Source organism: Anser cygnoides, chromosome 1, assembly GCF_040182565.1.
Source record: "Anser cygnoides isolate HZ-2024a breed goose chromosome 1, Taihu_goose_T2T_genome, whole genome shotgun sequence".
NCBI classification, from domain to species: domain Eukaryota; kingdom Metazoa; phylum Chordata; class Aves; order Anseriformes; family Anatidae; genus Anser; species Anser cygnoides.
Window position 1 is genome coordinate 106,211,045 of NC_089873.1, and position 144,179 is coordinate 106,355,223.

The window sequence follows — 144,179 nt, forward strand, 5'->3', positions numbered from 1 at the left end:
CTGGAGAGCTGTTTTAAATTACAAGTTAATCTATCCTGGTGCAATGAATTGTTTAATGTTGGGAGTGGACCTCTTGTTTTTTCCCTAGCAGCATTATTCTTGATATTCTGTGTTGAAACAATCAAGTGGAATTGTAGGAAAAGTTCCTGACTGTGTGAACACAATGTGGCAACATGACAGCAGTTCTGCTGCGGCTTTTCTCATGGCAAGGTACGAAATCTGAATTTAGAGACTCTGATGTTACCTAAGCTGGTTTATAGCTCAGGTTTGTTAATCTCTCACTTTAAACTTGGAACCAAGCAGTAAGCTTTCTACCAACAACAGTGCTGGTATTTGTGGTTCTCACCCAGTTTACCCCATTTCTTCCTTTCCTGGTGAGCAGAACTGGTCTTGTGGCACGGGGCAACAGCTCCTCGCTGCAGACAGAGGGAGCAGGGCTGCTCCAGCCACAGCAGCAAGTATCTGCTGTCTGCTCGCGTGCCACGATGCGTGTCTTCATGCAGGCTTCCTGGGGAGCTGAAGTTACAGCACTGTGGTTGAGAATGCAACTGCCTTTTAGAAGGGGAGGAGGACACAACTCTGCAGGTTGCAAACTCAAAGCTCCCTTACCTCGTTGGTGCAGTGAGCCCGCTTTTAATGGCCTGCATTTTGAAATGCCGTCAGAGAGGTGTCTGATGTGATGAGGCTGCTGCAGTAATGGCTGTGTCAGAACCAGAAGGTGTTGCAACTTCCTAAGAAGTAATAATAGATGAGCTGATATAATCTACTTCCTTAGTTTGTCTTTTCCTGCTTTGTCATAAGGATGTCTGTCTGGCAGGGCTAGCAAAGGGAAGACACATTTTGAAAGATCTGCAGCTGTAAGCAGCTGGGAAGGAAATGAATGAGTGAGCTCTTGTCAGAGACAGCGGTGCAGCAATGCAGCAGGCTCAGTGACGAGCTGTGGGGCCAGGCTCCATGAGAGAGGAGAGAGAGTAGTGAGTCTGACAGGTAGGATTCTCAGTTGGCCCTTGGTAATTTTCCTGGTCACCTCTGAAAATCTCAGGGATGTGCCTGTCAATGGAGCCGTATCATTCATGAGTCTAGGTTTAGGCCACTTCAAAATGTAGAGGAGGCTTTAAGAAGGAAATCTGAATGGATCAAATAAAGCAACATTGATTCTGAGGAAATGGATGCCTTCAGCTGAGACGTTTCTTTCGCCTGTTACACCAATTCATGTGTCTTTTCTGTGCAGAACAGAGTACTCTAGAATAGAAAACGGTTTGAATTCCTTTTTACCATGCATCTGAAATAAAAGCAAGCGAAAAAACAACAACAGCAAACCACCACCACACCATGTAAGGTTTGTTTGCCTGAACTTTTCACCTTATTGCAGAAGTAGATTAGGAGGGATGGGGAATTTTGTGTCCCGCCCTGTTTGTCTCGCTCCGTCATCACGTGCATGGAGCTCACACTTCCAGTAGAGCACACCACGAAGCATTGCTCTGGAAAGGCTCGTGGAGCAGGGGAGGAGCTGTGATGCTGCCTGCTCTTGGGCTGCATGACCAAGGGCACGAAGCCTGGCACACCCACAGTGCCCATTGCCATCCTCCTGCAGCTCCTCCTTGCTGCTGTGTGTGTCCTGCTGCAGTTAGCGCTCCTTGTACCCTTCAGCCGCGCCATCTCCCAGCCTGGGCTAATTAAAACAGGGAGCCATCAGAACGGATAGCTCTGAGCCTGTTTTCTAGTTGAACCACTCAATGTATGAAACTTCTCTGACCGGTAATGCTGATCTGCTACACTTTGAAAAGCTTCTCATTTGTCTCTGTCTTCATGTTTAGGTGATTTATCCTCACCTGCTTCATGTGACTATTTTATTGTCATCATTTTGTCCATTTTTACAATAGACACTTCCCTTTGGTTTTTGTCTTTGGAGTTTTTCTTGCCTCATCAATTATCTGGAATATAATATTGAGCTTGTTTTAAATCACAGAGTACATGCAAGTACAGCATGCCTCGGTGCAAAGTACAGGGACTGCTGTCAGACCGGTTCTCACTGTCAGTGGGTACCTGGTGTTTCTGAGGAGACAAAGACAGATGAGACCACTGTGTCCCCTGAGGGCATTGCTTGATGTTGCCGCCTCAGTCCTGTTTCCAGTTTAAGTCATGGACGCTCCCTTCCCTCCCCAAATTAGCATCGCTTGAGTGGTGCAGCAGTGTCCTAGGGGCTGCAACACTGCCTCCTGTCTCTACAAATGTTGAGTTTCACACCACCAGGGCTGGCCCCAAGAAGGCTTTCCTTGGTAAGAAGTAACAAGTGTGTAATAGTGTAACAAGTTGAATAAAGTTTTAACAGGTTTCCTGTTAAATATTCTTCCAAGCACAGCACAAAGGATCCTCAATTAAAGCCTCCACTGAGAAGCAAGTGCCATGGGAGATCATGTGTCACGCAGCATGACTAACACAATTTATGACCCCATCTCATCTCATCAGGCTCCAGTTTATCTAATGTGTCACCCTTTCAGTCTTATATTTCACCCCAGCTGTTCATGTTTTAACATTTAAAGGCTTTGGGTCTGCTCCTGATGCTGCAGTGCTGAAGGTCACTAAGCTGAGTGTGCTGTTAGGTGGCTTTCACTGCTGCTTACCAAACGTGATGAGGAAGAGTCACAGTCAACTCCGTTGACAAGATCAGCTTTAAATGTTCCACATATTAAATGGCTTTGCTTTCACTTGGTCTGTCCAGCACAAGTAGGGCTGGAAATCTCATTAGAATACATAAAGTGACAGATTTCGTGGTGCCAGCTGCAGTCCTGGGGTCCAACATCGCCCTTCACACGAGCTCACAGGGAACACCACTGCAGGTCTGTTTAGAGGCTGCTGTACAGCTGTGGCCGGAGCGACCGCTGGCAGCAACCTCAGCAGTGCTGTGAGCGGATCGATGGCAGTAAGGAGGCTTTTAAAGGGCCATTTTACATTGATTAAAAACTTTCTTCTTCTTTCCTTCTGGTAGGTAACCTTCCCAACACAAATTATTAAAATGGTAACTTTTTAATTGGCCGAATGAACACTGTGTCCCAGATAAAACATGTCAAATGTGGCAGAAATGTGAAAATGATCTGTAACTGTCAGTGTTGTTCTGTACAGTTTAAGTGGACCAGGCTTGTTGGTTACAACCATGACAAGACACAAAAACAAGTAGTTTTTTTTTTTTATTTTCTCGGATGCCCTCTGACTTACAAAGCTGCTATTGTGGCAGTCAGTAAACGTGGTCAGGCACCATCGGTCACTGAAATAGCATGAAGAATATGTTATTTCCTACAAAAAAAAATTTAAAAAAATTCTACATACGGGTAAAAAATATGAAACAGGAGCCAATCACACATATTTCAATAGTGTTTCACATTTACTTGTATTTTTAAACAGTATCTTACAGTCAGCAATAAGTTACAAACCAAACTGACACTTACTCAAGAAAATGAAGGACGTGGATAAATGGATATAAGAGAGAGAAAACTTCTCAGGTGATATAAAATAAGCAAGTTTGCAGTTGAATTTGAAAAAAAATAAAAATAAAAAATGACTGCACCTAGTCTGGATAGTGAGTAGTTTTGTGTGATACAGACTGAGAAGTACAAATTAAAAAAAAAAAACAAACAAACCACCACCACAACAACAACAAAAAAAACCCACAAAAAAACAGCAACAAGAACAATAAAACTCTGAGCTGAGGATATAAAAACTTTATGTTACAAAAATCATATAACACCCTAAAATATTATAAATCCTAAAAGCCTATTTTGTCCTTTTTTTTTTTTTTTGGAAAAAAAATCTATAATCATGTCTTGCAATGGAGGCTATGGTCATTTGTGAAGGCTGTCCAGATTGTTGTGGATGTTCCTAAGGGTTGAACAAAATGAACCTTTTGCTAATCCCACCATGTTCTATAAAAAGCTCTCTGTCTACAGTTGGATTGACTGAAAGTATAGATCTAAAAGCAAAAGAAAAAAAAATTCAAATGTCCCACCTAACTTTTAATCGGTAATGCCTCCTAAGTGCCAGGAAGCTCTGTTTCCGTGATGTGCGTCCATCCTGCCCAGGCTGAGTGCTTGGCAGCTTTCCCAAATGGGAAGAGGTGTTCCCTGGTTCGTCTTTCCTGCGACCACTTGTAGGTATGCTTGGAGCACGCTGGCAGGAATGAATCTACATGACACACAGCAGCCTTGGTGCTTACATGAAAAATACAGCCCGTGAAAGGAGGTGGCAATGATGTTTGTTCTTTATTTAATCTGTTAGTGTTTAGAGTCCTTTCCCAGGAGATGGAAGATGTGGGTGCTCTGCCCTCCTACACCAGCAAGGGTTTGGAGTTGGCATTTCCTCGCTGCAGAAGAGCGGCCGGATACGGAGGCTGTAGACTGTGCTGCGATGGGAAGTGGCATGGTGGGACGCGAGGATGAATCAATAAGCGTGAGCTGTGAAACATGAATCCTGATCTAGGGCAGCTTCCTTCCCACCTGCCCACAGGTGGCTTCCCAGTCCATGGCAGCGGAAGGATTTTAGGCATGGGCCTCTTTCAGCAATCTAGCAAGTCAGAGTTTGCTGGGTGATGTAGATCCTGTCTAAATCCCTTCCATATCTAGGGCAGGGAGATTACGTGACTACCTGAAGATTTTTGATGTTACCCTAAGAACTGAATACCTAGAGCCTAGGAGAAATAGTGCACATCAGTGGTGTGGATCCTTTCATCTCTCTACCCCTGAGCAGTAGTTTATGGGTAATAAGACAAAGAGGCAACAAAAAGTGACAGAAGCAAAAATGGCCCCTCGCTACAAGAAGGACATGGAGGTGCTTGAGAGAGTCCAGAGAAGGGCAACAAAGCTGGTGAGGGGTCAGGAGAACAAGTCTTACGAGGAGCGACTGAGGGAGCTGGGATTGTTCAGTCTGGAGAAGAGGAGGCTCAGGAGTGACCTTACCGCACTTTACAGTTACCTTAAAGGAGGCTGTAGCGAGGTTGGTCTATTCTCCCACGTGCCTGGTGACAGGACGAGGGGGAATGGGCTAAAATTGCACCATGGGAGGTTTAGGTTGGATATTAGGAAGAACTTCTTTACTGAAAGGGTTGTTAGGCATTGGAATGGGCTGCCCAGGGAAGTGGTTGGGTCACCATCCCTGGGGGTCTTTAAAAGACGTTTAGATGTAGAGCTTAGTGATATGGTTTAGTGGAGGACTTGTTAGTGTTAGGACAGAGGTTGGACTGGGTGATCTTGGAGGTCTCTTCCAACCTAGATGATTCTGTGATTCTGTGATTCTGTACTAGTCCCATCAGCCTTGCCTTCTACTTTTAGCTGCGGATTACAAGATGGAGAGCAGCCTTGCTTATCCATATAGGCCATCAAATGTAAGGTCATTGGCTAATGAAACAATTGTCTTTCATTATTTAATTAAGGAAGAGTACATGTATGTAAATGACTGCATGCATGGGAAACTTGTCCAGGAGGTACGAAAGGCTATCATTATGTTCAGTAAGCATTTGCTTGAACAGAAAGAAAAAAAAACTGAGAGGATGAACGGATGGTAAGAATGTGACTTTATTATCTGGCAGGAAGTTCTGCCATTTGAAAAAATATATTCAAAGTAAAAATGGAAAAAAAAAAGTCTGCATAACTAGCTTAGTTATTTTAAAAAATCCAAAATAATTTGCTTAGACCTTGAATATGAGTGTTACATATTCACAATGCTAAAAATTGTAGATGTTTGAGCTGATAAGCTTTCATACTAAACATTGGAAAGAATCATTAGATGAAGTTTAAGACAGTTTTTTTTATTATTATTATTATTTTACATTTAGGTTATTATTATTTTAGTAGTATTTATATTATTCATATATTATTTATTGTTATTGTATTTCTAATTCGGTGGAGACAGTAACTTGTGAAATGTTTTCCTTTAAATGAGTTACCTTTTCAATGACAGAAAGAAGCATTTTAGGGAAAAGTTGTGAAACTTTCTACTGCTTGATAAATGATGGGTAATGCCTAGTGGAAGGACTAGTATTCATTGCTGAGCTCTAAATTACCCTTAGCCACATAGGAAAAAAATTATTGCCTCTCAGGAAAGCTGTGTGAAATATATGATCAATGCACAACTGTGGTCAAGAAAGTAAATAAAATGGGAAGATGGCTAAGGTTAAATGTGAGGCACTTGATCCAGGTTCTTAGGTTCTCTGAGAATCTACAATTTCAGTGGAATTCAGCTGCAGTTACATGTACTCAGTACTTTAAACCTCTTTTTTTGTTTTGTTTTGTTTTGTTTTGCTTGTTTGTTTTGAATGTAGCATTTGACTTTTAGGAGGTACATGAATAGGCAGATGCTGTCTAGAAGCAAACAGAACGTAAGCAACCTTTAAATTTAAAATACATAAACAATGGAATATGGAACATTAACAAAACCTACATTCATATAATTTTATCTTGGCTTTTAGGTTTTCAAAGGGCTTTCAGATTTTTGAAGGGCCTCAGTTAATGATTGCCCTTTGACCTAAGTTACAGTGTTGGTTAGCTTTCGCTTTGGTTCCCCCAGAGCGTAACCAACGTAAGATTTTGCAAGCACAGAAGCAATGTTTGAACAGTCACCAGTGACACAGAGAGTAATTGTTAAATTATGGTTTAAAAGGTGTCATGCTTAAAAAGCTTCTTGAGTTTTTGTTTCAGGTGGCTGAACTATTTACTGCAAAGAAAAAAGGCGTAAGTAAAAGTGTTTCAGAATAGGTTTTATACGTGCAGACCTAGAGAATCTCTTCTCTAGGGTTAAGTACAGAAGCTGCATGTTTACAGCATTTACTGTTTTATAGCAGTGCCTTCTCATGGCTGATATAACAGGTTACAGATCTGGGAGAATAAAACCAAGAAGTCCTGACTTGCACTTCCCCAACTGTAACCGATGTAGCCACAACATAATTAAAGTCCTAAATAAATGATGCACTTAATTAAAGACAAAAACAAGCCTATTGAAAACCAGGGGAAATAATGAGCTGGTTCTTGTTGTACATGATCTTTGTATACAATAAAATGTGCTAAAGTGTTTTGTGGTTGGCTGGGGTTTTCTTCTCTATTCATAAAAATGGGAAGACCATGAGAATTGTGAGCAGGAACACAGTTTGCGTCCAGCAGGCGGTCTGCAGAAAGGCACGGTCACTTGCTGGTTTCAGAAACAGGTGAAGCAAAGCTTAACGTGTGCTACCGCTGAGCCTGTGTCCCCCTCTCTTTTGGGCTGGTACAGCAGTTTGCACAGCCAGCCGGTCAACCATTTTGGTGAAACCATCTAGCAGAAAAACAACTGGTTCGGGGTGGTGGAGCTGCAGCTGTCTTTCAGGTGGATTGCTCTCCACGGGGGCTGCTGGAGAGGGTGTGTAAATGGGGGCAGCCTTGCGGAGGGGAGCAGGCAGCTGGAGGTGAGGACTACACCGAGAGACTGTGCAACGTGTTTGCCAAACGTTTAACCACCGTACCCTGTAAAAGACGAGGAGAAACTAGGTGGAGATGTGATGAACTTCCAGGATAGCAATATCCTGGAAGTAAAAGCCATATATAGCTATGGCTTATACTATTTAAGATATTAAAGGTGCATTAAGGTACACTGCCCTGCTTGTAACCAGCAGTATAAGGAACAGGAAGGGATAAAAAAAGAACAAATACATTTAATCTCTTGAGATTCATAAGCAAATGTGATCATGCAGCCTTCATTTTTCTGTGAAGCAAAAACTTTCCTTTACGATCACTTCTCTTTCTGTGTGCTAGCGTCATCAATAAGAGTAGCAAGAAAATGCTTGCAGCTCTGGAAGTGTGACAGCTAAATGATCACTGCAGACTAGCAATAGGAGCTCAGAATTTTAAGACTGTGGGCTCCTTGTTAAGGTGGCACACCTCAGAAACAAAATGTTATGGGTACCGTGCTGTCAGAGATTAGATGAAATTATATAATTAAAAAAAAAAAAAAAGAACAAGCCTCCTGCATGGTTCTTACTGTGCAGCAACAGTGCAGGTCTGACAGCCTGAGGACCTCAAGTTGTCACGCTGAACTCTGCTGCACACACCAAAAGAATCTGGGTTCCAGTCAATGGGATCTGAAGGCAGAAAAGGAATTAAGGACTGGATCCCTAGAAACCAAGAAACCTTGTTTAATTTCTACTGAAAAAATAGCTCCTTGCTATATTATAGATACTAAGGAGTACTAATATCATCAAGTCAAGAGCTCTTTCTAAACTGTGGCCCTGACGAAATTGTTACTGTTTTCTGACAAAGTATAAAAGGCAATTTTGTGCTGAATGTACTTGTGATATAGAACTTGTGCTGCAGAGCATGAATCTCAATTCCACCTTCTTTTCAGCGACACTGTATATACTACAGAACCATACCTTGCATGGCTATGGCTCAGATTGTGTCAGCATTTCAAATCCCTGTCTCAGAAGTTTATTGCTCAGCTGTTTTTTTTTTTTTTCTTCTTCTTCTTCTTCTTCTTCTTAAAGGAAGTAGAGCAGGAAGGAGCCCTTAAAAGTGTTAGCTTTGTTGTTGTTTTGTTTGTTTTGTCTATTTTTTAACTCAGGGTGTGTGTAGAGGAAAGGGAAGGCATTTAATGGAAATTCATACTTTGTTATCCTATCCTGATTTGAGGTAAATTGGACAAAAAGTAAAATTTCTTCTCAACACTTTCTTTTTGGACCCATTTTATCTGTTGGGGAAGCTTTTTCCATTCAGTTAAATAAAACTCGGAAAGAGATTTGAATTATTTCAATACAAATTTTATTTTTAATGCTACACTGGAGCAAATATTTTCAAAGAATATAAGCAATAAATACCTTTGATGAAAATTATCTGAACATAAGTAGTATAGCATACACCAAAACCAAGCAGTGTAGTAGAAGCTGTAAAAGAGCATGAGAAAAGGCATGACTATTTTGGAAGAGGACAGAGAAATTGGTCTAGCACTCTGGTACAGCAGTGCAACAGAAAACTTTTTTTAAAAAAAGAACATGCGATAAACTCCTGCTGTTAGCAATCTCACATGTAGCTATCAGTCTAAGGAGAGATAATTTCTGGCTATTTCCAGAAAAGTAATTTGTAACCCATTCCTGATCTCATTATATTATCTTCATAGTTTCTTGCCTTTTGCACAATAAACTATTTGGAAACGTCAATTTTAAAAGTTACCTTGTACATTGCAGCATAAAAGGCAAAACCATTAAAACCGATACAATCTATGAGCACCAAACCTTAAAGAGCAAATATTGATCAAATTGCAACATTTCCTGCTCTGAAGCTACAGTGAATTAAGGCAGTGTTTGCAGGTCGTCCTGAGTTGTGCAAAAACTGGTGTTTTTCTTAAAGACCAAGACCTTGCAGTGAAGTTATTACCTGGTAATCTCACTTTACTTGGGGGGTGGAATTGAATTACTGAGTCATAAAAGGCTCTGTGTGTTGAATTGTGAGCAGACACAATTCATTTCATTGCATCAGGCTCACAGGTCTAGAGTTTGAGATATGTAGTGTTTAGCAGAAGCGTGCTGCTGCTCCCCGGAGCTGTTCCTACGGAACAGGCTTCCCTGCTTTGGAAAACCTACCAGGCATGCAGCTACCACATAAACTAGAGATGATCCAGCACATGGGGTGGGTCCTTCCGTTACCCTGGTTCAATTCAAGTGCATTTTAGCCACACAGCAACCAAAAAACCAGCTGCTGCACAAATTTGTGAGACCTTTTTTTTGTGAGGGGCGGGGAGCAAGCTGATTTTGCAGTTATTCCACAGCCCTCCCGGTGGCTGTGGAGCAGGCCTGAGGGCCCGTCCCTGCCGCGGCAGCAGGGCCTGGCAGGCGGGGAAGCGGCAGGGGCAGCGCCAGCCCCATCTGGGTCCCATCCCACGGCGTGAGGAGGGCAGCGGGCCCGGGTGACCCCCAGCTCTCCGAGACCGGCTCTCCCTGGCTGCGACGACGCCCCCAAACTCTCTTCTTGCTCCTTTCTCGACTGCAGAGGCTGGGGGGAGAACAGAAAAACACGGATCAAGCCTTTTTGAACGCCGTTCCAAAACGCCCGGTTCCGAGCCCTTCCCCACGTTGTTAGCGGCGGAGCGGTTAATTACACCCCCACACCGGGCGCAGCAGCGCCGACCTCCCGCCCTACGCGGCGGCCTGCCGGGGAAGCGCCGGCACCGGGGCCGCCCCGGGGCCCTGCGGCCCACCGAGAGCCCCCGGGCAGCCGCCTCCCCCGGCCCCGGGGACCCCGGCTGCCCCCCCGTTCCCCGGGGGTTGGGCGCCGCCGCCTCCAAGATGGAGGCGGGCGGTGCGGGCAGCGCCGCCGCCCCTGCCCGCTAGGCACCGGCCGGGGAGGAGGGCGGCGGCAGCGGGCGAGGGGTGCCCGGCCGCCGGGGCAGGTGCTCGGGGCGGCGCCGTGCCGAGGGCGGAGCCGGCGGCGCTCCCGGCAACGCTGGGCTGCGGCGGCGGCGGGGGCGCGGGGAGTGACAGCGGGGCCTGAGCGGATCGGCGCTGCCCCATGGCGGCCGCCCGGCTCGGCGGCCCGCCCGCCTGGCGGTGACTCGGGCTCCCCCTCCCGCCCCTCCTCCCGCTCCGCCGCCTCCTCCAGCGCCGCTCGCCCAGCCCGGGCCCGGCCCAGCCGCCTCCCGCCGAGCCCGGTGCGCAGCCGGGAACCGCGCGGGGGCCATGACGGTGGAGCAGAACGTGCTGCAGCCCGGCGGCGCCGCCAAGGTGAGAGCGCGGCCCGGCACAGCACGGCCCGGCCCGGCTCGGCTCGGCTCGGAGCCCGCCGCCCTGCCCTGCCCTCCCCGCCCGGGCCTGCGCCGGGCTCGGGGAACTTCTCCCCCCCCTCCTCGGCTGGGGCCGGGGCCAAGGGCGAAGGGAGGAAAGGGCGTGAGGCCCGTGCCGCGGGGAGCGAGGGGGATGCCGAGGGGGGAGCGGGCATTCGGGGCCCGGCCGGCCCAGCAGGGCCCCTGCCGGGGTTCGTCTGGGGGTCGTGCCCCTGCGCGCCGGGGAGCGGGGCCAAGGGGGGGCTGCGCTCCTCCGGCTGCTAACGCGGGCCGGGAGCTGCTGAGAAATCAATCCCTCCTCAAAAATGGACACCTTCAGCAGCTCGCCCCTGCCCGGGGGGGACTGGCAAGGGAAGGAGAAACGAGGAATTTGACCACGCTGCCTCTGTTTATTTCCCCAAAGGTATCTGTTGCTGCCTAACGTAACTGTCCTGGCAGCAGCATAGTTGTGCCCCCTCTTCCCTATATTTATTTATTTTTAGTGGCACGTGATGTTTTTATGCGATCATGGAGGTGTATTTGCATTGGCATAGTCGGTGAGGAAGTTTAATAGCACTGGTCCTGAGAGCGGTCGGTCAGTGGAGAAGCGGCGATGAAGGTGTGACTGGGTAGGGTGGCACAACGTGCGCTCGGGAAGCCCTCTTGGAGGGAGAGGCGTGCGTGCTGTCACCGTGGGAAGCGCTGATTTTGGCAGCTTCAGTAGGACAGCAAGGGCTGAAGGACCGATTTTTGTCTCCTCACTCCTTAGTCAATCCTGATTTCGACTGATGTGCACTGACAGACGCGTGTGGCAGGCTTTTGCTGCAAGGGCCCATGCCATATCTTCTGTGTTTAAGCGCTTCGTTTGTTGCTGCTGTGTGTCCAGCGACTCTCCTGAGTAACCTGATCTTCTTTTTTCGAAGTGTTGTTGATAGTTTACTTAAATATCCCTTAATTATTGTATCAGATATTCTGTTGCATAATACTTGTTGGGCGCTTGTCAAGGCTTGGATGGTCTGTCAGGAATACCAAAGAAGAAATGCTACAGTTTTCAGTTAAACCATTGCTTGTAGGTCAGTAGTTCAGGATTACTTTAGTTTCAAGAATGAGCTTACAGAGTGGTTGGGGACTGAATCTTATAGGTCACCTGGTAATCCATACTGGAGCAAAGAACTTAAGTCAGTTTAAGACTTCTAACGTTGAAATTTCTCCATGCATGATGATTACTTCTCTAAGTATCCCCAGAAATTGTATAGAATTACAAACTTCGTTCATGCTAGGGATTTGTTTCTGTTGAATCATCTGATTGTTTTATTATCTGAAACTTCTTATTACCTACTTTATCCTTAATTGCATGCTGGAGGAGGGGGAAACAATCTCGAGAACATTTTACAAAAAATGCTATTTGACTCCAAAGTAAGCCTCACATTGCTTAGTGAGGCTAACAAATAGCTAACTGGCTGACAAACTTCAACGTTGTTCAGCTTATTTTCATTAAAAAAAAAATAATCTTGAAAGCACGGTGGACTGATGCATGGTTGGAGAGATTGCCATGCCACTAGCTCATCTTCTTCCCTCAAAAGAAGAAAATCCCGTGCTCTACAAATAAAGAGAGTTTGTTCTGCAGACCTCAAAGTTTGTCATGATTGTTTTCTGTTAGCGTGAAGAAACCACACGCAAACAGAAATATATTGGATTTCCAAGAGATGTCTGAGTCACCAGCATACCTTATTCAGAGCTGTGGTTCCCAACATTGTTCATCAGATGTTGTCTTTCTGTCATACAGGAAGTATGTGTCAAGCTTCAACAGCACTGGGCGAAGCAGATTTTTATTAATAAATGCTCGAACTACAAACAGCCCCCTTCCCGCTGAAGCTATCTTTAGTTTGTAGTTAAGGAATCCGGACCAGTTCAAAAGACATTCTTTCTTTTATGTTTAGTGGTCATCTTGACTCCTCGTTAAAGCTAGCCATTTATCTCCTGAAGCATATTAGTCACGTTACTCTCGTCGCTCTCGACTCTTGTGCGGTTCTGTAGTGTTGTAGGGGGCTTGTAGGCTATCAGTAACGTTCCTACGAAGCCAGAGTGCTTGAATGCAGTTACAGGCTGACGCCCTTGCTGTGCCCCTTCTCCAGGTCCGTGCCCTTTAGACAGAGGGCGGGGGGGGGAAGGTGACTTTCTAGTAACTGGAAAAAAACAGCGTGGAGAGGTCATACGTGTTTCAGCCCTACCTCGTAATTATTGTGACAGCCAGCTCGTAACAATAGACTGCAGAAACTGGGTTTTAGGGGGGTGAATCTTAGCAGGCCCCTGAGCACTGTGTGTTATCGAATGCCAGTGCCTTAGGAGGAAGACGGAGTGCTGGTTGGTGCGTGGATTCCAGGCCTGTTCTCTCTGTCCTTTCGTTTCCCACACCCACTGTTATTTCAGACCTGTGATTCAGCACTATATTGGCAGTCTAATCACAGGAGTAGTGGAATAAAGTTAGGTGTATCAGCTCCGCTCAGCTCCTTTTTTTTTTTTTTTTTTAAAGAAGCACAAGCCTTTGGGGATATTTACCACTAGGAATAATGCATGGCATTAAGCAAAGTCTAACACTATTCACTGTCTCTCCTTTTTGCTCTTTTTTGGGGGTATTACAGAGAAAACTCTGTCAGCTGATGTGTGCCTTTCTGCTTTGCTTGACCTGTAAATTTGACATGCTTATTGAAGGACTGTTAGTAATATGGCAATGGCAGCTTTTCTTTCCTGAAAGCGTAGTCACTGGCTTCTTAATGCCGCGGTAGCTGTTCGTGCAGAGGGTGATACAGCCGCAGTTGAGGCGGCGATGGCTCTGCAGTTCTCAGTGGCAGGAGGCGATCTCACAGCATGCCCCCCAGCATTTGGTGCTCGTGGGAAGCATTTGGCAGCTGTGCTGCTTTCTCACCTTGGTAGGTGGTAACCTTCCTGGGAGAGGTACAACCTTACAACCTTGGTGTTTTCATCAGCTGAGTTCAGGGTTGCTGACGGGCCCATGGGGCTGCAGGCTCCTGCTCTCGTCATGTGGCCAGAGCCCGTCTCGCTTGGGGCCGAGACACGGGCGTCCTCCTGCGTCTGAGAAGGGCGCCCTGGGCCGCGTAACGGGGCCGGATTACGTGTCTCCCCCTGGGCAGGCTGCCCGTGTTCGGGCTGTTTGTGTGGCAGGCAAGCTAGCCGTGAGGGGCTGGAATATGGGAGCTACACCTGCTTTGGCTAGCACTGAAAGTTTTAATGCCTCCTTCAGATGGAGAGTGGGGAGTAACCAGATTAGTTTACTGATCGTGTTTGCACCAACAGCTATGTACTTCGCCATAATTATATGGAGTGCCATCGAGTCACAGTTTCAGATATAATTGTATTGTTACATAATTAAAAAAGAAGTTCATAAAACCCGTCATATATCCGTAGTTACACCTTCCATATAGACTCCTGTGCAAAGACCAGTGACACAATTTTGCAAGCTCTCCTCAGAAAGGTACGTTGAATACCTTCCAATTTTAGGAATGCTCTGGTGGGTTTTGGTGGGAGTGTGTGGGCAGTTTTAATTATTATTACTTTGGTAGCTATGCAGTTTTTTGAATCTTGGACATTTTCATGTTACATTAGTATAATGTGCTATGGATCTGCACCTTTCTGAAACCTTTAGTAGTAGCTTAAAACGTGCTGCCTTCCAGAAAACCTTTCACAAATGTTCACTAATTTGATAGTGGTAGCAGGAGTTTACAGCTATACTATTATCATTATCGTGTGTTTGAAATAACATCTTTAAATATCTTTTGGTCCACACTTTGAAAGGAAAATACTACTTGAGAATATTTAAGGCTTATACATTTTTCTGTTAACCTTCTGTAATAGTTTAAAATATCTTCACTACTTCCTAAAGGGTCTTTAGGATAGCCCTAAGATAGTATTTACAGCTACTCTGAGCAGCAATTACAAAAGATGGCACAACCCAGCAGCTTCTATGAAAAGGTCAAAAATCAAATTACCCGAATTTCAAATTAGCAAAATATTTCACATTTTTTAAGAGTGCTTTGTAAAGATAAGTGGGAGGATAACAGAGCAATTGCTTTTCTTGCACTCTTATGGCTGGAAAGATATGTTAAGGGAGGAAGTAACATCCCTTCAATCCTGTGAGATTTGTTAGTGTTCATGGGCTTTTCTAACTGAAGATATAATGAAATCAGCAGGTTTGTCATGGTTGTGTTCTGATAATGAGCAAGGAAGAGAAGATTATTATAATGTTTATTTTCCATTCTGTTTTTGACTAAATCTTTTATTCCTGGCTGAAGAACATACCAAAGCTTCACCAGTTAGTTTATTCAATTAATTCGTGCAAATCTCAGCCCGTAACTTCAGTTATTTGAAGAGCTGGGCTGGGGGACAGAGTTCAGCCTCACGATCCTGGGCCTTGATAACCTGACCCAAACCAAGGCTGCCTTCTTGGGCCAGAGCTGACAGCGAGGTGTCCGAGCCGAGTGGTGCTCGCGGTGCTCCAGAAGTCACCCCAGCAGTGTCAGAGACAGGCAGCTACCCAGCACCCGGTGGGTGATTTTGGGGTTCCTCTGTGTTTTCCTGCTTTCTGTAGTGAAGAACTGATTTGCAGTGCCCAGCCCATCGTCTGTCTGGCAAAAGCTAGGAGCCGCGCGTGACATTCCTGATATTCCTCTGCAGAAAAAGTAAACAGAAAGCTTAACAGCAATGTCTTCTCTTGCATGTTTTCGTGTAGGAATACATTCCTTTAAAAGCCCGACTTCTTTGCTTTTGTTGTGACTTCTTGTACTTCACTTACGGTGGAGCAGGGCTATCAAAACTCTGAGTGATGGGGGAGTGTGTGTGAGGCTGTCTGTCTTGCCAGGACCTGGGCTGAGACAGGAAAGTCTTTCCTGCTTTCACTGAGTTGGAAAGATGTGCGAGAGCAGCTTTGCTGTTCTGGGAAACGAAAGTGTCCCGAGTGCTTTCACTTTCTCGTTCTCCTGCCCCAGCGAGCGTGGTTATGCAGGGTGGCGAAGATTGCATCGACTTAGAACAAAGTCTGTTTTTTTCATTCCTTTCCTTTTTTTTTTTTTTTTTTTTTTCCTTTAATGGCCGTGTTTAAACTTCCCTGCCAGAAACCCATGCCCGAGTTGGCAATGTGATGTTCTTCCGTCAGCAGTCAGGCACCTGTAACTCGAGGGGCTGAGCTTCTCACCAGGGGGCTGTTTTCTCCTCCCTGGGCTTGGCTGAGCAGCAATCCTGGGCAAGCAACACGCCAGGGCATTCGGACAGCAGCCTGGGAGAGGGTGTGGTGGCAACACAGCTTATGATTTGATGAATTCCGGCTAAACTTCCTTCATCTTCCTGTTAGGAAATAAAGGCTGGTTCTGTTAGGTGAGGTTTGCACCTCATCAGTTGGGGTGCTCTTGAAGAAGTCTCTATCTGCCAAGAGTGGAAAATATTTGACTGGAGCGAACAGTAGTTTAACCAAGTTCAGAGAAATTAATGCAACTTGCACGTGACTTCTGCCAGAGGTGGTAGGGAGTCCGTTCATAGGGTACATGCAAAGTTCTGGTTAATGAGCGGTCAAGAGGAACTGCCAGTAAGTACCCTGAATCACAGTATTTAGTTGTGTAGAAACTAAGGGTAAAGTTAAAGCTTTTCTTATATACTTTTTTTTTTTTTTTTAATTATTGGATTATTAAAAAAAATACAAGAACATACAGTGACAAATTAGCTTAAAGCTGAGGCTGAGCTACTGAGATAGTTTATTGCTGAGTGGGATAGCGGGGGCATGCCTTGCATAATGGGACAAACTCAGGCTTTATGCAAAGCAAAGGGAAATGTCTCCCCCCCCCCCCCGCTCCGGTTTTCAGCATCAGGTAGGCAAAGAGCATCTCTTAATATTTTTTGTGAACACTTGTAACTCTTAATTTGGCAACAGCGTGTTCCAAATGGTGTATCTCAGATTTTTTAAATATATTTATTACAGCATTAATAAAAGGCAATAAATGTTGTCATAAACTGTGTTGTGCCAACGCATCTTAGCCCAAGTTGTAGGTAAAATAGAGAGCATCCTTCATTTGTGCCATGCTGAGTGCAGCCACTGCCTAAAATGCTGCATTTTTTCAGCATTAAAATTTCTGCATCCTTATTGTATTGCAGGCTTTATATTTCTTTAGGTCATCAAAACTTGCAATAGATTGACTAAGGACTCTGCAAACCATCATCGGAAAATATTCACGCAGCTTTCTGAGTGAGCCTGTCTGTACTGCCTCTTTGCCCGAAGTAACTATCCCAGTTTTTAGAAATGCATACGGGGAATGTAAATCTCACTCTCTGCACTGGGGGTGATTGAGGCACTCATGCTGCCTTCTACTGATAGCTGTGGGGCTGTATCCTCTGATAGAGGGGTGGTTTTAACGTAATAAACTATGTAGTAGTTCTCCTGGTGAATGTGGTGCAGAGTCTGTGGTTTTAGGGTTTAATAGGAATGTGAAGTTAAGCAACAATTTGAGTCAATAGTAACATTCCTGAGAAGTGCTGTGAAGAAACAGTTTGAACCTAAGGTAGTGAAAAGACAGACTGACACACAATTTCACGATTAAGACACTGCAATAACATCAGGTGTCTGCAGCAAGCCTGGTGATTTCTTGTCTATGTAATTGTGGATTTGCTTTCCATATATTTAGTAACATCACTTATTCCAAGCATTGTAAAATTTTAATTTATTTAGACTCTTGCAATTTAAGAAGACTTTTTTCCAGTTAGGTATCATATTTGTTATTGTTTTCAAACTGTCCTTAGCTACATACTTTTGCTTTTCTTTGCTATAAATGGTTGAAATGTATGAGAATGTTGAAAGCCATCAGCAGGAGGGTTTTGCTGAAAGTGAATGTTATCTGTTGATGGGACTGTAACAGAAACAGCACTGTCGTGAGAGATGGCAACACTGAGTTGCCACAGTTTTAAGATAGCTCTCCTAAGTACAGGTGTTAGAGAGATGGAATCCGATGAATGTGCAATGTGAATAAGTTGAAGGCTGGAGTGCAACTAGGTTAGCTCTGGAAACAACACCTGACATCAATTTGGGTATGTAAAACATTTTTTAAAGCAGCAGAAATATCTGTATGCAAATTCTGATGATTTTTTTTCCAGAGGTGTGCTGCTTTGACTTAATGCTTTTGTTTACAGTAGGCGTCTGAATTATTTTGCCGAAAACCTTACATCCTGCATGACATTTGTTTTAACCTGTTTCTTATCCACAAATTGGCAACAGTGAAGTTTATCAAAGTTGTTTTCAAGTAAATGCAGACTATGCTTATAACATCCTTGAGTAACATTTTCTTAGCCATCAGGTGAAAGCACATACATTTATTCATGCTTTTGTTTCTTTTAAGCCTTACAGTAAGCACATGTAGACAAAATAATATATTTAATAGCAGCTTTTCAGAGAGCTAGTAGTGTTTTAAAGGCTTGATCCATAGCTATTTAATTGATCCCTATGTCTTGCCTCAGTCTAGGCAGAATTTTTGGAAATTAACGCATGTTATATAGTGACATTATATGTCTCTGTAGCTTCTTCCTACCAATTAATTTGTCAGAATTTCACCTGTGTTGTACCCCATAATCCATAGGGTTCCCTTTGATTTAAACAGGATGTTGACTTGTAATTAGCGTCTGAGACTTGGAAGTTTTGGATTGTGGACCGTGTAGCTATACTTGAAGCCATTTATTACTTTTGGTGAATAATTAATGATAGGCTTGAATTTGCACATGGTTTCTGTGGTAGCCGTTCTCACAGCTCTGCGAGTTCAAGAAAAGCGAGGTATCTGTCATGAAGACTTCTGTTCTTATACTCAAACCAAAAATGACTTTTCCAAATTTCAATAAAACTGCTTTTATGAGTTCATTTTGAGAAGTTGAATTTTACTGTATTTTTGCTGTGGTAAGCCAGGATAAAAAGTGTTGTTCGGAAGCTGAACGTAGTACTCATGTACATCCAGGTGTATGCTGCTTGAGTGCTTTAAAGTGAACAGCTGGAAGAGGATGGGTATGCACAGGCACCTGGTGTTCCTTGCTGAAGAGGAGGAGATGGTGAGAACAGACTCCTACTCTGCTTTCCTTTTGTGTTCAGTTTCATTTTATTAATGAAAGAGAAATTTCTTATGGGAACAAAATTCTTGGCAGTGAACTTTGTATTAAAAAACAGAACAAAACAAAAAAAGTGAAAAAAACACGACAAAACACTTTCCGAAGTGCATAGGTATAAGTGGCCTTAACTGAATAGCATGTATTTTGTTGTATCCTAGACATCCTGTATTGTGACTGAGAAAGCGTTTCTTTACTTTGCTGACTTCAACTTTTGCTTTTTTTTTTGTTTTGTATAGAATTATGATAAAATACATGAACGAAGCTTTTAAGCTTGTAAATATGATTAAAAAAAAAGTTAGCTTTTGAACTGCTTGTGGAGTTCCATTTTCCCGTCTTGGAATTATCTACTTTCTCATTTGTAAGCTTCTTTTCTTCAAATTTTGTTTTTGTTTCTCATGTAATTCCTCCAATGTCATATGGTCACGCTCTTTTCATTTAGAGACTTTCCCACTAGCGGTTTCTCTTCTTATGTTAGAGCCTTTTCATTATTTGGTGGTAGTCATCTGCAAGCTTGTTTGATTCAGGCACCTATGTTTATTGCTTTTTTTTTTTTTTCTTTTAAACATGATACTGGAATTAAGCCTTCTCTTTACCTCTATGTTCCTTTATTTGTTTGGAAGGCAAAGAAAAAAAAAGTCATCATCTTACTGGGAAGTTTTAAAAGTTCTCTCTATTCTTTCATGTGTTTTATGGGACTCAGCAAAAGGCACAGAACATCTCTTGTGACAACCATGGTTGAACCAAAATCACCTCTCACCTGAGGCTGACGGGGCTGCTGCGTTGGGTACTGGTCTGTTGGCCTACTGGATAACCTCTGGGCTTATTGATGCTGAAGATGGACAGATTTCCCTGCTCGTCACCGGTTCCGGCTCCTGTTACCTTGGCATGTTGCCTTGGAGCTTTCTCTAGGTCTGATTTAAAGACTGGTAACTGTGCCACCTACTTTCTAGTGCTAGTGGGGGTGTGTATGCAATGTACAGACTCTGCTGCGTTACTTGAGACCAGGGAAGGATTTTGCAGTTGCCTTCTGTCCCCAGCAAACAAGCTGAAGACTCTTTTGCTTTGTGACCTTTTGTGGAATAATTGTCAGAGGTGACTTAGAAATTAAACTTATATTCACATTTTAAAGAAAAGATACAGCATTGAAGAAGCTTCCAGGGTAGAGTGTAGATGTATTCCATAGACGTTCCCTAGGCCTCCAACCTTAGATGTTGACCACACCGGGGGAACTTACTCTGCTGACTCTAAAAGGAACTGTATGGAGCGTGGAGTGGAGGCAGCACAGCCAGGCTCTGTGACAGGATGAGAACTTGTAGGTACATCAGAACTGATAAGCTGCATCTTTGCTACCCTGGGACAACAGCCTGTCATGTTTTTGACAAAATGCTGTCCTTTTGGTGAACTTTGCTCATTATAGTATCATTATAGTACCAAAACACACCTCCATCCCAAAAGCTACCCACCTCCAAGGTGTAAACACGTCTCAATGAGTTTACACTTTAATTTTTTCTAGTCTATACCTTTAAAAGCAAAGCGAGAAAATTTCACACCAGTCGTAACAAAGGTATGTATGACTAGAGTCACTCAAGGTCTACCTGAAAGATAGGAAATAATATAAATTAGTTTAAGGGAGAGAGGATGTTAGGCAAGATACTGTCGTGTAAGGGAAGATAAGCTTCTGACTTCTGGGACCAGTTGATTGGCTGAGCCTCTCTTTTCCCCCATCGGGACACCTTTGGGTAAAATCCGAACACTTGGTTATGCTAAGTGCCTCCCCGTGAAACTTAGGAATCTCTATAGAGTCGCTTTATATCTTTTAATGTGTTTGTAACCAGGCAGTGCTACTCATACTCTTGGTATTTGCACGTGCTTTGCAGACAGTGCATCTATCATCGGCATTCCAAAGAACCTGTGTATCTGTTGCTTTAATGAATTGCACTACTCGTTAATCTAGCCATGGCAGTTCTCATTGAATGCGACCAAACTCTTTAAGTGTGGCCGTGGTAGTTCATGGAACGCAATTAGACGGAGGGTGTGTTATGTTATTTGTGTATCCGTAATCGTGATAATTCAGTACCCTGAACGCGACCGGACTTATAATGACGAATTGGGCATCACTCCCAATTAATTTAACCTTTAACAAAACACCCTTGAATGGAAAATCATTGAAAATTTTGCTATTGATATCTCTATTTTTTGATGGGGAATGTGTTGACAATGATCTTGATAAGAAGGCAGTGTACTATTTTAGTTTTCCACGTTTAAAGTTATTTTTCAAAACAGTCAACTCTTTAGAGTAGTCTTTCATACTCCTTTAGCTCAAGTCAGCCTACAAGGTTTGACTGTGTATGTGGTGATGCTGGGTGGCAGAGAGTCACTACTGGTGGTACTGCTATAACACCACTGAGACACAGGACTGGATTGCAACAAATGGCAGGTAGAAACCACAGCCGTCACCAGTTTCATGGGACCATATTCAGCTTTCTCCCTGGGGGCTGAGGCAAATGTGTATTTCAATATGACATAATTCAAAGTTCATTTAAAAAAATAAAAATTTTTATTCTAGATTTTCTGTTTTCTTTCTCCTTGAAATAAACTGGCCCAGAAAATGTCAACTGTCTTCTGGGGAGAACACTGCTAAACTTGCTATTTCTTGGATTGTGAAGTAGTAAAATTATATGCTGATCCACGCTACAAATCTCAACACATCTTTAAATACTATAGTCTCTGTAGTGTTTTAGTGTTGCTTTAGTTCCAGTGTCATCTGCAGCTGTCCAGGTTGCTATTCCCTAACGAAGCTGCTCACTGCATGCCAGGGCATAGTGTCTGCTGGGGCTTCCGGGTACCTGACTTAAGAAAGGCTCTTCTGCAAGAGAAGGAGGGGCTGTTGGCAGGCCACAGCCTTGCAGGACACCTCTCAGGTAGCGCCCCAGGTTTTGGTTGACTTCATGTTATCAGTAGTCTCGTTCTTTTTCCCCCACAAGCTAACAAGGTGCGTCTCTTCAGGACTTCTTATAAAATGATTAGTATGGACAGGATAAGCTATGAAATTGCTCAACTGAATGCTGCAAACTGATGCTGCTGCATCTCTTTTCTGATGGGTTTCCATTTGCTAACGCAACCGCACCGAGACGCTGCGGGGAGGGAGCCGACCAGGCCGCAGCAGGAGCGGCCATGTTGCGGGTGCACCTCACGGTGCCCACAGCCCTGTGGGGAGAGGCGGGGAGCAGCTGCTGTCAGATACCGTGGACTATTTGTAATAAAGACCGGTCTTAAAACAGTGCAGTTTAACTTCTGTTTAGGATTTTCATGCTGTCCTATTCTGAAAGCGGTGAGGTGGACTCTCTGGTGTTTAACAGCTGCAGTCAAAGGGATCTTTCTGGACTGGAGGGCTGAAGCCACGGAGCGGAGGGCAGCACGCAGCTTCAGTATGTGCAGGAGCGGGTCTTGGTGTGTGTGTCTGCCTGCTGTGCAGTTTTGCCCTGTAGAGCTACATCAGGAGTGTTTGATCACTGCAAGTGCTCTGCTGCTGTGCTAATTTTATATCCCCCTTTTGTTCGAGTAAGTTTTCAGCAGCAGTGCTGAAATAGGACAAAGATTACAAGAGGCTTTTTTCCCCCCTCAGCTTCTCTCACTCGATTAAAAATAGGATTAAAACAAAAGCAGAGAAACAATTGAATCTCATAAGGCTGTTGTTCCACAACAGTTTAATCCAGCCTAAATAGGCACAGCCTTGATCTTGTCCTCTCCCTCACGCCAGCTCTGGCTCTCACTAAGTCAGCAGGAAATTAATTAAAAACAAAGAGCAGCTTTCTGCCAGCGTAGCAAGAGCCTGGGCTGTCCTCCTGCCGCAGTTTCAGGCAAGTGTTTCTGGCTGAGAGGGAGGAGAGGATGGCACCTGGCTGCATCCGCGTGGGCTGACACTGCAGGGAACCACAACCTGGGAAGCACAGCTGCCTGTTCAGAAGCAGCTTGTGGTCTGACAGCGCCTTTAGACCTTGCTGTTTGCAGGTAGTGCAGAGCACAGGATCCTGCTGGTTTTAGCGTGCTTGCAGCTTCCAGAGTTTGTTTGTTTATTCCTAGAGTAGCTGTTGTCATTACCAGAATGGCAGAGTGAGAAGAAAAGACTAGCCTGATGGTTTTTGACTGGGAACTCTTCCTTATTGTGCAGAGCAGAGTGTGAAATCATGACAGTTGTCTAGGAAAAAAATAATTAAAAACAAAAACAAAACAAACAAAAAAACAAACCAACAACCATTGGAGTGGGCCAGCAGAACTGCCACGTTGGGTTGAGAGGTAGCTTTTAGCCTTTCAGTGACAATCAGATAATAAATGGGTGATGAGAGGACGGCGAAGTCTCCCAGACGTGAGCCAGAATAGCTTATGTTTGGCATGGGGGCTTGAACCACAGTTGGGATGCAAAGAAAACATCTGAGCAGGAAGCTGAAAGTGTGAATCTCTGCAGCACTGTTTTAAACCTCAGAAAGACAAGGTTTCATGAATTCTTTATGCATTCAAATGGACACTTGTAATAGTTGGTACAGTAAAATATCCTGGGCGATAACTTTTTCTGTGAGGAGAAAGCCTGTATTTTAGTGACATTGTATGGGCAGCCACTGTAAAAGTTCACATTTAGGCATGATGGTAAATGTCTATAAATGGAAGAAAAAAATTAAAAAGAACCTTTTACAACAGAAAGTGACCAGGAGTCATTGTAGTAATAACAATTGCAACTAATATCTATATGAAGAGTTGGCTGTATGTCTGTCATCCTCTCTCTTCCTCCTTCTTTCTGTCTGTATAATGTCGCCTGTCATTGAGCCCATTGGTTTTTATTTGCTGTGGCTTGTATATACTGTTGGAAGCTCTCTTGATGCTGGGGTCTGAACACATTTGATGTGGGGTGGGGACGTGAACTGAGGTTCAGACATGCTGTCAGGAAGTGGCATTGCATTGCCTGTGGCTGGATTCCCAGGGGAATCTTTCTGAATTTTGCACATAGTTTGGAGATAACGTGTGCTTGTACTTTGAAAGACCCACCACTGGTAATTCTTATAACCCACGAGATTTTAATGGGAATAGAGAGATTTTTGCTAATTGTCACAGTTATTGGAGTGAGTAAGAATCAAAAGCAATTTTTGTGAGGAGGCAAGCTTTCACATGGCTATTTGATTGACTGCAAATTGAAATTTAACTTATACCTAGTTAAGTGAGTGTAAAGATTTCATTTGTGTACATTAGTTAATTCTTAGAGTTGATATTACTATGATAACAGCAGAGTGACAAGAAATAAAGCCATAGCTTGACAGTGTTTTGTTGGGAAATTCTTTCTCTTGTGCTGAGCCAGATGTGAAAAATGGTGATGGTGGTTTAAAACACTCAGACCTCAAAACTCTCAATGATTTTATGTTTCTGACACCTTTCATGATTTCAGTGTAATACTAAGACTGCTATCTGTTCTTGATTATAAGCCTGTCACTGAAGCTGGTTTATGAATAGTTATCAGTAAGAATCAGAAATGTGGAACTAAGCAATTCTTTGCGTGCTTCATTCAAGCAACAATGTTATAAACTAGTTCACAGACTACTTTTAAGAAAGAACTTTTGTTACATTTTTTTCTCGTTGTTACTTTCTTTTCATTTGGAGGATTGCTTTTTAAACCCTGGTACTTTGATGGAAATGGAACTGGCTCGAGAGTCATGCACATTTTTGTTGTGGTAGATCACACCATTTATTATCATATTGCTGTAAGCTGGTTTAAATGGCTTTGCTGCCTTTCTAGTCCTTACTCATGCTTTATCTTTTTAATGACTATACCTAATGCCTTCAGACACTGATTTATTTTTCTTATTATTTTACTGGGGAAAAATCCGTTGGTAATGTAAACTTAGTATGTTTAGCTGTAAGCCAGGTAGTAAAACAGTAGGGCAGTTGAGTTGGAATCTAGAACTGAGCTTCAGTACTTCTGTGGCCTAAGAGGAAACAATATAAAATCTACTACACAAGTTTGAGGAAATGTGTTTCTGTTGCTTTCTGAATGCAGGTGATGATTTGACTCGCATTTAAATTTCGTTGTTTTATAAATGTGTGTAAGTATCTGAGCCAGGTTTGCCCTGCACTTAATGTCAGTAAATAGAAACCAAACTCCTCAAGCAGCTCTTCAAAATCTCATTTAAACAGTTTAAATATTATATAGCTTGAACTAAAATAAACGTAAATGTTATATGAAGAAAATAGTAAATGAGATTTTTGTTGGCCAATACGTGAGGCTCAGAACAGCGAATATTCACGTGAATGCATACTCCATGTTGTGTGGAATCCTTAATGTCAAATCCTGAAATTCATTGCAAAGCCACTCATTAAAGTGTGTTCAGTTGAAGTAGTGCAGTTTTGTCACTGTTCATGGAAACCATAGAAATGTGGTAAGTATTCTGAGTGTAGTCTTATGATGAATACAGGCTATGTAACACTATGATTAAAAGGGATCCTGCCTTTAATTTGTCAGGGAGGACTGTATGCGCATAAGTGATGCGCTCAAGCCTTTTCCCCCATTAAACTTTTTGTTTGATCCAGGCTGTGGTTGGTGTGTCCTTCTGCTTCCTTGAAGTAAGTTTGCTCGCAGTCCAGCACCCGGTGGATAACTGCCCACTTCGCACAAGCTGCTGCTGTAATTGGCAGTTTTGGCCGCCTTCGCAGCGCTGTCACAGGCTGAAAATTTGCAGTCTCTCTGCACATCCTTGTCTCTCTGCAGGTGACTTTTTTTCCAAGCCAAAGCTTGGGGTGAAGTTTGCATTTGCATGTGTATAAAAATAAAATTGTATTCATACCTACTTACATAGTAGATACAATGCCATGCGAGAGCTTTCTCTGTTTGTGACTGAACGAAAGGAAGCCCAGTTAGTAGATATCAGGCAAGGGAACCTAATTCCACCGTGTTTTAGCAAGGTGCTATAAGAATCACAATGGTCAGTGCCAGTGCAGTGATTTAACTTGGTCTTCACACTAAAAAAATACTGCATTTTTAAATTTATGTGGATATGTATACAAACTTTCAAATTTATATATTCATGTGTCTGTTTGTTCTGTGTATACACACACACAGAAAAATCCTAAGGACAGTGATGGTAGGAACAGAGACATGCATTGTGGAGTCAACTCTGCGTTACCCAGTGTTGAAACTTTGTCTCTTCATTTCTTCATTGAAGGAGCTAGCTTTTGTTTGCCTGGATGGGACTTCACCAATAGCTTATTTAGATGACGCTTAATGTATCGGTGTTGCTGGAAGTCATAATGCTCAGCAGTGCTTGTGGGCCTTTTAACTGGTCCTGGTTAGTAATTGAGGGCCTTTGGTATGCTCGCACTTTTTCAAGTTTTCTATTTTGTATTGTTTTTGGCAGGAACTTAAAGCCTGTATTTGGAGGATTGCATTCCTCTCATCTCTCAGTATTCTTCTCATTACTGCAAGATCACATGATGAAACTAGCTGCTTAGCTACTTGTCTGCGGTCTGCACCGTTAGCAGGTCCTCTTCAGCTCAGGTCACATCAGAACAGTCTATAATATGAAATAGCTTCTGCAATCTCACTTGGCTTTCCTCCAGCAAATAGCTCTTTCAGATCAGCATTGCTTCGGAAAGTAAAGTAAGCAGGTTTTGTGCGGAGGGAAATGAGTCGAGATGCTGTTCTCGACGTTTGTGTTGGTTGTGTCGTTGTTTTATTTGTCCCTAGTAAAGTATTCATCCCTTGAGAAGGAAAGGGTTCATGTAGTTTGTTTTCGTTATGTATTTTTCTTTAAGTGGCCAATGTTGCGAGGCACTGTTTTCTCCTAGTAATGGTTGGACCATCTCGTTTATTACTAAGCAGATGACTTCTTCTGTGCTTGGAAACTGGTGAGGGTTGTTTTATTTTCTAAGTTTTAAAGTGCTTGTGTTGAAAATACAAATATTTGGATGTTGCCACAATTAAAGCCAAAGCCTACACGTACTTCTTTGGAAGTTAAAGAAATGAGGAAATAAACAGATGAAAATGTGACTTTTTTTTTCAAATTTATCTGCAGTATAATTCAGAATTAGTCAATTTATGAGATTTACATTATCCAAAAACACATTGAAAAGTTATCAGAGTTTACAGTGCTGTTGTGGAACTAATTTGGGCACGGTATCTTCCTAAGCAGATAATAGTGTAGATCCTTTTCTGCTCCACTAGCACTGGCACAGCTACTGAATGTGCTATTGTGTGAGGTTATAAACCAGATAATCTTAATTGGGCATTTCCTGAGAGGAAGGGAGGGATGGCTGAAAAAGGAAAGAATTGGAAATAAGGGCATGCATTCCTAATATATGAATTTGGCATTTCTCCAGGAAAACGGGAGAATTTCCTGTTAGTTAAGACCTTCCAAGAGCTGAAAGCTCCAGGATACATACCACGTACCTCGGAGAGGCAGAGGAAGGGGGAAGGCTGGGAACAGCTCGTGCAAGAAAGCCCTGGGGAACTGGATGCTGCGTTACGTGCTGGGATGGGGTTGTGGGCAGCTGCAGCTAGAGGCAGCTGTAGTAGCATCAGTAGACCTTGGTTGGCCATTGCCCAGCCAAGGACTTGGGTTGCCCTGTGGCACTTGCACCAGCAGAGCCTGGTGGCACAGACCATGTCCTGGAGCCTTCTCAGAGCCCTTGGCCAAAAGCAGTTGAAGCTGCTTGGAGCATGTGTGCGCGTGTCTTGTGTAGGCATGCAGCGGTACTTGTACACAGTGGGTATATGTGGAGTTCTTCCTAACTAAACTGCGGCATCTGTGCTATAGATAAACGATGTCAAAAGATTTACTGTCATGTAAATTTGAAACTCTGGGGGAGAGGACGGCCAACAGCAGTGGGTGTAGGCAAATAAGAGCTGAAAGAATGGAAGTGGGTTCCTTAGCACCAGTAGCTGTGCCTGGCTCTGCTGGAGTAATCGGTTGGATCTGTGTAAGAAGAGAGGGATTGGTTATTAGGTCGAGTTGAAGTGCAGTGAGTTCTGGTCCACAATTTGAGCCTCTACTAATGCAGGGTTGGAGAGAACACAGAACCAGGGAAGAGCTTTGCTGAAAAAAGGAAGCAACTGATTTATGTTAAGGCTGCTAGTTGTATATTGAATCTCCCCTGCTGACCTGATTGCATTAACATATATTAATGTAGATGCTTCAGACACCTGCAAATGCTTGTATGCTGCTGCCTCTCTTATTTTTAAGCTGTAGCATGACCTCTGAGGTTCGGGGTGGTTTTAGTAAGCCTTTCGGTGAATGACAATCATTCATAGTATTCTTGGATATTTTAGGGTTTATATGCTGCAGTCACTTCAACTCAGAGTAGCCCAAAACTCCATGAAGAGTAAAGCTTGTAGTGCAGACACAATCAGAAAGAGCATTAACAGGAGCAAGGAGGGGGGCTGTGTTTTATGTGGAGCTCTGGCCTCAGTATTCTGAGAGGTAACACCTGTGGTACCAGAGGGGCTGAAGCATTTAGCAGTTGCAATAGAAATTGATCTGCAAACTTCAGACATGGGTAGTAGTAAAATATATATATAAATGTTTAAATCATCCTATGTGCCATAATAGTATGTTCTAAAGGAATGTCATTCAGAACAAAAAGCTTCACCCAATTGGGTGTCTTTGGCAGTCTAGTATAGATGCACTAAATTAAAGTGTAATATCAGATCTCTGAATATGGATACAATTGTGTTTCTTAAGCTTCTTATGTGAAAAGAAAAGCAAAAGGAAAATTTAATCTCATCCTCTGATGAATGAGGAAAGGGTCTGATCATTATTCATAGATAGTAATTGTCTGTACTGCCCCGAGTAATGAAAAGGAGCAGAATTACCTGTATTGATATAGTTCCATGGGTGATAACAGATCATCAGTACAACAGTAAATGAGAGTAATGGCGAAGTTAAAGATGCGGTTGCAGGAGAGATCTGTGTGCAGCGAGCACGATGCCGTTATGTCGGGTTTGAGAGGAGAGAATGATGAACGTGTGGCAGGGAAGGCCACCAGCCTGGTGCTGTGTTAAGGAGCATTCAGCTGCCTTACGCAGCTTGAGCTGTTTCCAAAGACCTGTTAGTTTCCATTTCAAGTATCAACGTAAAACACTGATGAGGTGCAAGCAATTTAAATTATACTTTTTAATATTTTTTTTCAGTTTCATTTTTATTTTTTCCTCCTCTTCCAGGAAGTGATATGTACCATTATTCTTCAACCTCTGTGTGATTTGAAACAACTCGATTAGAAATTAACGGCAGCTTGTCCACATTTAACCTGAAAGCCAGAAATATCTAAATCAAGTGTCTGTGGCCCCACAGCAGTTTAGCTCCCTGTAAGGTAATCAGGATAACTATTAATTTTCCTCTCAATATCTGTCATTTGTAACTAGGATGTTTATGGATTCTTCGTGTTGTTTACTCAGTTACCAGTCAGAAATTTGTGAGCTGAGTGCCTAAACTTTTGGCCCTATATATATATTTAAGTATTGAAATAATCTCTTGATGAGGAAGGAGCATCTCTGGGCCTGGTTCTGATCTGTGAATTGCCTGTCCTTGGGAAGGGGGCTTCAAACCACAGCTTTGCACCAAAATATTGAAATCTGGATATCAGCTACAGAAGTCTAGGATTACATGGCACGGCTGTGCTCATAAATTATCAGCCAATATTTTGAACTGCTGTGAGATTGTTTGTTGGTAAACTGTCTCTTCTGCCTTTTCCCAGTCTCTGTGAGCAATGAATATCCTCCAGTCCTTTCACAGCCTTTCCAACTCTTATATATATTGTGGAAGATACAGAAATTTGTTATAACTGAACATTGTAATTTATTTTGCAACTATTTTCCATTTTAGTAGCTGTCATGTTGGTAGCTAATAGAAAAAGAAATCAGTTCTGCTGCCATGCTCTGCCCTTGAATTGCTCCTACCAGTTTTAATGCTGTTGTAATTACTTTTCCCAAATATTCTTTCTTCTTTTTTCTTTGCTTCTTGCCAGACCTGGGGGCAGGAAAGCAACTTTAGAGGGGAGACAAGTCCTGCCTTTGTACAGTGCTGTGAAATGTGTGGCATATACAAACGGGGGGACGGGGTAGAGCAGGATTTTGTTTGCCTGCATCCCTTCACTTTCCTCGTGCCAGTAGCAGGGCTTTTAAAAAGGAAAAGAAGAAAAGCAAATTGGATTGTTAGCAGTGTCCCTTAGGATCATAAATGAAGGGAGGATTGTGTATGTAATTCATAAACATCCTGAACTATACGCCTTCTATTTCAACTTATTAGGGCATGAAGTAGTGCCTGCCAGGTTAATTTCACACTGGGGAATTCAGCATTCATGCAGCTCTTAATTTCCTCCTCTATACAAAGCTGTGATAAGGAGAGAATAAGGCTATTTGGATATTTTGTTCCAAATAACTCAGTTTAAAGAAAAGTATTTTAGAAGTGGTCGCAAGACAATAATTGTATTTTTTTTTTTTAAATGGAATTTGGAGAGCAACATGAGAACATTTATTTGTCACTGATAGGAAACATGCTTTTTGTTGAGCAAACAAAACCCTGTATTTTACAAAATCTTTTCTTTTATAGATGAAATTACTGTTTTGAGTTCAGGATGTGGTAGGCAAACAACAGAAAAAGAAAAACCACTTGCAAATACCACCAAGCTTTTCTCCTTTTCCTGTCTTCCAAAGGAAGAATGGAATTGTTTAGTTTGGAACAATGGACGATCCTCTATGTTTTCATGGTTTTAATTGTTAGGATGCTTTTAATGGTTAAGTGAAGTTCAAGGATTATCCCAGCCTAGTGCCTATTTTTGCTTCCGTGATGTGATATCTGAACATGAGTGGAGGGAGTCAGCTGTTGGCTGTAAACAGGGGTGGGAACAGTTTTGTTTAAAAACAGAGCAAAACAAAAGCTCAAAATTCACATGAAGTGAATGTTGAAGAGATGCTTAACCTCTTGCTCTTTCTGACTACAAGCATTACTTGAAGCTCAGACACGGACACTGACTGATTTTCAGTTTGTGAGAGTTGGTTTCAGCTGGTCTCGGAAGGTGGTTAAGATGGATTCCTAATGTTTTGCTTTAGTCTTTTTCTTAAAAAGCAATACTTTTATAGTATTTCTTTTAAAGCACAGAGATATTCAGTGAAGATGACTTTCTGAGTTTTGAAGTTTGAATGGCTGGGAACTGTGTATGTTAAGGAAATGCTGGGGTTGAGAGTAATTGGGAGTTGAATAAATTGGTTTTGACAGGAGTTCAGTAAATTATTTCCTCTACTGCCACTGAAGACCAAGTTAGAATTTCATTTGTTTAGGAGGGCTAATTGTGGCTTTATGTAGACTCTTTATACCGATGTTGTATAAGCTCACTCATCATTTGTAAAAACAAACAAACTCCATCAAATTTGAGAATTAAAAGTGCTCAAGTTGCAGGAACTAAACCAAATTTGAATAATACAGTCTCTCCCCCCTTGGTGGTACATAAAGCGTATACAGAGATGTTTGTAGAGAAGCAGGCTCGTCAGTAGCAGTGGTTTTGCTGTAATTTGGCTCTTACCTTATTTTTCATCTGTTCCTGTTTTTAGCACCAGCAGACGTTTTTGAATCAGCTGAGGGAGATCACTGGTATCAATGACATCCAGGTACTACAACAGGCACTGAAGGTAAGACGGATGTTGGGAAGCGTCTGTCTTGTAGCTGAATGTGTACCTCTTGTCATTAACTAATTGTGAAAGCCATAGAGCCGCATCCTTTCTTTACTTCTCTCCTTACCTAGCTTGAATTATTTTTAGATGTATTTTAGGGGAAAAAAACTATTAATGATGGCTTGTTCACTTTAGAAGCAAGCCTGATCTGTTTTGATACTGAGATAAAAATTAATCTGGTGATCAAACATGAAAAGACAGGAATGGTATGACTTGCCTGGAAGGTAACCTTTGGCTCAAGTGTTTGATGTACTTTGATGCTAGTACAGCTGGTTGACACCTGATGACTTAAGCTCTTTAATTGTTTTGTTATCAAGGTGTAGCAAAGTTTTCTAGCATGGACAGGTCCTGCTCAGCGTACAGAACAAAGAACATCTGAACTTGTCACTCTTTGCTAATCTGGCATTGTTTCTCTGTTTCTGCAACCATCATAAATTTTCACAGCCCAAGAGAGTTTTGATGCAAGTAAAGACCAGCAGATTTCTCTGTGATCTGTTTCCCTAAACAGATATAAATAAAAATCCACTGTATCCAACAGGCGGACCTCTTTAGCCATTTAAAAATAGAAAATGAGCATTTAGTCAATTTAAACCATGTATATATTTATTGCTTTTGATTGAGCTTAAGTCATGCACACAACTGCCCTTCAAAAAGTCAATATTTCTGGCCTTAAAATTGAAATGGCAGATTTTTGGAGGAATATGATTAACTGTTGTTGAAGTCTGTGAGAGTGTGGTCATTATGGAAGTTAATGGGTTGACCTACGCTACAGTATCTTTATGTTTTTCTGTTATAGGTGGTGTTCTATTGAAGAAAATTTTTATAAGCTATTTTGTTTAGAAATAGTGAAATTTGTAGAACGTACAAGCTTGGAAGTTTTCTTTTCTTACCAGTATTTCACCTGAAAATATGATATGTCATTGATCTAATAAGTTGCTTGAAATGTTGTCCTTTATTGTTGACAAGAAAGGAAAAAAAAAAGGGAGTGAGGGAACTCTCACTTCTTGTGTTTTTGTTTGTTTGGTGGCTAAAGGACAGCAATGGTAATTTGGAGTTGGCTGTGGCTTTCCTCACTGCGAAGAATGCCAAGGTGCCCCAGCAAGAGGAGGCAACTTACTATCAGACAGCACTTCCTGGAAATGACAGATACATCAGTGTGGGCAGCCAGGCAGACACGAGTAGGTATTTTTTCATTTCGTAAGGTCAGTTTAAAGGCAAGGAAACTAAAAACTTGCCTGTAAGATCACTGTTAATCTTGACTGATAATTCTTACTTAACACTTTTTAGAGTATTACTATCTTTCTTTACTTACTTCAACTTTTTTTTCCCCTTTTTTAAAATTTGAGCTATATTTTAAGTATTACCTTTAAATGTACTTATGGTACTGATCAGAGGGTGAGGGTGAATAACTAGGTTTTCAGTCTTTTTTTTTTTTTTCCTTCTCCCTTCCCCTCCCTGTTATAGGATTTATTTGTGGGTTTTGCATTACATAACTAAAGGCAATAGCTGGATAGCCTGACAGTCAAAAAAAATGTTTTTGAGAAGAGTCTATGAACGTGTGTCTTAATATACTTAAGAGTAGCTTCTCCCTAAAAGAGGTGACTTTGCCAGAGGGACAGGTGAGAGGTTAGCATTTTGTAGTGAAAGAGTAGGTGTTCAATATGTGAAATTAATATTAAAGTACTTAATTTAAAACAATTTTACCTAGTTGATATGGGAGGTCCCACAAACCTATATTTGTCTGAGTCTTGCAGGTTGAAATAAATATTGCAGATTGAAATACATACAATAAATAAATAAGGGAAATTAAAAAAATCAAAGGAAGTTTTGCAGATGGATTTTAAAAATTTGAGTTGCTTGATGCTGTATTTCCTTTCCAAGATTCTAAACCTCGTCATACAGTCTTTTTAGTTAAAATATATATTAATCCTTTGGCTATGTGTGGTGTATATGTAGCTTTTATGAAGTTAGCAGAATTACTTAGCTTCAGGCACAGCAGGATTTTTTCTTTTATTTCACTAATATTGGGTTGGCAATGGTGGCAGTATTGTAAAGAAGTTTACATAGAACTCATTGTCAATTATACAGTTATCCTTTTGTCTCTGACACCTCAAAATAAACAGCTTTAATTTTTTGTTTATATTTTTTTAATTGGGGATGAGTTTATACTTAACATCTCAGATCTGAAAACTGTGTTTTAATCATCTGCATTATGAGTATCCTTTATAAAATACATTGTGCACCATTATCGGTATTAGGGTTGTATTAATCCTCCACTTTTAGAAAGAAAACACATAAAAACCCACTACTTAGTTTTGTGACAAGAAATCGGCGTTGAGTAAGTGGAGACTACTTTCTACAAACTTACGCTTGCTGTTGTTATCCAGTAATGAAGATCTACTGTGGCAGTGGAATAGTAAGCTGGATTCTATTGCAGTCTGCGTTTAATTAGATTTATTATATTAATCCCATTAATAGAAGTGTTTAGTTTTGGCATCACTTAATGTGCTATGCAACCTTATTGAAGATACAAGGTGAGAGGGAAGAGTCATGCCTGCAGAGTCAACATTAACTGTGACTGATGGTCAAACTGGAAGGAGCAATTCTTCAGTTGCAAATCCCAAGCTGGATTTCAGGATCTTCTCTTTTCTAGAGAGCTGAAGGTAGACCTAAATTCTTTACAATTATATAGCACTCTAAGTCAGTAGTCAAGAAGTGACAACTGTTGTTGAAACATTAGACAGATGTTCTTGACAACTGTAATGTCTACTCAGCTCCTCACTGGCAAAAAAGATAAGAGCCCTTTGCCAACTTTTACTTTTTTAGTTAGACTGAAAGCCAGTTAGGAGATAAAGGCATCTTGGCCAACTGTTCCTCATGTTGGAGGGACCCCAGGGCAAGAACTAAACATCTACAGCAAAGCAAAAATCTAAACCAATCTGATCATAGAGCCCTCTCCTTCATCTGTAAGGCAGAGTTCTAGTAAAAGTTTCTTGCAGAAACCTGCAGTTCTCTCATTGTGATTTGCTTTTCCGCAATTATTTTGATTATGAATTTCAAAAATGCAATACATTTAAGGTGGACAAGTTTCATGACCATTCGTTGGTAAGTTCTATCACATTAGGGAGTCTCATGAAAGACAGTGGATGATTTGGGAGAAGAGAGTGGAAGGATGGGTATAGCTGGGAGAATATTCAGTAACAACAGCTTCAGTCTTCAGCTCTTCCTTCTCAAAACAATGCTATTACCACTTCTCCGCATCCATGTGCGGTTGCTGACAGTATCTTGCCTTTCAGATTTGACTCTCTTTTCCTAGTACACATAGGTATAATTGCATGAAAATAATTATAACTCGCCCTTACTGTTCCTTACTGCTGAACTATGTGTGTGCATTTGGAGCTTAGGAAGTTATGAGTCACCTGTGTTTGCAGTCCTACCAAGTTAGGTCATTCAAACTGAGGACGATACAGGAACAGATAAATAACAGAACTGTCTTTTATTCCGCACCCCCCCCCCCCCCAAAAAAAAAAAAAAAAAGGAAAGGGGGGGGGAACAAACAAACAAACCATCAGCCGCTTATCAAGGCTTTTGAATGTATGCTAGGTATAGCTAATGTATTCTGTGGGCTTGACTGATGACATTTCTTTGGAAAGGTTACTTAGTTAAGGGTTGAAATAAAAGTGTATATAACAGGAAATTATACCTTAACAATTAGTCCGGATTGTGATGCATTGGCTCTACCAATTATGACAGTGGTTGTTCAACTGTTTGAGCATGTAAATAGCATTCATTATGTTAGAAGGTATAAAGAAGCCCATATCCTGTTATTAGCAAATGTGGCATTTCAGCATTGGCAAGAAGTATACTAGAGCCTGCATAAAGATTTTGTCTCTTTAAAATCAGACTGACTTGCACAGTCAGTGTTACTCATGATACTTGCCTTTTTGCCTGTTCAAAACAGTATGTGCAAGCACCTGCAAGTACAGCATTTTCACGTCAAGTGATGCATGCTTTATTTGATCCCTATGCAAAGGTGGTACTACCCTTTTTTAAGATGTAATCTGTTAGCCAAAAGTGCTTAAATATTAGGGTTGCAATGTACAAGTGAACACTTTTTAATCTCAGATCACTTTAATGTTCTGCTTAGTTGCATAAATCCTAGGCACTGTATTTAAAGCAAAGCAAAAGTAGTAGTATAGTAGTATTTTACAATATTTTCAGTTTCTTGATATCTCTAGAGACTTTTTTATTTTTAATTTGCAATAGTTCAATGTATTTTTATCTATGGCTGCACAGCAGAACTATTGCATTTCCAAGCATCTATCCCTTTGCCTTCTCATTATTTGAGAAATTTGCAGAACCCAGGGTTAAAGGAAGCAGCAGAATAAAGAGAAGACGTGCTTTAGAAAAAGTGTTGTCTTTGAATAAAATAGCTGTCAAGACAAATTCTCTCCCACCCATATTTTGAAAATTCAAGAATTCTTTGTCACAAAACCTGAATTATTAGTCTTCAGAATTGCGCATTCCACAGCCAAGACAAAAGACCTGAAGTCCTTTTATAAGGACATACGTAAGTACAGTGTAGCTCTAGAATGCCACACGCACACGCACCATATAGGAAGTTGCAGAATTCATTTCTTCTGGGGATCTGACTTTTCATATCGTCATGTTCCTAGAGTTTAGGTCCTTTGCAGAGGTTTCAAAAAGTCGTTCAATCAACCCATTCCAACAAGGCATTCCTAACTGCACCTAAACTGATTTTTATATAACCTATTTTTTACAACTCTTCTGTTCCAAAGACACTGAAAAGTTTATAGAGCAGCTTGTTTTAGTGTTTCACTGATCATAATTTTTGACTCCTAATGTCTTATTTAAATTCCTTTTGCTTCAGGTTAAGCCCTTTACTCTTTGAGATATCCCACTTGGAGGTCAGCACAGTTCGTTCCTTTTGTCTGAGCTGAAATGTTGCATATCTGAAGATGGTGTATCATGATGTTCCCTCAGAGTTTTCCCAGTTCAAGAATAAAGAGCTTAAATTATTTCTAAGTCTTTGGCCACGTTTTCTGTACCTAGTGTCGTTTTTTTCCTCTCTAATTGTTCTGTGTTTTTCTTGATATGCAGTACTGAAAAGAAGAACCACACTGCAGCTGAGGTGTTTTGTGTTGTTTTTTTTTAAATCCATAAACAATCCTAATCTATCTAAACCTCTGTGTTTTATTTTGTCGCTATACTTCAGTGCAACGCTTCATATTTTCTTCAACACTGTGATGATGTGAATTACAAGTTGAATGTGGGTCTGCTGTAGCTCTTAGGTCCTTCTTGGTATGAGTCCTGGTCAGCCCCATTCTGTAGCCATGCATTTTATTGTTTCTGTGAGCAAAATTTGATACTAGTTCCTTCTGTCACATTACCCAGCTTGGATATCACTATGCCTCTTCATGATATTTCCTTCTATTTCAGCGATCATTTGTGTCATCTTCTATCCAGGTTCCTGGGAGTGTCTCCATCTTGATATGGCAGGGTCTCTTCTTCAAAATGTCAGGATTCTTGTACCTTGAGGCTCTCCTTTCATCTTACTGATTCACTTGTTCCTTTGTTCTATGGCTACATCCCTCCTTCCAATCCTTGCCAGTGTGAGAATCATCACTTCAACATGCTATCATCCTTACTCAGATAGCATGCATGGAGGGAGCACCTGAGATTAGGAATTTACTGTGAGATGCTGGTGCCTCATATTTGTTAGCTATTTCGTTAATAGGTGGGTTTCACCAGAACTGTTTGGGTTGGCTAAGCACCTGCTGGTATGCTCTGTGTTGTTTCCCCATCCAGTTTGAACTGAAATTGGCATATACAGCCAAATAAATTCCTTAAATCTTCACTTGGGAGCCTGAGTCCATCACAATGTTTAACATTGCAGAATAGGCCATAGAAAACAGCATCTTGCTTAGGTCTGCTTGTCATAAATAAAAATAATGTAATCTCAACTTTTTTTTTATTCTTATAATGTTGATGTTTTGAAATTGGAGTCTTGCTGCTGGATTTCCATACTTGGCACCTGTCTGTTGAACCCAGTAGGCCTGCCCCTTCATTTTTCCCTCCCTGTGCCAGCAGTTGCATCACAGTGTTTGTTTATTGCTTGTCCTTGGGTTTAATTACTACTCCAGATCTTTCCCTCATGCTGAGATTACCAGCCTACGTAAGTTTGAAGATTTTACTCTCTGCCTTGTCCTGGTACAAGTAACAAGTCGACAAGACAATAATTACTTTGATGACTTAGGCAATTACCAAAGTAATTCCTAAGTAAACAGACTGATAAGAAGTATATAAGAAAAGAAGATATATTAATGTATATGTGTGTATTTATTACATGTATTAGTGTATTTATCACAAATTTCAACATACAACTAAAAGTTGCTTGTAAGATAATTACAAATGATATCTAACTCTGGACCTTATATACAAGAAGTGTGCATTATTATACAATAACATTATGAAACAAAAACACCGCTGTAAGTAAAACAGCTTATTAATTCTGCATACTAACTTTGTTTGAATAAACATTATGAATGCACTAAGTCATACTATTTGGATGGGCAATTTTTCCTTTCATAAAGATTGTTTTCAGAAGCAAACTTTTTTTCATTTGCTTTGTAGTCACGGCTTAGTTAAGAACATGTTTACATTTTTGAAGATTGTGATTTATAATGAGTACTACCTTTATAAGTATAAGCCACTGTGAACTAAAGTGTTCTTTGGCCTAAATGAGAGCCATATAGCAAAGTCAGGTTAAAAGCTAGGTGACTATAAATTTGGCATTTTTCTTTATACCTTTATGAAATAAAGGTATACCTTCAGCTCTACCACAGCACACTTGCATATATGTCTGATAAGTACTTTGGATAGAAGTCAGCTTTTTTCAAGTTTACTCCTTGAACACAGAAATCAGTTGGTCAGATAGGAAACCTAAGTAGAACAGCACACAAATTAATTCCACTGCTAGTTATTATAGAATAGATACTGCCATTGGTTTGCGTTAACATTACACACTTGAAATAAGTATTTAAAAATACATGCTAAGATTGAATTTATTAATAACTATGAGAAATCAAAATGATTACACACATAAGTTAACTGCTGAAAATTGGACATCTTTTCACTAAAAAAAATCCCTGCATAAGAATTTACAATACATAAGGCTATTTAAGTAACAACAACAAACTTGCATGAATATCAGTTATTATAACTACATTTGTATAATCTATAAGCAGCTGACAGGGATGCAAACTATGCAGATATGTAAGCTGTTCTTTGAAATGTGTTTTATTTATGTTACAGAAGAGTTTAGTCTCAGACTGTTCCCCTTCTATTAGGACTTCTGCTGAGATCTCCTCTTTACGCTTAGGATTCAAGCCATACCTGAGCTGTGGCAGCTGAATGAGTTACTGTATCAGCAGAAATGCTGAAGAACATCTTAGACATGCTCTAAGTACAGCAAACGAACTAAAATACATTAGTATAAATCCTCAAAACAATTTATTTTACATTTGCTACAGATGAAGAGCTTACATGGAACAGTTTACCAGTGATCATCAGATATTTCAAAGTTTATTTTTCTGACATAAGTTATTGTAGGTGAAACCTATGTGATATACATTAATTGCACTGATCACATGTGGTGGTAGTATCTGGCAGCAGGTCTTCACCATATTGTCCTTTTTTTGGTGCAAATCAGGAACAATATGTATGCAAAAACAGCATTTCTAGAGAGAATGTTATAATGCCTATTCTAATACCTGCATGACAAAAGAAACTATTCTGTTAACTTGCTTTCTGAAAGGAAGTGGAAGTCAAGGATTTGGGGTTTTAATACTAAAATGATGTAATCACTGGTAATAAAGTTCTGAACACATAGGGTAGTGCAATAGATTAACAAAGATCAAGGGTCTGGAGAGATGCAAAGAAATTGAATAATTTAATGAAAGTGTGAGTTGGATTTGACCTTGATATTCTGTGTTGGTTTGTATGACAGTGGGAGCTTTTGTTCAACGTATGATTTTCAGCTATGAATTGTTTTCTGGAAAATATTCCCCATCTAACTTTCTTCTTTATCATTTTATGAGAGTTTCATCACTCTTCCCTTAAAAGAGACTAGCTAAAGTAATCTTCCCCTCTGTAAGTAGTTGGTCAGAGTAATCTCATACTTGACCGGCAGCATGTATGGTTAGTGGATAGAGGATTGTTTTATGTTCAGTTGAGACCACCATTACTCCTTTCAGAAAAACATGTCCTCTCCAGTGTGGGACTGGACTCCAGTTTTGTGGGATTACCTGCGAGTGGGTAGAAAATACAACATAAGCAATGCATTTTAGAGCGTAACAGGCAGTATGTGTAGTAACAGGATACTATCACTGCTGTGACCCTTATACCCTTGTTCCTGTTCACAGATTGTAGAACAAAGCCATGCTTGTACGTGACCCAGGTCGAGGTATTATTTTAGCCTGAATTATATTGTTCTCAACATGACAGCTTGTATATCAAAAGTCCTGTGGGTGTGACCTCTGCTGACAGTTCTTGTAATTACTGTACAACTTTTGAAAGAGAAATTCAGGCATCTAGAGCTGAAGTATCCTTTCGACACACTTGAATATCTGAGCTGACTGTAAAAAAACACAATAATTAAATGATGAAGTGCTGCTTTTGTGGTCATAGTGTTTTCTCATACTTTCAGATCATGACAGATTTCACAGTTTGTTTTGCAGGTAAGAGTGCTTCCATTAGAAGCTCACTGGGGGAAGAAAGGCCTTAGCTGAAAACTAATTCTTGAAGATGCTAGTGTTAACGGAAAAGTTTCCTTTTCAACTTCTCTTTAGTTTCAGGTTTTTGTGTGGATGAGCCATTCTGTTTTCTGTTAACACATAGTTATGGCAATGATTTTTGTATCATGAGTTCGTTGTGAGAAGCATCAGAGACAAGTAAGCTCAGGGGAACAGTGTAAGCTGTCTCTACAGCAGGTTAGCCCATCCAGGAGAAAAGTTGGAATCTAAACAGAGAAGCTCTTTGGGAATGAGTTCATCTCCTTTTGTGAGAAGTCAAGTTTGAATTTGTTTCTTTTCCTCCTGGAGCCTTTTAACTTCTAACATTCAAAGCCTAGGCTGGAGAGTAATCCCTTCCATAGCTCTTTGCATAAACTTTGGCCTTTGAGGAGAGAGAAGGAAACCAGCTCTGTGTGTGTGTATCTGTCTGCCATTGCTCTTGAAAGTCACTTTTGCACCTTCCTTCTCTTTCTGTCTGGCTGACTTGCAAATTGAGATTTTTGGCTGTTGAAATCATGATGACCAATGACCTTGGTTTTTCTGAAGGCCTCATACAGCTGACAGGCTTTCCTGTCGGCCCTGACTGCTCTGGGAAGTGGGTCAGAGCCCACCTGGGGAACACCTGGTTTAGTGGTGTGCAGTGGATGATAGTGGTCCTTTTTATTCAGGTGGGGGAGAGCGAGCAGTTGCCACACTTGGGAAACAGGGAGATGTGCAGAGGATGCATCTGATTCTTTAGATAATCAGGACTGGAGAGCAAGTAAGACTAGCGTTTTCATTTTATTACCTGGTTAGTATCCCATCCAGCATTCCCTACTTGTCCAAGTATGAATCCTTATTTTGACTTCACTATTTACTTTCTTAATTTTCCTGTTGAGAGGGGATACTTTTGGCAGACAGCAATTTAATTTAAGTATGTTCAGACAATGAATACAGAGACAGAATGGAAAAAGAATTATGTTAAGAAAGGAACTCTCCCACATGCAATGAAACTGTGTAAAAGTTCCCATGTACAGAAACACTTGTTGAATTTGGGACTTCTGCCTCTATTTTGGGAAAGCACAACACATATTCTTCCATGAGAAGGAAAAAATAACTGTGCTCAGTTCAGGTACCATATTTAAGAGAAGGTTGTTTCCTCCTCACATACCCTGGGAGCAGTGGTAGCTGAAGTAATACACCTAGGTGCATTTCTTTGAAAGGGCTTTCAGAAACAACAGATGTTTAAACTTATCCCATAGCTTTGTGATACATAAGACCATGGGGAGCAAGGAAGACTGTTGGCTGTCATATCTTAACAAGAGCAAGCTGCTGAGGTTTTATTTGGCTTCAAGATGGAAGGGATCAGTTAGCACAGTTAGTTGTTGGAAGAGAGCAAGCCACAAGAGGGATGGACTTGAATGCAGCTTAGAAGTCTTTGGGGGTTCTGTCTCCTCTACAGTAAGACTTGCCTTTCCTTCTGTTTCACTTTTAATTTTGAGAAAGATAGTTTTGCTTTTCAGATGTGATTGATCTCACTGGAGATGATAAAGATGATCTTCAGAGGGCAATTGCCTTGAGTTTGGAGGAATCAAACAGGGCATTCAGGGAGACTGGAATAACAGATGAGGAACAAGCCATTAGCAGGTAAACAAACAACTTATATAAAGCAGAAATTAAAGAGTTGGAGATTGGCCTGTATTGCATTTTATTATTTTTAATTTAACAAAGAATAACTTGTTTGTTTTCACTTGTGCTACTTATATGCCTGGCTTCAGGATGTTGCTTTAATATATTGTATGTTCTACACTGGAAAATAGTCTATTATGTGTGGGCTAGGAGTTAATAGTATGTTTCATGTTGATGTATTTGTTTAAATATTGAGGAAGTGAAAAGAGACAGAGGATATATGGTCGTATTTAAATAGGACCTAAAACTAAAAGTTTCTCTTTTGTATCAAGTAAAAAAGCAATGAAAGAAAAAAAGCTAATTATTTATCCTGTTTTTTTTTTTACACTGCTCATTTTACAGTAACATTTTCTTACCTCTGTGATAAGGCTGAGACTGGGGGAGGGGGTGGTGATGCTATAACTTGAGTATACTAAGAGCAGCTGCTATATTTTAGCTGATTAAGTATGTAATAACCTATTTAACAATAAACCTATTTAACATGTAGGACTTATAAACATTGCTTGAAGTTAACTTATTGGTTTACAATTTTATGAACTTAACTTCCACAGCTTGGGGGTGATAAGAGTCTGTAAGTTAACCTTGATCAGATTTTACAATACCTTTGTATAGTGTATATTTGTATGTAAATATAAATATAGTTATGAAACATTTGAGACTTGAAATAAGCCTGGATGTAGAGCTGTGTGGGAGCGGTTTTTTCATCTGTGACTGGCCTTGTTCCAGGGAAGAAGGGCAATGGTTTGATCCTTGGATTGGAAGGTGAAGTACTGCCTGCTTGCAAAAAAAAAAAAAAAAATTAAAAAAAAAAAAATAATATATATATATATATATACTTTAGGTGGGAGAGATTCATCTCAATAATTCTTTAATTCTTTTCCTCAGTGCACTGTATTTGGCAGATGTAATGGCTTATCCATTTAAGTCCCATTTGAAGAATATGGCCAGTGCTACTTTATCCACAGTAACTTTCTTTTTACTTTATTAAAGCAAATGTACTAATTGTGAGAATCAACATTCCAACAAAGTGTGCCCCCTCACCCACGCCCCCCCCAGTCTTTGTGGGGAAAAAAAGACACATCTAGTTCAGCATAATGTATTTTAGGAAAGAAAGGTGGGGTGAGAGAGAGAGATTTAGATTCTTATTAATAATTGGAAGAAGATTTTTAAGTTCCCCCCCACCCCCCCACCTCAAGACCTCAGGATATGTGTGTATTCAAGATTATTGTAAAAGTTCTCTCCAGTTTTGGTTCAGAAGTTCAGCTCTTGTGTGTTCCTTTTTGAAGGACAGAGTCCTTCAAAACAGAGTCAGGACCCCCCCCCCCCCCCCGCATTTTTTTTTTCCTCCTCAGGCTTTTAATTGCTTCTGCTGCACTTGCTTCTTGTGAGCCTTGAAGGTCTAGGTTTGTCCTGTAGCCTTTGTTTTTCACTTCTCAGACTGAAAAGCTCGTTTTAATCTTACCCATTTAGCTCATAACTAAATATTTGATATAAGTTATGGTGTAACTTTTTCTGGTTGCAGAAGATAGTGAAGTAGTGTGCCACTTCTTTCCATATGTAACATGTACAAGAGCATGTAACACCGTTTGGTAATATACAGAGAAAAATGTTGGTATTTTGTTTCAATGAAACTGTTAGGTATATTTGATGGCAAAATTACACACAACAGCATGGGCCAATTTAAGAGCTTGCTGCTACCAAGGGGGATATGGCAAACCCTCTATAACACATCTTCTGTAGTACTCTTTGGAGCATTTGTTGCACCAGTCCAGCTCCAAAGCCATACAAGAATATTCAAAAACAGATCCAAAGCATGTCGTGGCACAAGAAAAAGGATGGGACTTCATTTTTGAATGGAGGCAGAGAAGACTGAGAATCCTGGGATTTTGGCAGCGTTGAGGTATCACATGAACTCAGTTACATATCAAGATACGCCCTGAGTTGATGGCAAATTATGTCTGAGTTGTACAAATACAGGAAATGCAGAATTCTTGCTCTGAGCCATTCAATCAGTTTCTTGAAGGGCAGGACTTCAGACTATTTAAAAAAATTTTGTAGTTAACACCCTGTAGAAGAATGTTGGCATTCCAATAGGAATCACAGTATCTCTGTAGGACTTCTAAAAACAAGTAGAGCAGTGTGGTTGTAAACAGGTCAAGCTGCACCCATTTACTATTGTTTTTTTTTAAGTTAAATAAGAAGCAGAAATCAAATAGGAACTCAGAGATAAATACATTGAGGATGGAATCTTGCATTTTTAATAATGTAGGACTTGTGCATATTTAAATAATCTTTGGTTTGTAGGTAATTTTTTCCGAAGGTATTCATACTAGTTTGGAATCTAACTTGCACTGATTTTGTTAACATTTCCAAGGGAGCATTAATGGAATTTATTGACTTGTGTAATTAATGTTGTAATGCACGTAGAATTTGTCTTCCTGGATGTAATTGCCTTGTGCTGCTTAATGGGGACAGATCTGATTACTATGTAAGTATTAAGAGGAGCGTAGCTGAAATGTCCGACTGTCAAAACTGAGCATCTTGTACGTGGCATGTTGAAAACTTTTTACTGTTCCCTCTTTAAATCTCCAAGGGAATTTTGTATGTTCAGTATTTACTAATATGAAAAATCTTCTCCCATCTATATAATATTTCATGTATTGAATGAGAATGAGGCTGGCCAGATAGGGCTTCACTAGGGAAACTAGCACAATGACTAAAGGAAGAAATTAGCTGACAGGAACATTGTACCTAGAGTAGTGGCCATGTTAAAATGAAAGCCCATAGTATAAGTGCATAAGGAAGTGCACAACCCCTGGGCATTTTATTTATTTATTTTTACATGGTCATTGAACCTGTTGGGGACTCTGCACTGTTGTTAAGCATTGTCTGTGTGGAGAAAAGGTGAAATTGGGGAGGGGTGTAGGGTTGGCGTTACCCCGGGCTGTCCAGCTATAAGGCAGTCACAGTGTAAAGACCTTGTCTTGTTCTTTTTGTTGAGTAGACTGCCAAAGTGGGCTTTTCTTCAGCATGTTTAGTGGGCTTCCTCAAAATAGTTTGGCTGCACTTTTTTGCTGCAGACTCGTTTTGCCTTATTTTTTTTCTCTTTTTTTTTTTCTTTTTTTGGTTAATCCCATGCAAGCAGCTCTGAAAAGCTGCTTAGCTATGCCCAGCTTGCTGTTGCAAGAAATAAAACACTGCTTTCAAGTCCCATTGCCAAGCCTGGCATTAAATAACCCTCATTTAAAAGTTACCCTCTGAACAAGATTCCAAAACTTGGAGGTGGGGAAGCCTTTGGCCGCATGAGGCTAGGGACATGCCATGCGCTGCACATAGCTGATGGTTTTGCTGCTAGTGACAGCTGCTGTGGGCTCTGATGGTCACGAAGAGGGTATTTCAGCTGCTTATTCAGGATTGCTAAATTCTTGTACTAACTTTCTGAAAAGATACTCATTTTGTTCAAGAACAATGCATGGATGGGCAAGATACTTTGTCAAGGTAGTATCGCAAATCAGGACTTCGTTGTTTGAGTTGTAGTGAATGTTATACTATAACAGAAGAGGCATTCTTGATATACTGGAAAATGCATTTATATAGCTTTTAAGCTGATCACTAGATTCTAGTTTAATGTGCTCACTTTTCTTTCAGTTTGCATCACAACTATCATTGTGGCTGAAAATGAATTCGGCATACAGAGTGTGCATGTTCTCTCTGAGGACAAATCGTGATTTTTTCCTTATTTTTACTTACAACATTAAGTTCTGAGAATCAAATACATCAATCAATACAGACATGAAAACTGATCTGAGGTGGAGCTGGAAATGAGGAAATGTCTCAATTGCTTAAAAAAAAAGAAACAAAACACAAAAACAAATATAATAAAAATTTTACTATGCAATTAAATTGGTAAATGACCTTACTCTTGAGGTCTGTAAACACTTTTGATTTGAGAATATGTATTTTCTGAACTTGAATCTTGAAATATCTTGAAAGATTCTTGAGGTTGGGGGAAAAAAAAGTTCGTTTCCATGGAACAAAAGTAGTAGGGAGTGGGTACTGTAGTCCTGTTACAAAATTATTCTAAATTCATTTCAGTCTGTCAGTCTTCTAGTCAGTTTTAAAGATCCCTCCAGTTTAGTTTAAACGAGTTTAGATAAATCTTCCTGAAAGAGAAAACGTTTAAAATAAGTATAACATTTGTTTTGAATTGATTTTAGTGTCCTCATCAAATCACTTTTATTCTCAATGCAGAGATGCACTGTACTTCTAACACTTTTGAAGGATTGTGTCAGGGAGAAGGGAGAAGAATCTAAGTGATTCTTTACATTTTGGTCTTTATCTGTCAAAAACTAAATATCAGAAATTGACTAGTCCCAAGGAAATGCCAAGTTTGAAATTCTGCCAAGTTTTATTGATACAGAGTTGATGTTTATACCAAATAGGGTCTTAAATTCTGAATTTTTCTTTTTTTCCAATATACATAGCAATAACAAATAAGTATGTTCCCCAAATCCTTTGATGTACTGTTCACATAAAGCTTCATAATTTTGTTATGTCTTATAATGCATCCCTTGCTAATTTGACAAAAGCATAGTTCAAAACAACAACAACAAAAAAAAAAACAAAATCAAACAAACAAAAAAAAAGAAGAGGAAACTGGTGAATACATTGTGTGCTTTTTTTTCTTGCTACTTTGTGAGGTTTTTTTTTTTTCTTTAATATTTATTTATTTTGAATAAGGTGTTCAAATTTTGTCCTTTAGGAACTCCATTTATAGACCAGCCTAAACCTGCTCTTCTTTAATGTTTAGTGAACCTAAGGGGGCAACCTTTCAAGCTGCATAGACCAACCATTTAGATGCTTGTCATGCAGCTCCTGAAATGCTGTGCTTGATGAACTTAGAAGTTCAACAGCAGCTCAGTCTTTTGTATAATAGTTGGACTGGATGTTTGGGGGTGGTAGCAGTTGTGCACGTGCCAGGCAACTTAGCTTATTAGTTAGTCATTGCTTTATGACCTGGCTGTATCCATCTCTGCCTTTCTATTTAGAATATGTAGCTACCACAAATTACCTTTAAGGTGTGCTTTGTCACCAGGCTGAGGATATGTGACATAAAAATACTGTAGTAAGTGAAGCTTGAGCTTGGGAACATAACACTTATCAGACCATAAAGTCATGTGAAATATGGATGTTTGGCAAAGATATCATAGGAAAAGTTTCCTGCAAAGAGTAAGGTCATTGATGCATACAATTAACTTGTTGGATGACATTCTAAAAATTGTGGGGAGATATCTTTCTGTGGCTCATAAAGTTCTGTTGCTACGTAATGCAATTAGTACCTTGTTATAAGATGAAAAAAAAGGAAATTAAAAAAGCTTGCCCATTTTTGAAATTTACCTAGATAGCTTTTGTTTCCTATCAGTAAAATAAATATTGGTGACTTTGTGTTTTATATACCAATGAAAGCATTTGTAGATGGAAGTGCTAAGCTAATAGAGCTGCCTAAAAGTTCTTCTTGTCCATCGTATTAAATATAATTCTTAAATAATTAATGACTTATAGACATGGTTATCATATTTATAGCTCTTATAGGAGGTTCACTCACTCACTGATATTATTTTCCAAAAGATAACAGAGTTACTGTAATATAACTAACTGTAAAATGGCGTCTTGTTTTTGAAGATGTATTATTGCATGTAAATCCACTTTAAAACTGAGTTCAGCAGCAATAAGTTATCAAATGATGCAATTAAAATGTCTGATTTAGTATCTGAAAGTGTTTTAGTATGTCTTTTTTTTCTTTGGCTTACTTTTTTCCCCTTCCTTCTATTCCCAAAGAGTTCTAGAAGCCAGTATTGCAGAAAATAAAGCAAGTTTAAAGAGGACGCATCCAGAGGTATGGAGTGACTCTCCAAACCCTTATGATCGAAAACGGCAAGACAACTGTCCAGTAGGATTAAAGAATGTTGGAAACACATGCTGGTTCAGTGCTGTCATTCAGGTAAGCACCATCTTTCATTAGCTGTGAATGTTCTTCATTTTATTTAATTTTATTTAATGCAAGGTAAGTTATCTTAAGTGGATAAGATGTCTGTTTTCCTTGGAAGTTTAGGGCATTGAATGAGACATATTTGAGTGTTACTTTATTTACTGCAAATCTTAACTTGCTTGTGTATATATCTGAAGATTATAAAGTACTATAGCATAACTAAGTGAAGCTTCAAAATGGTGTCTTTTTCTTGTTGAAGACAAGGAGTCTCTGATGATTCTGAGTGCCTGCAGCTCATGCTGACATCAGTGATGACTGTGGATGCATAGAAACTTGAAAATTGGAGTAGGGATGAGAAATAGACTTTTTGTATTAAAAAAAAATGTGCAAATGACTGGAAGGCAGTGGCTGACTATGTAGGTAAAGGAAATGAGACATCCTGTCATGGAGTGCTCACTAGAATAGCTATGTGGAGATATGTGGCTGAGTAGGGCAAAAGAAGAAATAACTGGTAGAGAATAAACCTTGAGAAGCAGGAAAGTGAAGGTGATATGAAGGTGAAAGTGAAAGATATGGATAAAGTTGCATCTGTTTTAGACTATGTTACTTATTACAGCCTGTATGTGTGCTCTTAGGCTGTGTTTGTATATATACAGCTGATTGCTGACTTACAATAATTGTTGAGCTCTACCTATATGTCGAATTCCTATTTCATTTAATTAGAAACCACCTTTTTTTTTAAGATAGATTTAGTAGGAAGATGAGTACAGATACTGCAACTTGTCTGGTGGAATCTAATGTTCTACTATCAGTCATTCATTGTATAATTATGAATCCATCTCTTAAAAGTTTGTTAGTTGTGATTGTTAAATCTGTATGTGTTTCTGTAGTTACCTTCAAAATCATCCAAACCCACAGATAACTGTGGCTAAATCTGCAATACGGTAGGATTTTTTAAAATAGATTTTAAAATTTATTTACAAGAACCAAATTCAGTATATTGCAACTTTTCATAGTCTGCAATTTTCAGAGGGATAAAATATTTAATACCCATTTTCAGCAAATTACTGTCAGGCTGAAGAACTTCAGACAAAAAATATTGTTACTTTCATAATGATCGGTGTTATACTTTGGCAAAGTCCATGTAGATCAATGTTCTGCCTAACAATTTCCAAAAATGGATGCTTGCAGAGAAATACAAAGTATACACGATACTGCTCTGTTTAAAAAACACTCCCAAGCTTTCAAGTACTTTTGTCTTGGGGCGGTGGTTCTTGATTGTTTGCAGCTTTAGTTGGTAATCCCCACTAGACTTCTCTTTTGTGCCCTCATCTCCCTTGAACCTTGCCATCTTCTTCTGTTCACAGGGTCCTTTGTGTAGGGGTTCCATAGTTCTGCTTCCTGTTGTGTGAAAAATCACCTCAATTTTGTTTTTGAATCTGACTCCCACTAGCTTTTTCTGGTAGCTTTCATGTCAACTGGTTGACAAGACAGTTAAAAGGTGATTGCTGTTACATTTCTGGAGACTTCTGTCATGTTTCTCTTTCTACAAGTTGGTGGTGTCTTTTTTCCAAGCTGATTACTGAGTAGCTGCTTATATAGGACCTGATCTAACCTCTGATCAGCCTTCTTGTCATCCTCCAGATCTTTTCTAGCTCTAGTAGCTTTTTAGTTGAAGAACCAGGAAAGTTCTTAAGGTGTGGGTGAGTAATGAGTTTATGGAGTGGTGCAATGGACAGATAAAGGCTTTTCAGGAAAGAAAGCAGGGATAATGAGGCAGAACATTGTGAAAAAGCAGTTCAAATGTATGCAGTGCTCATGTGGGGTGATGAATTTGTTAAGATGAGAGTTTGTTGGTCAGGATCAGAGGAGAGGCTCATAAAGATGACACTGTTTAGTCTGTTATAGACCACCTGACCTGGATCAGGATGTGAAGAAAACCTTCTTTAAAGGCAAGGAAGATCTGTAAGTAGAGGTGGACTACTCAGGAGGAATTTGGAAATGTTGTCCAGGCATGAAAGGATGGTGTTAGGAAAGTGAAAACTCACGTGGGGTTAATGCTTGCAGAGGATGCCTATGTAATAAGAAGAGCTTTTGTTCCTATACTGGTAATAAAAAGCCAAAGAAGAAGAACCTGGGTCTGGTGCTGAACAGAGCAGGTGATTTTGTGGTAGCAGGTTCATATGAGGTTGAGGTACTTAGTGCCTGCTCTGCCTCAGTCTTCAGAAACAAGGTCTCCCAGACCCCTGTGCTTCCCCTGTGGGAGAGGAGCTCTGAGCTGTGGGTGAGGCTTGAGTCAGTGGTTACTGGAGGCAACTGGGTCCATATTAAGTCCATGGGGCCCACTGAGCTCCTCCATCCAGTGGAGCTGAGAGAAGAGGGCCAAGTCCTAGCAAGGCTGCTGTCTGTCATCTTTAAAAGTTCACTGAGAATCGGAGAGGCTTCTGATAAGTGGAGAAAGGCCAAAGTGTCAACCTGCGGAGCTATGGGATGGTTGGACTCAGCTGATTACTGAGAAGTTGGAGCCAGGCTTTGCACAGCAATGCATGTTGGGAGGACCTCATGAAATTCAACAAGGCCAATTGCAAGGTCCTGCACCTGGTTTGGGTCAATCCCACACATCAGTATAGTCTCGGTGATGAATGAATTGAGAGCAGTCCTGTAGAGAAGGACTTGGGTTACTGGTGGATGAAATACTTGACATAGGCCAGCAATGTGCTCTGGTAGCCCAGAAATTGTATCCTGGGCTGCATCAAAAGAAGTGTGACCAGCAGGTTGAAGGAGGTGAAGAATCTCTCTCTACAGTGCCTTAGTGAGATCCCACCTGGAGCACTGCGTTCAGTTCTCGGGCCCCTAGCACAAGTGATACATGGACCTGTTGGAACAAGTACAGAGAAGGGCCACAAAAATGATGAGAGTGCTGGAGAGCCTCTCTTCCCATGAAGAAAGGCTGAGAGGGCTGGGGGGGGGGGGGGGGGGGGGGGAGGTTAGCCTAGAGAAGAAAAGGCTCTGGGGAGACCTCATTGCAGCCTTTCAGTACATAAAGGGGGGCTATAAGAAAGATGGGGAGAGTCTCTATCAGGGACTGTAGTGATAGGACAAGGGATAATTGTTTTAGACTAAAAAAGGGTAGATTTAGATTAGATATTTGGGAGAAATTGTTTACTATGAGGGTGGTGAAGCACTGGACCAGGTTGCCCAGAGAAGCCGTGGATGCCCCATCCCTGGAAGTGTTCAAGGCCAGGCTGGATGGGGCTTTGAGCAACCTGGTCTGGTGGGAGGTGTCCCTGCCCATGGCAGGGGGGGTGGGACTGGATGATCTTTAAGGTCCCTTCCAACCCAAACCATTCTATGGATCTGTGATAGAGAATGGGTTTAAGTATAGGTAAGAGAGATTCGGTCTAGATTTAAGGAGCACTTTGCCCATAAGGACAGGCAGGCAGTGGAGGAGGCTGCCCAGAGAGGCTGTGCAGGCTCTGATGAACCTCAGAGGCTTTCAGGAGCTGCCTGGACAAAGCACTGAGCAGCTGGGCTCATCTCACAGGTGACCCTGTTTAGAGCAGGAGGTTAGATGTCCATCAGTCCCATCTGAGCTGAATTCCCCTATGATTCTATAGTAATGTTTTCCGTTACATTGTCATCCTTTCTTAATTATTTTATTCTGTTTTTGGCTACTTGCATTGACTAGATGTTTTCATGGAACTATCTGTCAAAAATTCAAAGTCTTACTTGAATAATTATAGGTTGCAGCCCATCATTTTCTATGAATTTTAGGATTGTTTTCCACCACGTACCTCACTGTACATTTACCCGTGTTGAAATTTACTATCTTACTATATAATCACTCAGTGCTACATGATCCTTCTGTCAGTTCATCATTGCCAGCTCTTGTTTTTACCACATTGCGTGTCTCTGTACTGAGCAGGCTTGGTCATCTTGATACTTGATCCCTTTTCTAGATTCTTTCAGAATATGCTCACCAGCATAGACTGCAGCATGGACTAAGTGAATTTGCAGTAACCTACCTTCAGATTGGACCAGACTACTTACTCCTGCCCTCCTTCTCTTTTTAGTTACCCTTTTATCTGTGCGTGGATCTTCAATCTTACCTCACGGCTGCATTGTTAACATTTTTTATTGAATTACTTCTTCAGAAATCATTCTGAAATCCCAGTAGGTTATATAAATTGGATTGCTGTTGTACTTTTTTTTTTTTTTTTTTTAAGGCAGGATTTACTTAGGTGCAGGTAATACTTCAGATAATGGAATGGAAACATTTCTGTATTTGTTCTCCATACCACCTCCCTTGCCACCTAAGGGAGGTGTTTCATCTTCTTGGGCCTCTAAGCATGTACTAAGCTATCATGTTTGAATAAGTTTGAATTTTCTGAGATCTTTTGAAGTTTTCCTTGTTCCTCTCTTCCTTCCCCTGTTCCCTCACATGCGTAGATCTTTTTCCAATAGCAGAAACGTTTTCTTGGTGCCAGTATAGAGGAACATTTTATCTCCATAAAGCTCTTTGTAGAGCTAATATGACTTGGCATTTTACCTTCTCTGTTGTGAAATCAGATTTTTACATTCCATAACAGTTCCAAATGTCAGGACTACTGATTTTAGGTGTATTTGTATTTCTGTAAAATATATATTTTTTTTAATTCATAAGGACTGCAAATTCTTTAATAAATGTTTTCAAGGGAATTTGAATTTTACTTCATTAATCATAGAGATAAGGACAGGGGCTAGGGAATGTAAAAATGCTAGACCTATGATCTCATGTTATTTATACCCAGCATGCAACTTTATACTTTGAAAGAGGATTATAAAGAGGACTAGCTAGTTCTTATGGTCATCACCCATATTATGTGAAAATATGTGGCATTTGGAATTATAATGTTTTGACCCTAAAAGATAGTTAACCTTCTGTATTTAGGTCTATAGAATGTAATTCAAGTAAACCACTGAAAGATTTATAACTTCAGTTGGTTGAAAATTTAGGTTATTAATATTGTCTGCCAGCCAGAAAGACTTATGTTTCAAACCAACACCCCAGGAAATTTAATGCATGTTAATTTAGAGCATTAGCTAATACCATATTTATTTATCCACAGGGCAGATTGACTCCTTGGGTTGCATTGACTATGTAGAAGTATTTTCAAGCTTTCTTTAGGAGTCTTTTGAAACTTGACACATCACATAGGTCAACAATATCTAAATGTTAACTAACGTCAGTCACAATGATATATTGTGTAATATAATCTAAAAACTAAATTGCAGAGAAAGGAAAAAAAAAATCTTTCTATTTAAGGCGTGCTGGTTTAAAAAGTATCCTTTTGACATTTTGACAGTTTCCTTATGCAATGTATATGTTTTTTTATAGCTACCAATTAGCTGACTTAGTCAAATGCCATCATCAATGGCTTTGTTGTATTTACATTAAGAGCATGAAATTCCTTAAAATACATTTGTAGTGAGTGACAGCAACCACTAACGTGATTCAAACATGTCTAGAAATATAAATCTTGCCCTTTAATCTCTATTTGTGCATAAACACAGGGAAGTCATACCCCTTTTGTAGGGGAAGAAGGAAGTCTTTCTTCAGATAGCTCCAGAACAAAGATTTGTTTTCAGCAATTACATTCAGTATCACTAGAATTAACAATATTTTTCCTTAATATAACTTTCAAAACCTGTCCTGCTGTTGAAGACTTTTGACTTGATAATAGCTTGAGTTTAGAAAGGAGTCCCCAAGAATATATGTCAAAACAAACTGTATTAAAGCATGTTCACTTCTTCCTTTTCTGCAAAGAAACTTATCAAGTCTCTTAACGGTTTTCCCCTCCTTTTGAGCTTTCAATAAACCCAAATTTCTGAAAGGAATTCACCCATACATGCTTTTGCTTCTGTGTAGGTAGATTAACTTTTATAGAGGGATCTCTAAATCTTAAGGTTTTAGTTGATTTCTAGAATTGTTTGTTTTAATTCTCATTATTCTAACTGCATATATCTGAACTTGAAATAGATCCTAAGATATCGAGGTCTTTAAAGAAACAAAACACGAATATACTACTTCTTTTTTTCTTTTAGATTTCAGTGGTTCCTTTGTAAAAAGGTAACCTCACATTTAGTTATAAGAGTTTATAATCTGAACCCTGAGTCTGCAAAGGGTTTATTAATAATACATTTATTAAGCCTGTCAACTGTCTCTTCTTTGTCATACTGAGCATGAATTCAGTGTTTGCAGAATGCATGTAACTCACAGGGCACGTGCACTACTGAGCCTCTTGGAATCGTTTGTAGGTTTGTTACTTGTGCATGTTGTCTGCAAGGTCTTTTAAACATCGTGCAAGATTATCTTTCTGAGGTTGAAGTAGGATTTTAGTCGTGTGTAAGCAATGTTTACCCCTTGAAAAAGGTGTCATGGGAGGGAGTGCGAGTAGCTGGCCATTCAGTGAATGCCATCCAGTCAGCGCACTAAGACACGTTCTGATGGAAGGAAGAAAGAGTGTGTATGGGATCACATGAAAATTGCACTGTAAATGCTGTTCTATTTCTGCCTCCAAGTCCCATACCTAAAGTACTAGACGCAGTGTTTATCTGGGACTCACGACTTCCTGAGTGCTTATCTGGATAGTAGTTCCCCACTCAAGCAAATGCATTATCCTAACAGGACAGATGGGGTTTGGTGTCTCCATACTCTTTTCTATGTTAGTCTGTAGGAGCCTGGTCAGTCACTGAGAGCCAAGACTTTTTTTTTTTTTTTTTTTGTCTCTCCCTGAAAGTGCGTAGCTTTCAGAACAAAGAATTAACAAGCTAGTCTTATAATTCTCCGTGGCTGCTCTTGAACTTTTAATTTCAGGGTCCCTAATACCATTTCTGGTATTCTACTCATTTTGTGCTTAGAAGAAACCTTCTTTCTTTCCTTATTTCAATATATCTGGGGCTAGGATCTCACTTGATCTGAAGCTTTTAGTTCTAGAAAGCCAGCTTGATTGGTGAGAATCAAGCAAATGTTTTCTTCCCAGTTGTTGGCTCAGCTATTGTTCTTCCATCTTTGAAGCAGTTTTCTGCAAGAAGCTAATTTCTGAATTGTTTTGTTTTTCCTGTTTGTCAAGTTGAATGAAAGGGATTGTGATGGATGATGTGGCCAGTATGTTAATAGCAAAATGCTTTTTATTATGTAAAAGAGTTGCATATATGTACAGTGTACATGATTCTCTTGCTTCCCTGGGCATGTAAATGGAAGGCTTGGTGTTGAAGAACTTCTGGTGTCAATCTCTGTTTGAGTTATTAAGTTAAGAGTCATTGACAGAATATTTTCTTTCCACTATTTTTTCTGTGGTACAGTCTGAGCTGGGGGTGGGTGGGAAATGTGTTATAAACTGTTCTGTAGAGTTTCATAGGCAGGGGAATAAGGATGTTGGAAATCTAGGTTCTCTTTCATTCCTTCCATTACTTTCTCTGTTACCCTGCTGAGTAAAGATCTAGCTGTCACTTCCAAGTTCAGACATGCTGTGATCTTTTCTGTTGGGATATGCCTTTTCCTTTTTTGTTCTTCTCTGTTGTCTCCAAGTTCCTCTGGTTCCTTGTGATTTTTCAAACTTATTTTATATTTAGTGGTATATAATGTGAAATCTCTTTCCTGAAGGGTTGGAAAGCTTTAATGGATGATGGCTTTAACTTTGACTAATAACATGATTGTTCATTTAATTAAAATAAAGGATACAGAATAAATGCATTGAGTTGTGATCTTATGTGTAATTTCCAGGTTCAGAAGGGCATAAAGCCATGAAATTGCTTAGGTGTATTGTTTACTTGTGCATTTAGGCAAGAACTTGAGAACTGTAACCATATAAGGAAATCTTGGCTGTTATTTTATGTCTTAACATTATTTTTTCTTGCTTTAAGCAAGTAACAGAGGAGTGGTTGAATGGCATTTTTTAATATGTGCCAAGACACGAATATAAGATGAGTTCTTCTGGAAGCATCTCAGATCATGCTTATCTGTCTTCTGAATTACAGTAATGTTCTGAGTTTGTTGCTATAAATGAGTAAACGTTCTCTAAATACAGGCTGGTAATACCATGGTGAGCTGCTGTTTACTTAAAATGTCGACTTAACCCAAGTCTGCTGGAGTTCTTAAGTTAGTTTGACTTTCTAGATCAAACAGTATAAAAGCTGTGCTCCATCTTTTTCCATGTTACACCTAAGCCTTCTAGAAAAAACAAACCACAACAGCTTAAAACTGCATTTTATACTTGGGTTTTCAGCAGTTTGGAATGCTGAATTGTTGATTGTTTAAGAATAAGAACATGCTTTTTGAGATGCTTTCCAATGCTTTTAAGATCTGTGATTGAATCTCTCTGTGACTTTGAAAATACTACATGTTTTCTGGACTCCACTGTGCATGTGGAGTTGTTCTGCACAAATTCAACCACGAGATAGTGTCATATCTGTCTGTAGGAGTTTTGCTTCCAAGAAGGAGACAGAAAAAACTCTCATACCTATAATTTCACAAGTATAGGAACAGAAACTTGCTAAAGTCCTAGCTTTTAAGCTCCTTTATTCTTTTTTGTTCTTTGTCACTATGTGCAGGTTTCTAAGGAATGTGAGGATTTTTAGGAAAGTTTTTGATTGTGCCAAGTTCTCAGTGAATGCAAAAAAGCAATATCAGAATTATGCTCTGGATAACTTCCTCGTTTTATCAAGGTCTTTTTCTCTAAAAGGTGGAAGGCAATACACAGGGCTATTATGTACTCATGAGGAAAATATATTTAAAATTTTCTATATTTTTAACAGTAATTATTTTTTACACTGTAATAAAATGTGTTTAATTTAATATGCAAAAGCAAGTATAGCACTCAATTTCATTTTAGCTTAAGCATTATAGGAAGGATTCTTGTCTGTGTTTTACTGCTATGCGATGTATGCATTGGCTTAAATATAGGTCTGATGAGCACATTTAATGCCTGTCATTAGTCTCTGTTCTGATAAACAGGATTTACCTCTTACCGTGAATGAGACACACACAAGTGGAGCAGCCAGCAGCCCCAGAGTAAGTTACAGGGAGGTGCTGGATGGAAAGCAGCATAGTGCATAAGTAGAACGGTTGGTGCAGTGGTAACAAACAAGCTGCTTCATGGACTTCTGTAGTCAAAAGAGTAGGTTCAAGAATATGAACCAAAAGGTAAAAGTACATCATTGAATAGAAAAGGTGGGGAATGCCTTAGAGACGAGAGAGAAGCAATTCTCCCAAATTAGTGGTATAGAGTCCAAAAGACTTGAAATTTGGAGAGAAATGAAGTTATTTGCTGGTGAAATTGCACGTGTTCTTGCAATATTGAGCTCTGCTAGACACTAATATTCAATCTGCAGTTTGTGAGAGTGTTAAGACACCAATAATCATGAGTGTAGTAGGAGTACTTTTTTTTGGAACCCTTAGCACTTTATCCTTACTAGTTAAAATACTTGAAGTTAGTAATGCTACTGACAAGAGTATATGCTCATATGTGCAGGTTAGCATATAGCGTTCTGCTTTTTCTTTGATTTATATTATTGTCATGAATGGAAAAATTAACCCTAAAAATGGCCAGTCTGCCCCACTAACAGTAGCTCTGTGTACAGTAAAACACCAGAGTTGTTTATAAAGTGAAGTAAGAACATAAATCTAATTTGTCATGTTGGCAGAGGCAAACTCTTCTGAATAATATATTTAATGACATAGGCAGAGTTCTATTTATGCTCTTTATTTTCAGAACAATAATAATGTATTAATTCTTTAAGATTGTTCTATGCTTGCTATACAGGGTGAAGGTAGATACGGTTGCTGCTTTGTGGCTTTAGACTCTAAATAAATACAAAATTGGAAATGCACAAAGGGCCCATGGTGGCTAAATGTCATCTTGGCAAATGGCTGTTTCAGGGTGTTAATGCATATATAAGCTTTTGACTTGCACAAGATCATGTTTTGGCTCAATGCCAATACCTGAAGGGATTCATTTAAGAGCTCTGTAGGAACTCATGCTTCTCTTTCCCCCTGCCTAATAATTGCTTTTTAAGCTGTACTGACAAGATACCTTTCAATTTTGGTTTCTAACCAAATTAAGTGCTTGCTAAATTTTCTTTGCCAAAATTCAAGTTTATAATTTTCTCCTGTTAAATCTCATGCTTTGGCACTAATTGAGACAAATTTTCTTGCTAGTATTTGCTGCAGACACATTGCTATTGTTATGCACACATACACTAGTGGTGGCATTCTTACTTGTTTTTAATTCAGTTCACTTTGCTGAAAGGGAGCCTACAAAGTAGCATGCCACAAGAATGGAAATTGCACAGCTTTTCTTGTGGCTGTGTTAAGAGAAACCTCAATGCTGACCACGTTTCACAAAAGCCAGTGTTCCAGCTGTCTGCCTGTAGGTATGTCCTATTTTGTTGGCTAAGCTTTAATAACCAAGATTTCTTCTTGCTTATCACCTTAGGAAGAGTTTCATTTTTCTACAGCCATTACAATATTGGTCAAATATATTCATTCTGCTTAAACATCATCATGATTTTCTGTGAAATGAGAAATGTTTTTGGCATCTTACAGCCTGTTTTAGAATTAGTAGCCTGAATTGCTTTAATACAAGCTTCACAGAATAATCTGAAAGCCCTTCCTTCCTTCTGAGTTTAGTCTTTGCAAACTGAATAGAAAGATGTCTGTGTTTGTTGTATTACAAGATTGTGTTTTTCATGTAAACTTTAGAAAGGTAATCAATATTAAAAATTCACCAGCTGTGGCTCAAAAATATTTGCTTCTTTGACCTGGACAGTGGAAACATACGAAATTGCTAGTCAATTTCTTTTTACATCTGTTGCTGAAACAGCTGTTTTTAGTGCCCTGTGCTTACAGATCTTCAAGAATGCATCAAAGAGTGCCTGTTCAAAGCTATAAGCAACAGCTTGATAGGTTATCTTTCATCTAGATGTAAAAGTACTGTTTCCTACTCTCCAAGTATGGTTGATGGCAGTACCTTTACAATTTTGGGACTCCATTGGCAGCTGGTAATGATCTGAGTTGCATGCTAAGCTTTTATGGATTTAATGTGCTGACTAATTTACATTCTTGCAGTATTAATGCAGCATCACAGTACTTGAATATTAAGAATTATTCCTTTATTCAGCCAACCTAAATTCTGCCAAGGCCCTTGTTTTGATAATCCTAGATAGTAAGAGGGGAAAAGGGATACGCAGGATGTTTTAAGTGAAACCAAGGCTACTTATATTCTGAAACTATTTGGCGTCTGTCTACGTAACCAGGGTAGACATTACTCAGAAAATTGAACATTTTTGTTATTTTACATTCTTGAAGCTACACCTCTAAATAGTTCTCTCTAGCATGACAGAAAATATCTACGTTACCACCTGTTCTAGGGGAAAGCCTCAAAAAGTCTATTCTCATTCAGCATCATTAGTTTGAACTCCCTAAACTGACACTGGATTTTTTTTTGTTTGCTTGTTTATTCTCATTTTCTGTTACTCTCTCATTCTGTCCCTAACTGAAGTAGTAGCAGAGAGATATTCTGAAAATCTGTTCATTTTCATGGTAATTTGAACTGATATCACTTGCTACTACTGTGATTCCCTCTCCTAGCAGTGGTGCTAATCTGTCCACTTGATAAGCAGGTGTTAAGCTAGTAGGAAAAATAAAACAGTAAAAATTAATCATTTTCTGTCAGCTTAATGAGCTGAGAGGACAAGCATTGTGCAGGAAGTGGAAGCAGAGGTGGACTACTGAGGAGGAGTTTGGAAACATTGCCCAGGCTTGAAAGGATGGTGTTAGGAAAGTGAAAACTCACCTGGGGTTAATGCTTGCAAAGGATGCCTATGGTAATAAGAAGAGTTTTTCTTCCTATACTGGTAATAAAAAGTCAAAGAAGGACCTGGGTCTGGCTCTGAGCTGTGGGTGAGGACTGAGTCAGTGGTTACTGGAGGCAACTAGATCCATATTAAATATTCCATGGGACCCACTGAGCTCCACCCAGTGGAGTTAAGAGAAGAGGGCCAAGTCCTAGCAAGGCTGCTGTCATCTTTAAAAGTTTACTGAGAACCACAGAGGCTTCTGATAAGCTGGGGATCTTTGAGATGGTCAGCCTTTGCTTGGTCAAGCAAATGTTCTGACTGCAGTTGTTAAAGTGGGGTGTTATTTAACATTTTAACAATGAGTTGGAATACCTGTACAGGTACTTAAAAAGGATTCAAACAGATTTAACAAAAAAATAAGAGAAAATAATTTTAAAAGAAGAAAATTAGGAATAAGGTGAGAAGTAAAGAGCTAATACTTACTCAAATTAAATGCCAGGCAAAATCATAGAGTTTAGTACAATTTTCTGTACTAAATTTGGATGTGTGTGTTATGAAATTGGCCAGCTCAGCTGCTTGGCACTTTGATAGCACTTGGATTAGTCATGGAGAGAAGTCAGTCCTTGGACATTATATTTCAACAGCTGGTTTATTTTGTATGTAAGACATTGCTATGTTTCGCTTGATGAAGAGCCCATCAGTGGAATGTTGTTACATCATGAGATATAACTTCAATTAGTACGAACTTCTAGAATGACACTTGAATTAAATATTAACATTTTCTATGGTTTGAGTAAGTAAACAAAAGGACTCAGTGTTTTAATCTTTCTTCTCTGCAAGGAAGGATAAAAGGGGAACCTGTATTCTGACCATCAAAACAGGGAGGGGAAAAAAAAGCTTGCCTACTTGATTGTATTGATTTAACAATGTGAGAAAGGACTTTTCTTGTTGGTGTTTTTGTCTTCTTAAATCTAAAAATGTTAGGAAAGACAACTTTGATAGCTGCCTGATTTTGCTGGAGATGGTGTACACTCTGGTGTATGGGAAGAGGTCAAACTCAGAAAAGGGTCTTTCGTGAGGAGAGCAAATTCTCACTCATCTTTTTTTCCATCTAATATGTTTAAAATTCTTAGAATAAACCCACTGCCTCTTCACAATTTGAGTTTCACTTTCTTGGCATTATGGGGTTGAAATCCTGTTAAATCCATTGTGATCTGTGACTTAAGTCTTTACCTGTATAGAACAAATTGTGGGATCAAAGTCTACTGCCAGGGTAGGCAAGCTCTGCCTTTCAAAGATAAATAGCTAATATGTGATCAGGAAAAAAAAAGGTTACAGGCTGTAAAACCAAATGGGATGAATTAGAGGGTAAACCTCTCCTGTGCTTCTCTGAGCATGTTTAAAATATATTAAACCCTTTCTTCATCCAGATGCTGATCTGTCGTAATGAAGTGATAGAATTAAGCCTAAATTTCCCTTAAGAAGCACTACATCTTTAACTTTAACCAAAGCAATTCATGCCTATACAGAAAAGCAACAATGTGGTTACATCAGTGCTCTGGACTTCAGTTCTCAGCCACTGCTTTGGACTTCTATTTTTGCAATCAGTTGCTCTTTTTTTCTTGTACTCTCTTGGCTCCAGGCTCTGTGTTACACTGTGGTGTTCTTCATAGGTGTGCCTGTAGACACCTGTTTTCCTGTCCTGTTGTACATAAAATAAGGATAACAGCAGTTCCTTATTCGCTAAGTTGTGTAACCCAGTTTCCTTACTCTAACGTGCAGTATTCAAATCCTGAAGAAATGGACAGAATGGAATAAGTACAGATAATTGCAAGTAGATTTAAGTTGCATGTACAAAGATATAGCCTCTCTGCATTGGTAGATGATAGAGGGGCTACAAGACAAATTTTACATAGTCAAAGAAGGTCTTATTTTGATTTGAAAACTAACAGCTATAAAGTTAATAAAATGTGTTGTAAAAAGTAATTTATTCTACCTATCATATAAATCTATTGTTTCATTTAAGTATAAAGATTTTTTAATTATGCTTTTTCAGTAAAATAACTGAGTAATGTTGAGAATATATTTAGCAAAGTTAAGTAAAAAAATATATAATGCTTAAGTTTCATTTTAAAAGCTATATGTTTAACATTTAATTTATTGGCACACTTTGGAATAATTTCTTAGGGTTTGCACATGTGCTTAAACACTTTATTTGTTTCTTTTCAGTCATTATTTAACCTACTGGAATTTCGAAGACTAGTTTTGAATTTCAATCCTCCTGCAAATGCTCAAGACTTGCCCCGAAACCAAAAGGTAAAATTAGAAGCTGACTTCCCCTAGTGGTTAATAACGGCATTTCTCTATTGTAATTGATTTTTGCACTGCTCTCTAGTTCAAATTAGCACAGATGTTATAGGTGCCAATTAACATCGCTCTGAGCTTCTTATTATGGATCTTTACATAAAATACTTTGGCTTCGTAGTAGAGTACCTCTCTTAACATCCTGCCCTGTAGACTTTGCTCAGCAAACAGCAGCATAGACCAGATTCAGTGGAAGGGCTACTCTGAACCTTGTGCAACAACTGTGGCAGCACTGATGCTAGTAGGTGAGCATTTTTAATGTGGAGGTAGTTTGTATGAAGAAGCATGTTTTATTCTGCACCCGTCACACCTCAGGCTAATGTGGAAGAATGGGTATGGACTGATGGACAAAACAGGCCAATTTTTCTTCCTTCAGTAGATGCTCTCTGAGGAAAAGTGCATGGAAGTACACTGAATTCTGTGCTATAAAATAGTTAAAGAAATGGAAAGAGGAAGTAGCTGTATGAAGTGTGAAAACACTTCGTGTCCTGATTTTTAGCAAAACAGAGCAATGAATTTTTGCATATCCAGAAATTAGACCATTGTCTTTTGCCCCTTCCTTTCAGATTTTACAAATGGAGCGTGTTGTCAGTCTGTTTTTATTTGTTTGGCACTTCAGGCTTGACTGGAATGTTCACTAGCAAAAATGAAGCTGCAATTGAAAAAACAAACAAGCAAAAAACAAGTGGAGAAATTAGTGTCCATTTTCTAAACCTCTAGGTATGCACCATAAAAGGGAAGTTGCATGTTCAGTCAGAACTGTATAATCCCTCCATCCACCTGCACCCTCATTCCCCCCACTTGTTTTCTTTAGGTGTCTCTTGTTTTCTTTAGGTGTCTCTTGTTTTCTTTAGGAAAAATTGTTTGCAATAGATCGTGAGATGGTGTGCAAATACAGCACGGGTAGCGCTGGGAACACATCACAAGAGTGTGGCAAGATGGTGTATTTTAGTAAGGACAGAATAAAGTCATGCTATGCTCTACCAAAGAGTCTTCCTGAAATATATTTTAAATTATTTTTTTAGATTGACTTTCTGCCCTGAGTTTCATTACTGGTTGTTTTAATAATATACTCCAGTACTCAGATTTCTTTACCGTCATTTTTGAGGGCTTAAAAGGGCAGTTGGCATCGAAGAGGTGATATGAAATAGATAATGCCAAGCTGTTGTCTTTGAAAAATGTCTTGCCAGAGCATTGATGTTAGAAGCCATATGCTACTTTAGCAATTCCAAAGTGCTATTTCTTAGAAATTTTGACCGTGACAAATGATATTAAGGCTGTGTAAAATTGTGAGACACCGAGCAAACGATAGGGAGTTGTGTAGGAACCTTGCTTGCTGCAAGCCTGCTAGTAAGAATCTCTGGCAGTAGTTTGTATCCTGTCCTACGTCTAAATACCAGAATGGATTTGTAAATAATTTATGTACTCATATCTCTTATCTGCAGCTCAAAAAGGATTGCATTAATGTTGAAATATGTTGTGGGGAGACTTTCAGACAAGAGAACTCTTCATTAGTTGAAACATAAACTAACAGTAGAAATAAACATGCATGTCCCCAAATATGGTGCTTATATTTCGTTATATGGTGAAGACAAGTAGAGTCAAATTGATTTAAAGTTGTAATATAAACCTCCAGTTGACAAGAAAAAAAAAAGCCCTGGATAAAAATGCCCTGGAAAATGTACTTCTGTCTTCTTAGTTGTTTTAAAAAAAATATCTTGACTTGGTGGGTTTTTGTGTTTATTTTTTCTTTTTTTTTTTTCCTTTTTTTTCTGGTGGTGGTAGTGGTTTGTGTGTGCGTTTGTTTGTTTTGTTTTGTTTTGCTTTTTTTTTCACCTAATATTAAATGCTGGGTGTGACTGACATAACTTGTTAATAAAGAACAAATTTTAATAATCTCAGATTTTCAAGACCTTGGTTTACATCTTGTCATCTTGTTTTGTTTCTGGTTGATGGAAAGTAGGGTTTAATGCTAAGATTGTGACAGTGTCTTGGTATAGAATTAAAGCATGTGGTTGCACTTCAGGCAACCCTACTTCATAGTAGGTTGTTTCCATCCTTTCCTATCAATGTATTGAATCTAAATACTGGTAATAATTTGACATGTAAAATTTTTCATCCAGAAGTCATTTGTATAAATTTTTTACTTAAGCAAACAAAAAAACCCACTACCACCAGCACACACAAAAAAATGCACACGTTTGCCTCAGTTAACTGGACTTTGCTTTTCTTGTTTTTCAAACTTTGGCAGACATTTAAAATCTCAAATCAGTTTTTCTTCTCATTTGAAATTCCTTTTCCTCCGTTGGTGTGTTACTCAGCTTCTTCCTGCTGAACAAAATATGGTTGGCTGTAGTCACTACAGCCCATGTGCCCTCCCAGCTCTCTTAGCTCCTGCTGCCATGCAGCTCCTGCTGTATGCAATAAGGCCACCTGAATATTTGGTGTGGACTGGATCTTCAAGAAATTTTTTATCGTCACAAGGAGGGGGTTACTGTATTACAGGTTAGCACGTCCTTCCCTGTGTTTCAACATTATTGTTATGCCATTGTCCTGGCATACTGATTGAGAATAATGAATGCTTGCTATGCATTAAACATCTAGATTGCCTTAGAAGCATTTCTTAATCATAGATTGTCCCAACATCAGAGCATTAAGAAGTTGTTTATGTAGGCAAGATGGGTGATAAAATAGAGAACATTTAAGATGATAAACTTTCCATACAGCTTTTGTTTTAAAATTGATTTTAACTTTTTTCTTGTTGCATGTAGAGTGTACTTGAATACTGAGAGCCTTGTGCTGTGCTGTAGTTACTTCAGCAGTTCTTTTTGTTCTGAAATGTGAGTCCTTTGTAGAACTGTCTATGTCCTGGGGACTGGCTCACATCCACTTGAAGATTTTAGGCTTTGTTTAGTCAGAGTCGCTGTTTGTTGAGCTAATGTCTACATGTTCTCATCAAGGATGATGGCAAATGCATTAAAGAGAGCTTAAAAAAAAAAAAAAGATTTTACTCATTTTAGAGATCCTTTTTTTGGCTTTAGAGAAGCATTTGTTCTGAGTAATCATTTTGAAATCAGTAGCCAGTTGATAACCCAAAACTACAGTTATTTCTGAAACTCAGCAAAATAAGTAGTGTAAGACTGGGTGGGTAATGTAAGAGTGGTTATTGCTTCTGTAATTCAAATTTAATAAAAGAAAGATGATATCTAGATAATTCTGTGGTCAATCATCTATATTATGCATGTGAACAGATGATTGCTAGTTCTGAAGCATCTTGATAAAATGTATCTAAAACTTCTGTTCATCTTTAGTAGATCGCTTTATGAAAATAGTAAGAACAAATCACTTTAGAATTTGTTTCTCTGTTTTCTTGTTAGAAATTGATTTAAAGATGTAAAGGGAAAACTGATTTCATTCTTTAATTATGAAGATTTATTGCTGAATTAGGGTGGCATTTGACGAAGTCTTCAGCCTTTTCTGTGAACATTGGTTATAATTGGTCACTTTTTTGCAAGGTGGACGAGAAGAGCAAGTAAAACATTTGGGGGATTTACATGACTAGAAGTAGTTTTTAGGTAATAAGCAGAACTCATTCCAATTCCACACTATGCATGGTTTTTAAAGCTGAAATAAAATACTGTATGCACTAGAAGCTTTATGTGCACTGGATTCACATGTGAATAACTAAACAGGTCTGCTCTTTGATGAGCACGTTTGTCACCAAGTAATTCCAGTTTGGCCAGTATCTGACATCTGTGCTGTGTTTGAGAATACTTTGTTCTACATATGAGTGGATATTACATGGGTTTTAATTTCACAAGTGTGTGTCAACTATCTGCTCAGGACTAAGAATGGCATCCAATCTCCACAGCAGTAAACCTGTGGATTAATCTACAGTGTGATTGATTGTGTTTCGATTTACTTGTTTTTCATTATACAGGCAGAAGGTATTTCTTTTGTTTCTCTTCTGGAAACCAGAAAAAAGAACTACATATTCTCCATAGATAATACTTTTTTTTTTTTTTTTAAGTTGTCAGGAGAGCAGGCTATTTCTCTTATTTCTGTTAAGAGAAATAACAATCTATTTACACCTTATAAATTCAGAGTCTTCAGTTAACAAAAAAACTTGAAACATACTAGGCAGTGCATAGGCTCACAAGTAATTCTGCTAGATTTAGAGAGGGATGCTAAGTCAACAAAATCAATGCATATGGTTGCAGCGTTTTACTTGAGGCTTTGTAAAATCTGCATGTACTAACTGATAGGGCTGTATGCGGTGTCCTTTGAGGAACCTGCATGCTTTCAACTTTCTTACGTTAAATGAAGCTTGCATGCTATTTCTTATCTCATCTCATTATTCTTGTGTTGTATTTTTAATAATTCACCCAACTTCAATTTTTTTTCTTCTGCTCAGTGTATCAGATGCACACATAATTGTAAATAGCTTTACTCCATTGTTTATCCAATGAACTTCGCTTTTGCTATATCGGAGTTGCATGATAAGTCTAGGGATATGTCATACCTGATAATGAGATGCAATGATTATATGGAAAAATATTTTTCGTATAAAACTGAAATTCCATCGATTATCCTGTAGGGAAAAGGTATCTCTTTTCTTTTCCCCTTTCGTTCTCCAGTATGGTTGTAAGCTATGTATATCAGCTGAAATTTGTTTAGTGGCTCCCAAATAAGATTAATGGTAAGACATACAAAATTGGGGTCACATGCCTAATAGAAATGAGCATGGAGAAGTTGGCTTGTGGCGCAGGGTGTGTAATATTTAGTAGTAAGTCTTGGGATTGACTGTTCTGTCTTAAGCACAGCTCAGCTTGTCCACATGTCCATTCAGCCTTGTTTTGAGCCAAACAGCCATGTCTAGTTGTGGTTTCATGGAGGTTTCAGTTTTTGAAGTGTAGTTTTCTTTCCAGAGAACATTATTGTGTAAATAGGACGTTATCTGTAATCAGGACAAGAGGCAGTGGGAGGTTCCCTCTGAACATCAGGAAGCACTTCACTGTGCAGCTGACCAGGCACTGGCACTGGCACGGGCTGCCCAGAGAGGTTGTGGAGCTCCTTTGAAGCTCCCTGGCATGGTCCTGGGCAGCTGGCTCTGGGTGTCCCTGCTTAAGCAGGGGGCTGGACAGAATGGCCACCAGACATCTTTTCCAACCTCAACCAGTCTGTGGCTCTGTGATAAAACTAAAAAGTAAAAGCCAGGCAACACAACCTTGGTAGTAATGCAAGTAAGCTTAAGTATTAGTATGACAATTGGCAGAATATATGCTTAGCTCATTCAGTAACACTTTTTTAAATTATCTTTTTGTTACTGCTTTGTTAAATATTTTTAATTCTTCTTCAAATACAGGAACATAGGAATCTGCCTTTCATGCGTGAATTGAGGTACCTGTTTGCACTTCTAGTTGGTTCAAAGAGAAAATATGTCGACCCATCTAGAGCAGTTGAGATTCTTAAAGATGCTTTTAAATCAAATGATTCCCAACAGGTAATTTCTGTGTAATTTTATTCAAAATTATACATGCTCTCATATGGTCATCCAGCAATAGGGAATACTTAAAATGGACAATCAAAAATCCAAAATGTCCACAGGTGCTGAAAAGAGAATTCTAATTATCAGTCTTTTTGAATTTTTTTTTCTAATATTGTGATCTCCAGTAACCTTTATTTAAATAAAAATAAAAAACGAATTTAATAAATAATCTCCGGCATCATGACTACCAGATGCAGTACACTTTCTTTTTATTATATTAGAAACCTCAAAGTAAAGTACCTAACACTGTTTTTGAAACCTTCTTAGTAGTCCCACTTTTTTGCTTTTAGGGCTTAGTTTAAATTCTAAGTTTGTGGTTTTTGAAAGAGTTTAATTTTTCTGATCTCCAAGTATTACATCCAAGGCCGTATAAGCCAAGTATACTATCTGTCTAGATATTGGTTTGGTGGGCCATAATATTCATATTCAAGGATCTTGCCTAAATCACTGCAGGTGTATTTTGCTTTTCTGAGAAACACTTCGTTTCTTCATAAGATTTATTTTTTGCTCATGAGGTTATATGGTTAAGGTATTTAGTTGCAGCAACATGCTGAATTTAGTGCTTGGTGAAAGTAATATTAGTCACCACTTGTTAGATACCAAAGGGTTTGAACAATGGGATTCATGAGATGCCTTTGAACTGCCATGGTATGAAAGCTGAGCCCAAGTAATAAGAATCACAGGACTCTCTAAAGACTGAGGAACACTAGAGCATTAATGTGCTCTGAAAGCTACCCATAAAAAAAAAACAACTATGGCATAGTCTTAGGCATAATGTGACTCTGGAGTTCTTGTAAGAGGATGTGCTTCTATGCTGATCGTGTAAAGTAGTACTTCATTGTATTCTGTAATATATATATGAATGTTTACTGACCATTTGATATTTTCCAACAGCAAGACGTTAGTGAATTTACACACAAATTATTAGATTGGTTAGAAGATGCCTTCCAAATTAAAGCTGAAGAAGAGAGGTAAGATTGTTCTACTACTCTCTAAATTGAACATTTCAATAAGGAAAAGGCAAACCAACCAAACAAAAATCCTCTTCTAACTGTGTGGCTGAAAAAGATCCAACTCTATAGCTTGTTTCAGTTAAAATGTAATTTTCCATATATGCTGATACTTTCAATTTACCATTAATTTTCTTTTTCACCTTCTTCTTTTGTGTTAGAAATCTTGATGAATGAATTCCAAAATATCTGAACTGTAGAGATATATATTGTCAGTAATGTTAGCTTTTTTCTCACTTGAGTGCGGTTTTACTTTTCAATACTATACTTTAAATAATTCAAAACCTTGTTCCTGTTTCCCTTTTTAGAAGATAATATTCATAGTTTGTGTAAGTGAACATCTGTAAACTGTCTTTTGAATATACAGTTGTTTCTAGAGTGTTGGAAGAAATAATTTTTTTTTACAAGGGCTATGTGCAATTTAACCACTCACGAAATGAATTTGATTTACATAAATTTTCTTGAAATGAAGCACTTCTGAAACTTAATTTTCAGATTGTACTTACCGTTGCAAATACGTGAATTGTTATTGCCTTTAGTGGAGAGAACAAAACACAATGAACTGTAACTAAGTAAAATAGGCAGCATTTCCATAATGAATTCAAAATATTCTACTCTTATTTTTGTAAAAAGATTTGTGGCTTTGTGGGATCTTGTGCTAACACACTCTGTTTTCAGGGATGGAGAGAAACCAAAGAACCCAATGGTGGAGTTGTTTTATGGACGATTCCTAGCAGTTGGTGTACTTGAAGGTATGCACCTGAATTTGCTTGGACTTCTGTGCTGGTGCCTGTTGAGTGCTTATCTAAGTACCCAGGTGAATGATGCAGTTACATGGTTTTAGCTGTCTGCAGAAATACACTTGGAGAATACAACTGCAGTGTGTGTCAAAAGGTTTGTCCTGAGAATATGAGACTGAATGTGAATGTAGTGAACTTCAGCACTCCAGGAAGACTGTTTTGATACCTTTCAGGTGTTGAGTGTATGTCCTGAAGCATAGAAGTTAAGGGGAGATGCTGAGCAAAAATGGTTGCAAGAACTGATTATCAGGGCATTTTTGCCCTGCTAAAGGTGCCACTTGCTAAGGGTGTACAGAAGTCAAATGACTGCATTTCCTACAGCTAGTCTCTGACGCTCTGCTTCACTTTATAAAATTTTAAATTTCAATTATTGCATTTTCTTCTGTACAGTTTCTGGTACGGATAACTCACCTTCTTAAAAAGTATTGTTCCTTGAAAACAAGGAACCGTTGGAAGCCTGATCAAGGGCAGAGTCAGAGAGTGTGCTGAGGAGTCAGAGAGTGTAGAATGAGCTTCCCTTTGCTATCTGCATATAATTTGCAGAATTGCATTATTGTATATTTCCAGGAGGCGATCAGCTGTGAAAGCATTTTTAGTGTTGCTTATTCAGTCCACATCCCCAGAGCGAATGATTCTTGAGATGTGTTTGAATGAAGCAGCTATAATCTTTAAAGTGGTTTCCAGGTTGTTTCTTGGCCTGGAATACTGTAGCTAATGCTGCTTTGCTGTTAGACTTAAAAACTGTTCTTCAGATTCCTTGCTACTAGCTAGTATTCCTACTCTTCTGCTCTGCATTTGAGTACTTTAATCCCTCATATTCTCATCTCAACAGAGGAGATATAAAAAACAAACCAAGGAAAAGAAACTGTCTGATGCAAGAAGACTAAATTTATTTCATCCTGAAGTCAGTAACAATTTTAAATTGAAATCACTTGCCACCCATATTTCTTCTCATGTTTAAGCTTACAACTTTATAGACTGTTACCAAATTATGATCTTGTTTTCAGGACAGAAATCGTGAATGTGCTCTTTTGGCTTTTTTTTTGCAAAATGTACTTGTATAAAGGGCTGCTTCATACCAGCAGTTCCACTGACGGTACAGGGTTGTACTACTCAGCTGCTATTTGCAAGTGGAGGACTTTGACTTCATATCACAGTTTTACACATATAAAACATTGTGAGGTTTTTTTTTTATATAACAGATAAGTGCAGAAACAATAAAAATTATTTAAGAAGAAAAACAGTCATTTTCAATGTTATGTTCGAGCGACTTCTGAACTATCTTATTTTCAGACATATAAATGAGTTGCTCAATAAGAAAATATGAGTATTGTTCAGTACACTAGGCCAGGTGACCTAGGATTGTTTGTTTGGTGGTTGTTGTGTTTTTGTTTTATTTTGTTCTATGGCTTTAGGAATGATCATTTAACCTTTAACGTTTAATTTCTTATATGAAGGTAAAAAATTTGAAAACACAGAAATGTTTGGCCAGTATCCACTCCAGGTTAATGGCTTTAAAGATCTGCATGAGTGCCTAGAAGCTGCAATGATAGAAGGGGAAATTGAATCTCTCCATTCAGAAAACTCTGCAAAGTCTGGTCAAGAGGTGAGTTGAATGCCTCTGTGGGCTTCTCTCAAAATGTTACTGTCATGCTGTTTATTTTTCATTGCTTTTTTGTTGTTGTTGTTTGTCTTTTTTTTTTTTTGTCTTGTGACCCACTGTTTATTGCTCTGCATGTTTTGATGCCTGGCATAATGGGATCATTAATTTTGGGGCTTGTATCTCCTCTAGATTATTGAGAGAATCATCTTTTGGTATTACATCACTGATTCTGACCCGTTGCTGGTATTTGATCTCCAGAGAGGTCATATGTCTGTCCGTTTTTTTTTTATTTTAACCTTTAATGGTTAAAAAAGGTTCTATAGTGGATGGAGGGATAGTCACGTACTGTTCTAGAGTGTTAAACTTTGAGCTCTGTGAAGGTGTCTGGGTTTTAATCAGTTTAGCTTCTTAGCATGTGAAAATGAAGTGACATAGTCATATTGACAGCAGTGGCAAAATGAGAAAGTTAACATTAAAACCTAATCTAGAAATCATTACTTTATTACTACCAGGGCCAAGTAAATTGACTATATTTCCCTGGACTTAAATAATTGATTTGTAGTGGCTGCAGCTATTAGTAGTGCTTAAACATTAATGCCTCAAAGTTAGAAGATTTGGAATTACTGAAGGAAGCTGAATTTCTTGTCTCTGCTGAATAAAGTCTTCAAGTGGCATTCATCTGAGGTGGTAGATGTCTAATTTGATATGGTAGTCTTGTGTATTGAGAGATCCATTTTATCCTGAAAGTAAGATTCTTTCTTGTTGCAACCATTCTTTTTAATGGGATGTTTAGTTCATTGTTCACTATGTTTATAAAAATAGTGCATAAAAACCTCAGTCATGCAGTAGGGTGTTGGCACATGAGTTAACTTTCAAACAGGTAAAAAGAAACATTCCCTATTCCCAAGGAACTTAAATCCAAACTCAAGAAAAGATGGAGGTCAATGTACACACATGGGGTTAGAAGTAAGAGGAAAATAAGATAACAGTTGTCAGCACCATGGTTGATGAACTTCAGCACGTTAGGAGTTTAGTCATTGTTAAGTGGTTTGGGGTCTTGCAATAGAAACGTTTTAGGGAAGGATTGTGATTTAGGTTTGCTGATTTTAGCACTGAAATTTACTGCTGTGTGAAGGAGCTGCACAACATAAGTTATAATTGGCTCCTTTAAAACTGAGGAGGTGTTTGGTGAAGGCTGACATAGGCAAGACCAGGGAAGGCAGCTCATTTTGCGTGGAGGATGAGGAGGTACTCTGAAGGCAGCGAACTAGGAAAATTCAGCAACAGCCTGGATAGCTGTTAGAGTGACAAGACTGCTAAGGCTGGGCGAAGGGAGAAGAGAGGAAACATTGCACTGAGCTGTGAAATAGTAAATAGTCTAGAACCTAGACCAGAATTTTAGCTATGAGCAAAGGAAGAAAAGCCTGTCTTGGAGGTATTACATGAAAAGAATATTCAAGACGTTTTGCTGGGTAGAGAGCTTGAAATGAGCCCTGAGTCAAATGCATTGGACATTGGCATCAAAATTGTCTGACAGTCACATCTACAGTAATCAGGAGAAGCTCAACTTGATGTTTAGACATCTAAAACATATTAGACAACTATAAATGCATAGACTATTTTTTTTTTTGGGGGGGGGAGTGGAGATAAAAAAGTAATTCTAATTCAGGAGATGGAATTGAATTTGTCTTATAGTTGGGTTTACTGAAAAGCAAAGTATAAAAAGAGAATAAGGATAGAGCATCATTGAATACCCAAAGAAAGCCAGGATAAGGTGATAATAACATGTTCATCCAGGGACAGGTTAGCAGTGATTATGAGAGAGAAAAAACTTCAAGAGGCATTTTTTATACAAAGGAGATTTCAAGAAAAAAAGTTTTCAGTATTACAGTGCTGAGAGCACTTATTGATGTGTAAGGAGGTCATTAGAAACTTCGAGTGTTATCAGGTGAATGAAAGGGTCAGAAACGAGTCTGAGGGAACTAGAGGGAAGATCACTTCATAAACAAGCCTTTCACTGGCCTTAGAGAGTTATAGGAGAATAGAACAATTGGCAAGGCAGAGAGGTTCAAGAGTAGATTGCTTTTAGTACAGGTGAGTTAAATGTGAAAGGAAGAAGCCTTCCTGCCTGCTCTGCTTTAATGCAGTTAGCAGTAGGTGAGTTGAAATGCTCTGATGTGCACGGGTGACAAATGATCTCTGTTTTTTGTGAAGTTGAAAGACAGAAGCTTCAGAAAGCTTATGCTGATACACTCTTTAAAAGCAGTTTCTACCACAGCTGTGTCAGTGTGCAAGTATTGTACCATTATTACTGAAGTTCTGTTGCTGAAAGACATTCATTGTGGGTTTTTCTGTTTTTGTTTTGTTCAGCACTGGTTCACTGAGCTTCCTCCTGTGTTAACTTTTGAGCTATCAAGATTTGAATTTAATCAGGCTTTGGGGAGACCAGAGAAGATACACAACAAATTAGAATTTCCTCCAATTTTATACCTGGACAGGTACAGTATATTATCTGCAAAGTCTTAGTATAAATATAAATTTAATGTCATGAGTTTGGCGACGTTGCTAGTGTATCTCATACTCAGGTAAATCACAGTAAATTTCTGTTCTATCTGAAAAAGTTGTAATTTCATGGGTTTCAGTGACTGTTTCAGAAAATATACACATATAACAATTTAAGACATACTGCTACATCACGCCAAAACCCGCTTACACTTCAGTTTTTAACTTATTACTAGGTAGTTATATACACAGGCAAAATACTCAGTAAAATGTCACTGTCTTGCAGTGTTTATTGGTCAGCTCAGGAAAGAGGGTGAGAAAAGTCAGATATTTCATGGTGTTCCAGATAGACTGCATGGTTTGAAGATACTCAGAATGTAAGGACCTGCAGCATCAGTGCATGATGTCTATATGTAGAAGTGAACTATCACCATGGCTTTCAGTTAGATACTAAATGTTATTTGTGAGCCTAAACAATGAAGCAAGATTATTGCTACCTGGCTGCTACTAAAACCACTTTAGAAGCTTTCCAGATATTTGTTTGTATACATTTATAGGACGCATCCATGGTATGAACAGAGCTTTTGACACTGGGGATAAAGCATTTCTGAAAGTTGGGGCACGGGGATGGGCATAATTAATTTACTTCTCAGGTCTGTTCCATTGCTTGATATGTTGTAGGTAAAACAAGTTTTGGAGAGTGAATTTTTTTTTCTTTGTTTTTTGATTTTAGCACTAAGTGTCATTGCTGATGAGTACAGACCTTGTTTTCAGTGTTCTAATTATATGTGCTGATGTAACTTTCATGTTTTACAGGTATATGCACAAAAACAGAGAAATAACAAGAATTAAACGGGATGAAATCAAGAGACTCAAAGAGTATCTCACGGTTTTACAACAGAGATTAGAACGGTACTATAGATAATTGTTCCCAGTGTAAATGGAAATAATGTTATGGGCTATGTAGAACAGAATAGCTCCTTTCAACTCTACATTTTGTATAGTTGTTTGCTCTCAATTTCACTGCTGTATCTCTCTTCTTTTATTGTTTCCCTTGCAAACTGTTTAAGCATGATCGTTGTGGTTTATGAAACTTGCTAGGAAAGACTTGCTTTACTTAATTGCAGTCAACCAGAAAAAATCTGTTTTGTTTGTTTGATTTTTATTTTTTTATTTTTTTTTAAATTTTTTTGGTATATGTGAGTGATGGCATTAATACATTTTATGGTTAACAGATATTTAAGCTATGGTTCTGGTCCTAAACGATTCCCCTTGGTAGATGTCCTGCAGTATGCCTTGGAGTTTGCCTCCAGCAAACCGGTGTGCACATCTCCAGTGGATGACCTGGGTGCTAGTGCCCCCTCCAGTGGGACGCTGCCTGCCCAGACCTCACCCAGGTAAGGGCTGCCTCCCAACTCTCCTTCTAGGGTGAGACACAGGTGATCTGTTCAGTGTAAACCCAACAGCTGAGAGAGAGGGGAAGAAATCTGTTTCATTCATTGGATTGATACAACTAGGCATCTCCTAAGGCTTATAGTGTACGATTTCTGCTCTCTTCCTAGAAATATTTTTCATCATGACAGACTTAAAAATAAATAAAGACAAAAAGTTAATAATCTGGGGTTGTCTAATGTGCTTATAAGAACTTCTTTAGGTGGAGAACTACCATTTTCAAATGAAACACAAGAACTATAGTGCTTGATGGTCCTGAACATCAAAACTTGTGTAGTTTTTTAAACAGCAGGTCGTTGTCCTTTGCTTACTTGAAAGGACATCTACATTTCCAAATAAACACAGTATCTGATGACGTTACTGGTTCCCAGGTGGCTTATTTTTTTAAGAATCTGAATTTGGGCAGCGTGTATGTGCTGCAGAATTTTCAGGTTTCTGGTGTAGACTTTCTTTTAATTTTTGCTTGAGAGTTTAACTCTTTCTTCTGCTTTGCTCCTCTTACATTTCTGATTGAGATTGTCAGGAACTTAACAGCCTGACTTTAAATTCACAGTAGCCAAAGCATTAGGGAGATAAATGTCTAAGAAAGTTCTTTTTCTTCATTACTGAAGTTAGTAACTGTTAGTAATAGTTAATAAAATAGAGTGCAAATTAGGATAGGTCTTGACTAGGTGAATACTAACAATTTATAACAGAATTTTTTATATTGCATTTAGGAATCTGGGCTCTGGTTCAGTCAAGATATTTATATTTTGTACTTTGGTGAAGTGAAGTAAATAAGTCTAAGAAGCTTTTAAAAGATTTCAAATGTATTACTGATAGAATGCCTATATATATATCTACTGATGACTGATAAGAAAAGAAAAGCTTTTAAGTTGTCATTGATTGCATGACGTACAATATCAGAAGTTCTATACTTTGTTCAGATTCTCATATAGAAAGTTTGTTCTGTAAAAATTCAAGTATTACAACTTTTGTCAACCTGTAGAAGTGTGAACACGTTTTGAGGAGTGACACTAAGCTCTTAATGTTCTGACAATGTTCTGAACTACAGAAGACTTCAGGTTCCTCAGGCTGTATCGTGGTGCCATACCCAAAGTAAATAAACAGTGGCTTGCTAGGAAGGTCTGCAGGTTCATGTTTCGCCTTGGATTACATGTATGCCATCTTTTTGATAGGAGGAGAAAAACATGTAACAGATTTTCATTTTTAATATTCTGCCGCTCTCATAGAATTTTTGTAAGTTGGCCACTTTAGTGTTTGAATTACAAGACTTGCTTGGAACAAGTTTAGTGCTAAATTGACAGTGAGCCATAAATATTAGAGTCTCTTTTATTGTTTTTATTGTGTGACATTATCTGAAGGTGTTGAATAGCATTTCAAGTAAAGTAAATTGTGACTTGACCGATCCAATTCCTTTATTTATGATAATAGTAACCGAAGTTGTTATTGTGTTAATGTGGTATACCACAAAGTTTTCAGGAGTTATGTAGTAATTTTCATATTGATATTTTAGGTACTTCTCTTGGATTGCTGTGTAGGAAATTACCATTAATTTTTTTGTATTCAGATTAAAAGCTTGTTTTTGTAGTGCAGCATTTAGTATGTGTATGTGATGATTCAACTTTGGTATTTCATGTTTCGAATGAATGCAGCACAATAGATCAGCAGGGGCCTTCCTCTTCAGATGTTCCAAGCACATCTCCTGTACAAAGATCAGTAATACATAAACCATTCACACAATCACGAATTCCTCCTGATCTGCCAATGCATCCAGCACCAAGGCACATCACTGAGGAAGAGCTTTCCGTCCTAGAAGGCTGTCTACATCGCTGGAGGACTGAAGTAGAAAACGACACTAGAGGTATTGCCACAAACTGGAGAATGTAGCCACATTTGGAAAGGATTTCTGGACATGGGAAGGGGGGATGGGGGAAAGTAGCCTTAATGTGCATGTGTGTGTTGAATTGTTTTTCGTACTTCTGAACTTATCTCTAGCATATAGGAATGTAAGTCAGTTATACATCTTAGTAGACTGGAGGTATATTGACTGAAGATGCAAACAGGGCATTGAGTTTAGTTTAGCACAGCTTTTTCAACAAAGGTTTCTGCATGCAAGGTATTGGGGGAGAGTAGAGCAAAATGGAAGTGGGATCCATGCTGAAGGACCATCTGCAAATGCATTTTAGCTGTCAGTGTGATAGTGGGCTAGGCCTAGACTTGGTGATCTGCAGAGGTGTTTAGGGTAGAGTGGCCCCTTCAATGAGGGAGAATTCAGTGAATTTCTGAGCAAAGGCTTTTTGGAGTGGGTAGACCTTATAGTCCATTTTGATGCCCTGAGGAAAACCATGTAAGTAGTTGTTCCAGCATGGGTGGGATTGGTTGAGTTTTAGGAAATGAGCAACAGTGGATCACAAATCATTGTCTGCTTTCTCATCTGAAATTCAGCATTTGGCCTATAGGTAGGTAAACAGATGCATCATATGTGAAATGTACCCTTGTTTGAGCCTTTAACAAGAAAAAATAAAGATACGTTTCTGCACATTTATACAGCATCATGGAAGAGATTTTTTCTTATTTTTTTCTTTTAGATTTACAAGAAAGTATATCTAGAATACATCGAACAATTGAATTGATGTACTCTGACAAAACAATGGTCCAAGTAAGTACAGTTTCTGCATCAAATAAGAGATGCTTTTTGTCACTTCTATTAAAATTCTTAGATGCTTGAAAAAGAGAGCAAGTATACAACTATTACATACAGTGGCTTGAGAAATTTCATTGGAAAATCATAGGTTTTGCAAGTCTTTTAATTATGCACAGTCAGATGAAAGAATTACAATATTTTACGGGTGATGTGAGACAGATATAACATGCACCATGCTTAAGTTTAAGCAACTTCATGATGAAAAGCCAAAATAAGTTCCATCTCTGATCAGCTCTTTTGATTTGAATTCAGAACTAAAGTTTTAATCTAACTATAAAATTTTCTCACCCCCAATTTGACCTTATTACTTGGGAGTCTAATGCCTTTAAGGTGACAATACATTAGGCATAAGAAACTATTATTTTTATAAACCTTATACTTGATGTTTATTTGCCATTGTATATTGCAGCCTCCATACTAAGACTTGTGAACTCTAGGCTTCTGGTTTTAATTAATAGCTAGTAATGCCAGTGTGACCCTCTTGGATTTGGATTTTTTTCTTTGGTTTTGTGTGTGTGTGTTTTGTTTGTTTTTTTTTATGTCTATATTTAATATTAATCACAACCTTGACTTTTGGGCTCATGTGCATTTTGGGGAGATTCATATGCTCTGTAATCTAAACAGCAGTTTTAGAACGCTCTATTCTGGAGTTGTGGCTCCTGCAGTATTTCTGATGTTCACATACTCATGTTTGCTCACTGAGACAGGTTTTAAGGTTAAGGCTTACTTCCTCTGTTGCTAACAGAAAGTAAAAAGAGTTATTTTCCTTCCAAGTAAGATCTGTTCAGCTTAGTTTTCCTTGAGGTACTGTTTCATTTTTTACTTTGCTTGTAATAGTTCGTGGCAGCTGAACTCTGATGTTAAGAGTTCCAGGCAGACTGGCCTAGATGGGATTCTTTAAGCTTGCTACTGGCAGGCTTTTTTTCATCAATGCTTGTTATAACAGGAAGGCTACAGGCTACATCATCTAGCACTAAAATGAAGTAATTATTGTTTTCACATTCACATAGCTAGCCTTTGTTGGCTCATATGTTTATAGGAGGAAATACATCTGGATATATTCCTCCTATATCTGACTAAGATAATACTCAGCAATCGTTACACTGGAAAAAGGAGATTACTTAGTAAAACACTTTTTCCTAGTACAGATTTGTACAATATAGATTAGATTTTTGTTTTGTTTTGAAAGAGGAGAAAACAGAAATGGAGAAGATAAAGATAGTATATAGTGTTGTAGAGGGAATTACTGTGCCGTGCCTTAAAGTAGTGATGTCTGTTGTTAAGTTATTCTTAGGGAGTGTTTTTTGATAAGGGGGAAAGGATATCTGTAGTTTCCTTAGAATCAAAGGAGGACACAAGAAGAAGATAAAGAACTTCTTAAATAGTTCATACAAACACTAGGAAGTATTCTGCAAATATAAATACTCTCCTTAAAAAGTCCAATTTTATGTGCCCAGATCTTATTGACTCACAAAAGAAAAGCTTTTAGTTCCTGCAATTGTATCATTTAGAGGAAAAGATCAATACTTTGAACCTGTTCCCAGGGAATGGGGCAATACTAAGCTATCCAGTTGCTCAGATGCAGAGGTAGGCAGGAGAAAGGATACAGCTATATGCACTTGCCTCTCTCCTGTTGTGCCAAAGTACCCATATAGACAAAAACAGTTGAGCTGCAGAAGGGCAACTTTCACTTCGTCTGTTATTTCAGACAGGTTCAGAAGCTAAATGATCCCTTCTTATGACAGATATTCCTGAAATTTGTATTTTTCTTCATCCTCCTGAATGAAGAGATTCCATCAAATGCTTATTTAATTCCTCTCTTCTTTTCCTCCTTCCATGAACTTCCATATTAGGTTACTGTGCATTTCATGAAGAAGGAACGTTAATTTCCGTTTAAGTCTGTAATGTGGAAACCAGAAGGGGAAAAAAATATGTGTAAGGTAGCTTGTGATGCTGAAGAGGATTGCTGCAGTGACTATTCAGTGCAGTTGTTTAGACTGATAGCTTACACTGATAGCCCTTACACTGTTTTTGATGTTCATACATATAACGTGCAAGTTCATTGTTGGCCGGATGGGGTAAAGTTATATAATCAGTGAAGACATCATAAGTGTGATTTGAAGATGTTGGTTGTCTAAAAATTTGTTGTTTGCAATCCTCCTGGTCTACTTAAAATACTAAGCTGGCCAGTGGCGCACATGTGAATGAAATGCTTTATGTCACAGTAAAGTACTCTTTGTCATGTTGTTGCTGTTGGAAGGATGCCATTCTGATTCTCATAACTTTTTCTACCAGGTTGTTATTTTGGTTTAGGGGATGTTCTTTTTGTTTCATTTTGTTGCTCTGATGCATCTGTTCTGTAACTGCATATGAAGAGGGTGGTGAAGTTCCATTTCTGTTTCATGAGTAGTAAATATAAGCTATGGAACTTACTGCAGACTATTTACTTTGTCTGTTGCCCTGGACCTTTAATTGCTGTTGATACAATGGATTATCATAAGAAATGCCTGTCGGCACTGAATTTGCCTGTGTCTCAGCCACAGACTCTGGGGGGGGACATTCCTGGAAACTGCGTGGATGACTCTGACAGCCAGCCCTCCAGAGCTGGAGGAAAGGATAGGGACTTCCAAGCTGACCCAGTTATCATGGCTTTCAGTAAAAGGATTTGAATTCACCTGGGATTGTACTGTTCTATTTTTCAGTGAGAAAGTTTTGTTGTTGAAATCTGAAGAGACTTCATTTACCTTTTTTAATCAGGATCTGCATATATATATATATATACGCATATAAAATATATGCGTATGCATGGACTTGCCATCATTTTAAGAAGGCTTTCGTGCTGGTTTGATAAGATGTTAAAAAACCCCAGCATATTCAGATTTAAGGATTTGCTAGGATTCCTTCTGTACACACTTCTTGTGTTTGAAGATTTATAGTGCAGTTTGGTATCTGGGATAAGAGTCTGTTTGATTCCAGCTGCTGTGCCGTCACCCAGCTTTACAGTTCAACGGAGGTTGCAAAATCTTCAGTACTTGCATATCATCTGGAAGATCAGGTTAAGAATAACTTGAAAGAGTTTGTCAAGTCATAGTTGCACATATATTTATGGATACTGATTACTGTGGTGTTTAAATCACATTTAAAACAAATATTCACTACAACTTGTTAAGTAGACATTTCATCTAAGTGCGGACTGTTATAGCAGTAAAAGATGGTTTTAGGTTTTTCATCCTAGCTAAGCTGCTATCATTCAGGCATATGAGGGAAAATCAGTTTTCTGTTGCATGTCCTGTTTCAGCAGGTTAAAATGTGTCAATCACTAAGATGATGCTTTTAAAATATAAGTAAGGAGGCACTCACTCTGCTTATCTTTTTCTTCAAATTTAAAACTACTTAAGTAGGAGCTAAGTATTCCATTCCTCTTACTTGCCAGTGAACACATGTAACTTGTGATACTTTTTACACGGTCCTGGAAATTATTTTCCTTTTCTTCCAGCCTTCTCTTAGCAATGCTTTTACTGATACATTTAACATACTGGAAAAACAGTTGTAGTTACATTGATTAACACTAGAAGAATTTTACCTTTTGGAAAATGAGGTATTCAGATATGAGATATTCCTTTAAATAAAGTCATTTAAATACTGTACTTTTTATTTGCTATTGTTAGCTTGAATTTACATATGTCTTACCAAACTTCAGTACTAAGTTACCAGGTCAGGACTGGAGCACATCACAGATGCTCAAGGCTGACATATTGAGGGGTTTTTGGAGATACAAGGAAAGTAAGAATATTAAGGAATTAAGAAAGGAGGCTACTTGGCAGTAAAGATAGCAAAGTAGACATTTATGCTGCAGACTCACTAATGCTTTCTAAGATCTCTTGTGACTAGTTATAGTAACTTCAGTAGTTCAAAGTCATTTTGCTTAGTGGTTTGCTAGTTTTACCTTCTTGGTTTGCCTCTCTGTCATATTTTGATTCTGTTGATTTTTGTTACTTTTAACATAGCAATTATGGCGGGTAGACAGAACTAAATGCTGACAAGAAGAGTGACTTTTTTACTTTTTTTTTTTTTTAGGTTCCTTATAGATTACATGCTGTGCTAGTTCATGAAGGTCAAGCTAATGCAGGACACTACTGGGCATATATTTATGACCACCATCAGAACAGATGGATGAAGTACAATGACATTTCTGTGACAAAGTCAACTTGGGAAGAGTTGGAACGGGACTCTTTTGGTGGTTACAGGAATGCCAGTGCATACTGTTTAATGTATATCAATGATAAGGAACAGTACTTGATACAAGGTAATGTTATGGTTATGTTTTCAGCATGATATAGAATAGCTGAGTACATTGATAAAGAAAGATTTTTTCAGATGGATTTCCAGATTTATGAAATGGTTTTAATAAGAATTATTAAAAACTCTATTTATATTCATAACTGTCAGTCAAATTGTTTTCACAGGTGAAATGATTTCTTTTCAACTTTCAGATAAATGAAGATAATGCCAGTGTTTTGGCATTATTAAGAGAGCAAAAGTAACTAAGTTGGCTAATTTGTAAACATTTTAGCCAGCTCATCACATGTTCAGTGTTTTGAAGGTGTTACCTCACTGAAGAATAGAGCAGAAATATGAAAATGCAAAAGTGACTCTCGACCTTAAAATCCTCACATAGCTTTTCTTCATAAGCTTCAGAACTCGAATGAACTTTATTGGAAAGATGAAAACGTGAAGCTTTGTGCAATATATTAAAATATGAATAACTTAGCCTTCCCAACCACACATTAAACCAAAGAAATATATGGATTTATCTATTTATTTATTTTTTTCAGATTGTGTAGTAATATAACTACACAAAAAGGCTCAAAAGGACGTGTGGTGAGAGTGGGAAGGCCCTTAGCAAGTTTTATAGACTCTGTTAACAGTGGCTAGGGGACTGACTGAAAATGGCCAGATTCAGTAACAAACAGTTGAAAACTTTCATGTTCCTTTCTATTCACAGGGGCAAAAAGCTAGAGTGGGCATTTGTTCTGTTTTTAAATGGGAACTGATACTAACCTTGACATTTCTAGACTGTCAGATTAATAGTGGACTTGCAACCATAGGGTTTATGAGCCCTCTAGCGTGGCTCTTCCTCTAAATTGGAGGCCTGCTTTCTGGGGGGACAGTTACCACTGATTGATCCCCCAGGCCTTGGTATGCTATTGCAGAGACTGTTCTCAAAGCAAAAAGGAAGGTCACTTCATGTAGATGGTATTCTTATCAGTTGACTTTATGCCTCCATATAGGCCCACTTTCCTTCCCCTTTTCTTCTGAGGGGTTGCATTGTTTCCAGTTCCACATGGCACTAATAAAACTGTGTTGATGTGTTTTTTTTTTGTGTGTGTGCAACTTTGCTTTGAATGATCAGAATCATAGGGTGTTCATAGGCCCAAAGGCTCATCTTTCAAAGTAGCTATGACGTGATGATGCCCAAGAATTTGTAATCAAAACATTGAAAGAGCAATAGCAATACGTCCTAGTAGCAGAGAAGTGCCAAATAGATGATGAGAAAAGTTAAGACAGTAAGACAGTTTGGGAGATTTGGTGTTGTATTGCATGAGTTCAGTAATTCACTTAAGGCAATTGAACATATATATCTATTTCTCGAAATTTTTCGTTTTCTGAAATATAAATTTTATATTACCACAGAGGAGTTTAATAAAGAAACGGGACAGATACTTCTAGGAATGGACACACTACCTTCTGATCTAAGGGATTATGTCAAGGAAGACAATAAACGTTTTGAAAAAGAACTAGAAGAATGGGATGCAGAACTTGCTCAGAAGGCACAGCAGGAAAAGTTGCTATCTCAGATTCCCAGGGCACCAGCACCATCACCTGCACCAGGTTAGCTTCTTCTATCTGTTTGTAAAAGAAGTAGAAACAAAACTCATTGGTTTGGGAATATTTTTTTGCCTCTTAAGATTAAAGGAAGAATTGTTAATTTGTGTAATCTTAAATGATAATTATTTACTTGGCCAAGGTAACTGCACTTGAAGTTTAATCTGAGTTTTTTGCATCTTATACTTTTTCTTCTGCCTTTTTCTTCCCAGTTTTGTGCTTAGCTTTTAGAAAATTCATTTTTTTGGTTTTGTTTTGTTTTGGTTCGTTGTTTCGGGTTTGGCAGACTGCCTATAAGTAATATGCCTGTTTTTACACAGGTAAACCTATTGTGTCTTAGGTCACATCCACTTTTTGCTCCATTGCAGAAAGTTGCACATATGTTATATGAAAGGTTACATGATGGATTTGTATAGTGAATCTGCTGTCCAGATGTTTTCATTGTTGTATTTGAGTCATTCAGATTGAGCATGTTTCTCTGACGTGAAATATAAGAACTTTATCTTCTATATGTTTTGACTTCGTAAATGCTTTGCGACTAGTTTTAGTTATTTTATTAGTAAGGACATATACCAAATGTGTGTGTGTATATATATACATATATGTCTGCCAAAATTTGCTCTTGTTATGCTAATCAATTTTATTGCTCCCAAGTGTGGGGGAGGAGACTTTGATATTTCCCTTAAGTCAGAAGAATATGATGTATTGATTATTTTACAAAGTAAAAATATATCTGGAAGTCAAGTGTAGATTGTTCCATATATTGGATCTATATACTACTAAAAGTCTAAGCAGAATCTCTGCTCTCAGTTGTCCCTCATATGATTGATAAACACCCCTCACTCAAGCCTTAATGGGTGTCTAGACAGGACAGGCCTATTGTTCCTAATGTAAAAATATGAGTCCATTTATATGAAAGAGCTCATAATGTGCTGAGACACAGGCTGCCATAAAGTTGGATTTCTAAAGGATGTGACCTACCCTGCATCTTCTGTGTGGGTTACCTTACCTATGAGACAGTGATCCAAATAAAATTAATCAATTCAAAATTCATGCTTCTGTTAACATATGGAATTGTTATCTTATTTCTGTCACTAAGTTCAAGCAGGAGAACCAGAATATTTAGAGCAGCCATCAAGAACTGATCTTTCAAAGCACTTAAAAGAAGATTCTGTACAAGCGATCAATAAAGCTTTAGCTGAACAAGAAGATAGAGGTCCTGAAGCTATAATGGATACGGTGAGGATATTTTGAAGCTTGAAATACCTCTTTTTCTTTTATTTTGCAAGTGGAAAGGATGATAGCTGCTAAAAGGGGGGAAGAAAAGCTTTGAACAAATAATTTTTGTTCTTCAGGGAATGTCCAACACTAAAAGTCCATCCAGAAAGTATGTACTATGTTAATGAGCTTAATAGAAGAATAACAGTACGGTAGATGTACTCTGTGTGATTCAAGTACTTGTCAAGAGTACAGTATATTGTTCAAATGGCAATCACATGTTCATGCCCACCATCAAATAATCTTTTCAAACCGTTAGATGGTTCCATTTATTTTGAGGAGTAAACACTGACATTCCATTGTAAAAGACTTGAAAAATGCTACTTTAAATATCATAATTTTTATCGGAGAAATTTGAGAATATAAGTGAGTTCTCTTGAAAGATCTATGGAAATTAAAATAGCTTTCAAAAACGAGTTTTTTCTAAACATTATGTTTATGGAGGGAAGCTCAAAAATGGTCAAGAAAATTTGTAATATAATAAAACTCTTAGTTCAACCCTATTCTGTAGCTTTAGTGCAAATTCAGAAGTTTACGAAAATTGTGATTAATCAGATGCATATGTTAAAATGTTTATAAGAATTAGTGTTGAGTGATACTGTTTTCATGTTGCAAATACTGAGAAGAATTGGAAATTAACTGCTTCATGAGCTATTAGTGAAACAAATATTTAACAGTTTTTTCTTTCATCAAATACCTTTTTTTTGCTTCCCTGTGGGTATATAGATGATTGTATTTGACACAAAAACAAATTCCTTTAAAGCAATGTGTTAATCTGCCTTGGAACCATATCCCTAAGGATGAAACATGCCGAATGTACATGAAAGGACAGACTGCAGTAGCTGAGATCATCTCAGTCGTTTAAAAGCTTACTTTAACATAACAAGAGTTTCAGTGACTAACATAATACCTTCTTAAAGTACCACAAGTAACCACTAGTGATATGAACAATTTAGGTATGTGCAAAATTTCAAGTATAATCCTAAATTCTGGTATGAATCCCCATAAAACAGAAGCAGTCTAGCCCCAAATAACTTTGGTGTCAAAAGGAAGGTCTTTTCAAAGCCTTTGAAAATGATGTGACAAGGTGTTGACCCTTAGACCTGGAGTGTATTCCATCCCTCTCTCCTGTGGTGTCAGGAGAGCAGAGAAGCATACTTTCGCTGCTAAATCTAAATCAAAACCAACAGGGAAGCTAACCACCTATGAAAAGGTGCCCTGCCGCTAACAATTTAGGCTGCTGCAAATTTGACTTGAGTTCTCAGAGCACAGACCAGCTAAGGGGGAGCCTGCTTTAATACGAGTTACCTCCACTGGAGGGGGTAGCTATGATGATGTCCAAGTCATGACAAAGTGTCTTGCCTGATGCTAATCCTCTTTCTAGAGTCTGTGGGCATCCATCCTGGTGGGATGTGGAAGAATCTGATTCCATGAATCAAGTGTTTTTGTTTAGGCTAGGTATTTTGCGCAGTTGTTGGCCCTAGGGCTTTACAGGGCAGTGACTGGGAAACGTCATGGTAGGTGTAGTGAGGCAGAGACAGGTTTCCTTATTCCAATTATTCCAATTTCCACTGCGCTGTACTGCATCAAGGGGGATGAAATATTTAAAAGTAAAAGTAAAATAAAAAACAAAACCAACAACACAAATACAAACCAAAATCCCACAGACTCTCTTACTTAGAAACAAATGTTCTTCTACTGTTAAAATCTAAAGCCAATTTCCAACTAATCTGAGGGTACTCTATCAGTGTTTAAAAGCTACCCTCTGTGTACCCAAATTTAACGTGGAGAGAACTGTGCTTCCTTCTCAGTGTATCAGCCCTCTTTAATTATTCTACTTCCATCTGCATTCTGACATGCAGCCACATCTCTTTCCTCCACTTTTTGTTTGTCCATTTTGGAAGAAGGAAAAACAACATCAGGACATAAAACAAACAGGGCTGTAGGTTGCTCACCACATGATCATTTGTGTCCATTTTCTGACCTTTGTTCTTATTTATTTATTTCTCTGCACAGTCTTTCTTTGTATTTATACAATGCTGGGTGTAAATAGATACTATGTGTTTCTGGAATCTTTGTTTAAAAATAAAGCCATTGTAACAAGCGCAGAACAGCAGCACAGCATTCTTTCTGTACTCTGTGATTGCTTAGATTAGAGAGAAGGTTGAAGTTCTGCAAGTGTTGTAAACCGGTGATTATAAAATGACAGACTGCAGTAGCTGAGATCATCTCAGTTGTTTAAAAGCTTACTTCAACATAACAAGAGTTTCAGTGACTAACATAATCTTCCCTTGGTTTTAAGTGTAATTATTAAAAAAAAAAAAAAAAAAGGCATGGTGAGTGTACTGCACCTTCAAATATTCTTTCAAATACCTTAATTGCTAGAGGCCTTTTTGTATTTTTTTTTCAGTGCATCAGAAAATGTTAGCCTTTGGCTTGCTGCCATCCCTTGGTACGAATTCTTCAGATATCTCAGTTATATTCCACCCAAAATTACTAAAATGAAAAGAAACAGTGGTTCACAGACTCAACGTTTAACAACTGCTTTAAATTTGTTACGGATGCTACAGAATTGTAGTACTGGCGTACTGGCCTATGAAGATGTAATTAGTGAATAAAGCAAAAATGAAACCTTTTTGTAAAATTATGCCCTAATTTTAAAATGTACTGCTTAAAGTAAAGTATGAGTAATTAGAGAATATAAGTGATATTTATCATTTTTTCAGAACTTCAGCAGCACGATTTTACTTGATCGGCTTGTTAGTTTGCGTCTCTCTGATTTTCTCTATTTTGTGATTCCCCTCCCCACACGTACTGATAATGATTTTCTTCTGCAGAGCTCTGGTAATGCCCCAGCTCCACCAGCTCCTAACCAGCGAGTTGTAGAGGTGGCGATCCCTGATGTAGGGACTTTTGTGATTGAGTCAGAGGAGGGGGGTTATGACGATGAGGTACATTTGATTGCGATTGTGTGCACCGCTCCTACTCGGTGCTTTCTTGTGCTGCCTGATGAGAATTTTTGGCATGTTTGCACATCGTGACACCTAACAGATTTCTGCATAACTAAATGCTTAGCAGTTTGTAACTGTAACAATGTCTTAATTTGTAATGAAGTATGAAAGGAAAGCACAAGCAACTCTAATTGGGCACGCTTTGCATGGTACTGTTTACCCTGGAGGTATATTTGTCTTTTTAGCTGTGGAAGCTGAATGTTTGTGTTAGGTCAGGTAGCCTTTGAAATGCTGGTGATAGACTGTGGACTATTGCATTATTTAAAAAAAAAAAAAAAGTCGGGATAGTGAGTGATGTTCTTAATGTTCGTGCTTTCTTGTCAGTCCAATAAAGCTAACGTTCAAGTCCTATCTCTTATTTGCTCAGGTTAAGCTTTTTAGACTTCAAGGATTAAATTATCCATGAAAATAACCTGAAACTGATATATATGGCTGTAGGAAGTGACTGTTTCCAAAGCTGAAAAAAAAAAGAAATTGCTTTTTCCCAATTCAGGCACAGGGTGGGGGAGTGTACCTGGTACTACTTGAGAAACAGATGCTAGACCCATGTTAACCCAGGAGACAATATTTTCTTCTGGCTGATTTTGGCAACAGAAATCAGCACTGCCAGGGCATCAAACTGTTCTGCCTTGACACTGCTTATTCCATCTTAGTTTTGGCTGGGGATAGAGTTGGTGTAGCCCCAGTTCTCAGGTATCTGGGCATGTGTTCTTGGTAGGCTGCAGGGAGCTTTTGCCTCCCTGCGCAAATGGGTATTTCTGGTCATTCTGTCCTGTATGAGCACTAGCGATGAGGAGTGTGGGATGGGGAGTAAAACAATTTAAATGATATCATCTCACTGAGTTCAGTTTTCCACCAATGTGCAGTCTCCACCTTTAAAGATGGGAAGATTTAGCTTCATCTAATGACCTGCTTTTATTATTATTATTGTTATTATTGGCATTGTTGCCCACATGCCACTGTTTTTTACAGAGGATGCTAACTTTATTCCTCATTTGCCTGTTTCTTTTGTAAGCACATTTGCTTTTTTAAGGCTGTTTTTATGTGTCGGGAAACTCTTCTGGAGAGTTTAGGGCTCTTCATCTTCTGTTCTTAAAGGCCAGCTTTTGTTGCTGTGCCAGTTGGGGTGCTAGCTAGACCTTGGGCTGGGAGGGAGGGAGTGTTTTGCCTTGGTCACAGATAACAGAGGGGAAAAGCCTTTCTGGGTAACCTAAAAGTATCAAATTGTTTGTATATAATTGATGTGATTAGCAGTGAGATGTGTCTGTTATGTTGGTGTTGTGTTTGTTAAATGTTTTGGGTTTAATTTTAAGTATTTGTCTGCAAATGCTTCGGGGACCAATTGTATTTGCAGCATTTGGGTCCTTTACTTTGATGTTGAAATATGTACAAAATACAGTCAGTGTAGTTTATTATATTTTTAGTATAGTATATATAAAGTGTGATTGGGTGATTTTTCTATTTGTAACAGTTTATTTTACCCTTTGGTGGCCATGAGTTCTCGAGGTAGCACTCCATCCGTACACAATTTCTGATGGATGCTAATGCTGAATGATGCATGTTCCTTTTCTGGGAAGTTTTGAACATGTAATTTTTAAATTGTATTTGACACAATTGTTCAGTTTTTGTTAAGCTTCCTTTAACTATATTTTGTCGTGGTAAACATATATACACATGCCGTGATTGATTTGCAGAATACGCACAACAGATCTTGTATTGAAAGTGCCATTTCAATGTATGCATGCATTAAGTTGCTTTTTATCTTGCATGAGACTAAAAGCATATTGAATTTAATCATTAAAATATTAATCATTCCAAACTTTTACCTTAAATCCCTTATGGCAGGTCATGCTGACCCCGAACATGCAAGGTATTATCATGGCTATAGGTAAAGCCAGGAATGTTTATGACAGGTGTGGGCCAGAAGCAGGGTTCTTTAAGGTACAACTAACATTTTCAACTTTTTCTCCTCTGACTTGTTAGACATACCTTCTCACCCCACCCTTTGTGTATTAAGACTGTTCCAGCATTTATAAGTGCTCTTCTATGGCATCAGTCCTCCATTTAGATATTTCTAAATTATATACTTTTTTAGGAAGAAATATCTATAGCTGTTTCAATCTTGATTTAGCAGTATGCTGCCTTGATATTAGTAAACTATATACCTTCATGCATTTTACCTTTTCAATATTAGTATCAAATAACCTGGATTTGTAATCAATAAGAATATGTATTTTTTCCCTGTTCATAAAAGCATGCCTTCACTAGGCGGTTTGGGACATCAGTGTTTTCATTAAGGGACTTCAGTGTTTAGTTATTTGTTTATTTCAAAGAAACATTCTTGTTTTGTCTTCCTTAAAAGATTTTTAGTAAATCCAATTCACTTTCTTTTAACTTCGTTGATGTCAATATTGTTTATTTATGCAGTGTTTTATTACTAGGAATTGGATGGGAGGCTCTTTGTGGTTGTTAGTCTTCAGTATGATACTAGATTTAAAAAATACATCAGTTTTCTTAAATGAAAAAAGTTCTGAGCATTTCTAGCTCATAATCTTTTGAATTTTCAGAGTATTAGCAAGGGAATTACTTTGACATGATGTAAAATCCTCTCAAATGAGATTTTTATGGGTGGTGACGTGGGGGAGAGTTTCTTGCTTGCCTTTGAGTAGCATTCTATTTCCTATTTAATTTTTATGGCTCAGTTACACTGAAAGAAAATATTAAAAATACAAAAATGAAGCAAAACAAAAAACTTTTTAGCTTCTTGGTAAGGGAATTGAAATCTCATGTTCTTTTTTTTGTTATTTATTTTTAAGTGGATATTTTGTCAAGTGTTATGACCAGACCATACTGCATTTGTTTCCAGGGTTGTCTCTGGACTGGGTTGTCATGAGTGCACTCAGGCAATGGAGAGAAACCTGCCATAGCCTTTGTTTAATGACATACGTTTTGCTTGCAATTCAGTGCTGTGTTTTCAAATTTCTCACTTAATGAAAAGCTTCATTTTTTAATTAAAAAAAAAAAAATTACTCATTTGATCAAATCAAACTTTTTACCAGAAAGGTTAATTACATTATTTTAATTTTTTTTTAATGTGAAGAGTATTTTGGTGAGTTTAAAAGCAAAATAGGAATTCTGATCAAAATTAAAATAAAAATAATAATTTCTTTGGAATTATCAAAGAAGTGCTCAGTTGAATTTTTATTTATCTGTTTACTTTTGAATGCTTAAACATTTTTATGTCAACATGGGGGGGGGGGGACAAGATTTGTCTTTGAGAAAATGTTATTAAAACTAAATTGTTGGAGGGTAGGAAAGTCTCCTTTCTCATTTTCTGCTGACTCCTGTTAGAAGCAACTTAGAACTGGTGGAACATGCTTTGCTTTTTGAGTAATACATTAGTATGGATGTTTGTGGATGAAGTGATTCTACTTAGTACCAGATTTCATATTTTGAAATGTATCAGGTGAAATCCCGTGTTACTGTAGAAGCTTCTGTGATATTTCTTATACTCTGTTTTTTCATGTGTTTGTTTTTTTATAAAATTAGTGTTTATAAAAGATTGTGGTGGTTTTCTGTGATGTCCTTGTTTTGGTGTAATGCAGGTAGAACCTGTTTGATATGAGTCATTGTTATTGCCAAAGTTTGATTCCCTCTTTAGATCTCAGACTTCAGACATAACTAATACAAACCAACTAAGACGTTTATTGATCAATGACCTCTTACTGTCATCCTTTTCTAAACTTTATAGGCAGTTCCTTGTAGTATGTTTGCCTTAAGATCTTTATATATATAACATTCTCTGTGAGAAAAGTAAAGCTTATGATATTTCTTTCTACCACCCCTTTTTCCTATATGCAGTTTAAATAAATAGTGTTGATCTTCTGTTGCATATAGGATTTACGAATCTATAGCATAGCATTTTAAATTTTGCTTAATATGTATATGAAAATCTGAGTTTCGTGTTGCATTTTTCCTGTTTCTAAATAATTCTCTGAAGAATAAAACGCAAAATAGCAATTGCTTTTTGCTTCTAGCCTACACCACTAAAGAGGGTTTAATTGCATAGTTATCCATGTTGGTTTGCTAATGGTAGAATGTCTTATCATATAAGGTAATAAAAACTCTATCTGTGGCTTTTGATACGTATTGGTTCTCCCAAACCTCCTTTTTAATGATAATGCATATGATTAGTATTTAAAAATGTTAATGCAGAACGTTTTCTTAAGTTCTAAGGTTCTCCACATATTATCTGTTTAGGCCTGTATGAATAGTATCCTACCCATGTGTTTAGTCTTGAATCACAAGGTTTCTTGGTAGAGCATAGCAGCCCAAATTTCCAAGAGTTAAACATCAAGAAAATGCTGCTGGTGCTGCTAGGTATTTTAACTTAAAGGAATTTGGAATTTTAAACAGGGTATTTTTCTGGATGGTTTGGAGCTTTATTTTGGCTGTATATCGCATTGAAACTGCTTATGCGTTAACTCGTGTTGCAAGTTGATAAGTAGTGTTAGCCAGCAATTTGATCACCTCCATATTTTGAGACAGAAATTATGGAACACACTAAGATTTGTCACCTTTCTTTTTTCTTGTTACTCTTATTCATGCTCTATAGTTTCAGTGAGTAAAATCTAGTGAAGATAACAGATGTGGTTCATTAAAATCTAATATGCTGGCAAACTAAACACTTCTGATGACCTCTAAAGTTTACCTAAAATATTCAGTGAGGAGTCCGTCCTGCCCTATAGGAGGCTGATACTAATCATATCAAAGTGTTTTCTTTAGAGATCATACAGTTTGATTTTTGTTGTACATCATTTTCCATTCTGACGTAACGTTTTCAAAATCATACATGTTCATTGAACTTTATGTAGATTGTGTTTTATTCACGTATTTGCATTTCAACCATGTATTAGGGGTAGTTTTTGACCTTAGGAGATTTTAGAAAATTTAATTCAGTAAAATGTCTGAAATATTATACTGCTTTTAGACTGTACATGCTTAAAGAAGCCACTGTAGGGATTGGATAAAACTTCACTTCATCAGGAAGATGTAGAGCAAGATTGGGATTGTTTCTGAAATAAAGGTCTACTTGGGTTTTTGTCAGCTTTAGCTGGGGAACAACCTTATATTTGTCTGTTTTTTTGTAATTTAGACTTGGTGGGTGGGATTGTTAAAAGTGATTTTGTAGCCAAGTGTCCATGGGAATTATTCTGTTAGTGTTGGTGAAGTTTGAGTTAAAAGCGACGAAGAATAATATATATTTTTAAAATTATTTAGGCAATTAAATTGGAATATGCACGACTGCTAAAATTAGCCCAGGAGGATCCACCACCTGAATGTGATTATCGTTTGCGTCATGCAATTGTTTACTTCATCCAAAACCAGGCACCAAAGAAGATAATTGAGAGAACGTTACTGGAGCAGTTCGGAGATCACAATCTTAGCTTTGACGAAAGGTAATAAGAGCAGCATGTCTCACTTCCTGTGCTTGTGAGTGTTCTGTGATGTGTAAAGATGCTACTTTATATTCAGATAGGGTGTATAATAGAGGTAAGAACAGTGTGTGTGTGTGTGTGTTTGGCTTCATCGTCTAGTTAATAGCTTGAAAGTATAAAATGTATGGAAGAACAATTTTATATATTAAAAAAAATCTTTATAAAAATCTCTATTAAAAAGAATAAACAAGAAGTTAAGTTTTTATTATATGAAGTAAGGAAAAATGCTCAGTGTTGCTCATGATTGCGCACAGTTCTCTGTACCTTGTTTTGAAACACTGAAATGAAATCTGTGTTTCTTCAGTGGCCTAAAGGCCAGCAGTAGAGAGCAAAGTCTTAAAATGGGACACCAGAATAGATGGGTAACTTATCTGAAAACAAGACCATGTCTCTTATGCTTGAAATTCCATATATTCACTTATTTAAAACATAAAAATTGAAATGTTTAGAATGTTAGTCTGATTTCTGCATATTGACAGCTGTAAAATCTCTGAATCCAATCCTCTAATTTTACTTTGGCAAATAAACATAGGGGAGCTTCAAGCCACCTGAAATTTAAATTAGAAAGAAAAACTGAGTAATGTGGCAATTTAGCAAAATAAAATAAGTAATTCTTAAAAAGCACAAGCATTCATCACATGTGCTTCAAAAGTATGCCTTCCCCTGCTGATTATACAATGCATATTATAAAGCACATTTTCCATAATGTTTCTATACTGTTTTGCATAAGACTATAGCCTATGAGGTTGCTGTCTTTTTATGGATAATATCCTATGCAAATTTCCATCTTTCATGATTTCTTGTTGCTTTTCATAAGGTGCCGTAACATAATGAAAGTTGCTCAAGCTAAGCTTGAAATGATAAAACCAGATGAAGTAAACATGGAAGAATATGAGGTCAGTATTTCTTATGCTGTATATGAAACTGTAACGTAAAATAACTATCAATAATCAGAATTAATCTTAACACATTTCTTTTTGTCTTACACTGAGAAGTTGAAACTAGTTACCGAAACATCATTTATTTGCAGGAAAGCTGCTCTGACCAGTTGATCCAAAGCTTTTTTTTCTTCCACATCTGTAATTCCAAGGTCAGATATGACTTGAGCCACAGATAAACGTCAAATTTGAGCCTGTCCTTACTCCTTAACACGTCTTGATGTCACTAGCAGTATTTCATAATTTAGCACCATGTGAGCCAACTGGTGCTGTCTAGTCAGAAAGTGCTGGCAGTGAAGGAGTGAAAGTAGTCTTAAGGCCAACCTTATGCATCTCCAGAAATGGGACACAGGCATCAGGGTCACATTTGTGTTTTTCCTCCAGCTGTTTTTGCAACCATTCCCATTCTTTTATTAGCACCAGGTTATTTCATTTACCAAGACCATATGTAACCAGCTTATGCATTTAATTTTTCCTTCTGTGCTACCTACAAAAACTTTGAAAGAGGAAAGGAGCAAATCCCAGATACTAAAGAACCACGACTTACATTTGCCAAAGTACTTCATCTCATATATAAAGCTAATTCTGTAGCTGGTTTTACATCAGCTTCAACTCTGCATGATACTCTTCATTAAGGCCTCTGAACAGGGGTTATTTATATCCTAGGCAGCTTCCAGTGCACCACTTAAACCTCATTGTTATGCTTGAAAGTCCCAACAGCTTGTTCAGAAGGACTATCTATGGGAGTAATCTTCCCTTCAACAAACCAAGTGAAAAATATTTACTTGTCATTTCTGTTTACCAGGTTTAGGACCTACGGGAGATGCTACTACATTTAAATGCCCTCTTCCACGGTGAGGGGAAGGGACTCTCATAGTAGGGTTTCTGTTGCGTTTTTTTGGCTGTGCAAGGCTCAATTTCTTCCTATTTTCTGAACGGCCTTGCCACTTAAACCCAATACGGTTACACAAGTAGAGTAACAATCCTGGACTTAGCTTTAAGTGGGGGGGTGAGGGAGATCTTCTGTTCCCCTGCAGATGTATGTCGCCTTTTTAGCTCTTGAGGCAGATATCTTTGGAGAAACTACAGACTTGTATCACAAGTTGTCCTGTATAGGGAGTTGTCATTTCATGGAACCTTTCTCATGCTCTTTGTGTTGAATCTTTAAGTGGCTATGTATTATGGTATTTTGTCACTTATTTAGTCCTTAACGTGCAACTGAAAGTTGGCTGCTAAATGGACGCGAGAACACCTTTCTCCCTTAGAGCATTTTTTCTTGTAAAGCATATCAGTAGTCACTTTGTATAAAATGGTGATGCAGTAAATAAATGTTGTGCTCCAATATAAACATCTCCATGGTTTGAAGTACTCAACAAGACACTTTAGATTTTTGTCACTTCCAAATTAATGTATTCAGGCTTTTTCTCTGTCTTTCTTACACTGAAATTTAAACTTAATTTTAGCACATAAAAATGCTTTCTAACCCTTTCTGAGTAAATAACTGAGTCTAATATAGAGAAGAAAAGTGGCTATTAGCCTCTTAGTTTTTGAGGGGGGGGGGGGGGGGCGGGGAACAATTCCCATAATTCTGACTGTGATTCTCCAAAAATGCCTTGTGTTCTTTTCAATTCAAATGGCAATGCATTCTGTTTAAAGAAAAAAAAATCTCATCTAGAAATATTTTAGGAATTTAAGAATCTTACTTTCATTGAGGGAGGGGGGGTTCAGACTGACATTTCCCACACGCAAGCTTACTGGGTTTCCTAATCACTTAATGTGAATGTTCAGCACTTAAGTGTGTAAAATTGTATTTCATGTTTGTGGATGAAATTCTATATACCCTTTCTTATATGCAGAGATGGCATCAAGACTATAGAAATTTCAGGGAAACAACCATGTTTCTCATGGTAGGATTGGAGTTTTTCCAAAAAAAGAGGTAAGTGGTAGTATAGAACTCAAATGTGGTAGAGTGATCTGAAGGCAAAATGTAACATTGATAAAGTAAAACAATTATTAAGAATTGTTTAATATATTCTTCATTTTATTTACAATTTACTCAGTTCATTAATTTCTTCAGTCTCACGTTTTCCTCAGTTTCACTCAACCTTCTACTTTTAATCTCCATTTCTTTGCACCTTATCAAGCAATGGACTCTTTTCAGTGTCCCTACATGCACTTGTATTCCTCATTCTCTCCTACTCTGAGTGCTCTGGGTATCCCTCAAACATAAAAATCTTTATTCTCTGGCATCACATGTGCACATATATCTATCTGCTTTTATCAATAATCAAATAATACCAAGTCTCTATATTATCCTGTCTTTTTAATGGGATTCCCAGAGAAGCAAAATTTTGCCTCCTGCGTTTGTCTGAGCCAAAATTCCACTCATGATGGGCTTTAAAGATCAGGCAAAAAAAAAAACACAACATATTTGAGGAAAGTTATCACACGTTATTATCATAGTTATGTCTGATTCTTCTTAGCTCTGTGTGTCAATGTTAATTCATTCCCTTCTCTTTTCCTACCAACCCAGAGACTATATCAAACTGGTGACATTAATGTATTTAATTCATTACAGCAAAAACTTATACTGTGATCAACTACATGTAACGAGGAGGGAAATAACAGTATAAATGCCTCAAAGCATTCTACAGGAGAGAGTTTTTGAAAAAGCACTGTTCAGAAGTACCTCTTCCTCCCATCCCCAGTCAAAGGGGGGGCCGGGGGGCTAGCAGAAAAATATTCAGTAGTATTCAGTAGCTGACATCTGTTGTGTGAAAATTGAACTGTCACGTGATAAAAATGCGTAATTGTGGAAAAAAATAATTGTTGGCAATCACTGATATTCATAACACAATATGTAGGGGAACCAGATTTAGTTTGTTGACTCTGTGTTGTGCAGGAAATTGCTTCATATTTCTGCTCCTTCTCTTGTATGCTCCCAATGAAAATAGGCCCAAACAAACAAACAAAAAAGATAATTAAAAACTACTTATCTCTCTTGTAAGCTATGTTTTTATGTAGTGGCTAACAAAATGAGCTCATAACCTTGCTTTTGCACCATGTAATAAATAGTACATTCACTAATACTCTAAATTAGCATACACTACTTTGTTAGTATTGAACAGCTTGTATACAAATGTTGGTCAGAAGATTGCGTGATTTATTTGATCAAATAATCAGTCTGATATTGCTGGATGCCTTAAAGGGGCAAAAATATCACAGCTATCAGTGTCATATATAGGAATCCTCCTTGTTTCCCTTGGAAATTGTGCATGCTCTGAGCTTAAAGTTCCTCAAGTACCTTGGCATCGGGACTCCAGGATGGCAGCTTTAATTGGAAAATTGCAGTGTTTTCACTAATCTGCTTCTTACTGTAATATATTCTGATTGGGCTGGGGGAGGGAAGCACAGGTTTCTCTTTATTCTGAACAGTATTTTTGGTATGGCTATCTAGTTGATTGGCAAAATTAGGATATGTTTTACCAAACATCTTCATAACTTAGAAAACAAGTGTATAATGATTAGTCTTAGATTCTTGTATTAGTAAGAAATTAAAATAAAATCTAATCAGACTCATCTAACATCCATTAAGTGTAGCATTCATTCCTTTTGGCAATAAATGCCATTTCATAAATGCTTCAAGTGGTATTTAATACAAAGACACAAAGATTAGAGTTGAGCATGCTTAGAGAATAGGTGAGGATCTGGGTATCCATTGGCTGACTTTAAAAGCATCTATTGCAATTACACTCCTGTGTTTTCCAAATGGCTGAGGTATTTTTTGAGGTTCACATCCTGTATACTCTAGAGGTCAATGCTAATGACCTCTATGGTCATTAGCATTATGGTCATTAGGTCAATGCTAATTTTCAGTATTCTGAAAACAAGACTAAATTGATGGACTCTTCTGATCTCCTTTCAATATTCCCTTAACGCTTAAATCATAAAAATGTAACTTTAAAAATATTTATGAAAACATAGACTTCCATAATTGAAATATGACTGTCATTAACAGGACTGTCTAGAGGCTTTTTTTCAGAAACCTGCTTCCCTCAGTTGACCAACTTTTCTTATTTTAAATAACACTAATTAATACCTTGCAGCACTCAATCCCTAGATGGAGCCAAAAATTGGCCTTTACCCAGGTAGTCTGATTTTCTTACCAGTGCTTTGTGGAGCAAACACAAAATGCAGTTTGGCATACCTTTTACTCCCTTCATGCTGGTAGCTTACATTTAGAGGTCTTCATGCTGGAGTGCTGAGCATGGAAGGCTGTACTTGAAGGCTAAGGAAACAACAGGTGCTTGGAAACAACTGGAGCTTGTTTTCTGCTGAGTACCGAGAAGTCATGCCTACTTTCAGAGTTCAGTCATGATCCCTTACGGTGGTTGACAAGGCCTTCTTTTCACAGCAGATGAAGATATAAAGGATCTTTAAGGGGTACTTTCTCTGATTGTACTGTAGAGTAGGAATCTGCTATGGATGAGATGAATGTAGTCAGCTAATCAACCTTGGCAGGAGTTTTACTCGTAGTCAGCTAATGAACCTTGGCAGGAGTTTTACTCGCAGTTTGTTCTTGTGGCAGTGACTGAAAAGTGAACAAACTGTAGACCTCAGCAGCTGGATTTTAAGTTTCTGGATGCACAGTATGTTTTTTCAGCTTTGGCAGAATTTCCTTTTTGAAAGCAGCATTAACAGTTAGTTTAACCATACCTGTGCTTCCTGCACCTTTTCCAAAGTCTATACCCAGTGAGCTCCATAATTCTGTGAGCAGCTTTACTGATTTTAAGTTCAGAGAGATTAAGTTCAGGCTTCACAGACTGGAGCTTATATGCACTTTATATGTGAAAAGGTAGCATCTGTTTGCTTAATTTAAATCGTAGTAATATTCCTCAGATGCTCAAGACACAGAAGGCCTCTGAGCTTGGCTTTACAGCAACGATGATTTAAAATGACTTATGTTGCTGTTAGATAGCACTATTGCTGGTTTGGGGAACAATCATGCAACTAGAGGACAAAGCAGGAAAAGACGGATTGGGAAATAAGGCTGCTGCCAGGAGCAAGTTTTTAATTTGGATCAACTGAGTTGTTGATGCTGTTAATTCAACCTGTGGTTTCACAAGTAACTGAACCAAGAATGGAAAGGGAGAAAAGGTCCCACTCCTCTGGCTTTGTATCTTGCAATCTCAGTTCCTTGTGGTCATATTGTGTGATATGTCCCTGTCTTCCTACATTAACTTTTCTGCTGTCCAGTCACTTGTGTTGGAGGTTACTGCCATGTAGAGTTTTCATGGACAGGAGAAATAGACTTGAGAAGAGGGCAATAGGACTTGTTACTTTAATGAAAAGTCTTGTATTTTGAGGACAAGAAGGTGGAGACTAGTGACTGTATATACATAACGTATTACTCAAGTAGGAAATATTTAGGATTACAAGAAACTATGATGGAATGGCCTTCTCATGGTGGAAAAAATAACTTCACAGTAGATTCTGAAATTCTGGTGTTGGGGTTCGTCTTGTTCCTCCAAGCAGAGAGATTTGAAGGTAAAGCTTTCAGTAGCCATTGCTATTGCAAGTAACCTTTTCCCTTCTTTTTATGTTGTCTTGTTGGGAGGCCTTATGTAAGTCTTGAGTTTGCCTACTTTAGAAAATTCTGACGTGTATTTTTCATGTATCCTATATGCTTTGTGTTCTCACACATAATTTTTAGCCACTTCTACTAGTTTGGTGTTTTGGTAGTTTAAGCCCTAACCTTGACCTTCCATTTTCACTAGGAGTGCGTAACGTACTATTCCTCTAACACTCCATTAGAAAACTTCTGTTTCTATGTTTTCTAGTTGTTTGAACTAAATAAGATTTCTAACTGCTTGTTTTTAGGATAGTTGCCTGAACTTTTTTCAGTGGCTGTCCATCATAACAGGCTTTCTGCAAATCAGAGAATTAACGCTTTGAGGTGTTTGCTGAAAATGGTATGCAGCAGTGTGAGGGGAGATTATTAATCGGAGCATCATGAGATCTCTGATTATTAATTATTAGGTTCTTAGATCCTCTGTTACTCATTCTTTACCAATTAAGAATGTATTTATTTTCTGCATTTAGATTAAAGGCAGAAGTGCCGATAGAGTGCTGATATTTCTGATTTTGAAATGCTGTTGTGGCTTCTTCCATCACTTTAGATTTCAGTAGTCCAGAAAAACTTAAAGTTAGTGAGGCTAAAAGTTCACAGTTTATTTTTAGAAATAAGATGATGGCTTTAATTCTTATTTGCTAAGGCATAAAATGCTATCGAGGTAATAGCAACAGAAGATCAAATCTGATGTGACATAAATGCATGCAGGAAAAATTAAGTTTTCTTGTATACCCAAAGCTAATCCAAAGCCATTTATGAAGTGAGTGAAACAATACAGATTTATTTTAGTGAGTTTTGGATCAGACTTCATGTTCAAGTGATCTAACCTGATAATAAAATACATTGTTCTAATGTGCATAAAAGAAGAAAATGTCTATTAAAAAAAGCAACATTATGAAAAGATGGGTGGGGAGGTGAGGTTTTACATTCAAATGAGTAAGTTACCTATCCTTTGAAGAGCACAGTAGTTAACTTGAAACAGATGGTACCTGGATTTGCATCTAATTATTTTGTTTCTTTACTTTGCTTTAGCTATATGGAAGCCTTGCTCTACCTTATCTATGCTTACCAGAATAACAAAGAACTCTTGTCCAAAGGCCCATACAGAGGGCATGATGAAGAGCTGATATCTCACTACAGACGAGAATGTTTGCTAGTAAGTGAAGGGTGAAGTATGTCTCAAAAGTTGGATTTGCTGCATAGCTTTAACAAAATGAGCTAGTAGACAGTGTTGCCATAATTTAAAAACAAAATAAAACCAACTTTCATTAACAAATTAATACTTGAAACTTGTGTAGGAAAAAAATGAAGAAGTGTATGTAGGAAGCATAAAAAATGTATTACTTCTGTTTTTTTTTTTTGTATAATCAGTTTCTTTATCATTGTAAAAAGTGTGCTTGCTGCCATTGTGTCTGGTCTAGGTAGGAACAGCAGTTGACAGTGTTGGTGGGTGAACTTGCAACATTACCACAGTTGGACAAGGACACAAATGTTAGAAAAAGTTTCCATCAGGAAGTGAGGTTTTTTTCCTTGATTGTGTCACTTTTTTTTAAGCAACGGTGAAAAGAGGCAAGAGCAGGTGGTAGGTCCTCAGTCTTTAAAAAAAGCAGCTGCAAAGGTTGAGTTGGCTGGTATCAGTCAAAGTGGCCTGAGGAATAGCACAAAATCAAATGGTTTAATAGAGTATATTTATCGTTGCTGTGAATGTTAAAGCTCAACTGTTGTTATTGCAAATTTGTCCTAAGAAAATCAAAAACTGCTGCATGGTAAAACGTGAAATGCTGTATACTTAAAGGCTTTCCTTTTTTGTGGTGGTACGTGAAGAAACTAAATGAACATGCTGCAGCACTGTTTGAATCAGGAGATGATCAGGAAGTAAATAATGGCCTGATCATTATGAATGAGCTTATTGTCCCATGTTTGCCATTACTACTGGTGGATGAGATGGAAGAAAAAGATATCGTTGCCGTGGAAGATATGAGAAACCGTTGGTGTTCATATCTTGGACAAGAAATGGAGCGTAAGTAATTTATTTATTAAGGTAAAAGGCTCTTATGTGCTCCTGATTTATTTATTTTTTAAAATGTGTTGGCTTTGTTGTCTTGAAATGACCCTGTATATTTTGTGTCTTGGTAAAATATTTTGAAATACACTGACTTTTGAATAATCCTGCACACTTTTAAATGAAGAGCAGTTTTTCCATATATAGTAGTGGGGTACTGCAATATTTTCCATATATAGCAATGTCCTTAAAGGAAAGATGTCCCTTTCTTTTTTTTTTTCCAAGTGGAAAAACATTCATGCTGATAGACCATTTGAAGGGGCATTTATGTTAAGGTCTTGCTAGGAACCAGTGTGTCCTAGTTATTGCTGAAGCACCTGAAGAAAGTGAATTATTCCAAGTAACGCTTCCTGTTCCCACCCTGGGTGGGGGGGAGTTAGTTTGTGGCAGAAAAAGGAAAATTCCACTTGCAGATATAAACGTTTATGATTGTTTTTCTTATTTTCATTTGCAGCTAACTTGCAAGAAAAGCTGACAGATTTCCTGCCAAAACTGTTAGATTGTTCTACAGAGATTAAAGGTTTCAATGACCCGCCAAAGTTACCCTCCTACTCCACACATGAACTGTGTGAAAGATATGCCCGAATCATGATGTCACTCAGTCGAACTCCAGCTGATGGAAGATAAATTCTGCAGCCTTCCTGAGCACATTGTATAAACTTTTTTAGTTCTTAAACCTTGCCTTCCTGTCACAGGGTTTGCTTGTTGCTGCTATAGTTTTTAACTTTTTTATTTTAATAACTGCAAAAGAGAAATGACTGTACAAACTTTAGCCAGACTGCAAACAATTAAAGCTGAGAATCGCATGGCACTCAGTCGTTTCAACCAGAATTGATGCAACATGCAAGTCTGATCATTATGGCAAAACTGCTTTTTTGCCACTTATCTGTTACAGTATTACTTTGCTTTTATCTTAAGATCCTTTACTTTATCAACAGCTGTCTGGATCATTTTGTGACTGCAACTACTTTAAGTGTCCAGTGCTGTGTAAATACATGGTACTTGGTAGCTTGTAAATGAAATGAAAAAATAAAGTTTTATTTATGGCTACTTCTGTGTTTGCAAGCAAATACCTTGTGCATTAGTGTAAAATACGGGTATTTTTAGAAGAGAGACAGTATATTGGTGGGTAACTCAATTTTGTAGACAAGGTTCTTCAGAATTTATGGCCAGTTTAGTTGCAGGTAGTCAAAGATTACTGTATGTGAATATATTGAATACCTGTCACGGTATTATACACTGTTTTTTTGTATATTCTTTTCTGATCTGTGTGATACTGCACCTGAACACTTTGGCGTGTGTGTGGCCATGCCACATCTATTCTGATGGCAAGGACTGGCTTCTGAAGCAAAACAAAAATGGCACCTTCCTTTTCTTCTTAGAAAAAAAAAATGGAAAAAAAAACTATTTTCAGTAGAACTATGACAACTGCTGTGCAAAATTTTTAGAAATTGATTTGAGTAGAGGAAATACAGGTTTTGAAAAAATGGACTTTGTGAATCTTAAGGGTTAATTAGGGGGTTGGTTATTTTTAATTGGTATTTTAGTTATGTAAGTGACCAGAAATAAAACCTTTCATTAATTCCTTACTTGAAATGAGTTGCTGTTGTTGCAACAAAGTATCTCCGAAACCTTGTGTGTGTCCTAATTAAATTTCTGTCGGAAGTGAAAGAAAAGATTTACAGGGCTTGTTTTGTAGAACTCAAATACTGTCTGGTTTTAATGAAGAAATTTAATTGTTTTGTGGAAAAAGAAATGTAACATGTCCTTAAATAATCCTGTTACCTGACACTATTTTGATTCCTATTCTTTATAGAGAAGATTTTGTATTAGAACAGTAAAATATGTGAATATTTGTTTGTATGTTTTATTGGAGCAGTATTCAACTTCTTATTACAGGCTTTCAAGTGGAGAATATTCTAATTTCTGCTAACAAAATAACAGAGGGAGGGAAAGATTGATTGAATTCAGATCACCTCGAGGTGTAGTGGGAATAAATGTAGGCATCTCACATGCAAGAAGAGGCTGAATTCACTCTTAGCACATGTCAGTCTTGAAATTTGTTCACTCTTGAGATACACTGGATTGTATATAGAGTAAATAGAATGTGGGCTTCACTTCAAAGTTTTTTTCAGGGGTATTTTCCTATTTTAGGACAGTACTACTCAGGAGCCTTTTCTTTTGTAGGTATGAGTACGTCTATGAAATTTGACCTTTCAAGGAAAAAGATACACATATTATGAAAAGGGTGAAGATGCATTTTAAAGGATGTCACATTCTGCATCTGTTTCATTTCCATCTGAATCTGAATAATATGCCTACTTGGCATTATGTATTTTTAAACAAGGTTTGGAACAGATTAAATTTGTCCTTTGCCTTTTTAAGCAATGGTAAAAAAAAAAAAAAAAAAAACAATTAAGAGTGAAAGAGGACTTTAATTTCTTTATTGCTAACAGGTTTTGAATTCAAATGTTTGTGAAAAATTGTAAGGAAAACTCCCCTCTAACCCTTCAGGAACCAGCTAACCTCAGCATCTGTTTAATCTCCCATGTCAAACACAGGAGAAAAGGCACTCTTTCTAAGGTAAAAAGAGGAAGAAAATATTTCACTTGGGAAGAATATGTAAGATATTTAAATTATAAAGATGTAAACAAGGACAAGATTATTATTATTATTTTTTAGTTTCAGCTTTTTCAGTTTCTTAGCAAGCAAAAATAATCCATCATAGGTCATAATACACGAGATAAATATGTATTAATTTTCTAATGACTGTTGAATTTTGAGTAGAACTAAGAAGATCTGTCCAGTAGAGTAGAAGTAAATATATATGTATTTTACTATTTTGATATCTCTTAAGTATTCTGTATGGATCTAAACATTCAGCTAAATCATTAACATACTATATTGTCTTAAAAGGTAGCTTCTTTCACTGAAATAAGAGAGCTTGGGTTCACAATGCCTAGCGCAACTGTTAAAGGTAGTAGCATACGATTCATTTGGCTTCAATGTGTAGATTTTTTTTCTCTTCAAAATGGAAAATGTGGCATTTTTGAGGCTGTTTCAATTATACAGGAATTCACTTTAAGGGAATTTAAACCAAACTTGTTTATAAAGCACCAGGAACTAAATGCAAGGGTATTTTTTTTTCCAGATTTTGCTTCATACAGTGGAGGACCCTGAAGACACTGCAGTCTTTGTTATGTACCTTTTTGTTTTTCCTCACTCACGTGACTTCTTTTTAGGTGACCTGTAATATTGTTGCACATCCATTGATATTTTGGTAGTATCGGAAATCTTATTGTTCCTAGTTAAAGCTGTGATTGCAGATGTTAGTTCCAGCCTAGAAGACCATGAGCAACAGGAGAATTAATGTGAACAAAGAGGACTGATGGAGTGAATATGTATTTGTTAGAAATGATCATCTTGAAATCACTCCAGACACAAGGGTACAGACTAGTACTTTATTACTGAGTCACCACGGCTTTGTGGACAGATGTACTTTAACTGCAGTGAATGACTGATACAATGAACAGATTTGCTCTAGAAAGTGTGAGGTGTGAGCACAGTCAAAAGCATATGTTTCACATTCAAACATTAAAAAACAAACACAAAACAAAAAAAACACCAACTGATAATGTCTGTATTACACCTAAATATCTTTCAGATTATTTTTAGGCTACTCTGACATGCATGTGAAAACCGCTGCTCCAGAAAAGTACCTGGTGTGAACAGTAGCACACAGGACAGTCTGATATTGTCCAACGAGTAAAAAAAAAAAAAAAAAAAAAAAGACATGATGGTGATTTTTCATATTCTTCCTTTTGTTTCTTTTCCTTCAAAATACAGTGAATCTAAATGTTTGTGAGAGGCCTTATATAAACAAAAGTTAAGAATGCTGTTGAAAGAGTGTACCACTATATTATATACTGTACCAAGTATATAATAAATTGACTAATTTATGCAGCATTTTCTAACATGTATGTACATAAATCTTTTAAACATATATTCTGTTTTTGTCTAGAATGATTAAAAAAGGGGGGGAGGGAGGGGAATATCAGTCATGGCATTGCTCCTTGAATGGAGATTAATAGATACATAAAAGCTCTTATCCAAAGAGGTCTTTTAGCAAAATGTGATAGGTGGAATCTCTTCCCTTTTGAGTTCTTTCAAACAAAACAGAATTCTTTTTCTTGTGACTGATATCCAGTTTTCTTTTATGTATTATGTCCCTGAAGATCTTTTGAAATCCAAGGCTTGATGGATGAGCTTCTAACTGAAAACACTCTAATTCATGAGGATCGTTATGAATTAAGATTGTTATAAGGATCGTTGCCTCTTTGTAGGCAAACAAACAGTATCGATATTCATCTGATTGTGTTTCCATCCTGCTTGGCTTAGCCCTTTTATTTCAGTTTTGATTCTTATGGGAGCCAAGCCAAAAAGCTTTGGTAAATGCGTGCTTTTTTTTTTTTTTTTCTTCCCTAATTCCAACCATTGCTAACGTACATGTGTACTCCAACTTTACTGTCATGTCTTTAAAATCTTGAACTTGGTTAGGAACTTCTTTCTCCATTGAGATCTTCCCTGTAAGTCACAGACAGAGACTCTCGCTTCCCAGAAACGGCTTCTTGAGGCAGTACTTGGAGAGAACAGCTTGGCTTGTTTCCTGGTAGCCAGAATCAACCCAAATCCCCTTCTCACAGACTGGGAAATAAGTAGTGAGATGGGCTTATTTTCAGGATAGTGTTCACTGCTTGGATTCATTATCAATATGAAGGGTAAGGCTCATCCTGCGTCTCTCCCCTTCACATCTTAATTGAAGTATTTCTCAGATAAAGGTTTTGGCTCCATGTTACTTTCATCCTTGTTTTTACTTTTTTTTTTTTTTTTTTTTCCTCCTGCCCTGATGCTGCATGTCGCTGGAATATCCACTTTCCAGGATTTCTAGTTTGGTTAATATTTACTTTTACATTACCTTGTCTAACCACCATGTCTTCATTACCAGGTAGAACTAGTGGTATGGAACCAGGATTTTTCTGCTTCCATTTCTGCTGCTTCTGCTTCCGTCCCCTTGTCAGTGTAAACTCTTCATGAGTGTAAACGCATTTCCCCTCTACAGGTACCTGAGTTCTTTCCGTGGAACTGCTGTGGTGTGTATGTATGTGCAGGCTCTCTAGGTAAAATGCCCCAGTCCGCGCACATACCTTCTGGTAACACTCGGTATTTGAGAGGCTGAGTGTTTTAGCAGTGTGAGGGAGTATCATAGTACTATATTCAGGTTTATGAAGGTTGTAGATGCTGTGCCTAACATTGAATTTGATCTTCATGCTTTGTCTAGAGCTCTTAAAATTGTAGTCAAACATAGTCTTTGGCAAAAAGCTGCTCTTTCTTGCTGTGTGGGTTTTAGATGGTATCCACATATTCCCTACCCTATGTGTGTTCTGTATCCAGGTATATCCTATTGCTTTGTGAGATTTTTTTCCTCATTATCTGTGTTTAAGTTCTCTGAATCCATTTGTATTTCATGGGCCTGTAGTCAACATGTAGAAAACAGTAATTGCTGTAGGCTTCCTTCAGGGAACAAAATGTGTATTTTGTCTGTGACCTTAATCTGTGTGGGGAGTGGTGCTACTTTTTGGGGGCGGAGGGTGTGTGTGTGTTCTTTTTGTTTCTATAGATAATATGGGATTATAAATTGGAGGGAATTACTACATAAACATAATAAACTTTTATATGGATTAGGACAAAAAACTTTTTGTAATGTAAGAAGTTCTAAGAAAAATAATTCAGAATTAAGTAATGCAGTTTGAAAAAGCTCATGTTTTTTCAGGGGAGAGATTAGAGAGTTAGGTTTTTGAGAGAAACCTTTATCAATGTAACTGGAAATCTTATAAATTTTAATAGCCCCACATAATTTATTCTTGTAAGCTGTTTAGGAAGCTTTTTTGGAAAGTTTTTTTTTTTAAGTTTTGCATTTCATGAAGCAGATAGCTTATGAAAATAAATGAATAAAAGGAGAGGGGGTAAAAAAGAAAAGAAACATACCTTCCCCCAAAATAAAACATTAAAAAAAAAAACAAACCCAACAACAATAACGTTTTTTTGAGGGAGAGATTATTGTTTTTGGTATTCTGAGTTGAGTTTGGATGGTCAAAAGTCTTACCTCCTTCCTTCTGTGCTCATGGTTTATGTTTAACGAGTAAGTTCTGCTTTGGAATGTGTACAATCACCCCTTGAATTTTTGAAGGAGAATTTGTTATCTTCAAAACCTTTGAATTTGAGATTAAGACCTGCCCCATTGTATTTGCCAGGGACAAGTGTTCCACTTCCAGCTGATGGTGATTCTAGTTTGTCAGGGTGGTTGTTGCAAGGTATTTGGACAGATGACAGAGAATACTTCGCACTTCATTGGCCATCTCTTGAATGGAGTCCTCAGTATACTTTGCATATGAGGGTTTGTGCTGCTGTGTTTTAAGAACTGAGTCATCATTTTCTCCCCCCCCCTTTTTGGTCCAGTGAATTTCAGTTATTCAAATGAACGGGGCAACTAAAATAGTACTGCCATCATTACTTTTGCCACTGGATGCCACGATATCTGTGTTTCTAGGCTTCTTAAAATACTTCAGTCCTTTATGCTCTGTAAAATTGTCTAACTGAAATGGAAAATGATAGGCCTAATTATATGCACATCATAGTTGACAGAGAAGAGACATAATGGTGTTTTCTAATTAGGAACAAAGTAAAATATTTCTTTTTCCCTTGACACAGTGCCCAACAAGGTTTTGAAAGTTGAGTATCTTTTCTAAGAAATAGAAGCTACTAGGTAAATCTGACAAGTCTTAAGGCTGGCCATAATCTCTTAGGGACAACAGATTGCATAGATAAGATGTTTATTCTTCTGTCTTTGTTCTTGAAGTAGGCTAAAAATACTCACTGAAAAGTATTTATGATGTATTTTTTATCTTCTCTGTAGTAATTTTATGAGTATTTTTGCTTTATATATGTATTTGCTTTAAAGAGGCTTCTTTTGTAATATAAATGATGTCAGTTCTTGGTTATTTGCAAAAACAAAAAAAAAAACAAACAAAAAAATGTATAATGAGTTCAGGCGGCTGTTGTCTATCAGAAGTTCAGTGAATTTGAAAAACTTTGCTGTTACCTCCATCTTACTCACTTGGTAATTACTTCTTCTCTCCTCCCCAAACAAAAACACTTGCAAAACAAGGTAATGGACTCATGGCAGACTATAATGTTCCTCTTTTGGGTGAGAAAGCAGTTGTTTGGCATAGAGTCTTAAAATAGGTCTGTCTAACATGGCCACGGAAGAATGGTAAGCTCTAGCTAAGAGAAGCTTTTAACATAGCCAGTTTAAGCTAGTCTGTTATGTTTTATTTCTGCTATTAAGACTGAATTTGGTTTTAAATGGTGTGCTGATTGTTATTAATGCTATTTACAAGCCTTCTACAAAAGGGTGCTGTACAAAGAATTTATAAAATTAAGTGCCAGACTATGAGTAAATACTGATGGCTCCCAAGTGCTATAGTCTAAAACATCTTTCCAGAGTGAAAGTATTGTGGAGTTTCATCCCAGTAGAGATCAAAAAAGAAATTAGAGGCATTACCCACCACAGAAACACTCAGATGTGTGAATGAACAGATATTCCTTCAGGATTTCTGCAGAGTGGGAGAGAGTGAAGGCTGCTACATTCTCTCATCTTGCATTTGATCGACCTCATGCCCTTTGTGCAGAAGGTATCTCAGCGATGTAGGTAAAGCTGGATTTTGCCATGAGAGGAGGAGGAGGGCTCCCTTCTGTAGAAGAGGGAGGGGAAATGGGCTTGTTTTGGATGAGTCGGGCGTGCCATTTCAGGAAGCTGGAATAATGCCAGTAGCTGAAAGAAGCCCCCTCTTTTTCTAGGAATTGCTGTCCATATGCCATCCATCCCCTCTATTCCCCTGTGTCACCAGCAGGATGGCAATTCCAGGGCCAGCATGCTGGCAAAGTGAGCGCAGTGCTGATGATCCTATCCACCGGCAGCCTGCATCTTTGGCACGTACAGAAGGGTTGTGTAGGACATTATCAGGTTGCATATAGGAAGCTACTTCTATGTGTTAAGTCCCTGAGTTACACATTTCAGCATTAAGGTGGGCTTACACCAGAGGAAGACGAATGCTGATGTTAAAATGACTTAAGACAGACTGCAAATGAACACCGATATGTGAAACTGAAACATTTTGTTTTCTGAAAAACCTTACATGGCAACAGCCTGACAGCAAGCAGTACGATACAACTTATCTGAAGTTTCCTATTTGTTCAGTTTTGACCAAACTCTCACATACTGTATTATGATATTTGAAAAGTTTCTATTTCTTATCTGAAATTGTCTGTTTCCCTAAACTAGAAATCTGGAAGTTTTCACCACAACTCTCAGTGACAGTCTATATGTTATATATTTTTAATAGCATTTTCCTGTTAAGCTTTTCAGCTGCCTTATATAGCTAGTCATTTAAAATGATTGCATTAATTTGGATAGCTTTTCTTTGATCGTATAAATCATGCATATTATTTGCAATGCTTTCATGTTGCAAGTTTTATGGTGCCGGTGTTTTGTCTGGACTAGCTTGGTTTACTTCGATGCCCGGTGTACTTGTGGTGATGTATTTTCTCAGGGAAAAGAGAGACTGCTGAGGCCTGGAGTACACCAGTGCAGCTCTCAGTTAAAGCCGTGAATGCTTTCCTCAGAGACCGAGACTACTGCTCATCTGGTTTTTAACCCCGGGGGAAAAAGACCCCGAAATATTTTCAGCTTCTTCTGTCTGTGGAGATGTACACGCAGCAGAGTGCGGCTTTAGGCGAGGAGAAAGCCCAGACCGACGGCTGGGGGCCCTCTCCCACCTCGGGGCCGCGGGCCGGCAGCAGCAGCCCAGCAGTGCGCCTCGGGGCCCGGCCCAGGCCCAACCCAGGCCCAGGCGGCCCGGGCAGCTCCCGCCGCCCGTGTGCGGGCCGGGGCCGCCCCCTGCTGGCCGCCCGCGGGCAGCGGGGTTCGGCTCCCTCCCGCCCGGAGCCCCTCGTTCGTCGCTTCCCCGGGCAGGCCGCAGGGCCGGCTCCCGGCCTCCCTGCTCGGGCCGCAGCCGGGCGCTGCACGCAGTTCGGGGACGGTGTGCTTCGTGCTTGGACACCTGAGCCGCTGGGGGCGTTAGAAGCCGCCTAACTGCCTAAATCAGAACCAAACAAATTTGTTTTTATCGGTCACTTCATTTATTCATTTATGTATTTATTTATTTGTTTATTTTAGGTCTCATAGACGTTATTTTGTTTTGGCATTTCCTACCTGCCTCTGGCCATAGCAAGGGAAAATAATTTTGCACTTTTTGCTGCTGCCTCTGTGTGAATCACAATCTCTTCCCTTTCTTTCTCCCTAGCCTGGGTTAGAAATGAGGTGTGGATTTTAACATAAAGCCTCCAGTGATTAGCTGTGGTGCAGCAGGCAGCTTCTTTCGGTGGGTTGCTCTCATTGCTGTGGTAATGTCGCCACTCATACTGAACAGCTTTCGGATTTTAAAATGTTGGGAGCATGGCGACTGGTCCTTTTGCTCTGAAACGCACCTTTTGGTTTGTACCAATAATGTGGCTTCAGCAGGGTCCATGGGCTTCCAGGAGCATCCCTAGGAACCTGGTGGGGCTCTCTGGGACCCTGGGGTGCCCGTAAACAAGAGAATCAAGGATAGCTTATTAGAAGGTGTTTAAAAGTAATCTGACATTGTCAACTTAATCTGTCTACCTTGGGGCTGTGTACTGAATGGATTCAGGATAGCCACGCACTGTAAATCTTTGGGAACTTTGGAGTTTTCTTTACATTTTTATGAAAACAGTTATTTCAGCTATTTTTTATGATGGATATTGATGTCTAGCAAGAAAGAGAAGGAACAGTCTGTTGGACAGGGTTTCTGGGGATGCCCAGACCCATTTACCAATTAGCTAGCGGTGTAGTAACTAACTAACAGGCTTCTCACCTGTTTGGAAATACATACATGTGAAGAAGCAACAGTGAACACAAAACGATCTGACTTGGTCAAAGTCATGAAGGAAAAATTCCACAGAGATACTGGACTGAAGAAAATACAATTTCTGTCTATAATTTTGGGAAGTGTATTTTAACTGCTACTGTTCCTATCAAATCAGGTAATTTTGACCCAAGATGCAAAGGCAGCTGTTTCAAAAATAGCAATTTTGCCTCTGTTCTAGTACGTATGGTATTGTCCCATACCCACCCGTAAGGACTAATGTGTCAGCATCCCACTTGGTACATCAGCTCTGCAGCTTGAGCTCTTCTGCTGTATTTGAACTTGCTGTGAATGTGGTCTCTTTGCTGTGCCTACCTGAAAACAGGTGATCAGCAATCTGCAGCACCCTATTTGGCGCCTAAGTAAAACATGAAGATGAGATTAATCTTTATTGCGTTCACCTTGTTTGAGATTAAGTAGGTAGACCAAAGATTACTTTAGCTAATTAGACTTTCTAATTGGATTTTAAAAGTTATTAACCTTTTAAATAGGCTCTCCAGAGTGGTATGTCAGCATACACTGAGCTAATTTCCAGCCAGCTTTGGTTCCATTTGCAGGGCTGCCAAGCTAGGGGCAGGCAAGGGCCACTTTCTGATGAAGGGAGGATGGGAAAAGAGTGAGGGGCCCTGCTCTGCTGTGTCCAGAGGTGCAGAAGAGCAGTGCTCTGGCTGCTAGCACACGAGTTCAGGTGCTCAGCATGTATTGCTGGGCTGGGTACATTCCCAAAGAGCCTTCTGCCTTACCTTCTGCATCACTGACTACTAATGAAGCTAGCAAGGGTTTTAGCAGCAGCCTGAATGGAGAAAGAAAACTCTCCCCAAAGAGGTTTTTATGTCCTTTGAGTGTCTTGCCTTTGTGCTTGCCCTTCCTCTGGCACATGTTGCAAGTTTCTTCATCCCACGGACAATGAAGAGTTCCTTCTACACAAAACCCTGCGACCTGCACGTTACAGAGATGTGAAAATGAAAAATTGTGTTGGGAACAAAAGTTGCAGAACAGAGTCCTGTTATTTGCTGGACCTATTGGGAGGTACAATTAGTCTCTTTTGATTTTTGGACTAGGACTGCTGGTGACTTTTTCATTTTTGATGAATTTAAGTTGTGCTCAATGTTTGCTTCTCTTTGTCACTCAATCCCATGTGTGTAAGGCCAGAAGAGCACTGCAAAACACGACTGTGACAACATGGTAGGGAACCTGGGGTATTTAGATGTACTCATGGTTAAAATCATAAAGATGGATGGAATTTGGGTCTGCTGTATCACATATACAAGAGCTTTCCTGTGAGCGTTTCTCCTTTCCACGTGTGCTTTTAGGATTTCTGAAATTTTCTTTCTTCCTTTAACTTTTCAGTGTATGAGGTCATATGGGCAGGAAAGAATGTACACGTTTGTTTACTGAAACTTGCCCTATTAAATAGCAGACAAGTTTACAGCACAAAATTTCTCTGATAGTCAGTTTTTCTTATATCAAGGTGAAGTTTAAAAAAGACACCGAAACAATGAAACTCTTAAGACCTGGACTGTCGCATTTTTCTTTCTTGCTGTAATAAATATTCTTCTCCTGCTTGCAAGTCACAGCACTCCGCGAGAGCTGCGGAGCGGGGCCAGCACTGGGCCATTTGTGGTGTCAGAGTTTTGTTAACGCAGCAGCTGCTCTGTGCTTGCTGCTTCCCCTCCTGCTTTCTTGACTGAAGATGTTCTTTTACCTGCTCTGCGGAGCTCTGCCTTTCTCCCTCGGCCATGTCACGCTGCGGATTGCTGGCACCACGTCACGCGGCTGTCAGCCTGGTGACGATGGACTTCTGTCAATTTGCACATGGGAAGCTCGAGGGCTGACAACTATCCTCAGCTGCCAGCACGCTCTATCAAAACCTTGGCACTGAACAGAAGGGAATATGCCATACTTCTGGCACTGAGCTTTTCCCGTAGTTCCACTTCCAAATGCTTTGCTGAAAAGGAGCAGTAACTTCCTTCAGTTGCTCATTACCAAACACTCAGGGAGTTTGCCGAAAGTGAAGGATGGAGTTGGTGCCTGCAGTCATAGAATCACAGAATCATTAAGGTTGGAAAAGACCTTCAAGATCACCTTGTCCAACCATCCCCCTACCACCAATGTCACCCATTAAACCTTGTCCCTAAGCACCACGTCTAACCTTTCCTTGAACACCCCCAGGGATGTTGGCCCCACCACCTCCCTGGGCAACCCGTCCCAGTGCCTGACTCTTCGGCTCTCTGATTGCATGGGGCACTGCTGGCTTGCTTCTTTGTCCGTTCTCAGGGTGTCACTGCAGCTGGAAGGGCGCAAGATGGTAAAACCTGGGATCATTTTAAACAGCTCCCATTTTGTGCCTTGTTGAGGTGGTACTGAGAAAGACTTTTTTTACTTTTTTGTATTGTCCTTGGTGAACTGATCCAAAGGATTGTTTGTCAGAGCTTTTTATGCAAATTTATTGGGTTTAACCTGAAGTGAGCAACCTATGACTACCCAAGGCGAAATGGAGATATAGGTTTATTTCCTAAAGGAGTATTTACAGTGCTCAGAGAAGGGAGATCAAAACAGCATTTCTTACAAACTCCAAACAATATCTTACCTTTCCTTACACTACCACTAGATATATGCACGCTTTGTAACAGAATGGAAGTGCAGTAATTTATTATTATTATTATTATTTATTTTTTTTGTCACAGTATGTGTTTTTGTTGATGTTAAGCTGTTTCTAGACTGCTATGAGATGTCTGTACTGATTCACTGTCTTGTGTGGTGGAAGTAACCCAGTGCAGAACCATTCCCACTTTGTGTGTCAAGGCATATTCTGTGTGGTTCGTTCAGCAAAGTTTAAGCTGTAATGGAAACATTCAGTGGGAACTTGTAGTGTAACCTGCATGGTCTAAAATTACATACACTTGGAAAAATCTTAATTGGATATGATGTAATGAGGGGCTATGAAAGTATGAAACATAGATTCCCACTCTCTTATTCCTGCTCTAAAAGGCTGATTGTACATTGCCTGGAAACATGCTTTCAGCTTCAGAGATGGAAGTATCTGTCACAGTTCATGAGCACACCTCCCTAAGCAAATACAGCCCTTGGGCTGTTGGACCTGACACTTGTGGCAGGGAGGGACACAGAATTTGAAGATGTATAGTCTCATTGTCACCTGCTGGGTAGCGCTAACACATGCATTTGAAACCCCATCAATTGAGGAGGAAAGTTCAGCTGTTAGACAGTGTCCTAACATCATTAGCAATAAAAGTGAATGGCTACCTCAACATCTTCTAGTTTTTAAAGATGGTGGTAAAAGATATGTCCTCCCAAGTGTACAGAAAAGAAGCTGAGCAGAAATAAAGACAAATAATGTTAGGCCATGTGACTGAAGAATTAATTTCTGATCGGGGTATTGAATCTTACTTATACAACCATGAGCTTCTAGATAAGCTAGAAGAAAGCCTGAGAGATGTTAAAAATAAGTCCTGACTGTGCACCATCAAGCCAGTCTTCATCTGTTCCTCCTACAGATTAGACAAAGTAGTTGCCCATAGTCTGGAATTCAGCACAAAATGTGTGTGTGTGTGTGTTCTGATTCTTCCTCCACAAAGGAGAACATAGAATATACTGCACGCTCAGCAAAAGACAAAAACCTGCAGACTTGCATTTTAAGAATTCTGGATGGGTATGAGTTGCTGTAGGATCAGGTTTGTTTGCAAAGACTTGGTGGTTCCATCTTGAAAGCTGATAATCAACACATTTATGTCTGAAGATATTCGTGGCTTTGAAAATATGCAAACAAAATGATTTAAATATTTTGTTTTCATTTTTTTGAATATTAAATATTCTTAAACATCACTTTGAAAAATAATGAAACAAAAAGTATAAAAGAAACTGAGAAATGTATATAATTACTGTTGAAATCCAAGTTTGTAAGTTTTGGAAGGCTATGTGGAACGGAATCATGTTTCAGAGTGTTGCTTAGCCTTCAGTATCTGATATACTCACAATCCAAGGCTGATCTCTGTTCTTCTCTTGGATAGCATTATCATCTTGTAGGTAATGTGAAAGGAAATATTTTTGAAAATATAGTTTTAAGTAGAATAACATTAGTTTTAGAATAACTGGAATGTAAAAATCAATTAAAATTGAGTTTTATTATGCCAATATTAAAATTATTGGAGTGTGGGCACCGTAAGGAGTTGCTGAGCTATTAGCTATTTTTGTGCAAAAAAGGAATTTTCAGCCAAGCTTTTTATTTCTGGTAAAAATTAAAGATAAAGGTGAGACTTAAAGTGTCGGTTTCAGCTTTTAGTTTGTACCTTCTTCCCTTAGTCAGAGCCTTTGTGTGTCCCCAGTGAACTGCAGGATTCCAGTGACCCAAATTGTTTTGTGCATGGCTTCTTGCATCACTATCGTAGATCACTGTTTGCATAAACAGCAGCAGCAGCTTGGATACCAGTGCAAAACAGCCTTGTTGAAATGACCATTCAGTGACAACTGCTTCTGGGATCCAGCGTTTAGTCCTTATTTAGTTGTACTTCTCTCCTCCTGAAGGACAGGGAAAAGAGGAAAAAGTCTGCTGTCATCACCAGTGTCAGAATTAGCTGCTTCTAGTTCCGCAGCCATAGTAGGTCAAACCACCATGCAAACTCCTCTTGGGAGTAGGTGGTATAAAAGAATGGAGACAACCCATCCCCTACGATCTTTTAATAATGATTATAATAGTAATAACAATAGTAATAATTTCAATTCCTTCTCTATCAGTAACTTGCTTTAGAAAGTAGTGTTGACTGTACTACTGACATTTCCTCCTCTAGTTCCAGAGTTTTTTGCCCTTTAGATTTCAATGTGGAGAAAAAGAGCACTGTCTTAGGAATCTCAGTTCTGGAAATCCTATCAGCTCTATAATTAATCATGGAAGGCAGAGAACAACATGGCACATATATGTAAAATGTGATTTTCTTTTCCCTCCGCTACTGCAACCCTGACATCTTTTTCTGAAATCCTATTTAGCAATTTGAGGAAAAGTCTTAAGGGCCAGAACAATTCAAATATAAGTTAAAAAGTGTGTATAGAAAGAGTATCAAATTTAGGAAGATATTTAACAACAACGATCTGAAGTTTTGCAGATATTACTGCTATTTTTTCCATAACTGGCATTCTGTTACTGGTTATATGTTATGTAAGTAATATTAAAATTTATTTTAATAAAATAATATTAGAAAATATTATCGTGTTTTCAGAAGTGAATGAAGCACTGAGTGAGTCTTTTAAATCTCATTGCTGGAAAAATATCTAGGGTGCTGAAGTTACCTGTGGAGAAATTGAGTAAAGATAAGATGTCCATAGCATTTTTTTTTTTTTTTTTTTTTTTTTTTTTCCCAAAGCTGATCGTCTTCTGTGAAGTTCTCTGTAGTCGGGGTGCTTTTGTAAAGAGGACTCTGATTTCTATTTGGCTTAGGTATTTAAATGCTCTGTAAGAACTGGGGAAGGATTGTGTAAGAGAGAATAATTAATATGCCTATACCTTTTAAAACTTCTCTTAAATTTAGGTGAGCTTTCAAAAGAGATGCTACTACATTAAACATCTCAGTATCATTGACATTGTGGGACAACACTTAATTTCCTTTAACCATCTTTGAAAATCCAAATGCTTTTTGGAGATGAAATGATTATGCAATAGGGTGTACGGAAGCTGTCTACCCTTCTTTCAGAAGAAAGAATGGGAACAATAAAAACTTTCTTAAGCATTTTTATGTAGGTCTACAGGTTTTGATGGTCCCCAAGTAATGTGTGTGTGCACACAGTTTTGCAGTAGTCATGTGAATTCAGCCATCTTTTTAGCAATAATGAAGTAAAGAAGAGCTGTAGCTATATTGTTTTAAATATTGATTGATTTTTTTTTTTAAGTTGTCACTTGGGCATCTGAACATCAGAAGCAATATATAATTAGTAAATATTGTCTTTTCAGAGACTCTGTAAACCTTTAAAGACATTACGGAATTTTATCATGTAGGCTTGGGAAACGCTGTACTCTTAACATGTATATAATACTGCATTTTGTCATTAGTTTGGAGATCTGATAATCCTATTCCTTTAAAAATAAGGTTACATTTTTTTTTTTTCCTATTTTCAGAGGCATATGAAGGTGCATTGTAGCAAGAATGGAGATGTTCTAACGGAGAATAATTTGTTCTTCTGATGAAAGTATTTTCTAGTTCATCTCATGTGAACTGAGTGTCTGTTAACAGCATTAGCAGACTTTTGTTCTTGTGCACATCAGGTAAGATGTCTTCTTTTGTTAGTAGGAGTTTGTTCCTAAGTAACAAATTTTCAGCTGCTTGGCAAACCGAGACCTCAGAAGAGTGGTCATATACTTGCGTGTTTTCTGGCAAGTTGAAAATACTTTGGAGTGTTTGGATCACTGAACTGCGTAGTGGTGCTAAAGTAGCACAATTTGGTGTAATTTCTACTGTAAGAAATCCTTTAACAATGTTTTTATTACGTTGTTAAGTGTATGTATCATGCAGCCACGTATTTAACTGTTGTCCCTCCACCGTTTCATGAGGTGCTACTTACTTTGGGACAGCTTCTAAAGAAAAGCTTCTTCCTTAAATGTTTTATTACACATGATTCTAAGTTTATCTGATTTGCTTTCTATGTTTTTTCCCCTCCTACTCAATTCTTTGCTCTATGAGGAATGCTTCTCTTGTTGAGGTAAAGCTAAATGAGTCCTGCAAGCCTGGGAGGAGTTTAGCATGGTTGAGCAACGAGCCCTTTTTTCTGGTAGCTTTGGAAAAAACACCTTTTAGTTCAGCAAGCCCCAAGGCCATGGAGTGTCAGAAGCTGGGAGCATACAGTAGAGGAACAATTACTACGTTCTTGCCCTGAAATTTCACCTAGGTTTCGTTATTGATTAATGGTAGGAGCTGAGTATGGGGCTGGAAGTGCTTTTGGCCTCACCCAGTACAGACGATTTCATGTTTCTGTCCCCTGACACGCCTGGTCCTTCCTGCTCACCTCATTCTGCAGCATGGGCTTTGGCAGTAGGTCCTTGACCACACCTCAGCATCCAACCAGAAGGGTAGAGATGGCAAGCTACCAGACACCTCCCGTGGTCATTTCATACCCACTTCTGCAAGAGCAGATGCAGCTGTGCTAAGTCATTCGTGCTATTTCAAAAACATTGCCTGTAAGGTGCTTGGGTAAGGAAAAAAAAGAAAGCAGTCAAAATGAGAAACTTTGGCCAGCTGTGCTTCGCAATGCCTCTCAGTAGAATGCAATTGTTGTCTTTCTCCCGTCTAAACCAAGGCTGAAATTTAATTTGAATGTCCTCTAGCCGTGCAATACCCCTGGGAATGAATCCTATAAAACACGCTGTATCAGGCCTATACGAACTGTAGACCTGTTTAGTCTGAATGAGCTTTAACTTCATTATGTCGGTACAGAATAATTAGTAGAAAACTGAAATGCAATTTTGTCTAAAGAATGGCAGTTCTGAGGCTTTACCTCACCTATAGCCTTGCAAGGCTTTTAGTGTCCTGACAAGCAATCAGTCAGAGCAGGAATGTTGAGTGCATTCATTTTTTACTTCAGTTCTTTTCTTACAGGAGCTCAAGTGACGCCACTGAAACCCTGGCATTTATCACAGACAAAATTAGGTCAGAAGAGAGCAGAGGTACTGAACTGAAAAGAGATAAATTCATCCTTAGAAGGAAAAAAAAAGTCTCAAGCTGCAAACTTGAGTTTAATTTGTCTCCTCCACATAAGGTAAGAGTTTTCCTAAGGGATTTTCCAGCCAAGTAAGCAGTATCTTATAAATGTACTAGCAAGTTGTATAGGAAGACTATGAAATACCCTTTGTCGGGCTATGTAACTACAAGTAGCTAAAGAACAGAACCATTTTTTTCCCTGAATGTAAACAAAAGCAGCCTGAGGAAGAATCTGTTCTGGTTTAATCTTACAGTTAGTGTCCAATCATGCAAGCTGATGAGCATGTTTAGGTAGCAGTGACATTGGCAAGATTCGCCTGTTGTTATTTCTCAGGACCCTAGTACTTGTGTTCTGGTTACTACCAGCATGATGATAAAGCTGAGATATGAAAGTTGACATATATACAACTACTGCTGTGATATTTTCTAATGTGAAAAATTATGACTTTCTAATTGACAGTTAAGGAAAACTTTAGCATCTTTGATGTAGAACATATTCCTTAATTGCACATTCTGTTATAGTTTAGATAAAGTTTTGAACATTTCACTTAGGAAATAGTCTCCTAAAATACTCCATGTATCTCCAGATACCTCTGGTTTTACCTAAATAACTTTCAGAACTTACTGGTGTATTTGCCACTTGCTCATCAACTCATGTAAATCTGAGATTACTCAGATCCTTTCTATAGGGTTTCTTCTCTTTTAAAAGCTTCTGTAAGTGATTAATTTTCCTGTTGAAATCACTGAGCCTACCTAAATCTGTAACACTAATGACTCTAACAATAAGCTGGGTAAGTTTGGATAATTACTCGAGATCTCTCTGCATTAGTTATTTTTGTTTGGGGAGTAGAATTATTCAAAACTTTCTTACAGCCTACCTACAACTTTCTGCCAGACTGCAGTCATCTGTTTCACATCCCATAGCACTGCATGTAACATTTAATATCCCAGTGAATCAAAGTCTCCTTCAGCAGACAGGATGAGGAGAAGAATATTGGAAAGGGCAAGCAGGATAGTGGAGATGGTGTCTGATGATTTTTCTAGTGATAATAATGTGTTATATTCCATCTTGTGCATTGGTCCTGTTATTTACCTTTATGATGTGACTGAATTCCTTGAGGCTACTCACGCATGCAATCTTAAGCACACGTGTTTGCAGGCTCGCTGCCTTCATTCACAGGTTGTGTGAGCTTTGTGAGTTCATTCTGAATATGAATGACAGGGTGCCTGAATGCATGCTTCTGCAAGGGAAAAATAAGGCAGAACAAGGTGTTTCCTGATCTGGGAAACCGAACAGGAGGAAGAACTTGACAGAGCTCTGACCACCAGGCTGTGACTCTGACAGCAAGCAGCTGAGGTGACCTCTGCAATACAACATGAAGCAAGCCAGCCAAACACATGTGGTTCCAGATGTTCTGTGCTTTGTGTCAAATCAAGGTTATGAATAGAGTCCACATAATGCAAGTGTAAAATACCTGAATAGAAACACCTCCAAAATTTGACATCTTTACCCTAATACTGCAGCTACACCAAGTGTATTTGACAAACAAGCAGATATTTGTTTAAGAGCATCTCTTCTGACCAGGTCTAACGCTGATTAACTTGATACTGCTTATATTTCTAATACTTGCTTAACTTTTGGTATTTCTGATACTACAGCTTATTTTTGTAAATATTTTTGGCCAATTGTCAAATACTTGTGTACAAGCAATGACTGAATTTGTAGCCATGTCTTAGGGTGTCAGACATGGAACTTTTTAGATAATTTATTTCAAGAATTATAAATGTAATTCAACATATCCTATAGTAAAATCAGATGCCTGAAAGGAAAGGACGAACTTTTTATAAGGTTGATAAACCAAAGTTATTCTATTAAGATCCTATTGTTATTGCTAGAACATATAATTAACTGGCATCTAAAGAATTACCACATCTGCATGTGGGAAGAATAAATCACTGAGGTAGAAAGAACGAGACCTTCTTAATGTCCTTGTAAATAATAAGGAAAATCTGAAGATTTGCCTGGGAGCTGATGTAAAAGAGGAATCTGGTTTAATGTGCTGACCTGATTCTGTTCCTCTTGGTAACCTTGCTATAAGGTTTTAAGTCAGATGGAGCATATTTGAGAACTTAAAAGAAAGTAGTATGGATAATAAAGTGTTTTAACTGGAATGCAGAAAGACACTGGGAATTCTAGTTTGTTTGTTTGTTCTGTTTTGCTTCAAATACGGCAAATGGTTTTAGAGCATAAGTGTATATATAAACCAAAGTGTGTTTGTTTGCCTGTGCTGTTGCTTAGATTTGAAAAAAAAAAAAACAAAAACAACAACAACAAAGTGTACACCTGTGCATAATAGATATGTAACTATACACACATTATAATTCACTGCAATAAAGGATGATTGCTTTCTTAAGAATAACAGAATACATTTCAACACAAACTTTAAGAGGCTAATGATGTCTTTCAGCCATTAATAGCCCAAATGGATGCAGCTATTTTTTTCTTCAGAGTCGATGAAGAAAAATATATGGAAACACCTTATCTGCATTGTAAAGTATCAGCCTTGTTAGATACCACGGCTTAAAAATAAGACTGAGAAAAACTAAGCTACATGTATAGCTAAGCAGTAGTACATTTGCAAATGTGTGATAATGTGGATTACAGACTCACTTACTGGCTCAGATTAACTGCTTGCTCTGATACCAAATGAACACGTTGCTAGAGCATTTCTCTTTGAAATGTTCCCAAAGCTGCAGTTTCTCAAGGGCTGTAAGGGGCAATCATATGAGACAAGGATAAGTCAAATGTCTCTTTTGAAGTGCCGAATTGTATTTTTATTTTTTTTTGAGCAGTATTCTCAAAATGGAAGTTAAAGGTTAGTCTTCTGCAGGAGATCTTCAGTGCAATCTGTACTTTGGAGAAAAATCACTGTCATTTAAGTGCAAATGATAAGGACTTTTGCTGTCCTAAGTGAAAGTCCAGGACTTCAAAGTTCAGTTTTTGCCTTGCACCAGTTGTCGGCTTCTGACATCTAAACTCTGAAGTGAGGTTGATCTTTGCTCTGAAAATTGATAATTTGGTCTCAAAGGTTGAAATTGTCAGGGAAAAAAACAGACCTATCTAAAGCTGAATTCTGGTTTTCATTTTGACAGACTGTTCCTGCATAGGAATTGTCAGAGTGACTGCACTGTTTTTCATTTGCCCTATGTCTGCCTTGTATGAATGGAGCTGATTGAGAATTTTCCAGTTAAAGAAATCTGGTCTAATTCCGATTCATAAAAAATCTTCCTAATCACACGTTAGGGGTGGAAGATAAGAGGGGAAAAGGGGAACGTGTGTGTGCATGTTCTGCTGCCAAATAACAAGTAACTCAGTTATGGAAGCTCCTACTGCAAGCTAAGGTTCAGGCTGAGATTGCCATCTCTCCTATCCCTCAGCCACCAGCTATCCAGGTAATGTCTCTCATTCTGTTCGTGCAAAGCGGAATAGCTCCAATGGAGCTGGACACACTCAAAACAGCTGGTGATCAGGTTACACCTTTGGGATCTTTGAGACCAAGGTTCTAGCCCCATTTTTGAATCAATGAGAAGAATTAATTTTTGGAACAATTTGAACAAAAGGATTCTCTGCCATGCAAAATCCCATATCAAGCAAATCAGGTGTTTGAGTTCGTATCTCTGATGGCTGGAGGTGTGCTCCACCTGTGGAGGTATGCTGAATTGAATCTGAGTCCATAATTGAGAATAAGTTACAAACTTTGAAAGCCTTTGTTTTCACACCATCCTGATGTGACATGCACTTTTTTTGGTTGTTGTTTGTATCTTCATCTTCCACAGGATTTCTCTCTTAGCTTGTAGGGCAGTCTGTAGTACTGTCACCACATGCCTCTCCCTCATGTTGTATCACTTGCAGAACACTTGTCAAATGCCATGCATTGCTCCGATAACCTGCAAGGAGTAAGTTAGGGGATGTGTAGCAGGTTAGGCTGTCAGTGAGATCTCAGCTTTGCTGTGGAAGGTAGGTAGGCAGTGAGGGAGGGAGCGGGAAAATGAAGGAAATACAAAAGGAGGCAATGGAGTCATGGACAAGTTAAGTGATATCATACACAGTGTATTAAAAATACACTCCTCTACAAAGTAAATGTAGTCAATAATGACCTACAAAATGCTTAGCTGAGGAAAGGATGACTGTCTGACAGTGGATTTCTGTGAAGTGATACTAATTTCAGTGGTTTTAGTTTTCTTCATGAATGGGAACCACTGTCCTTTTCTAGATCAATCTGTTTGGAGATGTCCGTGTAACTTCTGCCTTGTTCTCTTGTCTCTCATCCTTGTCTCCTCCTTGCTTTATTCCCTCACTGCCCTCCCCAGACATCTCATCCAACTGCCTTTGTTTGCTTCCTCCCTGTCTGTCCTGCCTGTGCTGCTGGCTTTGAAGCACTGGGGAAACCAGACTAAACAAGATCTGCCCACGCTGTGCCCAGATGAGTGTTCAGGCAGTGGCATGCTTCAGGAGGGGAGCCAGTGCTTGGGACAAAATAACTTAAAATCATTGCATTTTAAGTTGCATATAATTTATACACCAGTCAGGTTTGCTTGCTTGATTGCTAAGGTAGGCTTATTTGAAATTTTAAATGCTGTTAAATGTCAGGATGTACAACTAGATCAATGCATGCCCCTCACTCTTAGACAAGCACATCTTCCAAAGCATACTGGAAAGAACTGATACAGTAAGAATTATCTTGATATCTATGATTGATTATCTATGATAAATACAGTAAGTACAATTCTCACACATGAACATAAAGGAGCCAGTACTAGCTGCATGTGTTGTGTTTGTGACACCAGGACTGTAACCAGTTCTGGCATTATTAGTGTGGCCATATGGGGCTGTAACACAACTCGAGGTAGCCTAGTGGTAACTCTCTGACAATTGACACTAGTAGATGCTTAAGCAAGAATATATAATGTATCAGCATACAGTGATACTTCCCAAGGATATTTTCCTAGCCTCCAGCTATCTGTAGCTCAAGAAAGGTAATGGCTTTGCCGTGAAAAAAATGAATAGCTACCCATTTAGTATTTGTAATGAGGGAGTGAACTCTGTAGCAAATGTTATATGAACACATAAAGACTGTGCAGTCTGTATATACAAGTAGGGGAGATAGGGAATTAATTTCCCCATTTCCTGCCTTATGAATGTTTTACTTAAGAGCATTTATATTATTTTTTAGTTAAGTTGTAAAAACAAGGGTTGAGTCTCATCTCTTGGTAAGGAGTGACTTAAGAGGGGAAACCTACTACTACTACTGCTACTAAACCTAACTAATAAACCTGATAACCTAATAAACCTAATACAGTAACATTTAACAATGTTCTGGATGTTGTAAACAGTGTTTCTTATTCTCATTGTAATCCTAGTCTTTAAAGGTAGGCAAATTCATTTAAATTTTGATAGCCATTTCATTCATTTTATAGGTGAATTCTTTTAGTATTAGTAGCACATTTAATCCATAATGTAAGTCTAAAACATGATAGTGATTATGGCCGATTATTTCTCTTTTACGTAATTCATTGTAGGAGCAGATACAGATCTCTGGAGAATATTTTCAGATAGTGTGAATAGCTGTTCCGTGTAAAATTTCCTCATGTTCTCTCTCAAAGAATCTTGTGACAAATATATATCTATCTTAGTTCATTACTGTTCAAAATCTTTTGTAAAGAGATTTGACACAGATCAAGTTGGTTTGTTTGTTTGTTACTGCAGAGATGCATTAAAGAGTAGTAAGCAAAGATTAAGGTTGTTTATTTTGGAGAGAATTTAGAAAATGAATGTAATTTAATTCCTAATGCAAATCTTTCTTTATATATAGAGTACATGATCCCTTTTGCTTTCCAATTTTAGGCCCTGGTCCTGCAAATTCAAGCATATAAGATCATGACACAAGAAAATTGTAGAGATCTGCTGCCTCCAGATCTGAGCTAACCCTGAAAATGCAGCCCAGGAAAGTCTGTTCAGCAAATCTTTTATAGAGCTGGAGAGCCTCTGGAGATGACTCCAACTTAGCTTATTTAGAATCTGGATCTTATCTAGCAGGAAGCAGAATTGTTCCAGGCCCCACCACGGTGATTATTTTTACATGAGGCTGTTGTTTAAAAAAAAGAAGTAACATTGGAGCTGAAATAAGGAACCAACTTATCATTCCCTCCTGCATGATAATGGCAAATGGCCATGTCCTCAAGTTCCCTCCTGCCTGTGCATCTTCCAGATCCATCAGTTTTTATCCCTCTATTTTACACTTGCACAGCCACAGTAAGGATGGAAAGTGCTCTTGTGTACAGGATATTCTCCTGGACTGGAGGACTTAGAAGGGGGTCTAGAAACCATTTTTTAAATGCCTTAGCAAATGGTCTAAACATAAGCTTGTTAAACTAAAGAAAGATGCTGTCACCTTCCCCTTCCACTTCTCTGATTTGCCCAGTCAGAGATTCAGGTGTGCATACAGATTTGTTTAGTTAAGCTGCTTCCTGGTCAGCCTTTTGAACTTGTATGTCTAAACTATAATTCCTGAATTTTGTCTATTTTAGGTACCTAATTTTTAAGTAGATTTGGCCTTCAGTCTGCCATAATAAATCTTGTTCATAGACATAATGGCAAAGTCCCTCTTCTCTCAGATTTTGTCATCATGTGGACTACTGTAGATGTGAGTGATTTATTTTTAATTCATATGATTCTTTTCCTTATTGCAAGAACCTCTTGTGGCTATTTTATTTGTGGCTATTCAGTCTTTGTCAAAGAAAAATTTTACATGGATGTGGGAAAGCTATAACACAGGCTGATAAGGTGATTCGGATGGTCTAAGGCTGTAGTGTTCGTGTTACCATGGTTATTTGCCAATCAGCTGTCTTCTCTAATTGGAGTATAACAGCTCCAGCCATCTATCAATGAAACGTTGCAGCATCAGTCTCTGGCCTTTTCCTGAACTCTTAAGAATTGTGACTTTTCTTTGAACTCTCAGCTTTTAGTTCCACTGACCCTATTGCCCATTTATAACTGGTGTGCCATTTATCACTCCCAGACTTAGAAATATGGCTGGTGGAAAAGACTCAAGTGCAATCATTCACACCTGTGATCTTTTTGTATTTGGACTTCACGGTTTCTGCGTAGTGTAACTGATAGGGAGAGATTAGTTACCAAACTGTAATTCCATTGAAGGATTGTGATGATACCATACCATAAACTGTATATGATGCTCAAGAGGTTTGACATCATCAGGGTTCTGAGATTAATTTACAGCATCTACTATTAGTCTTTGTCAGTATCTGTTTTAGAAGAGGGTCTTTGTGTAACCCTAGTGTAAAATATAGGACATTTTGTAAGTCAGGAAACTTGCTGTTGTACTTATCCTCATGTTATTTGTTGAACTATAGCATGACATAATCCAGACTTGGTACAAAAAGACATAAATATTTATTTTTCTTACGCTACAGAGAAATTATCTGTACTGACTACTGACAAGATCTTGGCATATCAGACTGAATTGGGACCACTTTGGCATTTTAACAGTTTCGAGTTATAAAATAAATAAGACTAAGCAGGCTGTAAACCTATCGAAATGAGTTACTGGTGAGCCTAGAGTATCATTCCAGGAAAAAAAAAATCAATGTGTAATTTAAAAACCAAATAAACCTACTCCTTACTCTCTTGCATTCCCTTTTCCCTGCATAGTTTCTGCTATTTGCACACACACACTTTTCTTGTGTCCCTAGGAACTAAAACTTTCCCTTCTTTGAGCTGTTCATCACAGCTTTCTTTTATCTCATTTTTCTTCTTCTCACTCTCTCCTGCATTTTCATGTGAATTTTTCTGTCACTTAAGCAAGAAACAGTTGAGTATGTTGTTTTGTAATGCCATTTTGGCCAAAGAATGCTTATTTTTAACATGATTTGGCCTTATGTAGAAGAAATAAGGAATTGCTTCAAAACTCAATTGAAGTATGAAAGCGTTGTTTATGGAGGCAAGAGATCTTACACATCATGTGATGGAGACTAGGTAAGGGAGGAGTTCAGAAAGCTGCATAGCTCCAGCTGAGACTTTGGGAAGAACTCTCTTGTTCTTTCAGTTATGAGATGAATGAATCCAAGCTCAGAAAAATTAAAAATTTTCCTTGAAATATATATTTTTTCTTTGCTACACTATGAACCACTCTAGAAAACAATGACTGGAATATTTATTTTAGTTGGCGTTCTCTAATCAAATATGCTGATATTTATGTGTGATTTAAAAAGCAAGGTAATTTCCTTTGATATGGTTCAACATTGAATGACATTTACCTTATTTGCTGTTCTTCCTTATGCCACTCTTTGCCTCCAATGTCTGGGCTTCCTGGCTGGACTGTCTCTGCCGTCCCATCTTCACGATTGCAAGATTCACATGGTGTGTTGTAGTGTAGGAAGGAAGGCTGCAGAGATGACTGAGTCCTTTTCCTAATGTTTGCCTTCAGTGCACTTTTTTAGGACAGAGGAGTATTAAGTTCCCATGAAGCATTAAATTCATGCTTGATAAGTAATATAAGGAAAGACTTTGAGACGCCAAATTTCATTGTAATTTTGTGTCAAAACTGATGAATCTTCTTTGCATATTCAAAACTGCTTTTCTGTTTATCATGAAATACAGCCTCCTCTCTGGTGTTACTTACTGTTAGTGAAAATTTCACAAAAACTTACCAAATTCATTAGAAGGAAAAAAGCACACAGTAAAAGGCTACCTAGCCTAAGGACCAAGTAGTCAGGGACTCTCAAGCCACAAGAAAGGACTCAAAAGGGAAAGGTGTGGATGTAATTTTTTTCAGTCTTGGCTCCCTGGTGCATATAGACACTTCCTTGAAATCTGTGTAAAGTTTCTAATGCCCAGGTGAGACACAAGACAAGAGAGATGTTTTTAATTCATTCTCAGCACTTTCTAATACCTAGCTGTAAATGTGCCGATATTCAAATCTTGTTTCCTCAGCAAGGCAGTTGTCTTGAGTCCTATATTGAAGGGCCTAAGTCTGATGAGGAAGCCTCATGAACAGCTATGAATTTAATGTATTTTTTGTAGAAGTAGCTTTAATTTATGCTTTGCAGAGATCACCATTTAGAGTAAAGAAATACAGTGATATCCCAATTCAGCTATTAGGGTGCACTACCCTTGCATTTAATTGGTAGGTAATTGCAAATGTTGTATATACTGCAAGTATTTATGACCAGCATTGTGCTGAAAGGGTTTCAATTTACTTTTGTTCTTCATTCAGGATAAGCTACTTAAGCCACTTTGTTTCTGTATGCAAAGATAGTACTCCAATGAAACATTGAAAATTTTGTTTTCTTCAGAGGGGAAAACGTAAATGACAGGAAGCGGCAACTATTACATCTTTTAATGTCGACTGTTTAAGATGATGTAGTTTGAACAGTTTTTCATAAATCAGGTGTATTTTCGTGTAGTTTAAAATGCTCCATTTAGTCTTAAAACTAGTGAGAACTAGAAGCTGAGAGACTATGAAAGTGAAGGTTACTCTGGTTTAAATACTGACAAATTGGTTAATTGACTCTCGCATCGTTTACTGGAAGCTTCTCTGACATTTGCTAGCTCTCTAAAGTATGGCTCAGCAGTTTTTAGTTCCTATTATTTTAAATTAAGATTTCTCAGAGAGTAAGACATATTTTGGCCTAAGTTTCAGCAGATGTCTTTTGGAGATTTTATATTATAAATACAGGAAGGTTAGTATTACACCAGTTTCCACAGAAAACGCTCCTTCTAGAGACTGGGGATCTTGGTTTACCTGTGGACAATTGACTGAAGATTTGATTTAATTACATAAAAGTTGGCTCTCCGTAAGAAAGCTTTTTCATAGCTCTCTGCCTCTGCAACAACAAATCATTCTCTGCCTAAAAAGTACATGCAAGTTTTTTAGAGCCACCTGGGTGAGGTTAATTTTTTTTTTTTTCTTCAGTGATTTGGAAAGAAGGAAGAATCAATCTGTGCCTTGCAGGGGTAGAACATCATCCTCTTAAGAAACACTTGTCTACTCACTCTGTTTGGCTTGGGAATAGGATTAGCTTTATAGTCCTGAGACAGTTGACCCCAAAGAATTCCCTTCCCTAGTGTGCAGAAGGAAAAATTAGCACAATTAAGTTGCTTGTCTTTTAGTTTTTTTTTTCTCAGTGGGTTATGAAAAATTAAATAATTAAAATTGGACTATAAATAATGCACTGAACTTGCTCTGCTGAGAGGTGCAATGTTGTCCTTCTCAGTAGGAGGACAATTTATACTGTAAATAAAATGAGTTCATTCTGTTGGCCAGGGACTGAAGGGGCAAGTGGGAAAGGAGGGTCTAGTGCAAGTTGCACAGTGGTATGATCCAACTTTGATTTATCAGACCTAGCCTTGCTTCTGTGTCTCCACACAATTTAAATACGAGTTACTTCAGCATGTACCTATGAATTTAATTGAATAAACTCCCTTTCTGGTGATCTTTTTTTTTGGTGTTGGTTTTGTTTGTTTGTTTGCTTATTTGCTTGTTTGTTTATTTCTTCATATGGTTTACGTGGTCTGTAATAGATACTCTTAGCCCTTCCCCTTAGGTTGAAAAAAATTGTAGTGGCTGCTGATGCTGTTTTTAATGTGCTTTTTTAACATTGTGTTCTTCAAATTTGAAGTTCAGGAAAAAATCTTTTATTTTACTGACAGCAAAATGCCTACAGCTTAGATTCATTGAAAAAGTGAAAATACTTTGTGACATGAATGCAATTTACCCTCTTCACATTCCCCATATAGTGCTCTCTGCTACGTTTGCTTCCCGTGTACTTTCAACCCCATCAAAAATGCCCTAAGGTCCCACTTGATAACACTCATAAGCCAAAGTGGTCTGAACCTCTGGAAGATGATCAGAATGGTCTGCAAATTGATACATCTGAGCATTCAAAAAGACCTGGGAAAGACTGCTTTCTCCTGGAGCATGCTTGTAATTTCGGATTTGATGATAGTTTCACTTCTTGGAATTACATGTACATATTAAGGATTCATATTTAATAGACCTCTCTTTCTGACTGTTAAGAACATGCAAATTAAGGCACAGAAATATTTTGAAAGGTGGTATCTTGATTGTTTTTTGTTTGTTTGTTTTGTTTTTGTTTTTTCCTTGAGTGAAGTTACTATAGACAAGCAAAAGGAAGAATGATGACAACCAAGTAAAAATTAATCCACTGCTATTATGGGACTCATAGGGAAGTTGTGAGAAGGAGATAAGGTTTTAAGGGAGAAAAAAAAATAATGGGGGGGGGAACAGTAATGGTGCACATGATGTTTTTTGCTGTTGTTTTTCTGTTTGTTCGTTTTCATAATTTCATAATTTGAGAGTAAGGCATGACTATGATTTTGACATATGATTTTCTTATTTTATTTTTATGGAAAGCTTAGAAAGGTTGGATAATTTCCTTTAGTTCTACAAACAGAACTGCACTTCTGTAGAAGCTCCCTGTCCTAACTTGCACTGAGGAGGAAACAGATGCCTTAATAAATAAAATACAGTATGTAAATGAAATACATCAAGAAAGACTGGGTAATATGTGTGTAAGAACGTTATAAAGAACTAATAGGTGAGTCTGTCCACTTGAAACTGTAAGCATTGTCATCTTTAAGTTGCCCACATATTTGCTCTTACAAGCATTTTATGCTTTCATTGAATGTCCTTATAGCTAATTATAGGTTCTGTAGTGATCTATACTGGAATTCATACTGATTTCTTGATTGAACCTATTGACTTTGAGTGTTTAAATTAGAGCTGCAATAGTCATCTACACCAGCTTGCAAAGTCAAGGGCTTGGAAAGCCCCACGTGGGTCTCACGGTATCTCAGGCAAGCTTGAAATGTGTTCCCAGGCTGCAGGTCCATGTTCATTCATGTATATCCTTTGGACAAGTAATGCTGCACAAGCTCAGAGGTTGCAGTCTATCCAGGCTGAAAAATGTAGACAGATGAGCACTGAGACAGGGCTTTTATTTTTCCCAAAGAATACAATTGCCAAACAGCATAAAGTCTAGCATTAATGCATGTTTCTTCTGAAAGAATATGGAGCCATCTTTAGAAGGAGGCTTTTTCTCCCCTAAAATGCATTTAAATATATAGATAGCATTTTTGTTCACAGCTTTGATTTACCTAGAAAGCTTGATATATATTCTGTAACCAGTTTAGGATCATTTGTCTTTTGAGCTGAGACTGAAACAATTTATCAATTTCCACTGTTAAAAATTCTCTTTGATTATATGCCTTACATAATTTCTTTCATCTGTAGTAACTGTCTTTTGAGAAAGAGTAATATATTGAAAGGACTTGGAGGGTTGTTTATACTGTAGCTGTGCTTAAAAACTCCAGCCAGAATTATGGTTCTGCTGTCTCACTTGCTGAGCATGTGGAAAGAGACAAAACTTCAGCCTCTTGTAATTTAATTGCATAAAACTTTCTTTGAGAAAGGGAAAGTAGTATTGTTTGTTTGGCAGAGAGATCAAACTGAAGGACAGAAAAATCAGGGATGATATTTTCCTGACCTCAGCACAAGGAGTTTAGATGTTTAAAAGTTTACAGTTTCAGGTGTTGAGCAACAAAATCATGTGGTAGGCTGTCTAAGGATATCTACTCTGTATTTCACTGTTCAAATTAATACTCATTTATTTATTTATTTATTTATTTATTTATTTATTTATATATATGGGCAAAGGATTTTGAGTTTTGGATGTTGGGAACCCTGCTTCAGGTTGATTTAACAGAAATATTGTAAGAAGAATCTCCCTGACTTTCACTGCACAGGTTAAAGCATCTCTTCTCTGTTTTGCCTAGGTTTTATGGCTAGTTTAAATCTATAGCATGATCACTGAGTAGTTGAAAAAAATATATGTTAAGCTTGGGGGTCTCATTGTTTCAGCTGGAAAGAAACATTTTGTATGATATGGTTTAGAATACTTATACCTTGCCCCCAAATCTCACTGTTACACACAAAACAAAAACAAAACAAACAAAAAAAAATCCTACCACCTTGGAAATAAAAGGCACAACTTTGAGCAAAGTACTTGTTAAGCTTCAAAAGTCTTTAAGTTAATCTCTTTTCCATTAAATATGTATGTTTTTGGCACTGCGGGGGGAACAAACTTAATGTCAAAATCATAATTAGCAGGAGGAGTATTCTTTTGTTTTATATAGACAAAAAAATGCATAACCTAATATACATATATATATATTTTTTTTCGTCCCCATAGTTCACTGTTTTCCATATGTTCACTGTTATGGTCTTCTCTTCTGTAGAATTTTTCCTGCAGACTATGAGAATCTTTTCTTCCCTTGTGCAAGAAAGTTGGTTGCATCATGTTTTTCTTTCCTTTTTTTTTTTTTTTCTTCTTTTTTTAAAGGTGTGTGTGAGGAGGGGGACTGATGAAGAACTGTCTGAGTCTCTTGAACTTCTGTCTAGCAATATAACCCTTGGCCATCCTTTCTCTTTCTTATTATTGCTTACTACTTATAAAATACTCCAACCAGATTTGTACATTTTCAGAAATGGGATTAAAATAAATTTGAAAATAGTTTTAGGGTAAGCAGTTTTGAAGGATAGAATAGTGCTAAAGATAATCCTTTTCTAATTATAATGCATCTTTTAATCATTGGATGTTTTTCTCTCATCTTAAATATCAGTAGACTGTTGTCCAAGAGGAGTACAGATTGAATGCACTGTTGGTCAAGCACCTTTCAAACTACCATTTAATTTTAGCCTCTTATTGACAGTACAAATGTCCATATTTTGAAATGTTATGCCTACAAGCAACAGAGACTTGCAAGAAAACTTAGTATTTACATCCACTTTTGAAACTGTTGCTGGTCTGCAATAGAGTTATTTAGTTCAAGAGTTTTTCTTTCATAATTTTTTGGAAGATTTACTCAATGTTTGGAAGGTTTGTTTTAAATGTCTTATGTTATAATCTTAAACAGGTAAAGACAGTCAAAATGAATGATGTGAATGATGAGTTTTTTTAGCTGTCTTTTTCTGTGTTCCAAATTCTTTCCTGGTTTACTTAACAGTATCAGATATTGTAGTTCATGCTGGGACTTCTGAATCTAGATATGCTCGCATGTTTTCTCTCTGCACCTGCTCTGAAATATTAAAGAGAATTTATTAAAAACAAAACAAAACAACAACAAAAAACCCTTGCACTGTTAAAACTCAAAATCTTCCCTTATTCTGCCATGTCACTTCTATTTTATGTCACTGAGCTTTTTGAAAATGTGTCCTCTACTTTCTAGGTGAGGGCTGAAGAGCTGAGCATTCATACAAGCTGTAGCAAATCAAGGCCTCTTCAGAAAGACTGTGAAGTGGCATTGAGTATAACCATTAACTGAGAATGAGGAAAAGGTGTTTTAATGTTCAAAATATAAATATTTCAAATTCAAATTGAGACTTGAAAGGGAAGCTTTTCTTTTTTTTTCCTGTTTTTTTCTTTCTTTTTTTTTCTTTTTTTTTCTTTTTCCCTTCTCTTGTTGTGCAGCATGCAGTAAAATTTCACTGTGGCTAAATTCTTGAGATTCTTTGACTCACAAAGCCTGAAAAGACACGTGAACTCTTTGCTGTAAGACGTGGTCCCTGTCTGTATGATAATACTGGAATGTCAGTCATGGGGTTACTTGGACAGACTTCCACTAATAAAGTGTGAAAGACACCACCACAAACATGTTTGTTATTAAAAACACATGGATTTAGCACCTGCTTACATGCCATTAGAAACCTTATGCCTGGGCATAACACTTGAGCGGTTGGCTCACGCTGTACGTGCCTCCCAGATCTCCCACCACCCTGGCTGCCATGTGTTTCCCCTAGTGCATCACCACACAAGTCCTTTGAGAAAGTCACACGATGCCTGAGGCCTCCTTGTTTTTAGCATAGGGTGAAGAGCCTCTCTTCTTGCTTGTATTGGCAAGGAGATGAGTGAAGTTTGAGATTTTGCACCTTTTCCTATGCTTTTTTTTTTTTTTTTTTAGATTAGATCTAAAATATTTCACATTTAGATTATAGATCCTGCAGGATTGGGATAGGAGTTTAAGTACAACAAAGAATGACTGTGTATATTCTCTTAATGTCATTATGAAGTAACTAAATATTATAATCCCAGTTTATGTGATGGAGAAATGGAGTCACAGACTTACAGTCTTTTGGACTTACAGTCCAAAACTGTAAAGTACTTGGTATGCTACAGGGTTAGAACATAGAAGCTTTCTTGGCCCTATGCCCCAACCACCATCAATAAATAAGGCTGCTTCTCATTAGAGCTTAAATATAACTTGAGCTTTTGATCTCATGCTGAGAAAAAAATCCTGCCCTTGCTTTAGAGATGTATATAGTAAGCTTGTGCTCCTTCATAACTGATTTATGTCAAGCATATTTATCACCCTATATTATGTAAGAAGGAAGGCAGAATGTGAGATACTCTGTAATTTGCAATGACAGAAAGGGCATCCCGATCGCCAGTTTAGTCTTCATAGTTCTGGATTTGCTTTTGGTGGAAACCTCTTCATTTGAGCATGCACCAATATATGCTCTTCCAAGTGTGTCCTGTTTAAATATGAATTAATCCAGTTCTTCTCTTCTGTTAGAACAATGCTGTATTGAATGCTGTTCTTGCCAAATGCAATATTATGAAAGATTCTTACTCTCTCCTGAAGTTTCTTCAGTTTAACTGCAGCAGGCCGAATACTAGCTTTTCTGGCAGTTCCATGTGCTTTGTTACACTAAGACTTTGTGTTGTTGCATACTCAAGATGGCTTCAGGTGGCTTCAGTTAATATTAATACACACTTTCCTGTATATTTTGGGATACTGGTTTCAGCTGATTACTATGTGTTTCAGTCCTACTGAATTGTTCTTTTACTGTTCCTCACATTCATCCACGTTTACTTTCATCTGTGTTCGGGGCCAAGATTTAAAGGAGGCTATTGACTGGGTGACCACTATAAGCATCCTCTAAGTGTAATGTCTTAAGAAAGTCTTTGTTTAAATAATAATAAAAAAATAGTTTCTATTTTTTTTTTTCCCAAAAAACATGTGAATTCAGCAGAGGCAATGAAAGCTGGGGGAGTGTGTTTTCTTGTGTATGTCCCTGGAGCTACAGTGGTTTGCAACAGATGAGTTTGCACCTACCATATATTGATCTTGAAAGAGAATTCACAGGCTCGAGTGGTGAGCTTTGGCTTTCCACGTGCCTGATACTGGCAGAATAAAACAACACTAAATTTGGCTCATCTCTAGCAGTTTGCAGTAGCAAACACCAAAACCATTCAAAATGTAGAACAGTATTACTGTTTAACAGTATTATTAGTCTCTCGCAGGCTCATTATGTACCTTTTATGTACTGAGAAAAGAAGCAAGATGAGACACAACAGTTCCAGGAGGCTTGATGTCAGTTTTAATATGTTAGTAAATTATATGGTTGGGTCAAAATTCAGAACAGCATTTTTCAGCTATGGTTTCTAAGCTGTAAGTTTTCTGATCTCTCCCAGGATTTACCCCAACCTAATTGTGCAGCCTTTGTGATTTCTGATGCGAAACTGGAAGGGTTAATCATTCCTTCATAAGTACGTGAGATTTTGGCAGAAAATAGTTTTCTTGTCTTTTTCAGAATGTCATTTTGATTTTCATATTGATTTTTTTAAGTACAAAGAACTTTAGGATCTCATGTTTGATATAGATGATGTTTGATATAGATGTTTGTACTTAGTGTGACTATAACTCCCAGGCCTAGTCCATTATCTTAATGGACATGTAAAAACTAATACATATAAATGATCAGGCTTAAAAAAAATATTTTGCAGTGTTTCAATACGCTTACTCCTATGGCCGTGTATATGATCGTCTTCTGTGACTTTATGTAGGATTCGGTAAATGCACTTGGTTTTGATTTCCTCTTTAGTTTTTTGGTAGTGTTGCAACTCTCCACTACTATTCGCTGTAGCATCTCCGAATTAATGTTGAAAAGATACTAGAAAATACTTTTTATATATCTAAATGATGTAATGCTCAGGGTTTGCTGATGTTCCTCTATTTCAGCCTGCAGATACTTAGCGCTTCCAGTAGAGGTCAGAATGATATTGCCGGATATTTTATAAGCGTGCTGACCTGAATAGGAACCTTCCAACACTTTCCTTATTCTCACAGACAAAACGTTTGGGTGGGTTTTGTTTGTTTTACTTTTTAATATGCAGATAAAGCGTGGTATAATTATTTTTGTTTCCACGGGATTTTGTAAGCAACTTTGTAAAGTTTGATGAAAAACGTGTCGAGTTTCTTGAGAAACTGTGAAGGTTGGGAATAGAGGAAAAGCAGTGGGAAGGAGATGACCCTGAAGAATTAACGCTGCCGTTGAGGTAAAGGTCTGTTACACTGCATATGTTAGTACTAGGGGGCCTGGGAAAAGGGTTTAGATCTGTTTCTGCTTATTTATACGGAGCATGTATATATAAGTTCATACATGTATATAGACATATATATATGCATATCACACCTACACAGACAGACATAGATATACATATGCATGCATTTATATTTTTATCCAAGGCTGTGCTACACATATGCAGCTGCAATACATAAGCAGCCTTTGCTTTGGCTGCTCATTTCTGCTTTGTCATTGTAGCTGCTGTGTCTCGACTTAGGTAAAAGAACAGATCTGGCTGAAAAAATATCCCTATACAACTGGGGAAAAAAAGGGGGGGATTTATTTATTTATTTGTTTGTTTCAGATACATCAATTACTTCTGTGACTGGGGTAGATTTTGTAGCAGATTCTATAATGCAGTACCACAAAGTACAGGTAGCCTCATGTGCTGATGCTCTCAGCTAACACTGGACTTGCTAGTGCACGTACACAGGCAGATCACAGAATACCTCACATGAGTTATTTTGCACAGTCTACTGATGGTGGACACTGGAGTGTATGTTTCTCTTTTCAAGCTTACTTTCCATTAAGATCTAAAACATACACGTGTGCACACATGCTGTACAAAAGCAGCGATCCATGGTGTATTGCATGCCTTCTCGCGATTACAAAATTCTGGCATTCACTTTTCGTGTTCTTACTGGCACACCATTTATTGGCATATCAGCAATTTATATGTACACACAGACACAGCTCTTTTGCAGCAATGCGTGTTGTTCTTCTCTGGATGCTTGCATGACTCAACTCTTGCAACCAAGCTTTCAGTGGGCATCAGCTCCTGGCACACTCATGAATCACATTCGGAGACACTTCAGCATCTGTGTTCAGAAACAGCTATAGCAATCTGTTGTTTACTGCCCCTTAGACTAGCTATGAAATAACCTACTCTGCTTTCTGTAGGAACAATCTACAAAATGCATGTAAAATTCAGGCCCCACAATGCAACTTGGTTAACTGAAAGGTGGAGGTGATGTTCACCATCTCTGAGCATACAAAATGCTGTGGAGGAAGATAAATAACCAAAGATGAAGTGTAATAAGATGAAAATGAAATAAAATCAGCTTTTTCTGATGTCTGTTCTAAATTATATTGACAATAAATTTTTTTTCAGACCACGGCGTACTTTCCAAGGGGAAGTGGTAAAAGTTCATATTGCCAGTGACATTAATAACTAGACTGGAAAAAACACTTTGAATGGTTATGGGGAATGAATCAAAAAGTTCAGTGAGACATATGAGGCAGCTCAGTTGGTCTTTTTGATCTATTTATTGTGACAAAGTAAAATTAAATATCATGCTTTCTCTCAGCTGTTTTAGGGATTATTTTATATTCACATAAATGTTTCCTCTGGAGGCAAAAATACTGTGAAATCAAGCAGTTCTGGACTGAGACGGCTGCAAAAGAAATAAAGCAATACTCTCACATTATATGCTCCATAATTTATTACAGTAGACAAGGGTAGTTTATAAATGACAATGTCAACTTGCATTTTAGGAGGTTAAGTTTTCTTAAGAAAAAGGGTGTTTCTTTCTTGTAGTGACTTATCATTTAAGAAGTCCGTGTAACTTAGGCCGTGACTAAATATCTGCTTTCGCAGAATTCTTCAGAGAAGTTCAGCAATGCACTAAGCATGAGGTACAACTACCGGGTAGAGAAAGGCAGTATTTCTCTCAAACTCAGGGATGTTCAGCCCATTAAGATCAAGCACCTTTAGAGCTAGGAGTTTTCTGGGTGCTTGAAATTCAGGTTCATCTTCACTGATAAACCATAAAAATGTAATCTGTGCCAGGTGTATGTGGCAGGAGGTGTTCTTTGTTTGTGTTAGTTCACTGCATTTTTAAGAGAAGGAGAATGTATAATTAGTATGCATTGCCCTTCAGACTTCAGTTACTTGGCCTTTATAAACAATTCTACCTGAAACCTTTGGTGTTTTCAGCCAGTCCCTTTTCAGTTCTTGTCCCTCTCTCCCTGGCATTTACTGCATACAAAGCTCTCAGGGGCTCTGTCAGCTTTCAGTCTGTTGAGTTTAAGCAAGCTGTGCTTCTGCAGAGGCCCCCCAGAAGACCCAAATCCCGTTTCACCTGGTAGACCTTTTCCATTTCCATCTCTGCTTTAACTCATCTTTCTTGTAAATGGCAGACTGAAGTCACACTTAAACTTCTGGATGATCTTGTGCAATGGCACACAGCCCGTCTTTCCCCAGACCTAGCTGGTTCTGAGCAAACAACACTGACGTTTATCAATGCTGTCTCAACCCAGGTACCGATACACAAGCCGTGCTCACAGTTATTTTCCTGAGTAGCTGCATTCTGCTGTGCTAGAGTAAATAGCCTTTTGTAAAACTGTCCTGTAATACTTTCACCTGTAAAACCTGCAAAACCATCACCCAGGTTTCACCAACTGAATAGTTTGGTATACTACTCTAGCTTAAACACTGTCCATTCTAAATGATAACATATTTATGCTTCCCTGCAGCAACCAGCAGACCAGTGAGCAGGAATATCCATTTCAGCTTTGCCAACTTTTAATCTTGTTCGACGAATTTTCCTCTCTTCTTGAGTGTTATTATGTCTATTAAATTTTCTTTGTCAAAAACACTGAGAAAAATTGTAGGCTTTATTTCTTTGTGTTTTTTTTTTTTTTTTTTTTGGTCCTTTTATGCCAGTACTTAGAAGACATCTAACTGTAGCTCATTGTTTAGAATGTATAAAAAGGGGAAGGTCAAAGTATTTGTCTTCCCTCCTAGTACAAGCATGATGTTAACATTAGCAGAGAGGATATTAAAGAAAAACAAAGCCAAAACACAAAAATATTTGTAAAAGACTGCTACTTCATTCTGAAAAACAAACCAACAACAACAACAACAACAAAAAAAAAAAACAACACATTTCCACATTTGAAATACCTAGTTACCTGGTTTCCAGGGCAATGTTTCAGCAATGTGCTGTCCTGAGGAAAAGGCCTACTATTAGCTGTAGTTATTGCAGATATTGCAGCGTAGTAACTCAGCACTGTTTGGCTTCCAATTTAAATGAAAAAATATTATTTATATTTGTTATTGTTGTATTTGTAACTTTTCCCCCAAGCTTACTTTACTTTTTCTGATTTCTTTTCAGAGAGGTAAGAAACTTTACATTTTTATTAGTAGTAGTTTATTGTTTGAAATTTAAATTTAAAATGGCACACAGTTATGTTCTTCTCTATATCCAGGTATCTCATCCGTAATTTAGAACATGAACTTTGATATCCACAAAGTGCTCACCCTTTTGACCTCTGGTATCCAAATAGTGTGCCTTGAAATACTTCTTAAGACATTTTTTTTCTGTTTCTGAAGTAATATAGCAAATACACGAAGTAGTTGTCTCTCCTTATGTGCAGCATGTTTTCACATTTAATTCATCAGAATCATTTAATACATCAAATGTTTCATAACCAAAAAGTTATATGTAAATGCCATCATTTCGACAGCAAGAATATAGCACTGTTGAAACAGCTTCTCTGTTTTCTGTAATGTAAGCTGTGTGTCCCAAATTTTGAATGTTTATCGGAGTAGGTTGTTGTGGGAAATCTTATGAGTATAAAAAAAGATTAAATTATGTTGTGTTTAAATCAGTGTTGAGCTCTGTCCTATTGTATTTACTGTTGCGCCTTTCCATATGCTCCTTATTTATGTGCACCTGCCTTCCAATTAAATCCTCATTACCATGCACATCTGCAGAAGCTTTACTTATTTTTATCCTACTCGAAGAATTATATGTTTTACACCATATACATTTCTAGCTTACTTTTCATCTGAACTTCCCAAAGAAGCAGAGAGATGAAAAATGCAGAAGTGAAAAACAAAAAAACAAAACAAAAAACCTGTGGAGCTCAAATGTCTTTCTAGATTTTTCTCTGTCTTCTGTTTTATTTGTATTCATTTCTCATTTGTTTGTATTCACTGCAAATGTTAGTGTGTATGAGAATTTTCATTATACAGTTTGGGACTACCTGACTGTTCTCTGGAATAGTTGGTTTTCTTCCCAGAAAGCTCTTATTTAGCTATCAGAAACTCTTCAACGGTCTCAAGACCGTGGGACTGATTACAATGGGAAGCAAGCTATCCACTTCACTGCCATGCTCAAGGAAAATAAATTTACCTCTACTGCCATTAACACCTTAAATAAATCATGTGCTGTACATATGTTGTGTGCATGTTCAAGTGAACTTGCATTAAACATCTGACTGTGTAAGAAGATATAACGAATGCCCCCTGGTATAACGATTGGTCTTTGTTCACTATTAGAAGCTCAGAACTAATGCCTAGAATACAGAAGCTGAATTACTTGTTACTCCTAAGGAAAAAAAAAAAGAAATATAACCATTACTTCAGGTCACCACTGAGGTCACTGACAACACAGCATGGGGGATTCAAGTATAGCAGCATGACTGCAACTAGCTCATGGCTGTGAAAGAGATCTTTAGTCCCCAGTGCTGCTATATGCTTAAATTAGAAGAAGCAAGCAAAAAAAAAAAAATTAAATTCAAAAATAATGTTTTTCTTGTTATATAGTGTTCCATGAAGACGTCTGTGAAATTAGTAAAATCAAGGGTGAGTGGGTTGGTGGGGAGACCACTCTACAATTCACACACTGCTTTCTTTAATAATTAGATATGGTCCTGTTGTCAAACTGTAGTCCAGCTTTTATCATTCTTGGCAGACAGAGCAGAACAACACTCTGGCACTTGACCTGCCCATAAAAACTTGAACAGGAAATAGCAATAAATAATCCACTCAAAAGGCCCTTGAGAAAAGTGTTACACTTGGTTCCTTATAGGAATTGCATGCTACTCCGGGGGAAAGTATGGGACTTTTCAAAACATGAGCTTTGTATTGTTAGTATTTTTTTTCCTATTGCAATTAAATGTCTCAATGGTAGTTTGAAAGATAAACGTTTTGTATGTAACAGAGCAGAGAAAGGGTGCAGAATTGTTTCCAGTTTTATTCCACTTAATCAACATAGAAATCAACTTATAGTATGCACGTACAAAACCAGTGTCTCCAACCAACCAACTCGCAAGTCCTCATGTGTCTTCAGAATTGGTCCCAGATTCCTTCAAGTGAGTGGCCTGGTTCTTCCTGGTCTGTTCTACATGAAAACCTTGATCCTTCTGCAATGAAATTAGAGTTTTACCCCAAGTCCTTTAGGTCCATTGGAACATGCCTGCTAGCTTGGTAACTGGACATTGAAGCAGGCATCAGGTGAGAACCCTGCTCTAGTTAGTCAAATAGTAAACGAGAAGTAGAAAAACACTTCCATTATTTTTTGAGTCTGACAGAATAGATTTTAATTGTTTTCATTTTTTGCAACATATTTATAGGCTCACGCAATCCGAACAGTTTCATAGACATTTGCTTTAGTTGCTTGGTTTTCTCATGAATTACAGAATTCTGAGCATAATTTGTAGTGGATTTAGCCACATGGTGGACTAAATTGTCTTCTCATGTGTGTACGATAATTTAATCTCTCATTTGTTTTAGTGCCCTGAGTGAATCTCTACTAGTCTGTGAGAAAAAGGAAACTCTTTAATACTTATGCAAGAATAGATTAAGAGAAAAATACTTATAGACAAATATCACTTTTAGTAAATTAAAATAATTAGCAATTAAATGCTGTGTTTTTTATTTTCACTCATACAGTCTTTGTTTCTAGCTCTGTTAGCTTCTAACTACATTAAGAAATTTTCTTCCTTTTTTTTTTTTTTTAAATAGGTTTATTTTCAGTGAGATTAAATTTGTCATATTTTTTCTAGTTTTTAGAAGCCAAACTCCTAGAATTTGGCTCATTACGCAAGTTGGTTTTAACTTGTTCACTTGTCTTGCTGAAGTTGAATGTATTTAAGTATCAGGGCAGTGGTTGATGAAAACCTGAAATTCTATGAAAGATTTTCCAACTTCAAGGGAATGTTGTTTTTCAGAAATAAACAGCAGGCTACATGAAGAACAGATTGATGATCTTAATTAATCTTAAAACTGATCTGAGTTCAAAAGTTACAGAATCAAACACCTAAGTTACTCCAACATGAATCTTGCCTCAGAGAGGCATAGAAAAGAATACCTCCGTTTGGTTGTACTTTTTTCCCATTTATTTCTGCATGTTAGCCTTCTGGAAAGCACTTAGAATATTAATGCAGAAATGTGTTTGGGAACAGTTTAGTAGCATAGCAGCTAAAAATATCTGGGCCAGTTGATGCATTTCTTCAATGTTATGATTTCCTGTATGACACATATTAAAGGTATATTGAAGACAAAGAGGTCTGTCCACACTCAGATGAACCATCTGAGGTCTTCAATTCGCAATGTCAGTCTTCTGACCTGCCCTTGCAGACCAGACAAAACCAAATACTAATTGCCACTTGCTTGAATTTGCAGTAACCTGTGTTGCAGGAGTGCAAGAAAGTGGTGTTGACTGAACATAAGGTGGCCACGTGCATCCCTCAGTGGGCAACCTCATCCCAGCCGTATGCCTGCTGAGGGCTAGAGGCAGTGCTGTCTCAGTATGCTGGAATATTGCATTTATGTGCTTTACTGCTCACTCTTTCTTCTTCTCCTAAGCAGAATCTTGTGTACAGCTTCAATGCCTTGAAATTTTGGTAATTTGTATAGTATGCAACCAGACTGGAATGCATGAATGATTTGGTAGCAAGGACAGGT

The 144,179-nt window shown here is 38.2% G+C and overlaps 1 protein-coding gene across 4 annotated transcripts; it reads left to right on the forward strand.

The window, feature by feature from the left end:
* The first annotated feature begins 9,425 nt into the window (after positions 1 to 9,425).
* USP25 (ubiquitin specific peptidase 25) lies at positions 9,426 to 103,267 on the forward strand. Of its 4 annotated transcripts, XM_048079959.2 has the most exons (26): positions 9,426 to 10,729; positions 31,499 to 31,576; positions 32,652 to 32,796; positions 41,934 to 42,057; positions 47,938 to 48,100; positions 62,156 to 62,242; positions 67,656 to 67,793; positions 68,733 to 68,809; positions 69,527 to 69,600; positions 71,106 to 71,254; positions 73,622 to 73,749; positions 74,570 to 74,665; positions 74,989 to 75,150; positions 76,861 to 77,069; positions 77,797 to 77,867; positions 81,990 to 82,218; positions 83,607 to 83,804; positions 84,898 to 85,037; positions 87,914 to 88,027; positions 89,933 to 90,028; positions 93,368 to 93,546; positions 94,403 to 94,481; positions 96,380 to 96,459; positions 101,188 to 101,311; positions 101,980 to 102,175; positions 102,672 to 103,267. In XM_048079959.2, the coding sequence occupies exons 1-26, from the start codon at positions 10,685 to 10,687 to the stop codon at positions 102,842 to 102,844; spliced, it is 3,354 nt and encodes a 1,117-aa protein (XP_047935916.1). In that variant the 5' UTR covers positions 9,426 to 10,684; the 3' UTR covers positions 102,845 to 103,267. The 4 variants fall into 4 exon arrangements, with proteins under 4 accessions (XP_047935916.1, XP_047935917.1, XP_047935918.1 ...); XM_048079960.2 differs by lacking the exons at positions 9,426 to 10,729; positions 89,933 to 90,028; XM_048079961.2 differs by lacking the exons at positions 9,426 to 10,729; positions 87,914 to 88,027; positions 89,933 to 90,028.
* Positions 103,268 to 144,179: the final 40,912 nt, after the last annotated feature.

Bases quoted from the DNA above. Each gene is read 5' to 3' on its own strand.
- USP25 (XM_048079959.2), top strand. From the start codon at position 10,685: ATGACGGTGGAGCAGAACGTGCTGCAGCCCGGCGGCGCCGCCAAG. The intron at 71,255-73,621 runs GTGAGTTGAATG...TGTTTTGTTCAG, and splicing joins CTGCAAAGTCTGGTCAAGAG to CACTGGTTCACTGAGCTTCC. The intron at 85,038-87,913 runs GTGAGGATATTT...TTTCTTCTGCAG, and splicing joins CTGAAGCTATAATGGATACG to AGCTCTGGTAATGCCCCAGC.